A 116467-nucleotide genomic window follows, 5' to 3' on the forward strand; every position below is an offset into this window, starting at 1 on the left:
CTGGGGAGAGGGGGCACAGCGCGGCTTATCAGCTTCCTTTCCTTTCTGCAGGGTAGGCGACTGGGGCCCCCCATGAGTCATAGGCCCCCGGGCAGCCGCCTACCCTGCCCAATGGGAAAGACGGCCCTGACAGGGGGCACTGAGAGCAGGGGAAGGAGGAGGGGGGGACAAGCACAGGGGGCACTGAGAGCAGGGGAAGGAGGAGGGGGGGACAAGCACAGGGGGCACTGAGAGCAGGGGAAGGAGGGGGGACAAGCACAGGGGGGCACTGAGAGCAGGGGAAGGAGGGGGGACAAGCACAGGGGGGCACTGAGAGCAGGGGAAGGAGGGGGGACAAGCACAGGGGGGCACTGAGAGCAGGGGGAGGAGGGGGGACAAGCACAGGGGGCACTGAGAGCAGGGGAAGGAGGGGGGACAAGCACAGGGGGGCACTGAGAGCAGGGGAAGGAGGGGGGACAAGCACAGGGGGGCACTGAGAGCAGGGGAAGGAGGGGGGACAAGCACAGGGGGCACTGAGAGCAGGGGAAGGAGGAGGGGGGAACAAGCACAGGGGGCACTGAGAGCAGGGGAAGGAGGGGGGACAAGCACAGGGGGGCACTGAGAGCAGGGGAAGGAGGGGGGACAAGCACAGGGGGGCACTGAGAGCAGGGGAGGGAGGAGGGGGGGACAAGCACAGGGGGGCACTGAGAGCAGGGGAAGGAGGAGGGGGGGACAAGCACAGGGGGCACTGAGTGCAGGGGAGGGAGGAGGGGGGATAAGCACCATGTACAGCTGAGGGACACCTGACAGAACCCCCAGACACCCCCTCCCCGGAGCGCTCACCACTGCTCTTCTCCCTGGTGATGCCGGTCATGTGTTCTGCCCCCTTCCTGGACCCCGGCCGCCTCCTCCTCCGGCCCCAGCTCTCACTGCCAGGTATTGATACTGTATAGGGGGCGCACCACAGAGCTGTGATAATCCGGCCCTGGCAGGAGCTATGGGGGAGAGAGCGGCCTCTTGTGGCCGGAGGCAGAATGACGCCTTCAGCCACAAGAGTCTTTGCAGAGCAGGAAGCCGATGTCTCCTGCTCTGCCAGTGTAAGTGAGGTGCGGGGGGGGCGGCGGGACACATGGGGGCTGTACCGGGACGGAGGGACATGACCCCAAAATCGGGACTGTCCCTCCAGATCCGGGACAGTTGGGAGGTATGTATCTGTATTACATGGTGTCTCTTACCGCTGGCGACCAGTGCGGGATCTGTATTACATGGCGTCTCTTACCGCTGGCGACCAGTGCGGGATCTGTATTACATGGCATCTCTTACCGCTGGCGACCAGTGCGGGATCTGTATTATGTGGCGTCTCTTACCGCTGGCGACCAGTGTGGAATCTGTATTACATGGCGTCTCTTACCGCTGGCGTCTATTAAGGGATCTGTATTATGTCTGTGGCGTCTCTTATCGCTGGCGACCAGTGCGGGATCTTTATTACATGGTGTCTCTTACCGCTGGCGACCAGTGCGGAATCTGTATTATGTGGCGTCTCTTACCGCTGGCGACCAGTGCGGGATCTTTATTACATGGTGTCTCTTACCGCTGGCGACCAGTGTGGGATCTGTATTATGTGGCGTCTCTTATCGCTGGCGACCAGTGCGGGATCTGTATTACATGGTGTCTCTTACCGCTGGCGACCAGTGCGGGATCTGTAATACATGGCGTCTCTTACCGCTGGCGACCAGTGTGGAATCTGTATTACATGGCATCTCTTACCGCTGGCGACCAGTGTGGGATCTGTATTATGTGGCGTCTCATCGCTGGCGACCAGTGCGGGATCTGTATTACATGGCGTCTCTTACCGCTGGTGACCAGTGCGGGATCTGTAATACATGGCGTCTCTTACCGCTGGCGACCAGTGCGGGATCTGTATTACATGGCGTCTCTTACCGCTGGCGACCAGTGCGGGATCTGTATTACATGGCGTCTCTTACCGCTGGCGACCAGTGTGGGATCTGTATTATGTGGCGTCTCATCGCTGGCGACCAGTGCGGGATCTGTATTACATGGCGTCTCTTACCGCTGGCGACCAGTGCGGGATCTGTATTACATGGCGTCTCTTACCGCTGGCGACCAGTGCGGGATCTGTGTTATGTGACGTCTCTTACCGCTGGCGACCAGTGTGGGATCTGTATTATGTGGCGTCTCATTGCTGGCGACCAGTGCGGGATCTGTATTACATGGCGTCTCTTACCGCTAGCGACCAGTGTGGGATCTGTATTATGTGGCGTCTCTTAACGCTGGCGACCAGTGCGGAATCTGTATTACATGGCGTCTCTTACCGCTGGTGACCAGTGCGGGATCTGTATTACATGGCGTCTCTTACCGCTGGTGACCAGTGCGGAATCTGTATTATGTGGTGTCTCTTATAGCTGGCGACCAGTGCGGGATCTGTATTACATGGTGTCTCTTACCGCTGGTGACCAGTGCGGGATCTGTATTACATGGCGTCTCTTACCGCTGGCGACCAGTGCGGAATCTGTATTATGTGGCATCTCTTATCGCTGGCGACCAGTGCGGGATCTGTATTACATGACGTCTCTTACCGCTGGCGACCAGTGCGGGATCTGTATTATGTGGTGTCTCTTATAGCTGGCGACCAGTGCGGAATCTGTATTATGTGGTGTCTCTTATAGCTGGCGACCAGTGCGGGATCTGTATTACATGACGTCTCTTACCGCTGGCGACCAGTGCGGGATCTGTATTACATGGTGTCTCTTATAGCTGGCGACCAGTGCGGGATCTGTATTACATGACGTCTCTTACCGCTGGCGACCAGTGCGGAATCTGTATTATGTGGTGTCTCTTATAGCTGGCGACCAGTGCGGGATCTGTATTACATGGTGTCTCTTACCGCTGGTGACCAGTGCGGGATCTGTATTACATGGTGTCTCTTACCGCTGGTGACCAGTGCGGGATCTGTATTACATGGTGTCTCTTACCGCTGGCGGGATCTGTATTATGTGGCGTCTCTTACCGCTGGCGACCAGTGCGGAATCTGTATTACATGGCGTCTCTTACCGCTGGCGACCAGTGCGGAATCTGTATTACATGGTGTCTCTTACCGCTGGCGACCAGTGCGGAATCTGTATTACATGGCGTCTCTTACCGCTGGCGACCAGTGCGGAATCTGTATTACATGGTGTCTCTTACCACTGGCGACCAGTGCGGGATCTTTATTATGTGGCGTCTCTTACCGCTGGCGACCAGTGCGGGATCTGTATTACATGGTGTCTCTTACCGCTGGCGACCAGTGTGGAATCTGTATTACATGGTGTCTCTTACCCCTGGCGGGATCTGTATTACATGGCGTCTCTTACCGATGGCGACCAGTGTGGAATCTGTATTACATGGTGTCTCTTACCGCTGGCGGGATCTGTATTATGTGGCATCTCTTACCGCTGGCGACCAGTGCGGAATCTGTATTACATGGTGTCTCTTACCACTGGCGACCAGTGCGGGATCTGTGTTATGTGACGTCTCTTACCGCTGGCGTCTATTAGGGGATCTGTATTATGTCCGTGGCGTCTCTTACCGCTGGCGACCAGTGCGGGATCTGTGTTATGTGACGTCTCTTATCGCTGGCGACCAGTGCGGGATCTGTATTACATGGTGTCTCTTACCGCTGGCGACCAGTGTGGAATCTGTATTACATGGCGTCTCTTACCGCTGGCGACCAGTGCGGGATCTGTATTATGTGGCGTCTCTTACCGCTGGCGACCAGTGCGGAATCTGTATTACATGGCGTCTCTTACCGCTGGTGACCAGTGCGGGATCTGTATTACATGGTGTCTCTTACCGCTGGCGACCAGTGCAGGATCTGTATTACATGGCGTCTCTTTCCGATAGCGACCAGTGTGGAATCTGTATTACATGGTGTCTCTTACCGCTGGCGACCAGTGCGGGATCTTTATTATGTGGCGTCTCTTATTGCTGGCGACCAGTGCGGGATCTGTATTACATGGTGTCTCTTACTGCTGGCGGGATCTGTATTATGTGGCGTCTCTTACCGCTGGCGACCAGTGCGGAATCTGTATTACATGGTGTCTCTTACCACTGGCGACCAGTGCGGGATCTGTGTTATGTGACGTCTCTTACCCCTAGCGTCTATTAAGGGATCTGTATTATGTCCGTGGCGTCTCTTACCGCTGGCGACCAGTGCGGGATCTGTGTTATGTGACGTCTCTTATCGCTGGCGACCAGTGCGGGATCTGTATTACATGTTGTCTCTTACCGCTGGCGACCAGTGCGGAATCTGTATTACATGGCGTCTCTCACCGCTGGCGACCAGTGCGGGATCTGTATTATGTGGCGTCTCTTACCGCTGGCGACCAGTGCGGGATCTGTATTACATGGCGTCTCTTACCGCTGGCGTCTATTAAGGGATCTGTATTATGTCTGTGGCGTCTCTTATCGCTGGCGACCAGTGCGGGATCTGTATTACAGGGTGTCTCTTACTGCTGGCGACCAGTGCGGGATCTGTATAACATGGTGTCTCTTACTGTTGGCGACCAGTGCGGGATCTGTATTACATGGCGTCTCTTACCGCTGGCGACCAGTGCGGAATCTGTATTACATGGTGTCTCTTACCGCTGGCGCCCAGTGCGGGATCTGTATTACATGGTGTCTCTTACCCCTGGCGGGATCTGTATTACATGGTGTCTCTTACCGCTGGCGACCAGTGCAGGATCTGTGTTATGTGACGTCTCTTATCGCTGGCGACCAGTGCGGGATCTGTGTTATGTGACGTCTCTTATCGCTGGCGACCAGTGCGGGATCTGTATTACATGGTGTCTCTTACCGCTGGCGACCAGTGCGGGATCTGTATTATGTGGCGTCTCTTACCGCTGGCGTCTATTAAGGGATCTGTATTATGTCTGTGGCGTCTCTTACCGCTGGCGACCAGTGCGGGATCTGTATTATGTGGAGTCTCTTACTGCTGGTGACCAGTGCGGGATCTGTATTACATGGCGTCTCTTACCGTTGGCGACCAGTGCGGGATCTGTATTATGTGGAGTCTCTTACTGCTGGTGACCAGTGCGGGATTTGTATTACATGGTGTCTCTTACCGCTAGCGACCAGTGCGGGATCTGTATTACATGGTGTCTCTTACCACTGGCGACCAGTGTGGGATCTGTATTATGTGGAGTCTCTTACTGCTGGTGACCAGTGCGGGATCTGTATTACATGGCGTCTCTTACCGCTGGCGATCAGTGCGGGATCTGTGTTATGTGGCGTCTCTTACCGCTGGCGTCTATTAAGGGATCTGTATTATGTCTGTGGCGTCTCTTACTGCTGGCGACCAGTGCGGGATCTTTATTACGTGGTATCTCCTACCGCTGGTGACCAGTGCGGGATCTGTGTTATGTGGCGTCTCTTACCGCTGGCGTCTATTAAGGGATCTGTATTATGTCTGTGGCGTCTCTTACTGCTGGCGACCAGTGCGGGATCTTTATTACGTGGTATCTCCTACCGCTGGTGACCAGTGCGGGATCTGTGTTATGTGGCGTCTCTTACCGCTGGTGTCTATTAAGGGATCTATATTATGTGGAGTCTCTTACCGTTAGCATCCAGTGCGGGTTCTGTATTACATGTCGTCTCTTACCGCTGGCGACCAGTGCGGGATCTGTATTACATGGCGTCTCTTACCACTGGCGACCAGTGCGGAATCTGTATTATGTGGCGTCTCTTACCGCTGGCATCCAATGCGGAATCTGTATTACATGGCGCCTTTTACTGCTGGTGTCCAGTGCGGAATCTGTATTATATGGTGTTTCTTACCACTGGCGTCCAATGCGGAATCTGTATTACGTGGCGTCTCTTTCCACTGGCGACCAGTGCGGGATCTGTATTACGTGACGTCTCTTACCGCTGGCGACCAGTGCGGGATCTGTATTACATGGCATCTCTTACCGCTGGCGACCAGTGCGGGATCTGTATAACGTGACGTCTCTTACCGCTGGCGGGATCTGTATTACATGGCGTCTCTTACCGCTGGTGACCAGTGCGGGATCTGTATTACATGGCATCTCTTACCGCTGGCCTCCAATGCGGGATCTGTATTACGTGGCGATTCTTACCACTGGCGTCAGGGGCGGGCTGGGCCGGGGGGCAGGGTGGCATCTGCCCCCCGGGCCGTTCTTCCCCACTTCATTAAAGGGCCGCACAGCTGTCACTCACTGACAGCTGGTTGATGGTGTCAGGGCCGCCCTGCAGCTTCTTGCCTCCCCAGCGCTCTTATCTCTGTCACCTAAGAGCGCTGAGAGGCCAGGCTGTATTGCGGGCCGTCGCTGAAGCTCCGCCCCCTCCACGCCGTCAAACCCCGCCCCCTCCACGCCGTCAAACCCCGCCCCCTCAGCAGACTCCTATACTTTTAACTAAAGCCTATGAGGCTTATAGTTAAAAGTAAACTGCTGCACCTTCTCCCTCCGGCCACTAGAGGCTGCTCTCTCCCCCCAGCTGCCACTAATACAGCCTGGATAGAGGAGCCGGAAAATAGAGAAGATGGTGGTCTGCAGGGAGCCAGGTAATTACTGTACAGGGGAGGCCTACAGAGCAATCCCTGCAGCCCCTCTATCCCTCCCCACACACAGCATCCCCACACACACAGCATCCCCTGCAGCCCCCCATCCCCACACAGCATCCCCTGCAGCCCCCCATCCCCACACAGCATCCCCTGTAGCCCCCCCATCCCCCCACACACAGCATCCCCTGCAGACCCCCATCCCTACACACACAGCATCCCCTGCAGCCCCCCCATCCCCAAACACAGCATCCCCTGCAGCCACCCCTATCCCCAAAAACACAGCATCCCCTGCAGACCCTCTATCTCCAAACACAGCATCCCCTGCAGCCCCCCCTATCCCCAAACACAGCATCCCCTGTAGCCCCCCCATCCCCCCACACACAGCATCCCCTGCAGACCCCCATCCCCACCCACACAGCATCCCCTGCAGCCCCCCATCCCCCCACACACAGCATCCCCTGTAGCCCCCCATCCCCCCCACACAGCATCTCCTGCAGACCCCCATCCCCACACACACAGCATCCCCTGCAGACCCCTCCATCCCCCCACACAGCATCCCCTGCAGACCCCCATCCCCACACACACAGCATCCCCTCCAGCCCCCCCTATCCCCAAACACAGCATCCCCTGCAGACCCCCCTATCTCCAAACACAGCATCCCCTGCAGACCCCCCTATCCCCACACACACAGCATCCCCTGCAGACCCCTCCATCCCCCCACACAGCATCCGCTGCAGACCCCTATCCCCAAACACAGCATCCCCTGCAGCCCCCCATCCCCCCACACACAGCATCCCCTGTAGCCCCCCCATCCCCCCACACACAGCATCCCCGGCAGCCCCCCCTATCCCCACACACAGCATCCCCTGCAGACCTCCATCCCCCCACACACAGCATCCCCTGCAGCCCCCCTATCCCCAAACACAGCATCCCCTGTAGCCCCCCCATCCCCCACACACAGCATCCCCTGCACCCCCCCATCCTTACACACAGCATCCCCTGCAGACCCCCATCCCCACACACACAGCATCCCCTGCAGACCCCCATCCCCACACACACAGCATCCCCTGCAGACCCCCCTATCCCCACACACAGCATCCCCTGCAGCCCCCCCATCCCTACACACACAGCATCCCCTGCAGCCCCCCATCCTCCCACACACACAGCATCCCCTGCAGCCCCCCCCTATCCCCAAACACAGCATCCCCTGCAGCCCCCCCTATCCCCAAACACAGCATCCCCTGCAGCCCCCTCCATCCCCCCCACACAGCATCCCCTGCAGCCCCCTATCCGCAAACACAGCATCCCCTGCAGCCCCCCCATCCCCACACACACAGCATCCCCTGCACCCCTCCCATCCTTACACACAGCATCTCCTGCAGCCCCCCTCCACACACACAGCATCCCCTGCAGCCCCCCATACCCCCCCCCACACACAGCATCCCCTGCAGCCCCCCAATCCCCACACACAGCATCCCCTGCAGCCCCCCCATCCCCCCCCCACAGCATAACCTGCAGCCCTCCCCCATCTACACACACAGCATCCCCTGCAGCCCCCCATCCTACCCTCCCCCCCTCCCAGCATCCCCTGCAGCCCCCCATCCTACCCTCCCAGCATCCCCTGCAGCCCCCCATCCTACCCTCCCCCCCTCCCAGCATCCCCTGCAGCCCCCCATCCTACCCTCCCAGCATCCCCTGCAGCCCCCCCTCCTACCCTCCCCCCCTCCCAGCATCCCCTGCAGCCCCCCATCCTACCCTCCCCCCCTCCCAGCATCCCCTGCAGCCCCCCATCCTACCCTCCCACACACACAGCATCCCCTGCAGCCCCCCCTCCATCCCCACACACACAGCATCCCCTGCAGCCCCCCCCCCTCCACACACACACAGCATCCCATGTTTATTATTATTTTTACTAATAGGGGGTGCGCACATGAGGGGGGCGGGGGAATTTTGACAGCAAAAGTGATCATGTGAAGGGAAAAGTGACTATGTTGAAAATACAGAAACCCCAGTTTCCCAGCATCTTGTATTGTACTCAGTGTAATGGAGGTCACCCAGCTTTCCCAGCATCTTATACCCAGTGGTTGGTAGCCTCGGGGAGATGCACAGTAAATCTATACTGTGCAGCTGAAAACCATATCAGCACAATTGTGCTCTTACCAAATATTACCCTCCCAACATCAGTGCAGGGATGGTGGATGATAACCCGGGCCTGTACTTCTGCCAGCAGCACAGTTTGGATAATGTCTCCAGCCCTTCTGGACATTTGTGACCAGGGAATTCCTACTGCTCTGTGTGAAGGGGCCAGAAGTCTCTTTGTCAATGTAAGTCTATGGGACTATGGTTCGGTGTCAGTGCTGAGCCGTCCCATAGACTTATACAGGAAAGTGACTTCCGACCCCTTCACAGGGAACAGTAGGAATTCCTTGTTTACAAATGACTGGAAGGGCTCAATGTGTTATCCGAAGTGTGAGAACATTGCCGCTGGAGGAAGTATTGGAGTGGGTGGCATCTACCTTCCTCGCACCGATGTGGGGAGCGTAATAAAAGGTAAGGACCAGAGTGGTCCTTGAAGGATGGGCCGCTAGCCGGCTACTCATGGGCCACTGCTGTGTACCTGCCCCCCAGGCTAAAATTTGCCAGCCAGCCCCTGACTGGCGTCCAGTGCGGGATCTGTATTACGTGGTGTCTCTTACCGCTGGCGTCCAGTGCAGGATTTGTATTATGTGGCAATTCTAACCGCTGGCGTCCAGTGTGGGATCTGTATTACGTGGCGATTCTTACCACTAGCGTACAGTGCGGGATCTGTAAAGCGTCTGTATACTGTGGTATATGTTGGTGCTATATAATGATGACTGTAATATTTTATGTCTTTCTCTCGCAGCCATCGGCCTCCAGTGCTACAGCTGTAACATCATCTCCGGGGCCCGGTACATAGACAAAGGCTGCACCAGCCCCGAGGTGATCGCCTGCTCCCATTCACACAAAGGATTCAAGCAAAGATTCTGCATCAAAACGGAAAGTGGTGAGCGACTACAGGAGACCGAAGACAACCGCCATGCAGGGTCACCCTACCCCCCCCCCCCCCCCCCCATCTGTCCCCTACTCCTTCCTGCTAGATATTCAGTAGGGGACAGATAGGAGGGAATGGGACTGTGCTTTCTAACTACGCTGGGCTGTTTGATGTCTGTTACCACAGAAACACATTGCAGGATCAGACAAGACCAGTCCTCATGGCCACCAACAGTTGAAGCAGTGGGGATTTCCTTAGTACCGTATTTTCCAGCGTCCAGGCAATTTAGTACCGTATAGTCCAGGCAATTTTAAGAAACTTTGTACTTGGGTTTATTAGCCAAATCTGCCATTATCTGCATGTAAAAAGTTTTTTCCCAGGTCCCCCCTCCTCTCCTTTCTGTCATCCACTGCTCAGAATCAGGAAATCTCGACTGTTTTTTCATCAGTCGGATCTGTCTGGTCTATGAAGAGGGGAGGGGGGGAGGGGGAAGGAGCGAGATTAGCGGGCAGCAGAGAGCAGAGAACAAAGGATAACACAGGGGGGAGCTATTCACAGTCCTATTGAGATGTCAGAGAGGTCAGTGGTGACTGTCAGAGGAGAGAGCCCTGATGTGAATATAAATTAACTCTTTGTTGTCCCGTTTTGCTGCCTCTACTTTCTCCATAGGAAAACTATGAAGACGGGGGGAGAGCTTCAAACTGCTTTTTCATGATAAAAATAATTTTTTTGGCTAATAAACCCAATTACAAAGTTATACCAATCAGGTAGTATCACAGGTGATATATAATTATACCCATCAGGTAGTATCACAGGTGATATATAATTATACCCATCAGGTAGTATCACAGGTGATATATAATTATACCCATCAGGTAGTATCACAGGTGATATATAATTATACCCATCAGGTAGTATCACAGATGATATATAATTATACCCGTCAGGTAGTATCACAAGTGATATTATTATGCCCATCAGGTAGTATCACAGATGATATATAATTATACCCATCAGGTAGTATCACAGATGATATATAATTATACCCGTCAGGTAGTATCACAAGTGATATTATTATGCCCATCAGGTAGTATCACAGGTGATATATAATTATATCCATCAGGTAGTATCACAAGTGATATAATTATGCCCATCAGATAAGTATCACATGTGATACTACCTGATAATAATATCAAATTTGATATAATTATACTCATCAGGTAGTATCACAGGTGATATTATACTCATCAGGTATTCTCACAGGTGATATCATTATAATCATCAGGTTGTATGACAGATGATGATATTATTATTATACCCATCAGGTAATATCACATTTGATATCATTATACCCATCAGATAGTATCACAGGTAAAATATAATTATAATCATCAGGTAGTATCACAGGTATCTTTGTATGGGAAATCCACAAAACATTACCTGTTGGTGGCCATGAGGACTGGAATAGAGAAGCACTGGACTTGACAACTCTATGTTGCAATGTTTCTCTATGTTACAGTCTAATCGAACTGAGTGTGATCCTGCAGTTACCATGGAGACACACTGCAGGATCTGACTACAAAGAAGTTTGTATGTAGTCTGTTACTATAGAGACACAAGGCAGCTCAGACTTCATAGAGTTGTTTTTCCATAGTAACAATCTACCCTATGGACACTGAGCTGTCTTGTCTCCATGGTAACAGACTACAGGTTTACGTGTAGTCTGTTACCATGGAGAGACACTGCAGGATCTGACTCCACAGGACTTTTTCTGCTCTCTCTCTTCCTGGTAACCAGTCCTGTACGGGGGCTCATCTGTCCCAGTGTTGTTTTTGTCCTTTATCTGTTTATATTAGCTTCTCTTAAAGTGACAGTACACCTCTTCTTTCCTTAGTGGTGTTGGGGAAACTTCTGACCAGCGGCTGTGCCACGTCCCGTCACTGTCAGCAGCAGGAGCTGCCGGGTGTGCGGATCCACTGCTGTGACACGGATCTGTGTAATGGGGCCGCCCGCCCCCCCAGCATCCATCTCCACCTTCTCTGCCTCTTCTGGGTGATTCGCTTCTTCTTGTAAGATCCTTGGTATCATGGCGATGCAGATCAGCGGTGTCTTGTACAGCAGATGCCTGGAGACTGCGCAGTGAACACTGGGACCTCCATTCTCTGTAACCGCTCCCTCAGGATCAGGAGGTGAATGTGGCGAATGGTCACCTGCTTATTAAAGGAATATGGCCGCCACTGGAACTGCTGTGTGTTCTGTGTCCCAAGACGACCCCCAACCTCAGGCCTAGGCTCTAACGTATGAACTCACAAGAGCAGATTACTCAGGGATCCCTTATACAATGGCGGCCACGGGTCCAACCCAAAGTACTGAACATGGTTCTACCGAGTGTAGAGTCCAGTCTGCCCCCCCCCGGTGATCAGGTATCAGGGGTGGGGAGATCGCTCCCCTCCTGCTGCGGATAATCTTCAAGTTTTCTATAAATAGATGCCTGTCACCCCCTCCAGCCCATCCTCCGTGTGACCCCTAAATGTCTGTATGTGAAAAAACTTCACCCCACAATGAAATGTTCTGTGTCGGGGAGCAGACTCTCTGTCTCTTTTCTCTTCAGAAGCCGATGAAGTCAGTGAATATATCCAGAGACTTATGGGGTGTTTACACAGACAGATTAATCTATCAGATCATTGAAGCCAAAGCCAGGAGCAGACTATAAATAGGGAACATAAAGGGGAGACTGAGATTTCTCCTCTCCTTACATCTATTCCTGGCTTTGGCTTCAATAAATTTGTGTAAAGGCACCATAACACCTGTCCTGCCTCCACAGCTGTGGGTTTGTTTCAGTGTATCGTTATAGTCAGACACACATCTGGCTGGCGGCACTTACCTTCACCGATACAACCCCCTGTAACAACCCCCCAGCGCCATCCAGAGATCGCGCTATACAATGTCCCTCTGAGCAGCAGCCGCAATAGCTTCTGGTTATAGTTCTTAATAAAGGATGTGTTGTTGTGGGTGACCACGCCCTCTTTGTCTAAGCCCCTCCTACATACACTTTTCATACACCAGGCTTCCAGCACGGCTCCGTACCCACAACCCAAACAAAATGGTACGAAATGACTGCTGTGCCATTCAGCCATGTAACGTGTGCGGCTTCATGTGTGGACTACAGCTCCCAGCATGCACTCCCAGCTGGAGACCCCAGTGTATAGGAATCACACGGCAGACAATGATCAGGGGATCGGTAGCCGCTCATCTTACAGATAAATATATATTTACATATGTTACAGTGAAGCAGCGAGCGCCCCCAGGGGGCCGGCGGTGACAGTGCAGCGTTGTGGCCCAGTGATCCTTCCTGTCAGGAGATCGTACACACGCTGCTGTTTTTTTGGTTCTTAATCGCTTGACGTTTCTGTAATTCTCGAGAGATTCTCCTCTTGATGCCGAGAAGATACAACTCACGGTCAAACTGCCCGGCGGCCAAAGGGATACTGGAGAGAGCGAGAGAAGGACAGAGTGTTACACAACTACAACTCCCAGCATGCTCTGGGGCTGAATACAAAACCATAAGGGAGGCCTCTGGAAATGTGCGGACTGTGACTCACTTGTCTCTGCCGGGTCTGATCCGCACTTCATATAACCCAAACACTGGCCGGTGGTCGGAGGTCTTCACCAGCGAGCAGGAGGCGTACTTCACCACACGGATGTCCCCCTTGTTCCGGCTCTTATAGACCACCCGATCCTGAGGAAATCCATAGATCAAGGCACAGACTGAGTGACTCCTAATCCTGCGGCAATGGGGGTCCCAGACCACGTCCACACCAGAGACCCCTATGCTGAGGGCTTGTGTGGCTGATGTCAGAGAATGGAGCAGCGAACATTCATTCTCTATGGGGCAGTGGAGATGGATGAAGGCAGCGAACAGCGGCAAATGAGGCCCACCGCCCGGATATCAGGGACCCCGGGGGTCATATTCACCGATTCATCTCCTATCACTATGAACATGGATCCGCCTCATGAGACACGTGACACCCCCCACACACACACGCTACCAGACACGTGTGACCCCTCCACCCCAAGGCTGACCTACCAGACACATGTGACCCCCACCCCCGGGGCCAAGCTACCGAAACATGTGACCCCACCCCCCCACCCCCCGGGGCTGAGCTGCCAGACACATGTGACCACCCCCACGCTACCAGACATGTGCCTCCCACCCCCGGGGCTGAGCTACCAGACACATGTGACCCCTCACACCATCCCTGGGGCCAAACTACCCGAAACATGTGACCCCCCCCCAGCAGAGCTACCATACACATGTGACCCCCACTCCTGGGGCTGAGCTACCAGACACATGTGAGGCCCCCCTACACTACCAGACACGTGCCCCCCACCCCTAGGGTTGAGCTACCAGACACTTGTGACCCCCCCCCCACACACACACACACGCTAACAGAAACATGTGCCCCCCCCCCACCCCTGAGGCTGAGCTACCAGACACGTACCCCCCAGCCGAGCTACCAGACACAGATGTGACCCCCCCCATCTTAATTCTCGGACCTCATCCCATCCCCCCAGGTGAAGCGGGGCCTCTTACCGTATATGACGGGGTTCTCTGCTTTGATGTGGTGTCATATTGGTCACAGCCAATGTCAAACTTATATGTGGGGAGAAACTGAATCGTTCCTTCTTCAAAACCTTTAAATATGGAGCCTGGAGAATGAGACAGATCAGAAGCTGAATGTGCGCAAGGAGGAGGAGGAGCGGCCCCAGTGCCTGCAGGGGGGAGGAGGAGCGGCCCCAGTGCCTGCAGGGGGGAGGAGGAGCGGCCCCAGTGCCTGCAGGGGGGAGGAGGAGCGGCCCCAGTGCCTGCAGGGGGGAGGAGGAGCGGCCCCAGTGCCTGCAGGGGGGAGGAGGAGCGGCCCCAGTGCCTGCAGGGGGGAGGAGGAGCGGCCCCAGTGCCTGCAGGGGGGAGGAGGAGCGGCCCCAGTGCCTGCAGGGGGGAGGAGGAGCGGCCCCAGTGCCTGGGGGAGGAAGAGGAAGTGCGGCCCCGGTGCCTGCGGGAGGAAGAGGAAGTGCGGCCCCGGTGCCTGCGGGAGGAAGAGGAAGTGCGGCACCGGTGCCTGCGGGAGGAAGAGGAAGTGCGGCCCCGGTGCCTGCGGGAGGAAGAGGAAGTGCGGCCCCGGTGCCTGCGGGAGGAAGAGGAAGTGCGGCCCCGGTGCCTGCGGGAGGAAGAGGAAGTGCGGCACCGGTGCCTGCGGGAGGAAGAGGAAGTGCGGCACCGGTGCCTGCGGGAGGAAGAGGAAGTGCGGCTCCGATGCCTGCGGGAGGAAGAGGAAGTGCGGCCCCGGTGCCTGCGGGAGGAAGAGGAAGTGCGGCACCGGTGCCTGCGGGAGGAAGAGGAAGTGCGGCCCCGATGCCTGCGGGAGGAAGAGGAAGTGCGGCCCCGCTGCCTGCGGGAGGAAGAGGAAGTGCGGCCCCGGTGCCTGCGGGAGGAAGAGGAAGTGCGGCCCCGGTGCCTGCGGGAGGAAGAGGAAGTGCGGCCCCGCTGCCTGCGGGAGGAAGAGGAAGTGCGGCACCGGTGCCTGCGGGAGGAAGAGGAAGTGCGGCACCGGTGCCTGCGGGAGGAAGAGGAAGTGCGGCCCCGGTGCCTGCGGGAGGAAGAGGAAGTGCGGCCCCGATGCCTGCGGGAGGAGGAGAAGGCGTCTGCAGAGATGGTAACTCAGACCTCCTGCTTAGGACTTGGCTCTTCCCTCCTGATCCCCAACACCTGTGGACACCCCTGAGCCCGCGGCCGCAGTTGGGGGCACCGGGAGACAAGTAAATCTGATGAAATATGACATGACCCCATTCTGCCCCATTACCGTCATTCATCTCTTTGATCAGCTGATCGTACTGCAGCAGGTGCGACATGTCGCGCTCCGGTTTACGTTGTAGTATTGAATTCACTCCTGGACGATCCTTGTTCAACCGGAAGTTAAAGTCCCCGAACCAGAAAACTTCATCAAATCGGCTTGTGACGTCCACTAAAGGGTTAAAGAGAAGCTGTAAGGAGGAGGCACCAGGGGCCGGAGCAGGAGGTCACTCAGTGTACAGACCCCCCCCCACAATCTGGGGGTACAATGCTCAGCTATACCCCATTAACCCCTGGTGGGCTGCTCTTCCCCAGTGGATTCATAGGGTAACACTGTGGATGTACATCCAGGGATGTGAACCTGCCGCACAAGTGAACAACGGGGGGCGCTACAGATGATCACATGACCACTGGACAGAGGACTGGTCCTCCTCATATGTCACATACACCGATCACAAGACACAATATTATATACAATAGGGATCTAATATTACTACTGACACCAGCGCCACACCAGGCCATGGGCTGTACTGCACCTCAGTTCTATTTCAGAGAATGGGCTGCAATACCAAAACCAACCTGCGGAGAGGTGTGGGGCGCTGTAAGCCATGTTTCTCTAATCCCTTTCAGTGCAGCTATGAGGACGTGCGGTCCTGGTGGATGGTTGGTACTTACGGGGACTGGAGCGGTATGGGTTTGTGTCAGGGATATTACGAGGTAGCGCCAAACCCTCCACAATCTTCTTGTAGTCGAGGATCCTCTCACTGACTTTCCCATCTCCGGCTGCCAAGAGAAACGCGGGTCAGATCACACCCACACAGCTCCAGCACAATGCTCAATGCTTATCCAGGTCAGGCGCCACCATTACTGAAACATCTCTGATATGTCACTAAGATGCCTCGGGGTGAAGCGCTCGCCTAGGTGCTTCATCTCCTCCAGCCAGGAGATATGGGAAGAGGAGTATATACAAAGTCTATGGAGCCTGAGGAGAGATGCACCAGGTTGAGAGCTTCTCCCAGCCTCTTCTAGTGATCTGGGAATCAGTCCCTGACCAATCACAACTTATATATATATATATATAGTGCGTACGGAAAGTATTCAAACCCCTTTAAAGGGGAACTCCAGGTAGAGGTTAAAAAAATGAAACTTCTGCAGAAGCATAACGCATTACTTACCTGTCTATCCCAGTATTGAAACAACCAAAAATCCATTTCTTTGGAGGGGTTTTTGTTCTGTATTGTGTTTCTGTCCTTCCTGGTTGATCAGTTCCCAGAATACAATGCTTTCCCTCAGCTGATCATCACAGTCCCCCACCCATCACAATCAGTAAAATTAGTGCTGCACCTGCTTCTGGCCGGTCAGAGATGGTGAATCATTCAGGGGATTGGGGGATCCAGCTCTGCCTCCTGTGACATCACGCCCTGCCCCCTGTCTGCATCATCAGCTTGTACTCAGCAAACACACACAATGTGAGACAAGGAGGCATGGAAGATTTGTCTCCTGAGGGGGGAAAGCAGAGGGAGCAGGAGACAATGTGGGTTGCACAGGGGCCATTTTTTTTACTTCCTGGATTTCTACCAGTGTGGCAGAACAGCACAGATACATTAATACATTGTATAGACGCATATATTTAACTTTTATTGTACTTTTAATAGAAAACAAGATTTTCTTATCCGGAGTTCCCCTTTAAATGTTTTACTCTTTATTTCATTTGGTAAGTTCAAAAAAGTTCATTTTTTTGCTCATTAATGTATACTCTGCGCCCCCCCATTACCAGACACTCTGCACCCCCCATTACCAGACACTCTGCACCCACCATTACCTGCACCCCCCATTACCAGACACTCTGCACCCCCCATTACCAGACACTCTGCGTGTCCGGTAATAGGGGTGCAGGTAATGGGGGTGCAGAGTGTGCGGTAATGTGGGTGCAGAGTGTGCGGTAATGGGGGTGCAGGTAATGGGGGTGCAGAGTGTCCGGTAATGGGGGTGCAGAGTGTGCGGTAATGGGGGTGCAGAGTGTCCGGTAATGGGGGTGCAGAGTGTCCGGTAATGGGGGTGCAGAGTGTCCGGTAATGGGGGTGCAGAGTGTCCGGTAATGGGGGTGCAGAGTGTCCGGTAATGGGGGTGCAGGTAATGGGGGTGCAGAGTGTCCGGTAATGTGGGTGCAGAGTGTCCGGTAATGGGGGTGCAGAGTGTCCGGTAATGGGGGTGCAGGTAATGGGGGTGCAGAGTGTCCGGTAATGTGGGTGCAGAGTGTGCAGTAATGGGGGTGCAGAGTGTCCGGTAATGGGGGTGCAGAGTGTCCGGTAATGGGGGTGCAGGTAATGGGGGTGCAGAGTGTCCGGTAATGTGGGTGCAGAGTGTCCGGTATGGGGGTGCAGAGTGTCCGGTAATGGGGGTGCAGGTAATGGGGGTGCAGAGTGTCCGGTAATGTGGGTGCAGAGTGTGCAGTAATGGGGGTGCAGAGTGTCCGGTAATGGGGGTGCAGAGTGTCCGGTAATGTGGGTGCAGAGTGTGCAGTAATGGGGGTGCAGAGTGTCCGGTAATGGGGGTGCAGAGTGTCCGGTAATGTGGGTGCAGAGTGTGCAGTAATGGGGGTGCAGAGTGTCCGGTAATGAGCAAAAAAATTTACTTTTTTTAACTTACCAAAGAGTGAAAAATGTAAAGGGTTCTGAATACATTCCGTAGCCCCTGTATAAATGAGAGTGAGATCCTCGGCTTCACATACTCCAGGCTGGACGGATATTCTTACATGTGAAGTGCGATGTGATGAAAAGGAAGGAGGTGCCAAAAAATGTGAAGGACACGCCCAGCGCTCCCTTAGTCTTGATCTGTGAGACAATCCGTGTGGTCACTGTGGCGTATTCCACCTCTGTAGAGGGAACACAAGGCCGGATTATTACATGTAGCGAGAATAGCGGCCCTACAGGGCACTGCTACAGAGCCCCCCCCCCCCCCCTACAGGGCACTGCTACAGAGCCCCCCCCCCCCCCCACAGGGCACTGCTACAGAGCCCCCCCCCTACAGGGCACTGCTACAGAGCCCCCCCCCCCCCCACAGGGCACTGCTACACAGCCCCCCCCCCCCCCACACACACACACACACACACAGGGCACTGCTACAGAGCCCCCCCCCCACAGGGCACTGCTACACAGCCCCCCCCACACACACACAGGGCACTGCTACAGAGCCCCCCCCCTACAGGGCACTGCTACAGAGCCCCCCCCCCCCCCCCCACAGGGCACTGCTACACAGCCCCCCCCCCCACACACACACACACACCACACAGGGCACTGCTACAGAGCCCCCCCCCCACAGGGCACTGCTACACAGCCCCCCCACACACACACACACACAGGGCACTGCTACAGAGCCCCCCCACAGGGCACTGCTACACAGCCCCCCCCCACACACACACACACAGGGCACTGCTACAGCCCCCCCCCCCACACACACCACAGGGCACTGCTACAGAGCCCCCCCCCCTACAGGGCACTGCTACAGAGCCCTCCCCCCCCACACACACACACAGGGCACTGCTACAGAGCCCCCCCCCACACACACACACACACACACACACACACACACAGGGCACTGCTACAGAGCCCCCCCACACACACACACACAGGGCACTGCTACAGAGCCCCCCCCTTACAGGGCACTGCTACAGAGCCCCCCCCCCCCCACAGGGCACTGCTACACAGCCCCCCCCACACACACACAGGGCACTGCTACAGAGCCCCCCCCCCCACAGGGCATTGCTACAGAGCCCCCCCCCCTACAGGACACTGCTACGGATCCCCCCCCCCACAGGGCACTGCTACAGAGCCCCCCCCCACAGGGCACTGCTACAGAGCCCCCCCCCCCCCCACAGGGCACTGCTACACAGCCCCACACACACACACACACACACACACAGGGCACTGCTACAGAGCCCCCCCCCCCCCACAGGGCACTGCTACACAGCCCCCCCCCCCACACACACACAGGGCACTGCTACAGAGCCCCCCCACAGGGCACTGCTACACAGCCCCCTCCACACACACACACAGGGCACTGCTACAGAGCCCCCCCACAGGGCACTGCTACACAGCTCCCCCCCCCACACACACACACAGGGCACTGCTACAGAGCCCCCCCCCCACACACACACACAGGGCACTGCTACAGAGCCCCCCCCCCACACACAACACACACAGGGCACTGCTACAGAGCCCCCCCCCTACAGGGCACTGCTACAGAGCCCCCCCCCCCCACAGGGCACTGCTACACAGCCCCCCCCACACACACACAGGGCACTGCTACAGAGCCCCCCCCACAGGGCACTGCTACAGAGCCCCCCCCCCTACAGGGCACTGCTACAGAGCCACCCCCCCACAGGGCACTGCTACACAGCCCCCCCCCCCCACACACACACAGGGCACTGCTACAGAGCCCCCCCCGCCCCTACAGGGCACTGATACAGAGCCCCCTCCCACACACACAGGGTACTGCTACAGAGCTCCCCCCCCCTACAGGGCACTGCTACAGAGCCCCCCCCCCCCACACACACACACACACACAGGGCACTGCTACAGAGCCCCCACACACACACACCGGGCACTGCTACAGAGCCCCCCCCCCCCCACACACACACAACACACACAAGGCACTTCTACAGAGCCCCCCCCCCCCCCCACAGGGCACTGCTACAGAGCCCCCCCCCCACACACACACACAGGGCACTGCTACAGAGCCCCCCCCCCCCCCCACAGGGCACTGCTACAGAGCCCCCCCCACACACACACACACACACACAGGGCACTGCTACAGAGCCCCCCCCACACACACACACACACACACAGGGCACTGCTACAGAGCCCCCCCCCCCCCCCACACACACACACACAGGCACTTCTACAGAGCCCCCCCCACACAGGGCACTGCTACAGAGCCCCCCCCCCCCCCCCACACACACACAGGGCACTGCTACAGAGCCCCCCCCCCCCCCACAGGGCACTGCTACACAGCCCCCCCCCCCTACAGGGCACTGCTACAGGGTCACCCAGATATGAGGAGTGAGCGGATCTCACCAGAACAGAACCAGATCAGGTCTCGTCTAATGAAGAGTGAGAGGTAGAGGACCCCATGAGCGCTGGAGTGGAGCAGCACATAATGGGGTCCGAGGGTCTCCTGCAGCCGGATCTCCCACTCCCGCCTGTAAGGAGACACAAGGGACAGTAGTGACATCACCCTCATCATCATCACCCCAGACATCACCCTCATCATCATCATCACCCCAGACATCACCCTCATCATCATCATCACCCCAGACATCACCCTCATCATCATCATCACCCCAGACATCACCCTCATCATCATCATCACCCCAGACATCACCCTCATCATCATCATCACCCCAGACATCACCCTCATCATCACCCCAGACATCACCCTCATCATCATCATCATCACCCCAGACATCACCCTCATCATCATCACCTCAGACATCACCCTCATCATCATCATCACCCCAGACATCACCCTCATCATCATCATCATCACCCCAGACATCACCCTCATCATCATCATCACCTCAGACATCACCCTCATCATCATCACCCCAGACATCACCCTCATCATCATCATCACCCCAGACATCACCCTCATCATCATCATCACCCCAGACATCACCCTCATCATCACCCCAGACATCACCCCAGACATCACCCTCATCATCATCATCACCCCAGACATCACCCTCATCATCATCATCACCCCAGACATCACCCTCATCATCACCCCAGACATCACCCCAGACATCACCCTCATCATCATCATCACCCCAGACATCACCCCAGACATCACCCTCATCATCATCATCACCCCAGACATCACCCTCATCATCATCATCACCCCAGACATCACCCTCATCATCATCATCACCCCAGACATCACCCTCATCATCACCCCAGACATCACCCTCATCATCATCATCATCACCCCAGACATCACCCTCATCATCATCACCTCAGACATCACCCTCATCATCATCACCCCAGACATCACCCTCATCATCATCATCACCCCAGACATCACCCTCATCATCATCATCATCATCACCCCAGACATCACCCTCATCATCATCATCACCCCAGACATCACCCTCATCATCATCACCCCAGACATCACCCTCATCATCATCATCATCACCCCAGACATCACCCTCATCACCCCAGACATCACCCTCATCATCATCATCACCCCAGACATCACCCTCATCATCATCATCATCACCCCAGACATCACCCTCATCATCATCATCACCTCAGACATCACCCTCATCATCATCACCCCAGACATCACCCTCATCATCATCATCACCCCAGACATCACCCTCATCATCATCATCACCCCAGACATCACCCTCATCATCACCCCAGACATCACCCTCATCATCATCATCACCCCAGACATCACCCTCATCATCATCACCCCAGACATTACCCTCATCATCACCCTCATCATCATCACCCCAGACATCACCCTCATCATCACCCTCGACATCATCACCCTCATCATCATCATCACCCCAGACATCACCCTCATCATCATCACCCCAGACATTACCCTCATCATCACCCTCATCATCATCATCACCCCAGACATCACCCTCATCATCATCATCACCCCAGACATCACCCTCATCATCATCACCCCAGACATCACCCTCATCATCATCATCATCACCCCAGACATCACCGTCATCATCATCACCCCAGACATCACCCTCATCATCATCATCATCACCCCAGACATCACCGTCATCATCATCATCACCCCAGACATCACCCTCATCATCATCACCCCAGACATCACCCCAGACATCACCCTCATCATCATCATCACCCTCATCATCATCATCATCATCATCACCCCAGACATCACCCTCATCGACATCACCCCAGACATCACCCTCATCATCATCATCACCCCAGACATCACCCTCATCGACATCACCCCAGACATCACCCTCATCACCCCAGACATCACCCTCATCATCATCATCACCCCAGACATCACCCTCATCATCATCATCACCCCAGACATCACCCTCATCATCATCATCACCCCAGACATCACCCTCATCATCATCACCCCAGACATCACCCTCATCACCATCATCACCCCAGACATCACCCTCATCATCATCACCCCAGACATCACCCTCATCATCATCACCCCAGACATCACCCTCATCATCACCCTCATCATCACCCCAGACATCACCCTCATCGACATCACCCCAGACATCACCCTCATCATCATCACCCCAGACATCACCGTCATCATCATCATCACCCCAGACATCACCCTCATCATCACCCCAGACATCACCCTCATCATCATCACCCCAGACATCACCCTCATCATCATCATCATCACCCCAGACATCACCCTCATCATCATCATCACCCCAGACATCACCCTCATCATCATCATCACCCCAGACATCACCCTCATCATCATCTTCACCCCAGACATCACCCTCATCATCATCATCCTCATCATCATCCCAGACATCACCCTCATCATCACCCCAGACATCATCATCACCCTCATCCCAGACATCACCCTCATCATCATCATCATCATCACCCCAGACATCACCCTCATCATCATCATCATCACCCCAGACATCACCCTCATCATCATCACCCCAGACATCACCCTCATCATCATCATCATCACCCCAGACATCACCCTCATCATCATCACCCCAGACATCACCGTCATCATCATCATCACCCCAATCACCCGACATCACCCTCATCATCATCATCACCCCAGACATCACCCTCATCATCACCCCAGACAGCACCCGCATCATCACCCCAGACATCACCTCTCTCATCATCACCCCAGACTCAACCCTCAGACATCATCATCATCACCCCAGACATCACCCTCATCATCCCCCCGACATCACCCTTCATCCTCACCCAGACATCACCCTCATCATCATCACCCCAGACATCACCCTCATCATCATCATCACCCCAGACATCACCCTCATCATCATCATCACCCCAGACATCACTGTCACCCCATCATCATCATCATCACCCCAGACATCACCCTCATCATCATCATCATCACCCCAGACATCACCCTCATCACCCCAGACATCACCCTCATCATCATCTCACCCCAGACATCACCCTCATCATCACCCAGACATCACCCTCATCATCACCCCAGACATCACCCTCATCATCATCACCCCAGACATCACCCTCATCACCCCAGACATCACCCTCATCATCACCCTCATCATCACCCCAGACATCACCCTCATCATCATCATCACCCCAGACATCACCCTCATCATCACCCTCATCATCACCCCAGACATCACCCTCATCATCATCATCACCCCAGACATCACCCTCATCATCATCACCCCAGACATCACCCTCATCATCATCATCACCCCAGACATCACCCTCATCATCATCATCACCCTCATCATCATCATCACCCCAGACATCACCCTCATCATCATCATCACCCCAGACATCACCCTCCTCATCATCACCCCAGACATCACCCTCATCATCATCACCCCAGACATCACCCTCATCACCCCAGACATCACCCTCATCATCACCCTCATCATCACCCCAGACATCACCCTCATCATCATCACCCCAGACATCACCCTCATCATCATCATCACCCCAGACATCACCCTCATCGACATCACCCCAGACATCACCCTCATCATCATCATCACCCCAGACATCACCCTCATCATCATCACCCCAGACATCACCCTCATCATCATCACCCCAGACATCACCCTCATCATCACCCTCATCATCATCATCACCCCAGACATCACCCTCATCGACATCACCCCAGACATCACCCTCATCATCATCACCCCAGACATCACCCTCATCGACATCACCCCAGACATCACCCTCATCATCATCATCATCACCCCAGACATCACCGTCATCATCATCACCCCAGACATCACCCTCATCATCACCCCAGACATCACCCTCATCATCATCATCACCCCAGACATCACCCTCATCGACATCACCCCAGACATCACCCTCATCATCACCCCAGACATTACCCTCATCATCATCATCACCCCAGACATCACCCTCATCATCATCATCACCCCAGACATCACCCTCATCATCATCACCCCAGACATCACCCTCATCATCATCACCCCAGACATCACCCTCATCACCCCAGACATCACCCTCATCATCACCCCAGACATCACCCTCATCATCATCATCACCCCAGGACAATCACCCTCATCATCATCATCACCCCAGAGACATCACCCTCATCGACATCACCCCAGACATCACCCTCATCATCATCATCACCCCAGACATCACCCTCATCATCATCACCCCAGACATCACCCTCATCATCATCACCCCAGACATCACCCTCATCATCACCCTCATCATCATCATCACCCCAGACATCACCCTCATCGACATCACCCCAGACATCACCCTCATCACCCCAGACATCACCCTCATCATCACCCTCATCATCATCATCATCACCCCAGACATCACCGTCATCATCATCACCCCAGACATCACCCTCATCATCACCCCAGACATCACCCCATCATCATCATCACCCCAGACATCACCCTCATCGACATCACCCCAGACATCACCCTCATCATCACCCCAGACATTACCCTCATCATCATCATCACCCCAGACATCACCCTCATCATCATCATCATCATCATCACCCCAGACATCACCCTCATCATCATCATCACCCCAGACATCACCCTCATCATCACCCCAGACATCACCCTCATCATCATCATCACCCCAGACATCACCCTCATCATCATCATCACCCCAGACATCACCCTCATCATCATCATCACCCCAGACATCACCCTCATCATCATCATCACCCCAGACATCACCCTCATCATCATCATCACCCCAGACATCACCCTCATCATCATCATCATCACCCCAGACATCACCCTCATCATCATCACCCCAGACATCACCCTCATCATCATCACCCCAGACATCACCCTCATCATCATCATCACCCCAGACATCACCCTCATCATCATCATCACCCCAGACATCACCCTCATCATCACCCCAGACATCACCCTCATCATCACCCCAGACATCACCCTCATCATCACCCCAGACATCACCCTCATCATCATCATCACCCCAGACATCACCCTCATCATCATCATCACCCCAGACATCACCCTCATCATCATCATCATCACCCCAGACATCACCCTCATCATCATCACCCCAGACATCACCCTCATCATCATCATCACCCCAGACATCACCCTCATCATCATCATCACCCCAGACATCACCCTCATCATCATCATCACCCCAGACATCACCCTCATCATCATCATCATCACCCCAGACATCACCCTCATCATCATCATCACCCCAGACATCACCCTCATCATCATCCCAGACATCACCCTCATCATCATCATCATCACCCCAGACATCACCCTCATCATCATCATCACCCCAGACATCACCCTCATCATCATCATCACCCCAGACATCACCCTCATCATCATCATCACCCCAGACATCACCCTCATCATCACCCTCATCATCACCCCAGACATCACCCTCATCATCATCATCATCACCCCAGACATCACCCTCATCATCATCATCACCCCAGACATCACCCTCATCATCATCATCATCACCCCAGACATCACCCTCATCATCATCATCACCCCGACATCACCCTCATCATCACCCCAGACATCACCCTCATCATCATCACCCCAGACATCACCCTCATCATCATCACCCCAGACATCACCATCATCATCACCCTCATCATCACCCCAGACATCACCCTCATCATCATCACCTTACACATCACCCTCATCATCACCCCAGACATCACCCTCATCATCATCATCACCTCAGACATCACCCTCATCATCACCTCAGACATCACCCTCATCATCATCACCCTGAGCCCCAGTGACCACCCCGATCATCCACTACAACCGCAGGGGTGAGTACCTGTGTGCACAATGACTACTCTCCCCACCATTCTACTATGCCACAGGTACAGGCAGGAAGTGTTGTCATGGGGATTTAGGAACAGCCTCAGACTTTGGGCCTGTAACCTCCAGCACAGATAACAACTCAACTCAATAGACACCGACCTACGGAGAGTGCTTCACAACCTGCAGGAGTACTACACCTCCCAGCATGCCCTGACAGACATCAACAGGTAGCACTGCCCCAGCTGGAGAGACACAGGATTACTGCGCCCCTCTATGGCCTCAGACACTGACCGCTCCGGGCTTCCTTCCTGGACTCCAATCACGTACATATCCTGCGCAAAATCATCATCTGACGGCAGCAGGAAATCATCCAGACTCTCCGGGAGCTCCTGCAGGAGGCAGACAAGGGGTTAACAGAGAGAGAGAGAGAGAGAGACAGCTATATCATCTACAGCATGGCGGCAAAATGGCTTCACATCCCCCGCAAAGAGAACAAAGGTCTGCGGGAGGAAGACTACAGAACAACATGGCGGCCGGGATCCATCATACACATCACACACATCAGCACCACCCGCAGCAACATGGCGGCCAGGACCCATCACACACATCAGCACCACCGGCAGCAACATGGCGACCGGAACCCATCATACACATCAGCACCACCGGCAGCAACATGGCGGCCGGAACCCATCACACACAACAGCACCATCGGCAGCAAAACGGCACCCGGGATCCATCATACACATCAGCACCACCGGCAGCAACATGGCGGTCCGGGATCCATCATACACATCAGCACCACCGGCAGCAACATGGCGGTCCGGGATCCATCACACACAACAGCACCACCGGCAGCAACATGGCGGCCAGGACGCATCACACACATCAGCACCACCGGCAGCAACATGGCGGTCTGAGATCCATCATACACATCAGCACCACCGGCAGCAACATGGCGGCCAGGACCCATCACACACAACAGCACCACCGGCAGCAAAACGGCACCCGGGATCCATCACACACATCAGCACCACCGGCAGCAACATGGCGGCCGGGACCCATCACACACATCAGCACCACCGGCAGCAACATGGCGACCGGAACCCATCATACACATCAGCACCACCGGCAGCAACATGGCGGCCGGAACCCATCACACACAACAGCACCATCGGCAGCAAAACGGCACCCGGGATCCATCATACACATCAGCACCACCGGCAGCAACATGGCGGTCCGGGATCCATCATACACATCAGCACCACCGGCAGCAACATGGCGGTCCGGGATCCATCACACACAACAGCACCATCGGCAGCAACATGGCGGCCAGGACGCATCACACACATCAGCACCACCGGCAGCAACATGGCGGTCTGAGATCCATCATACACATCAGCACCACCGGCAGCAACATGGCGGCCAGGACCCATCACACACAACAGCACCACCGGCAGCAAAACGGCACCCGGGATCCATCACACACATCAGCACCACCGGCAGCAACATGGCGGCCGGGACCCATCACACACATCAGCACCACCGGCAGCAACATGGCGGCCGGGACCCATCACACACATCAGCACCACCGGCAGCAGCGGCTCATACCCGGATCCCTCACACTGTGCAGAGCGGAGGGATCAGGAGGGAGTTCCAGGCCTGACACCTCCGGGAGCCGCCGCTCAGCACAGGAAGGAAACTATTTATAGGCGTCTCAGGACACGCGGGTAATTATAGCGACAGCGTGATGTGTGACCAGAGAACATGGCAGACAGTCCCCTCTCCTCTGCCCCCTCCCTGCTGTCACCCACTATCCCCTCTCCTCCACCCCCCCACCCACTGTCCCCTCTCCTCCACCCCCCCCACCCACTGTCCCCTCTCCTCCACCCCCCCACCCGCTGTCCCCTCCACGTCTCCTCCCTTCTCTCCCCACCCGTTGTCCCCTCCACGTCTCCTCCCTTCTCCCCCCCACCCGCTGTCCCCTCCACGTCTCCTCCCTTCTCTCCCCACCCGCTGTCCCCTCCACGTCTCCTCCCTTCTCTCCCCACCCGCTGTCCCCTCCACGTCTCCTCCCTTCTTTCCCCACCCGCTGTCCCCTCCACGTCTCCTCCCTTCTCTCCCCACCCGCTGTCCCCTCCACGTCTCCTCCCTTCTTTCCCCACCCGCTGTCCCCTCCACGTCTCCTCCCTTCTCTCCCCACCCGCTGTCCCCTCCACGTCTCCTCCCTTCTCTCCCCACCGGCTGTCCCCTCCACGTCTCCTCCCTTCTCTCCTCACCCGCTGTCCCCATCCACGTCCCCTCCCTTCTCCCCCCACCCGCTGTCTCCTCCTTTCTCCCCCCACCCGCTGTCCCCTCTCCTCCACGTCTCCTCCCTTCTCCCCCCACCCGCTGTCTCCTCCACGTCTCCACCCTTCTCTCCCCACCCGCTGTCTCCTCCACGTCTCCTCCCTTCTCTCCCCACCCGCTGTCTCCTCCACGTCTCCTCCCTTCTCTCCCCACCCGCTGTCTCCTCCACGTCTCCTCCCTTCTCTCCCCACCCGCTGTCTCCTCCACGTCTCCTCCTTTCTCCCCCCACCCGCTGTCCCCTCTCCTCCACGTCTCCTCCCTTCTCCCCCCACCCGCTGTCTCCTCCACGTCTCCTCCTTTCTCCCCCCACCCGCTGTCCCCTCCCTTCTCTCCCCACCGGCTGTCCCCTCCCTTCTCCCCCCACCCGCTGTCCCCTCCCTTCTCTCCCCACCGGCTGTCCCCTCCCTTCTCCCCCCCACCCGCTGTCTCCTCCACGTCTCCTCCCTTCTTTCCCCACCCGCTGTCCCCTCCACGTCTCCTCCCTTCTCTCCCCACCCGCTGTCCCCTCCACGTCTCCTCCCTTCTCTCCCCACCGGCTGTCCCCTCCACGTCTCCTCCCTTCTCTCCTCACCCGCTGTCCCCTCCACGTCCCCTCCCTTCTCCCCCCACCCGCTGTCTCCTCCTTTCTCCCCCCACCCGCTGTCCCCTCTCCTCCACGTCTCCTCCCTTCTCCCCCCACCCGCTGTCTCCTCCACGTCTCCACCCTTCTCTCCCCACCCGCTGTCTCCTCCACGTCTCCTCCCTTCTCTCCCCACCCGCTGTCTCCTCCACGTCTCCTCCCTTCTCTCCCCACCCGCTGTCTCCTCCACGTCTCCTCCCTTCTCTCCCCACCCCGCTGTCTCCTCCACGTCTCCTCCTTTCTCCCCCCACCCGCTGTCCCCTCTCCTCCACGTCTCCTCCCTTCTCCCCCCACCCGCTGTCTCCTCCACGTCTCCTCCTTTCTCCCCCCACCCGCTGTCCCCTCCCTTCTCTCCCCACCGGCTGTCCCCTCCCTTCTCCCCCCACCCGCTGTCCCCTCCCTTCTCTCCCCACCGGCTGTCCCCTCCCTTCTCCCCCCACCCGCTGTCTCCTCCACGTCTCCTCCTTTTTTCCCCCCACCCGCTGTCCCCTCCCTTCTCCCCCCACCCGCTGTCCCCTCCCTTCTCCCCCCACCCGCTGTCCCCTCCCTTCTCCCCCCACCCGCTGTCCCCTCCCTTCTCCCCCCACCCGCTGTCCCCTCCCTTCTCCCCCCACCCGCTGTCCCCTCCCTTCTCCCCCCACCCGCTGTCCCCTCCCTTCTCCCCCAACCCGCTGTCCCCTCCCTTCTCCCCCCACCCGCTGTCCCCTCCCTTCTCCCCCCACCCGCTGTCTCCTCCACGTCTCCTCCCTTCTCCCCCCACCCGCTGTCTCCTCCACGTCTCCTCCCTTCTCCCCCCACCCGCTGTCCCCTCCACGTCTCCTCCCTTCTCCCCCCCACCCGCTGTCTCCTCCACGTCTCCTCCCTTCTCCCCCCACCCGCTGTCCCCTCCACATCTCCTCCCTTCTCCCCCCACCGGCTGTCCCCTCCACGTCTCCTCCCTTCTCCCCCCACCCGCTGTCTCCTCCACGTCTCCTCCCTTCTCCCCCCACCGGCTGTCCCCTCCCTTCTCTCCCCACCGGCTGTCCCCTCCCTTCTCTCCCCACCCGTTGTCCCCTCCCTTCTCTCCCCACCGGCTGTCCCCTCCCTTCTCCCCCCACCGGCTGTTCCCTCCCTTCTCCCCCCACCGGCTGTCCCCTCCAGGTCTCCTCCCTTCTCCCCCCACCCGCTGTCCCCTCCACGTCTCCTCCCTTCTCCCCCCACCCGCTGTCCCCTCTCCTCCACGTCACCTTCCTTCTCCCCCCACCGGCTGTTCCCTCCCTTCTCCCCCCACCCGCTGTCCCCTCTCCTCCACGTCTCCTCCCTTCTCCCCCCACCCGCTGTCCCCTCCCTTCTCCCCCCACCCGCTGTCTCCTCCCTTCTCCCCCCACCCGCTGTCCCCTCCATGCCCCCTCCGTTCTCCCCCCACCCGCTGTCCACTCCTTTCTCCCCCCACCCGCTGTCCCCTCCCTTCTCTCCCCACCGGCTGTCCCCTCCCTTCTCCCCCCACCGGCTGTCCCCTCCCTTCTCCCCCCACCGGCTGTCCCCTCCCTTCTCCCCCCACCGGCTGTCCCCTCCCTTCTCCCCCCACCCGCTGTCCCCTCCCTTCTCCCCCCCCCGGCTGTCCCCTCCCTTCTCCCCCCACCGGCTGTCCCCTCCCTTCTCCCCCCACCGGCTGTCCCCTCCCTTCTCCCCCCACCGGCTGTCCCCTCCCTTCTCCCCCCACCGGCTGTCCCCTCCCTTCTCTCCCCACCGGCTGTCCCCTCCCTTCTCCCCCCACCGGCTGTTCCCTCCCTTCTCCCCCCACCGGCTGTCCCCTCCAGGTCTCCTCCCTTCTCCCCCCACCCGCTGTCCCCTCCACGTCTCCTCCCTTCTCCCCCCACCCGCTGTCCCCTCCCTTCTCCCCCCACCGGCTGTCCCCTCCCTTCTCTCCCCACCGGCTGTCCCCTCCCTTCTCCCCCCACCGGCTGTCCCCTCCCTTCTCTCCCCACCGGCTGTCCCCTCCCTTCTCCCCCTACCGGCTGTCCCCTCCCTTCTCCCCCCACCGGCTGTCCCCTCCCTTCTCTCCCCACCGGCTGTCCGCTCCCTTCTCTCCCCCCCCCCCCCTCGCTCACCTTCCTTCCTTGCATGTTCCAGGTTGCAATGAAAACTCTCAGCAGCCTCTCTGGGAAATATCGGTCTAATTCCTCGGCTCCGAGCAGCGCCCCGCTGGCCAGGAGACTCCCCTCCAGGTAACTCCTGCGGGGACACAGAGGGGGAGGGGTCACTCATCACCATATGGGACCATATAACAGGAGAGACAAGCGAGACCCCCACCGTGATCACAGCTGTACATGGGCAGCGTGCCGACCCCCCCGGTGTGACCCCCAGTACAGCCCCTCACCCCAGCCACATCCAATGAGAAACATCCCAACACTGATCCCCCCCCACAAGAGATCAGACACCCCCCTCACTATCCTGCACTACAGCCAGACCCGTGGGCCCCATCCTGCTACTAAGCTCCCGCCGGTCAGTAGCTGGTGTAGCCGTACCTGCTGCGCACATCTTTGGAGCGGAGGGGGGTCAGCAGGCTGTAGGAGCTCCTCATGGAGTCATGGGTGCCGTTCAGCCGGGTGTCGCTCAGGCTGCTGCTCTGGCGGAGGGGCTGGCGCTGCCTGTAATCCGGGTAATCCGCCTCCATCCTATTAGTCGCCCTCAGTGTCCTGGCGTCTATCAGGGGGAGACGCTGCGGGGGCTTCATATCCCCCAGGACAGCAGCTTTGTGACTACCCGATAGATGACCGATTGCCGGAAACCTGGAGGCCGTGCTGGGCTGTGGGTCAGTGGCCCCCGGATCCCGGATGGTGGGGGGCCCCTGCAGGTGAGTGGCCCCTGGATCCTGGGTGGTGGGGGGCTCCTGCAGGGACCCGGTGGAGGAGCCGCTCTGGTTGGGGTCGGTCAGGCTCCCCTGACTGCTCCTGAACCTGCGATGCCAGTTCTGCTCGTCCAGGGAGAAGGCGCGCTCCAGTCTCCGCAGCCGCGGCTTTGGTCTGCCGGGGGGTCGGGGGGCTGTGCGCTCCGTGTGGTTCTTGCCGCCGTCCTGAGGCCTCTCTATCCAGTCCCGGATCTCCAGCTCATTACTCCCATCATCCATCCTCGCCGCCTCCTCCGCCATGACACTTCCCCTCTGCATGCTTACTGGCATGGCGGCTCCAGATCACCGGCGTGGCCCCTGGGCGGGGGACCCGGACCCCATGCTGAGGGCGATGACAGGAGACACGTTACCTCACCGAGCGGCAACTGGAAGAAGAGACACAGATGACGCCGATCGCCTGCACCGCGCTGGTTCCTATAGATACACAGGACCCGGGGGACTCCCTGCAGGAAGAGGAAACCCTCCGGAGCCTGACAGGTACACGGGGACCCCGACACCGGAGCTGGACCCCCAGGGCTAACCCCCCCCCCGACACCGGAGCTGGACCCCCAGGGCTAACCCCCCCCCCGACACCGGAGCTGGACCCCCGGAGCTAAACACCCCCCCCCCCCCGACACCGGAGCTGGACCCCCAGGGCTAAACACCCGCCCCCCCCCCCCCCCCGACAAAGGAGCTGGACCCCCAGGGCTAAACACCCCCCCCCCCCCCCCGACAAAGGAGTCGGACCCCCAGAGAGCCCCTCCTCTCGGGCGTCCCCGCACTCGCCCCCCCCCTCCCCCCGGGCGTCCCCGCACTCGCCCCCCCCCCCCCTCCCCCCGGGCGTCCCCGCACTCGCCCCCCCCCCCTCCCCCCGGGCGTCCCCGCACTCGCCCCCCCCCCTCCCCCCGGGCGTCCCCGCACTCGCCCCCCCCCCCCTCCCCCCGGGCGTCCCCGCACTCGCCCCCCCCCCCCTCCCCCCGGGCGTCCCCGCACTCGCCCCCCCCCCCTCCCCCCGGGCGTCCCCGCACTCGCCCCCCCCCCCCCTCCCCCCGGGCGTCCCCGGGCGTCCCCAGCACTCGCCCCCCCCCCTCCCCCCGGGCGTCCCCGGGCGTCCCCAGCACTCGCCCCCCCCCCTTCCCCCCGGGCGTCCCCGCACGTCGCCCCCCCCCCCCTCCCCCCGGGCGTCCCCGCACTCGCCCCCCCTCCCCCCGGGTGTCCCCGCACTCGCCCCCTCCTCCTTCCCCCGGGCGTCCCCGCACTCGCCCCTCCTCCTTCCCCCGGGCGTCCCCGCACTCGCCCCCCCCTCCCCCCGGGCGTCCCCGCACTCGCCCCCCCTCCCCCCGGGTGTCCCCGCACTCGCCCCTCCTCCTTCCCCCGGGCGTCCCCGCACTCGCCCCTCCTCCTTCCCCCGGGCGTCCCCGCACTCGCCCCCCCCTCCCCCCGGGCGTCCCCGCACTCGCCCCCCCTCCCCCCGGGTGTCCCCGCACTCGCCCCCCCTCCCCCCGGGTGTCCCCGCACTCGCCCCTCCTCCTCCCGGGTGTCCCCGCACTCGCCCCTCCTCCTCCCGGGCGTCCCCGCACTCGCCCCTCCTCCTCCCGGGCGTCCCCGCACTCGCCCCTCCTCCTCCCGGGTGTCCCCGCACTCGCCCCTCCTCTCCCCGGGTGTCTCTTCTTCCGGGTGTACGCCCGCTTGTATCACACTCACCTTTAAGCATCTCTAGAGCACATCCCGGCTCCTAGTAACCGGACAATGAGCGTCCTGGAGACCAGAAGAACCGCCCACCCTCCGCGCAGCGGCTCCCAGTGGTGGGAGGAGATTACTGCGCCTGCTCTATACAGCGGCCTCAGTGGTGAGAGATGACTGCACGTGATAGACACAGCGGCGCCCAGCGGCGGGAGGAGATCACTGCACATGATAGACACAGCGGCACCAAGCGGCGGGAGGAGATCGCTGCACATGATAGACACAGCGGCACCCAGCGGCGGGAGGAGATCACTGCACACGATAGACACAGCGGCACCCAGCGGCGGGAGGAGATCGCTGCACATGATAGACACAGCGGCACCCAGCGGCGGGAGGAGATCACTGCACATGATAGACACAGCGGCTCCCAGCGGCGGGAGGAGATCACTGCACATGATAGACACAGCGGCACCCAGCGGCGGGAGGAGATCACTGCATATACTACACAGCGGCACCCAGCGGCGGGAGGAGATCACTGCATATACTACACAGCGGCACCCAGCGGCGGGAGGAGATCACTGCAAATACTACACAGCGGCACCCAGCGGCGGGAGGAGATCACTGCAAATACTACACAGCGGCACCCAGCGGCGGGAGGAGCAGCCTACCCTCTAAGCTGCAGACACTGTTATATAGAGGACCCCTCATATATCTGTCTGTGCTTCCAGACTGCTGACACTGTTATATACTGTAGAGCAGCGCTTCTCAAACTTTTTCTACTGGAGCCTCACTAGACAGACCAAGGCAATGCCGGGGCCTCACCAGACTGACCAAGAGGATGCCAGGGCCTCACCAGACTTACCAAGAGGATGCCTGGGCCTCACCAGACTGACCAAGAGGATGCCGGGGCCTCACCAGACTGACCAAGAGGATGCCTGGGCCTCACCAGACTGACCAAGAGGGCGCCTGGGCCTCACCACACTGACCAAGAGGATGCCGGGGCCTCACCAGACTGACCAAGAGGATGCCTGGGCCTCACCACACTGACCAAGAGGATGCCGGGGCCTCACCAGACTGACCAAGAGGGCGCCTGGGCCTCACCACACTGACCAAGAGGGTGCCTGGGCCTCACCAGACTGACCAAGAGGATGCCTGGGCCTCACCAGACTGACCAAGAGGATGCCTGGACCTCACCAGACTGACCAAGAGGATGCCTGGGCCTCACCAGACTTACCAAGAGGATGCCTGGGCCTCACCAGACTGACCAAGAGGATGCCGGGGCCTCACCAGACTGACCAAGAGGATGCCTGGGCCTCACCAGACTGACCAAGAGGATGCCGGGGCCTCACCAGACTGACCAAGAGGATGCCGGGGCCTCACCAGACTGACCAAGAGGATGCCTGGGCCTCACCAGACTGACCAAGAGGGCGCCTGGGCCTCACCAGACTGACCAAGAGGATGCCGGGGCCTCACCAGACTGACCAAGAGGATGCCTGGGCCTCACCAGACTGACCAAGAGGGCGCCTGGGCCTCACCAGACTGACCAAGAGGATGCCGGGCCCTCACCAGACAGACCAGGAGGATGCCGGGCCTCACCAGACTGACCAAGAGGATGCCTGGGCCTCACCAGACTGACCAAGAGGATGCCTGGGCCTCACCAGACTGACCAAGAGGGCGCCTGGGCCTCACCACACTGACCAAGAGGGCGCCTGGGCCTCACCACACTGACCAAGAGGATGCCCGGGCCTCACCAGACTGACCAAGAGGGTGCCGGGGCCTCAGTATCCGTGGTGAAAGTCCATTTAAAAGCTGAAAATCATGCTAGGGCCGCCTGTCACCCGTCTCCCAGGCTCTAGATACTAATAAAGCAAGTACAAAATAAATTAATAATGTTGCTAAAATTGAGATTTTTGCAAACAGCAAAAGGACTGTGCAGTTTTGTGAAAACTGGCTCCCCAGCTGGGCCTCACCAACAACTAGGGGACGCCTCACAGTTTGAGAAGCACTGATATAGAGGTCAGGAGACACATGGGACCCCCTCATATATCTGTCTGTGCTTCCAGACTGCTGACACTGTTATATAGAGGTCAGGAGAAACATGGGACCTGTCATATATCTGTCTGTGCTTCCAGACTGCTGACACTGTTATATAGAGGTCAGGACACATGGGACCCCTCATATATCTGTCTGTGCTTCCAGACTGCTGACACTGTTATATAGAGGTCAGGAGAAACATGGGACCTGTCATATATCTGTCTGTGCTTCCAGACTGCTGACACTGTTATATAGAGGTCAGGAGAAACATGGGACCTGTCATATATCTGTCTGTGCTTCCAGACTGCTGACACTGTTATATAGAGGTCAGGAGACACATGGGACCTGTCATATACCTGTATGTGCTTCCAGACTGCTGACACTGTTATATAGAGGTCAGGACACATGGGACCCCTCATATATCTGTCTGTGCTTCCAGACTGCTGACACTGTTATATAGAGGTCAGGAGAAACATGGGACCTGTCATATATCTGTCTGTGCTTCCAGACTGCTGACACTGTTATATAGAGGTCAGGAGAAACATGGGACCTGTCATATATCTGTCTGTGCTTCCAGACTGCTGACACTGTTATATAGAGGTCAGGAGACACATGGGACCCCCTCATATATCTGTCTGTGCTTCCAGACTGCTGACACTGTTATATTAGAGGTCAGGAAAAACATGGGACCTGTCATATATCTGTCTGTGCTTCCAGACTGCTGACACTATTATATAGAGGTCAGGACACATGGGACCCCTCATATATCTGTCTGTGCTTCCAGACTGCTGACACTGTTATATTAGAGGTCAGGACACATGGGACCTGTCATATATCTGTCTGTGCTTCCAGACTGCTGACACTGTTATATAGAGGTCAGGAGACACATGGGACCTGTCATATATCTGTCTGTGCTTCCAGACTGCTGACACTGTTATATAGAGGTCAGGACACATGGGACCTGTCATATATCTGTCTGTGCTTCCAGACTGCTGACACTGTTATATAGAGGTCAGGAGACACATGGGACCTGTCATATATCTGTCTGTGCTTCCAGACTGCTGACACTGTTATATAGACGTCAGGAGACACATGATATCAGTCATGCAATTCACATAGAAGATGCCGACCTCAGACGCAGAATGGAAGAAACCCCAGAGAGGACCCATGTGAAGAACAGGGGCCTATTCCGCGGGAGCGATAATCACCCGATTCGGCCGTTTATCGCTCGGTGAAATAGAGAGAACGATCAGCCGATGATCGTGTCATCGGCTGATCGTTCATTTAGGTTTAAACCTAAAATCATTGTTCGCTACCCGCGCATTGCTACGCTGGAATAGTGGTGCGCGGGGGCGACTGACGATTCAAGCAGAGCAGCATACATTACCTGCAGGGCTTCTCCTCCGCTCCCTCTTCCTCCCCGGGTCCCGCTTGCAGCATCAGCTCCGGAGCGGCCTGACTGAGCTGTCAGACCGCTCAGCCAATCACTGTCCGGGACCACCGCGGGACCTGGGGAGGAAGACGGAGCAAAGGAGAAGCCCTGCAGGTAATGTATGATGCTGCAAGGGCTGCAAGGACATTGGTAACGATGTCCCTGCAGCCCTCGCTTAACGATCATCGGGGCCGTGGAATAGGCCCAGTAAACAAGCGGCGATCTAGCAGATTGGCGCTCGTTTACATTGTTTCTCAGCCCATGGAATAGGCCCTTACCCAGGAAAGTGGCCGCTATAAGCAGCAAAACACTCGCTGCTAAACTGGCCGTGACGTATCCCCATCAGTCATATGTGGCAGATGAGTAAAGCAAGGAAACACTCGCTGCCTAGCCCCATACCCCAGCAGCCAAACTAACTGCTGTAAGGGGAAAGTGCCTGTTCCAACCCGCTACAAAATCAGTCCCTCCTCAACACCTATAGCAGCAGGGGAGCAGCAGACACCTAAAGTGGCGCGGGGGGGGCGCAGCTGACACCTAAAGCAACAGGGGAGCAGCCGACACCTATAGCAGCAGGGGTGCAGCCGACACCTAAAGTGGCGCGGGGGGGGGGGGGGGGCAGCTGACACCTAAAGCAACAGGGGAGCAGCTGACACCTATAGCAACAGGGGTGCAGGCGACACCTAAAGTGGCGAGGGGGGGGGGCAGCTGACACCTATAGCAGCAGGGGTGCAGCCGACACCTAAAGTGGCGAGGGGGGGGGGCAGCTGACACCTAAAGCAACAGGGGAGCAGCGGACACCTATAGCAGCAGGGGAGCAGCCGACACCTATAGCAGCAGGGTGCAGCCGACACCTAAAGTGGCGCGGGGGGGGGGGGGGGCAGCTGACACCTAAAGCAACAGGGGAGCAGCTGACACCTATAGCAACAGGGGTGCAGGCGACACCTAAAGTGGCGAGGGGGGGGGGCAGCTGACACCTATAGCAGCAGGGGTGCAGCCGACACCTAAAGTGGCGAGGGGGGGGGGCAGCTGACACCTAAAGCAACAGGGGAGCAGCGGACACCTATAGCAGCAGGGGAGCAGCCGACACCTATAGCAGCAGGGGTGCAGCCGACACCTAAAGTGGCGCGGGGGGGGCAGCTGACACCTATAGCAACAGGGGAGCAGCTGACACCTATAGCAGCAGGGGTGCAGGCGACACCTATAGCAGCAGGGGTGCAGGCGACACCTAAAGTGGCGGGGGGGGGGGAGCTGACACCTATAGCAACAGGGGAGCAGCTGACACCTATAGCAGCAGGGAAGCAGCCGATACCTATAGCGGCGGGGGGGGGGGGCAGCTGACACCTATAGCAGCGGGGGAGAAGCCAACACCTAAAGCGGCAGGGGGGGATTGGGGGGTTTCAGCTGACACGCATAGCAACAGGGGGGGCAGCTGACACCTATAGCAGCAGGGGTGCAGCCGACACCTATAGCGGCGGGGGGGGGGGGGGGGGGGCTGACACCTATAGGAGCGGGGGAGAAGCCAACACCTAAAGCGGCAGGGGGGGATTGGGGGGTTTCAGCTGACACGCATAGCAGCAGGGGAGCAGCCGACAACTATAGCGGCAGGGGGCGGCTGACACCTATAGCGGCGGGGGGGGGGGCGCTGACACCTATAGCGGCGGGGGGGGGGGGGCGGCGGCTGACACCTATAGCGGCTGAGGGGGGGGCGGCTGACACCTATAGCGGCAGGGGGGGGGCGGCTGACACCTTTAGTGGCGGAGGTGGGGGGGGGGCGGCTGACACCTATAGCGGCGGGCCGGTGGGGGGGTTGAGCAGCCGACACCTATATCAGCAGAGGAGCAGCCGACACCTATAGCGGCGGGGGGGGGGGGAGCAGCCGACACCTATAGCAGCAGGGGAGCAGCCGATACCTATAGTGCCAGGGGGGGGGGGAGCAGCTGATACCTATAGCGGCGGGGGGGGGGGGTGGGGGTGGGGCAGCCGATACCTATAGCGGCGGGGGGGGGAGCAGCTGATACCTATAGCGGCGGGGGAGCAGCCAATGCCTATAGCGGCGGGGGGGGGCGGCGTTTGACACCTATAGCAGCGGGGGGGGGGGGCGGCTGACACCTATAGCGGTGGGGGGGGGGCGGCTGACACCTATAGCGGCGGGGGGGGGGGCAGCTGACACCTATAGCGGTGGGGGGGGCGTTTGACACCTATAGCGGTGGGGGGGGGCGGCTGACACCTATGGTGGCAGGGGGGGCAGCTGACACCTATGGCGGCGGGGGGGAAGCTGACACCTATGGCGGCGGGGGGGGGGCGTTTGACACCTATAGCGGTGGGGGGGGGGGCGGCTGACACCTATGGCGGCAGGGGGGGCAGCTGACACCTATGGCGGCGGGGGGGGGGGGGCGGCTGACACCTATAGCCCCGCCGGGGGGGGGGGGGCGTTCGTTTGACACCTATAGCAGCGGGGGGGGGGGGGGGGAAGCGGCTGACACCTATAGCGCCGCGGGGGGGGGGGGGGGGGGGGGCGGGCGTTTGACACCTATAGCAGCGGGGGGGGGGGGGAGCGGCTGACACCTATAGCGGTGGGGGGGGGCAGCTGACAGCTATGGGGGGGGGGGGGGGCGTTTGACACCTATAGCGGCGAGGGGGGGGGCGGCTGACACCTATGTCGGCAGGGGGGGCAGCTGACACCTATGGCGGCGGGGGGGCAGCTGACACCTATGGCGGCGGGGGGCGGCTGACACCTATAGCGGCGGGGGGGGGATGGGGGTGTTTGACACCTATAGCGGCGGGGGGGGGCAGCTGACACCTATAGCGGTGGGGGGGGGCAGCTGACACCCATGGCGGCGGGGGGGGGGGGGTGTTTGACACCTATAGCGGCGGGGGGGGGGGGGGCGGCTGACACCTATGGCAGCGGGGGGGGGCAGCTGACACCTATAGCAGCGGGGGGGGGGGCAGCTGACACCTATGGCAGCGGGGGGGGGGGCTGACACCTATGGCGGTGGGGAGGGGCAGCTGACAGCTATAGCGGTGGGGGGGGGGGCGTTTGACACCTATAGCGGCGAGGGGGGGGGGCGGCTGACACCTATGGCGGCGGGGGGGCAGCTGACACCTATGGCGGCGGGGGGGGATGGGGGTGTTTGACACCTATAGCGGCGGGGGGGGGGGGCAGCTGACACCTATAGCGGCGGGGGGGGCAGCTGACACCTATAGCGGCGGGGGGGGGATGGGGGTGTTTGACACCTATAGCGGCGGGGGGGGGGGGCAGCTGACACCTATAGCGGTGGGGGGGGGCAGCTGACACCTATGGCGGCAGGGGGGGGCAGCTGACACCTATGGCGGCGGGGGGGCAGCTGTCACCTATGGCGGCGGGGGGCGGCTGACACCTATAGCGGCGGGGGGGGGGATGGGGGTGTTTGACACCTATAGCGGCGGGGGGGGCAGCTGACACCTATAGCGACGGGGGGGGGGCAGCTGACACCTATGGCGGCGGGGGGGGGGGGGTTTGACACCTATAGCAGCAGGGGGGGGCAGCTGACACCTATGGCAGCGGGGGGGGGGCTGACACCTATAGCAGCGGGGGGGGGGCAGCAGACACCTATGGCAGCGGGGGGGGGCAGCTGACACCTATGGCGGTGGGGAGGGGCAGCTGACACCTATAGCAGCGGGGGGGGGGGCGGCTGACACCTATGGCAGCGGGGGGGTGGCTGACACCTATAGCAGCGGGGGGGGGGGGGCAGCTGACACCTATGGCGGCGGGGGGGGGGGTGTTTGACACCTATAGCAGCAGGGGGGGGCAGCTGACACCTATGGCAGCGGGGGGGGGCTGACACCTATAGCAGCGGGGGGGGCAGCTGACACCTATGGCGGTGGGGAGGGGCAGCTGACACCTATAGCAGCGGTGGGGGGGGCGGCTGACACCTATGGCAGCGGGGGGGTGGCTGACACCTATAGCAGCGGGGGGGGGGGGGCAGCTGACACCTATGGCGGCGGGGGGCAGCTGACACCTATGGCGGCGGGGGGCAGCTGACACCTATGGGGGCGGGGGGCAGCTGACACCTATGGCAGCGGGGGAGCAGCTGGAGCAGAGACTGCGCTGGAACCTGGAGTTCTAATAATGTTCTGAGGTTCAGGTGTCCGTCTCTTCCCCAGTACAGAAGAAGTAAAACGTCTCGGTTTGTCTATTGATTGTTGGTTATTAAGTATCCTCTGCCTCGTTTTCGGGACGGGTTTGAGACCCTTGAGAAAGTCTTGTGACAGAGACGGAACAGGTGGGGTTTCTCGGACCCCGACATGGCCTCCCTCCCATTGATTTGGCTCTCATTCCACCTCTTCGCTCCCTGTCCATTTCCTTGGTTTTGTGTCCAGAGACTATAGGCATATACACACATCTATACATTGTTTATGCTGTGACTTTGTTTCATTTATTGTGGGCCATTACTTTCAGCTGTATATATAGTCGCACCATTTATATATGTCGGTATGTCCTGGTACCGTGTTTAGCAGACATGGACCTTTATTATGTATGTCTTGCACTTGTAGTTCTATGTACTAATAAAACATAACGGTTTTCACTGGAGCAATCTCCAAGAGTTGTTGGAAACAGACGATCCAGGTCCAGTCGGACAATTTGCTGGCAGTATACTACCCCAACAAGCGGAGGAACAAGGAGCCCTCATCTGGAATGGAAAGATCAGATGATGCAGTGGGCAGAGAAGAACGCGGTATCCATCTCAGCTACTCATGTCTAGGGCTCTCGGAACATTCAGGCCGACTTTCTAGAGTCACAACTGCCTCCTCCCAGGGGAATGGGAATTAAACCCAGAAACCCGAATGGGGAACGCCAACTATGGATGTGAGGGTCTCCTATTCCCATGGCAAGCTCCAGCGCTGGGCTCCCTGTCCACGGAGTGTGGTGGCAAACGACTGTCTGTCAATGAGCTGGGAGAAGATCTTCATCTATGTCTTCCCGCCATTACCTGTGATCCTTCGAGTTCTTTGGAAGCTTCAGCGATCACAATCCTTTCCTTTTGGTTTCCACTTGCATTAAGATTATCGAGAGGTCAATATTGGAGAGATGAGCGAATCAGATTTGTTTTGTACAAAGTGAAGCTGATCTGCACTCTCATTCCTCATGCTGACGGCTCCTGGCAAAGGGAGGATACCGCCCGGAAAACATGGACACAGCTCAGGGCAGTCTTAACAGTATTATGGGCCCCTGGGAGAGGTGCGAATTGGCCCCCCCCAACCGCCACCATCAAATCCCCCACATCTTTGCATATAGTGCCCCCCATAGTAGCCAATCCCCCCATATAGTGCCCCACATAGTAGCCAATCCCCCCCATATAGTGCCCCCCATAGTAGCCAATCCCCCCCATATAATGCCCCCCATAGTAGCCAATCCCCCCATATAGTGCCCCCCATAGTAGCCAATCCCCCCATAGTAGCCAATCCCCCCCATATAGTGCCCCCCATAGTAGCCAGTGCCCACATAGTAGCCAGTGCCCCCCATAGTAGCCAGTGCCCCCCACAGTAGCCAGTGCCCCCCATAGTAGCCAATCCCCCCATATAGTGCCCCCCATAGTAGCCAATCCCCCCATATAGTGCCCCCCATAGTAGCCAGTGCCCCCCATAGTAGTCAGTGCCCCCCATAGTAGCCAATCCCCCCCATATAGTGCCCCCCATAGTAGCCAATCCCCCCATATAGTGCCCCCTATAGTAGCCAGTGCCCCCCATAGTAGCCAGTGCCCCCCATAGTAGCCAGTGCCCCCCACAGTAGCCAGTGGTCCCCACAGTAGCCAGTGGCCCCCACAGTAGCCAGTGGCCCCCACAGTAGCCAGTGCCCCCCATAGTAGCCAGTGCCCCCACAATAGCCAGTGCCCCCACAGTAGACAGTGCCCCCCATAGTAGCCAGTGCCCCCCATAGTAGCCAGTGCCCCCACAATAGACAGTGCCCCCCATAGTAGCCAGTGCCCCCCATAGTAGCCAGTGCCCCCCATAGTAGCCAGTGCCCCCCATAGTAGCCAGTGCCCCCCATAGTAGCCAGTGCCCCCACAATAGACAGTGCCCCCCATAGTAGCCAGTGCCCCACATAGTAGCCAGTGCCCCCCATATTAGCCAGTGCCCCCCATATTAGCCAGTGCCCCCATAGTAGCCAGTGCCCCCCTAGTAGCCAGTGCCCCCCATAGTAGCCAGTGCCACCATAGTAGCCAGTGCCCCCCATAGTAGTCAGTGCCCCCCATAGTAGCCAGTGCCCCCATAGTAGCCAGTGCCCCCCAAAACAACAAACCAGTTACTCACCCGTCCGGCGGCCCCAGCAGCTCCTCTCCCGGCAGCGGGGTACAGAGAGACTGCCTGTGCGGGAAGTGACCTGCTGCACGACACATCCAGGACACAGGCAGCGTCTCTGTACCCCGCTGCCTGTGCCGGAGGATGTCGGGAGTGACGCGCTGCCGGGAGAGGAGCTGCTGGGGCCGGCGGACGGGTGAGTTCCTGGACTGCCGGCCCCTTCTATCGCCGCTTAGCTGAGTCGATCAGAAGCCCAGGAGAGTGCTGCTCATTGCACTTTCCTGGGCTTCTGATCGGCTGTCAGTTGAGAAGCGATAGAAGGGGCGGAGGGGGTCGCTCAGGGCCGCTCACTATGCATATGCTTAGTGAGCGGCAATAGAGGGGGCGGGCGGGCCGGCTTCCTTGCGGTGCTCAGCCCTGCTTGGGAGCCGTCTTCGCTTTATAGGACGCACTTAGTTTTATAAGTGCATCTTATAAAGCTAAAAATACAGGTCACAGAGGGCAGGGGCCCCCTAGGACGCAAGGGCCCCCGGGCAGCCGCCTACCCTGCCCAATGGATAAGACGGCCCTGACACAGCTATGTTCCAGGCGGTTCCTGGGCGGTATCCTCCCTCTGCCGGAGGAAGCTGAGCGCAGATCAGTTTAGCTTGGTATGAAGCAAAATGGATGTGATTTGCTCCTCTCTATTGGAAAGTACCGGAGCAGCAAGAGCTCCTGTTGCAGGCGGACATGCATCATCCCGGGTGAGCCAGCCTTAGTTACCAGCATGGAGGGTCAATCCTGAAACTAAGGGCTCTGTCTGATGAAGCGCTCAGCACAGAGTATACTCCCCGATCTGGAAGCTTTATTCTTCATGGGTGCCGAGACAACCAGGTCTTCTAATGAGGTCCGTTCACTTCTTCAGTTCTTGCAGAACGGCTTTGACAAGGGTCTCAAACTGAACACCTTGAAGGAGCATCTGACGGCAAGAAACGGCCACCTGGAAGGCGAGTTTTCTAGATTCTTCAGGGCTATTGCCAAGCTCCGACCTGCCTACCATAATATTGAAATACCCAGTTTGTTGCTGCAATTTCTTCAGCGAGAAGGATCAGTGAGCTCCAAGCTCTATCCCCATCTTGGCATCCTGCCATCATACGGAGGACAAGGCCGGCTTTCTCCCAAAGGTTTCCGCTTATGCTAATCTGAAACAGGAAATGGTTTGGTCAGCTTTGGAGGCTTCAGAACAAGGGCTCCATCTTCTGGATGTCCACAGAGCAGTAGTCAGGTCCTGAGACCTTATAGGCTTCAAGATGGATCCAAGATCTTATGAGGTCCTGCCCAGGGTCACAAGTCTCCTCTCTCCATCAGAACCCATTCAACCAGATCAAGTGCAACTTCGCGGGCAGACGTGGAGGAAATATGTAAAGCCGCCACGGGTGGTTTTCAGCTACTACGTTTGTCAAGCATTATAGGCTCAGCATAACTCCTTCTGAAGGTTCAGCCTTGGGCAAAGGAGTGATCAAGGGGCTTGCTGGGTAATCCCCCCCTTATCTCTGTATTGCTTTGCATCTCCCATTGTGTGCTGCCAAAGGACGTTGAGGAAGTTAAAAAATTTACTCACCGGTTACTTCCTGGAGTCCGTAGGCAGCACAATGATCCCACCCAATACATTGTCCATTGCTGCATACGTTACAAGTTGGTGTCTTCCTGGCAACTGGTTATAGTGCCACCTCCAAAGGGATCGGTTACTCAATTGTTTATGCTTATTGCTAGTTATAAACCTCTTCAATCTGGGAGGAAGAAGTCAATTTAACTAATTGTGTGCTGCCTACAGACTCCAGGAACTAAACAATTACTGGTAAGTTTTCAACATAATGTAAGTACACAGTGGCCCCACCAGCAGAATAGTGAGTGCAGCTCTGGGGTATAATACAGGATATAACTCAGGATCCGTAATGTATGTACACAGAGACCCCACCAGCAGAATAGTGAGTGCAGCTCTGGGGTATAATACAGGATCAGTAATGTATGTACACAGTGACCCCACCAGCAGAATAGTGAGTGCAGCTCTGGGGTATAATACAGGATCAGTAATGTAATGTATGTACACAATGACCCCACCAGAATAGTGAGTGCAGCTCTGGGGTATAATACAGGATCAGTAATGTAATATACACAGTGACCCCACCAGCAGAATAGTGAGTGCAGCTCCGGGGTATAATACAGGATGTAACTCAGGATCAGTAATGTATAATATATATCAGTACAGGATAAGGTATGTGTATGAGTTTGGGGGGGGGCGCCTCGGCAGTAATAAGTCAGTTCAGACCTTGGTGAAATCTAAGCCTCTGTGCATTTTTTTATTTAAATAATTTTAAAAAACATTTAAAAGCATTTTCAAGTTTGCTCGGTGTGCGTCTCTCCTGCGAGTCCTGTAGAAGCCGAGTACATAGTCTCTTAAGACACAGGAAGACGGGGGAGGGGCAGTAAGAGCTAGAACGGTTCTAGAGCGGCCGGAGCGTCGTCTCCATCTATTGTAATCAGCATCAGAAAAAGCAGGAATTATATTGCACTTAAAAAAAAAATCACAGATATGAGAATATGGAGAAATTGAAGATCCTAGAGGCGGGGGCGGAGCCTGGAGCAGAGGACCCCGCCCCCATGTCCCAGGAGACTATACAAGCGATTCCAGGGAGGCGTCGGCTACCTTCACACTACGGCTTTGATTAGTCACAGTTATAAGTTAATATATTATATATTCTGGGGGGGAGGGGCAGTCTCTTTCCTGCCGCACTGTAATATAAGGAGCCGTCCTGCACAACGTTATATGGAAAAAGGAGGAAAAGGCCACAAAGAGCGACGTCCACAGATTGTTCTGGAACAGTCCGGACCCCGGGGGGCTCCGTGGAACAGCAGAGCCATGGCGGAGTCTCTCAGCAACCACATCACCCGCACCGCACAGAAGACAAACTCAGGGTTCTTGTAGCGAGTCGCAGCTCTGAGGATGAAATGTTTGGGCTCCCGCAGCGGATGGCGCCTCTACTTCAGAGATGGATATTTCCGCTGTCCGAGTCGTCCAGGCCGCGCCGCACCCGATGAGGCAGGAGGCTGCAAGGAGAGAGCGAAACAGTCAGAGGGCTGAGAAAGCGGGCAACATGGAAGAGAAAGAACCACATCCAACACAACATGGTTCCCCGAGCAACCCCCCATACATGATACACTATACTACTGCTACAGCAGGTCTCATCCTCCAGAGCTGCACTCACTATACTACTGCTACAGCAGGTCTCATCCTCCAGAGCTGCACTCACTATACTACTGCTACAGCAGGTCTCATCCTCCAGAGCTGCATTCACTATACTACAGCAGGTCTCATCCTCCAGAGCTGCACTCACTATACTACTGCTACAGCAGGTCTCATCCTCCACAGCTGCACTCACTATACTACTGCTACAGCAGGTCTCATCCTCCAGAGCTGCACTCACTATACTACTGCTACAGCAGGTCTCATCCTCCAGAGCTGCACTCACTATACTACTGCTACAGCAGGTCTCATCCTCCAGAGCTGCACTCACTATACTACTGCTACAGCAGGTCTCATCCTCCACAGCTGCACTCACTATACTACTGCTACAGCAGGTCTCATCCTCCACAGCTGCACTCACTATACTACTGCTACAGCAGGTCTCATCCTCCAGAGCTGCACTCACTATACTACTGCAGGTCTCATCCTCCAGAGCTGCACTCACTATACTACTGCTACAGCAGGTCTCATCCTCCAGAGCTGCACTCACTATACTACTGCTACAGCAGGTCTCATCCTCCACAGCTGCACTCACTATACTACTGCTACAGCAGGTCTCATCCTCCAGAGCTGCACTCACTATACTACTGCTACAGCAGGTCTCATCCTCCACAGCTGCACTCACTATACTACTGCTACAGCAGGTCTCATCCTCCAGAGCTGCACTCACTATACTACTGCTACAGCAGGTCTCATCCTCCAGAGCTGCACTCACTATACTACTGCAGGTCTCATCCTCCAGAGCTGCACTCACTATACTACTGCTACAGCAGGTCTCATCCTCCACAGCTGCACTCACTATACTACTGCTACAGCAGGTCTCATCCTCCAGAGCTGCACTCACTATACTACTGCTACAGCAGGTCTCATCCTCCACAGCTGCACTCACTATACTACTGCTACAGCAGGTCTCATCCTCCACAGCTGCACTCACTATACTACTGCAGGTCTCATCCTCCAGAGCTGCACTCACTATACTACTGCTACAGCAGGTCTCATCCTCCAGAGCTGCACTCACTATACTACTGCTACAGCAGGTCTCATCCTCCACAGCTGCACTCACTATACTACTGCTACAGCAGGTCTCATCCTCCAGAGCTGCACTCACTATACTACTGCTACAGCAGGTCTCATCCTCCACAGCTGCACTCACTATACTACTGCTACAGCAGGTCTCATCCTCCACAGCTGCACTCACTATACTACTGCAGGTCTCATCCTCCAGAGCTGCACTCACTATACTACTGCTACAGCAGGTCTCATCCTCCAGAGCTGCACTCACTATACTACTGCTACAGCAGGTCTCATCCTCCACAGCTGCACTCACTATACTACTGCTACAGCAGGTCTCATCCTCCAGAGCTGCACTCACTATACTACAGCAGGTCTCATCCTCCAGAGCTGCACTCACTATACTACTGCTACAGCAGGTCTCATCCTCCAGAGCTGCACTCACTATACTACTGCTACAGCAGGTCTCATCCTCCAGAGCTGCACTCACTATACTACTGCTACAGCAGGTCTCATCCTCCACAGCTGCACTCACTATACTACTGCTACAGCAGGTCTCATCCTCCAGAGCTGCACTCACTATACTACTGCTACAGCAGGTCTCATCCTCCAGAGCTGCACTCACTATACTACTGCTACAGCAGGTCTCATCCTCCACAGCTGCACTCACTATACTACTGCAGGTCTCATCCTCCAGAGCTGCACTCACTATACTACTGCTACAGCAGGTCTCATCCTCCAGAGCTGCACTCACTATACTACTGCTACAGCAGGTCTCATCCTCCACAGCTGCACTCACTATACTACTGCTACAGCAGGTCTCATCCTCCAGAGCTGCACTCACTATACTACTGCTACAGCAGGTCTCATCCTCCAGAGCTGCACTCACTATACTACTGCTACAGCAGGTCTCATCCTCCACAGCTGCACTCACTATACTACTGCAGGTCTCATCCTCCAGAGCTGCACTCACTATACTACTGCTACAGCAGGTCTCATCCTCCAGAGCTGCACTCACTATACTACTGCTACAGCAGGTCTCATCCTCCACAGCTGCACTCACTATACTACTGCTACAGCAGGTCTCATCCTCCAGAGCTGCACTCACTATACTACTGCTACAGCAGGTCTCCTCCTCCAGAGCTGCACTCACTATTCTGCTGTTATATCATGTCTTATCCTCCAGAGCTGCACTCACTATTTTGCTGTTATATCCTGTCTCATCCTCCAGAGCTGCACTCACTATTCTGCTGTTACATTATGTCTCCTCCTCCAGAGCTGCACTCACTATTCTGCTGTTACATCAGGTCTCATCCCCCAGAGCTGCACTCACTATTCTGCTGTTACATCCTGTCTCATCCTCCAGAGCTGCACTCACTATTCTGCTGTTACATTATGTATCATCCTCCAGAGCTGCACTCACTATTCTGCTGTTACATCATGTCTCATCCTCCAGAGCTGCGCTCACTATTCTGCTGTTACATCATGTCTCATCCCCCAGAGCTGCACTCACTATTCTGCTGTTACATCCTGTCTCATCCTCCAGAGCTGCACTCACTATTCTGCTGTTACATCCTCCAGAGCTGCACTCACTACTCTGCTGTTATATCAGGTCTCATCCTCCAGAGCTGCACTCACTATTCTGCTGCTGCATCAGTCACTGGGTAACACTGGAGCTGTACATTATTACATACAAGTAGTGGGGTCCTCGCTTCTCCCGGATGATGTGCAGCCCCTGCAGACGACTCTATAGAGTAATGGGAGAAACCTGTGGACTTACTTGTGCAAAACTTGCAGGATTATAGAATGGAACGGCGGCAGGAGGAGGAGGGCCGGCGGGAGCAGCAGGGGGAGGAGCCTGTAAGAAGCAGAATACATGTGGTGAGAGCTGCTGCTCCGGATCCTGGGGGGGGGGGGGGGTCTCCACGAGAGCCAATCAGCTGCCTCATCATTATGGAACATTCAGGAACTTTTTAACAGACTGTCAGCAATAGATGAGCCGCCCAGACTGGTCACCCCCAGCACTGCAGGGCCGACCTACCGAGGAGAGAGGAGAGAGCGGCGGCCGAGAGGAGAGGGAGAGAGCGGCGGCCGAGAGGAGAGGGAGAGAGCGGCGGCCGAGAGGAGAGGGAGAGAGCGGCGGCCGAGAGGAGAGGGAGAGAGCGGCGGCCGAGAGGAGAGGGAGAGAGCGGCGGCCGAGAGGAGAGGGAGAGAGCGGCGGCCGAGAGGAGAGGGAGAGAGCGGCGGCCGGCCGAGAGGAGAGGGAGAGAGCGGCGGCCGAGAGGAGAGGGAGAGAGCGGCGGCCGAGAGGAGAGGGAGAGAGCGGCGGCCGAGAGGAGAGGGAGAGAGCGGCGGCCGAGAGGAGAGGGAGAGAGCGGCAGCCGAGAGCGCTGCCGAGAGGAGGGAGAGAGCGGCGGCCGAGAGCGCTGCCGAGAGGAGAGCTGCCGAGAGGAGAGGGAGAGAGAGCCGCGGCCGAGAGCGCTGCCGAGAGGAGAGGGAGAGAGAGCCGCCGAGAGGAGAGGGAGAGAGAGCCGCCGAGAGGAGAGGGAGAGAGTGGCGGCCGAGAGCGCTGCCGAGAGGAGGGAGAGAGCTGTGGCAGAGCGCTGCCGAGAGGAGAGGGAGCCGCCGAGAGGAGAGGGAGAGAGCCGGCAGGATGAGGAGTGACAGTCTGCAGGAAAGCTGTAGAGGGTCTCCTAATGCAGAGATGCTCTGTGGCTCTGCAGGGAGACCTCCCCCACAGCCCGGCGGAGTAGACTGAGGGGCGGGAGCAGTGAGGTGCACAGGTTATTACAGTCACACCCCATGCAGCGGGTGAGGGGTTACACAGCATGCACATACCGGGGGTTAGTAGCCTCAGATGTGTAACACATAACAGTGCCCCCGGCTGCCGAGAGTGCCCGCACCGCCTATGTGAGCGCGCTCAGTGGGGCCGTATGCTACAGTCACTGTGTGGGGCAGCTCCGGATGTGACTGGAGGATACAGCGTACGCTGGAACATTACAGGATAGAGCCAAGTGTTAGCAATGCCGAGAGAGTCCGGAGGTCTGACACCTGGGACTATACAGTGTGTGTGTGTCTGTCTGTCTGTCTGTCTGTCTGTCTGTCTGCCTGCCTGTCTGTCTGTCTGCCTGCCTGCCTGCCTGCGTGCCTGCCTGCCTGCGTGCCTGCCTGCCTGCCTGCGTGCCTGCCTGCCTGCCTGCGTGCCTGCCTGCCTGCCTGCGTGCCTGCCTGCGTGCCTGCCTGCCTGCGTGCCTGCCTGCCTGCGTGCCTGCCTGCCTGCCTGCGTGCCTGCCTGCCTGCCTGCCTGCCTGCGTGCCTGCCTGCCTGCCTGCGTGCCTGCCTGCGTGCCTGCCTGCGTGCCTGCCTGCGTGCCTGCCTGCGTGCCTGCCTGCGTGCCTGCCTGCGTGCCTGCCTGCGTGCCTGCCTGCGTGTCTGCTCTGCACCTACAGCAGTGACCCCCCACCACCTATAACATAACTACACCTCCCAGCATGCTCTGCACCTATAGCATCTACAGCAGTGACCCCCCACCACCTATAACATAACTACACCTCCCAGCATGCTCTGCACCTATAGCATCTATAGCAGTGACCCCCCCCACCTGTAACATAACTACAACTCCCAGCATGCTCTGCACCTATAGCATCTACAGCAGTGACCCCCCAACCTGTAACATAACTACAACTCCCAGCATGCTCTGCACCTATAGCATCTACAGCAGTGACCCCCCCACCTGTAACATAACTACAACTCCCAGCATGCTCTGCACCTACAGCAGTGACCCCCCCCCCCACCTGTAACATAACTACACCTCCCAGCATGCTCTGCACCTATAGCATCTACAGCAGTGACCCCCCACCTGTAACATAACTACAACTCCCAGCATGCTCTGCACCTATAGCATCTACAGCAGTGACCCCCCCCCACCTGTAACATAACTACAACTCCCAGCATGCTCTGCACCTACAGCAGTGACCCCCCCACCTGTAACATAACTACACCTCCCAGCATGCTCTGCACCTACAGCAGTGAACCCCCACCACCTGTAACATAACTACACCTCCCAGCATGCTCTGCACCTATAGCATCTACAGCAGTGACCCCCCCACCTGTAACATAACTACACCTCCCAGCATGCTCTGCACCTATAGCATCTACAGCAGTGACCCCCCCACCTGTAACATAACTACAACTCCCAGCATGCTCTGCATCTACAGCAGTGACCCCCCCACCTGTAACTTAACTACACCTCCCAGCATGCTCTGCACCTACAGCAGTGACCCCCCACCTGTAACATAACTACACCTCCCAGCATGCTCTGCACCTATAGCATCTACAGCAGTGACCCCCCACCCACCTGTAACATAACTACAACTCCCAGCATGCTCTGCATCTACAGCAGTGACCCCCCCACCTGTAACATAACTACAACTCCCAGCATGCTCTGCACCTATAGCATCTACAGCAGTGACCCCCCCCACCTGTAACTTAACTACACCTCCCAGCATGCTCTGCACCTACAGCAGTGACCCCCCACCTGTAACATAACTACACCTCCCAGCATGCTCTGCACCTATAGCATCTACAGCAGTGACCCCCCACCCACCTGTAACATAACTACAACTCCCAGCATGCTCTGCATCTACAGCAGTGACCCCCCCACCTGTAACATAACTACAACTCCCAGCATGCTCTGCACCTACAGCAGTGACCCCCCCACCTGTAACATAACTACACCTCCCAGCATGCTCTGCACCTATAGCATCTACAGCAGTGACCCCCCCACCCACCTGTAACATAACTACAACTCCCAGCATGCTCTGCACCTACAGCAGTGACCCCCCCACCTGTAACATAACTACACCTCCCAGCATGCTCTGCACCTATAGCATCTACAGCAGTGAGCCCCCCACCCACCTGTAACATAACTACAACTCCCAGCATGCTCTGCATCTACAGCAGTGACCCCCCCACCTGTAACATAACTACAACTCCCAGCATGCTCTGCACCTACAGCAGTGACCCCCCCACCTGTAACATAACTACACCTCCCAGCATGCTCTGCACCTATAGCATCTACAGCAGTGACCCCCCACCACCTATAACATAACTACACCTCCCAGCATGCTCTGCATCTACAGCAGTGACCCCCCCCACCCACCTGTAACATAACTACAACTCACAGCATGCTCTGCACCTACAGCAGTGACCCCCCCACCTGTAACATAACTACAACTCCCAGCATGCTCTGCACCTACAGCAGTGAACCCCCACCACCTGTAACATAACTACAACTCCCAGCATACTCTGCATCTACAGCAGTGACCCCCCCACCTGTAACATAACTACACCTCCCAGCATGCTCTGCACCTATAGCATCTAAAGCAGTGACCCCCCCACCTGTAACATAACTACAACTCCCAGCATGCTCTGCACCTATAGCATCTACAGCAGTGACCCCACCACCTGTAACATAACTACACCTCCCAGCATGCTCTGCACCTACAGCAGTGACCCCCCACCACCTATAACATAACTACACCTCCCAGCATGCTCTGCACCTATAGCATCTACAGCAGTGACCCCCCCACCCACCTGTAACATAACTACAACTCACAGCATGCTCTGCACCTATAGCATCTACAGCAGTGACCCCCCCCACCTGTAACATAACTACAACTCCCAGCATGCTCTGCACCTACAGCAGTGACCCCCCCACCTGTAACATAACTACAACTCCCAGCATGCTCTGCACCTATAGCATCTACAGCAGTGACCCCCCCCACCTGTAACATAACTACAACTCCCAGCATGCTCTGCACCTACAGCAGTGACCCCCCCACCTGTAACATAACTACAACTCCCAGCATGCTCTGCACCTACAGCAGTGACCCCCCCACCACCTGTAACATAACTACACCTCCCAGCATGCTCTGCACCTATAGCATCTAAAGCAGTGACCCCCCCACCTGTAACATAACTACAACTCCCAGCATGCTCTGCATCTACAACAGTGACCCCCCCCCCACCTGTAACTTAACTACACCTCCCAGCATGCTCTGCACCTATAGCATCTACAGCAGTGACCCCCCCCACCTGTAACATAACTACAACTCCCAGCATGCTCTGCACCTATAGCATCTACAGCAGTGACCCCCCCACCTGTAACATAACTACAACTCCCAGCATGCTCTGCACCTACAGCAGTGACCCCCCCACCTGTAACATAACTACAACTCCCAGCATGCTCTGCACCTATAGCATCTACAGCAGTGACCCCCCCCACCTGTAACATAACTACACCTCCCAGCATGCTCTGCACCTATAGCATCTAAAGCAGTGACCCCACCACCTGTAACATAACTACACCTCCCAGCATGCTCTGCACCTATAGCATCTACAGCAGTGACCCCCCACCCACCTGTAACATAACTACAACTCCCAGCATGCTCTGCACCTATAGCATCTACAGCAGTGACCCCCCCCCCCCCCACCTGTAACATAACTACACCTCCCAGCATGCTCTGCACCTATAGCATCTACAGCAATGACCCCCCCACCTGTAACATAACTACAACTCCCAGCATGCCCAACACATTGGGGAACAATAGTGCAGAGTGTTCCAGGTCTTGTACTACGCTCAGCAGATGTCAGTGCCATTGCTCCTTACACCTCACAGGGTTATTAGGACACCGAGCCATAGCAAGCAAAATTAGTACAAAAAAAAGTGCCGGTACAATGGCGGAGTAATGGCGGTGGGGGCGGGGCCAGCGGGCGGGGGGCTGTACCTGATGGAAATGCTGGCTCACTTCACGAGATAAAGAGCTCAGAGAACTAGACCGAGAAAGCTACAAAGAAAAAGCAAAATCCACACAACAAATGAGAAACGTCCATGCAGATTAACGTGCGTCACATCCGCCAAACCAAAGGCGGCACAAAAGATGGCCGCCCCAACCATGGGGGAGACCTGGGCTCCGCACCAACCGGGACAGGACGCTAAACGCTTAGCCATAGGATGGGCTGCTATATACGGGCCGCCCCGGAGCCCGGTATTATAACTAGGAGTATACGGGCCGCCCCGGAGCCCGGTATTATAACTAGGAGTATACGGTCCGCCCCGGAGCCCGGTATTATAACTAGGAGTATACGGGCCGCCCCGGAGCCCGGTATTATAACTAGGGAGTATACGGGCCGCCCCGGAGCCCGGTATTATAACTAGGAGTATACGGGCCGCCCCGGAGCCCGGTATTATAACTAGGAGTATACGGGCCGCCCCGGAGCCCGGTATTATAACTAGCAGTATACGGGCCGCCCCGGAGCCCGGTATTATAACTAGGGAGTATACGGGCCGCCCCGGAGCCCGGTATTATAACTAGGGAGTATACGGGCCGCCCCGGAGCCCGGTATTATAACTAGGAGTATACGGTCCGCCCCGGAGCCCGGTATTATAACTAGGAGTATACGGGCCGCCCCGGAGCCCGGTATTATAACTAGCAGTATACGGGCCGCCCCGGAGCCCGGTATTATAACTAGCAGTATACGGGCCGCCCCGGAGCCCGGTATTATAACTAGCAGTATACGGGCCGCCCCGGAGCCCGGTATTATAACTAGGAGTATACGGGCCGCCCCGGAGCCCGGTATTATAACTAGCAGTATACGGGCCGCCCCGGAGCCCGGTATTATAACTAGCAGTATACGGGCCGCCCCGGAGCCCGGTATTATAACTAGCAGTATACGGGCCGCCCCGGAGCCCGGTATTATTACAGGCCACACTGTGTGAGCACAGGTACAGAGATCCTGGGGGGGCACAGAGATCCTGGGGGGGGGCACAGAGATCCTGGGGGGGGGCACAGAGATCCTGGGGGGGCACAGAGATCCTGGGGGGGGCACAGAGATCCTGGGGGGGCACAGAGATCCTGGGGGGGGCACAGAGATCCTGGGGGGGGCACAGAGATCCTGGGGGGGGCACAGAGATCCTGGGGGGGGCACAGAGATCCTGGGGGGGGGGCACAGAGATCCTGGGGGGGGCACAGAGATCCTGGGGGGGGCACAGAGATCCTGGGGGGGGCACAGAGATCCTGGGGGGGGCACAGAGATCCTGGGGGGGGCACAGAGATCCTGGGGGGGGCACAGAGATCCTGGGGGGGGCACAGAGATCCTGGGGGGGGCACAGAGATCCTGGGGGGGGCACAGAGATCCTGGGGGGGGGCACAGAGATCCTGGGGGGGGCACAGAGATCCTGGGGGGGGCACAGAGATCCTGGGGGGGGCACAGAGATCCTGGGGGGGGCACAGAGATCCTGGGGGGGGCACAGAGATCCTGGGGGGGGCACAGAGATCCTGGGGGGGGCACAGAGATCCTGGGGGGGGCACAGAGATCCTGGGGGGGGCACAGAGATCCTGGGGGGGGGCACAGAGATCCTGGGGGGGGCACAGAGATCCTGGGGGGCACAGAGATCCTGGGGGGGCACAGAGATCCTGGGGGGGGCACAGAGATCCTGGGGGGGGCACAGAGATCCTGGGGGGGGCACAGAGATCCTGGGGGGGCACATCAGCCCCTCTACTATCAGCCATGGTGGATGAATGGATGAGTGAGGAGGCACTGGCACCAATCACGAGGCCGGTTAGGGATGGCGGATGTAGCCAAGGGATCTCCCCCTATCCTACCTCTCCGGAGGGAACTTCTTCATGATTTGTTGCCGGAAGATCCAGTCCGGGGGCTGCGCTCACAAACTAGAGGAGAGAGAAAGCATAGAAGACATTAAAGGGGTACTCCGGGCAAATGACATAATTTAACACTCCACTTACAAAGGAAAGTTATATAACATTGCCATTTACACTTATTAGGACAGCTGTAATGTCAGTGGACCGCGCAAATTTTGATCTTAGTGTTTCCGTTTTTCCCTCCTCCCCTTCTAAGAGCTCCAGCACTCTCAGTTTTCTATCTACAGGCCATGTAAGTGCTTATTTGTTACAGGAATAGTTGTACTGTGTAATGGCGTCTCTCATTTCACCATAACATGTATGATGGAATCCCAAATATATTATTTATGAAGATATAAATTGGTGAAATCGCAAAAAAGAATGCAATATGGTAACGTTTGGGGGGTTCCTGTGTCTACGTAATGCACTATATGGTAACAGTGACATGACACTATTATTCTATAGGTCAGTCTGAACACAACCACATGCAGGTTACACAGATTCTCTAATGTTATATATTTTTTTTAAATGAAATCCTTTTTTTTGGCAATTAATTATAAATAAAATGGGCCTATTGTGACGCTCATAACGGTTTTATTTTTTCACCTACGGGGCTGTATGGGGCGTCATTTTTTCCGCCATGATCTCTAGTTTTTATTAATACCATATTTGTGAAGATCGGACGTTTTGATCACTTTTTATTAATTTTTTTTTTATATATAATGTAACATAAAATCGGTAATCCGCGCACTTTTTCCCCTCTTGTCGTGTACGCCGTTTACCGTTCGCAATAACGCCTGTTATATTTTAATAGATCGGACAATTACGCACGCTACGGTATATTATATGTTTATCTATTTATTTTTATATGTTTTATTTATATAATGGGAAAGGGGGGTGATTTAGACTTTTATTGGGGAGGGGTTTTGGGGTAGTGTGTTAGTGTTTTTAACTTTTTTACACATTTGAAGTCCCTTTGGGGGACTTTTACATAGATTAGTTTGATTTCTACACTGATGAATGCTATGCCATAGGCATAGCATTGATCAGTGTTATCGGCGATCTGCTCATTGAGCCTGACTGTGCAGGCTCAGTGTAGCAGATCGCCGATCAGACCGCACGGAGGCAGGTAAGAGACCTCCAGCGGCCCGTTTTACCGATCGGGACCCTCGCAGTCACACTGCGGGGGTCCCGATCGGTAAGTGACAGGGGACTCCCCCTGTCACTTACACTTAAACGCCGCGGTCGCGGCGTTTAAGGAGTTAATGACACGCGGCAGCGCGATCGCTGCAGCATGTCATTACCGGTGGGGTCCCGGCTGCTGATTGCAGCCGGCCCCCACCTCCTATGAAGCGCGCTCCGCTCCGGAGCACGCTTCATAGCAGGAGAAACACCCAGGGCGTACAGTTACGCCCTGGGTCGTCTAGGGGTTAAAGAAACAAAGTCCCACAGGAAGTTCTGTAATTCAGGAAGGAGGAAACACATCACGTCTCAATGCTGTTTCACAGGTGCCCGCCCCCCACACTCCTCCTCTGCCCGCCCCCCACACTCCTCCTCTGCCCCCCCCCCACACTCCTCCTGTGCCCGCCCCCCCCCCACACTGCTGCTGTGCCCGCCCCTCCCCCCCCCACTCCTCCTCCGCCCCCCCCCCACTCCTCCTCTGCCCCCCACACTCCTCCTCTGCCCGCCCCCCACACTCCTCCTGTGCCTGCCCCCCCCCCACACTTCTCCTGTGCCCGCCCCCCCCCCCCACTCCTCCTGTGCCCGCCCCTCCCCCCCACACTCCTCCTCCGCCCCCCCCCCCACTCCTCCTCCGCCCCCCCAGTCCTCCTCTGCCCCCCCCACTCCTCCTCCGCCCGCCCCTCCACACTCCTCCTGTGCCTGCCCCCCCCCCACACTCCTCCTGTGCCCGCCCCTCCCCACACTCCTCCTGTGCCCGCCCCTCCACACTCCTCCTCCGCCCCCCCCCACTCCTCCTCTGCCCCCCCCACTCCTCCTCTGCCCCCCCCACTCCTCCTCCACACTCCTCCTCTGCCCGCCCCTCCACACTCCTCCTCTGCCCGCCCCTCCACACTCCTCCTCTGCCCGCCCCTCCACACTCCTCCTGTGCCTGCCCCCCTCCACACTCCTCCTCCGCCCCCCCCCCACTCCTCCTCTGCCCCCCCCCACTCCTCCTCCACCTGCCCCTCCACACTCCTCCTGTGCCCGCCCCCCCCCACTCCTCCTCCGCCCGCCCCTCCACACTCCTCCTCCGCCCGCCCCTCCACACTCCTCCTCCGCCCGCCCCTCCACACTCCTCCTCCGCCCGCCCCTCCACACTCCTCCTGTGCCTGCCCCCCCCACACTCCTCCTGTGCCTGCCCCCCCACACTCCTCCTGTGCCCGCCCCTCCCCACACTCCTCCTCCGCCCCCCCCCACTCCTCCTCTGCCCCCCCCCCCACTCCTCCTCCGCCCGCCCCTCCACACTCCTCCTCTGCCCGCCCAGTTTTACAATACATACTATATTATCTGTCGGGCTCCCTCCTCTGCAGGATCTCAGTCTCCTCTGCTTCTCAGTCATCCTGGAGATCGGCAGCAGATGTCACAGATCTAATAGGAGGCATTTGGCACCCTTTCAATGCCAGATGCCTGCTAGGAGATCACTGGTGTCTGATGCTACAGGATTCTCCTCCAGAATGACTGAGAAGCAGAGGAGACCTCGGACACCAGATTCAGCTATAACTCATAGTCCAGCAGCTGACAGCAAGCAGCAACATCTTTCTGGAGCTGAAAGGGTTTGTTTCAATGCTCCCTGGAAGATCCTGGCCGAGTTCAAGCTCCTGAAAGATGTTGCTGCTTGTTCTCAGCTGCTGGACTAGAGTTATAGCTGAATCTGGTGTCTGAGGTCTCCTCTGCCTCTGAGTAATTGTGAAGGAGATCTGCAGCTGCTGGACTAGGTGTTATAGCTGAATCTGGTGTCCGAGGTCTCCTCTGCTTCTGAGTAATTGTGAAGGAGATCTGCAGCTGCTGGACTAGGTGTTATAGCTGAATCTGGTGCCCGAGGTCTCCTCTGCCTCTGAGTTATTGTGAAGGAGATCTGCAGCTGCTGGACTAGAGTTATAGCTGAATCTGGTGTCCGAGGTCTCCTCTGCCTCTGAGTAATTGTGAAGGAGATCTGCAGCTGCTGGACTAGGTGTTATAGCTGAATCTGGTGCCCGAGGTCTCCTCTGCCTCTAATTGTGAAGGAGATCTGCAGCTGCTGGACTAGGTGTTATAGCTGAATCTGGTGCCTGAGGTCTCCTCTGCTTCACAAGCACAATCACCATCATCAAGTATCAGCATGGCATGATGGTGGGGGTTGTATGTGTGCAAGCTGGAGTTGCACAGCTTCCAGAACTACTACCACCATCACTGTCTCTTGGAAAAGATGCTGGTAGTAATTTTTCAAGCTGTGTAACTCCAGGTTGCACAACCACAACCCTCAGCATCATGCCATATTAAAAGTAGACAATGGTGGCTGCAGTTTTTATTCACTGGACACCCAAATAAGGGGGCGGGGTTATCAGTATTTACCATTACTGCTTGTGTAGGGGACTAAGCTGTGCAGTGGGAGGGGAATAGATGGAGGGAGGCGGGGAATAGATGGAGGGAGGCGGGAATAGAGGAGCTAGGGATGGGGGCGGGGCTGTGGCCATGATTGTGGGTGGGAGGTTTACAGTGGCGGGCCAGGGAAGCAAGGCATTGTGGGGACTGTAGGAATATGCAGCACACAGACACTGGTCCAAACAGGAAGCTGGAGCTGTAATCAGCAGAGAGCAGTGCAGGGGGCAGCGAGAGCAGCCAGAGGGGGAAGAAATGTGACAGAGAGGAAGCCAGTAACCATCCCCAGTGTGTGAGGAGTTTAGATTTTACAGGGGGGGCCTGGAGTACTCCTTTAACCACAATGGAATTACAGTGCTCTCTGCTGCCACCTCTGTCCATGTCAGGAACTGTCCAGAACAGGAGAGGTTTTCTATGGGGATTTGCTGCTGCTCTGGACAGTTCCTGACATGGACAGAGGCGGCAGCAGAGAGCACTGTGTCAGACTGGAGAGAAAACAACACTTCCCGCAGGACATACAGCAGCTGATAAGTACTGGAAGACCGCAGATTTTGTTAACAGAAGTAAATTACAAATCTATATAACCTTCTGGCACCAGCTGATTTGAAAGAAAACATCTTTTGGTGACCAACCCCATTAATGGCCGCCGCAGCTCCTCCCACCACTAGATCATAGCTAGAATCCTGGACCTCCTCCCACCAACTCAACCGGCAACCATTATGTCTCACCTGCGTCCGTGCCATGCTGTCCATCCCGGGCTGGTCAGATGACTGGGCCGTTCCTGCCTCAGAACCTACAGGGGGCTGAGCCTCTTCTGGGACTGTCACAAAACAGAAGAGACGATGAAGGGGACAGAAACTGCACAACAGAGACCACCAAGGACCACAGACCCCCCCCCCCAGCACAGACCTCTTACTGGGGCTCCCTACATGATGCACAAATACAACGCTCATGAAGACCTGACAAAGCTGCTGCAGAACTACAACTCCCATGGGGGTCACACTATGAAGGAGCAGCACACACCTGCATTAGGAACAAAGAGATTTGCAGGGATCGGCATTGGGGCCAAAGGAGCGAAGAGATCGGCTGGTGGCGGCACAGAAGCTGCAGGTTTGTTGCCCCCGGGGTTTAACACATCCACATAGCGGGCCCGAGCTCCTCCTGGGAGAGGGAGAACAACACAAGTGAGTGCACAGGATCCGTCCGGGAGCCAAGTGATAAATCAGAAGCATGTGGGGCCACAGCCGCTGGCAGAGATCATAGGATGCACAGCTGTATGTATGGGGGGTCAGTGTCCTGCACCCTGATAACCCCCACAGTGCTGTATGTATGGGGGGTCAGTGTCCTGCACCCTGATAACCCCCACAGTGCTGCATATATGGGGGGGGGGGGTCTGTGTCCTGCACCCTGATAACCCCCACAGTGCTGCATGTATGGGGGGTCAGTGTCCTGCACCCTGATAACCCCCACAGTGCTGTATGTATGGGGGGTCAGTGTCCTGCACCCTGATAACCCCCACAGTGCTGTATGTATGGGGGGGGTCAGTGTCCTGCACCCTGATAACCCCCACACTGCTGCATGTATGGGGGGGTCAGTGTCCTGCACCCTGATAACCCCCACAGTGCTGCATGTATGGGGGGGGGGGGGGGTCAGTGTCCTGCACCCTGATAACCCCCACAGTGCTGCATGTATGGGGGGTCAGTGTCCTGCACCCTGATAACCCCCACAGTGCTGCATGTATGGGGGGTCAGTGTCCTGCACCCTGATAACCCCCACAGTGCTGTATGTATGGGGGGTCAGTGTCCTGCACCCTGATAACCCCCACAGTGTTGCATGTATGGGGGGTCAGTGTCCTGCACCCTGATAACCCCCACACTGCTGTATGTATGGGGGGTCAGTGTCCTGCACCCTGATAACCCCCACAGTGCTGCATGTATGGGGGGTCAGTGTCCTGCACCCTGATAACCCCCACAGTGTTGCATGTATGGGGGGTCAGTGTCCTGCACCCTGATAACCCCCACACTGCTGTATGTATGGGGGGGGGGTCAGTGTCCTGCACCCTGATAACCCCCACAGTGCTGTATGTATGGGGGGGTCAGTGTCCTGCACCCTGATAACCCCCACAGTGTTGCATGTATGGGGGGTCAGTGTCCTGCACCCTGATAACCCCCACACTGCTGTATGTATGGGGGGGGGGTCAGTGTCCTGCACCCTGATAACCCCCACAGTGTTGCATGTATGGGGGGTCAGTGTCCTGCACCCTGATAACCCCCACACTGCTGTATGTATGGGGGGGAGGGGTTAGTGTCCTGCACCCTGATAACCCCCACACTGCTGTATGTATGGGGGGGGGTGTCAGTGTCCTGCACCCTGATAACCCCCACACTGCTGTATGTATGGGGGGGGGGGGGGTCAGTGTCCTGCACCCTGATAACCCCCACAGTGCCGCATGTATGGGGGGTTAGTGTCCTGCACCCTGATAACCCCCACAGTGCTGTATGTATGGGGGGGTCAGTGTCCTGCACCCTGATAACCCCCACACTGCTGTATGTATGGGGGGGAGGGGTTAGTGTCCTACACCCTGATAACCCCCACACTGTTGTATGTATGGGGGGGGGTCAGTGTCCTGCACCCTGATAACCCCCACAGTGTTGCATGTATGGGGGGTCAGTGTTGTGCCCTGGCACATCCTCTATCATGGGTCTGCGGCGGCCGGTACGGCTCACAGGATGGGGGAGGGGGCACAAGTACCTGCTTTAATAGAGAACACATTGACTGAAGGATTGGGGGGAGCGCTTGGCATCCCTGGGCCTGTGGGAGCAGCCAGGGGTCTCTTGGGCATGCTGGATGGAGGAGGCGGCAGCGGCTTGTTCTGAAAAAAACAATGGGGACAAATGGGAAATGTGGCTGTGTGGTGAGGGGAGGCCGGTCCTGACAGCCGATACTCACATCCTCCCCCTCCGGCTCATCCAGGTTTATCCAGCGCTGTTTGGTCTCATCCCACACAATCTACAACAAGAACGACAGACTTCAGCAAGTGACCTGCCAGGCATCATACACAATGCAACATGCTGCTAGAGTGTAAGCTCTGCGGGCGAGAGAGGGACAAGACCGGAAAATAATAAGGAAAAGCTGCTCAGCAAAACCCTGATGAAGGCGGAGCTCCCCCAGAGGTTCTCACCAACGCCTTATACAATGTGGACGTCACATACCGGACAGCCCCCGATACCAAGGGACCATGGCTGCTCTGGGCACACGGCATGTGGAGGGCGGTCACACAGCACAGCCAGTATGAGACCGGACAGGACACAATTGTCTGATGACACGGATACCAAGGGACAATGGCGGCTGTGGGAACACTGTGTGACACAGCCTGCGGAGGGCGGTCACACAGCACAGCCAGTATAAGAGAGTAGACCGGACAGGACACAATTGTCTGATGACACGGATACCAGGAGAGAGACAATGGCGGCTCTGGGCACACTGTGTGACGCGGCCTGCGGAGGGGATGGAGAGACGGGCACACAGCACAGCCAGTATAAGACCGGACAGGACACAATCGTCTGATGATACGGATACCAGGAGACAATGGCGGCTCTGGGCACACGGCCTGCGGAGGGCGGTCACACAGCACAGCCAGTATAAGACCGGACAGGACACAATTGTCTGATGACCCGGATACCAGGAGACCATGGTGGCTCTGGGCACATTGTGTAACAAAGCCTGCAGGGGGATGGAGAGACGGGGACACAGCACACCCAGTATGAGTAGACCGGACAGGACACAATTTTCTGATGGCCGGGATCAGAGCTGGAGTGCGGTGCGGATTCTATATCAGGTGTGATCATCTGCATCCAATGTGACTGGGCTCTCCCCACCTCCGCCCGGAGTCCGGTCACAGGTAACATTTGGTCCCCACAGCAGAGGGTTAGCCCCTAATACAGTGTGATGTGCGGTGGGGGAGGGCCGGCCAGGATTAGGGATACTGTTCCGGGAAAAGGAGACAGAGACAGCCGGAGAGGGAACAGAAAGCCGAGAAGCCGCCGCTCAGCGCCATCATCCTTACAGACTTATTCCTGTCATCTGGCAGGTGAGCTTCATTCTTCCCTTTCCTCATCAGCCAGCCAAACCAACTTCTACCGCTCTGGGGTGAAGAGAGACAAGTGTGAGGAGTGAGTGCCGAGCCGCACTGCATGGAGAGTACAGAGAGAGCAGCACATAGCCCGGACCCCCAGAGCCCCCCAGCCATACTGTACGCAGCTCCCCCGCAATCCCTCACCTGACCCCCCCCCCCACACACACACACACACAGATCTACATGTCACAGCCTACATGTATACACCGCTCCGCTATACCGATCCACACCGCTCCGCTATACCGATCCACACCGCTCCGCTATACCGATCCACACCGCTCCGCTATACCGATCCACACCGCTCCGCTATACCGATCCACACCGCTCCGCTATACCGATCCACACCGCTCCGCTATACCGATCCACACCGCTCCGCTATACCGATCCACACCGCTCCGCTATACCGATCCACACCGCTCCGCTATACCGATCCACACCGCTCCGCTATACCGATCCACACCGCTCCGCTATACCGATCCACACCGCTCCGCTATACCGATCCACACCGCTCCGCTATACCGATCCACACCGCTCCGCTATACCAATATACACCACTCCGCTATACCAATCCACACAGCTTCGCTATACTGATCCACACAGCTCCGCTATACTGAGGCCTGGCCGCCTATATGTATACACAGCTCCGCTATATTGGGGCCTGGCCGCCTATATGTATACACAGTTCCGCTATACTGAGGCCTGGCCGCCTATAGATGTACACAGCTCCGCTATACTGAGGCATGGCCGCCTATATATACAGCTCCGCTATACTGAGGCCTGGCCGCCTACATGTATACACAGCTCCGCTATACTGAGGCCTGGCCGCCTACATGTATACACAGCTCCGCTATACTGAGGCATGGCCGCCTATATACACAGCTCCGCTATACTGAGGCATGGCCGCCTATAGGTATACACAGCTCCGCTATACTGAGGCCTGGCCGCCTACATGTATACACAGCTCCGCTATACTGAGGCCTGGCCGCCTACATGTATACACAGCTCCGCTATACTGAGGCCTGGCCGCCTACATGTTTACACAGCCCCGCTATACTGAGGCCTGGCCGCCTACATGTATACACAGCTCCGCTATACTGAGGCCTGGCCGCCTACATGTATACACAGCTCCGCTATACTGAGGCCTGGCCGCCTACATGTTTACACAGCCCCGCTATACTGAGGCCTGGCCGCTTACCCCTTGTGTAGCATTGACCTTTCCTTCTTTATTGGGCTCCGGCTTCTTCATTTCAGGGATAGGAGGCGGTGATGGCTGCAGACTGACAGAACTCCTCCGGGTGGAGCCTACAGAATGGGTGGAGGACTCTGAGGTGGTGCGGGTCCGTCTCTGCACAGAAGACATGACATAGTGAGGAGAGAACAGGAGGGGGCGCTCTACAATAGAAGAGGGGCAGAGGGTGGCTCACCATATGAGACGACGACTGAGACACTGTCCTGGACCTGGTCCCTGGACCCTAGAAGAGCAGCAATGGTTACTGACAGCAGCAGCAATAGATGAACGTTAACACACAGCAGATCTGTTGCTGACATTTCTGCTCCTCTTCCAATCACTCAGAAGATAAATGATCAATGGCAGAAATAATGGCAACCAATCAGCTGAGTGTGACCATGCCCAAGACCTTTCATATGCTGCATTGGACTATACAGGGTTACGCAGTGCTACCTACCATTTTCGCCATTTCACCATAGAAGTCAAAGCCAGTGTCATGGAAGGTGGTTTTGGTGGGCGAGTTTGTTGGGGGTCTCTGTAAAGCTTGAGAAAGAAATAGAGAGGAGTGAGGCATGATTCACAGCATTTCCTCCATCACACAGTAGAGGGGGCCGTCCCCCCGACACCTGGGCCAGTGGTGGGACGAGGCCCCCCCCCCCCCCCACACACACACCTGGGCCAGCGGTGTCACGGCTGCTCCCACACCCCCCCCCCCCCCCCCCCCCCGACACCTGGGCCAGCGGTGTCACGGCCGCTCCCCTCCCCCCGACACCTGGGCCAGCGGTGTCACGGCCGCTTCCCCGCCGCCCCCCCCCCCCCCCCCCCCCCCCCCGACACCTGGGCCAGCGGTGTCACAGCCGCTTCCCCGCCGCCCCCCCCCCCCCCCCCCCGACACCTGGGCCAGCGGTGTCACGGCCGCTACCTATTAGTCTGGGAAGAAGAAGGGCTAAGCGGTCTGCCATGATTTTTGTTAGGATTTTTAAGTCTTGATTGATTAAAGAAATTGGACGATCTGATTCAGGAGAAATAGGATCCTTGCCTTGTTTGTGAATAACAGTGACATATGCCATGTCACCGGAAGGGAGCATACATTTATCCTGGATCATGTGGCGATAAACAGATTGAAGGGTGGGAGCCTGGTTATATACAACATTCGCAGTGTTATACAGAGCCTGGTTATATACAACATTGGCAGTGTTATATACAGAGCCTGGTTATAAACAACATTGGCAGTGTTATATACAGAGCCTGGTTATAAACAACACTGTCAGTGTTATATACAGCCAGGTTATATGCAACATTGGCAGTGTTATATACAGCCAGGTTATATGCAACATTAGCAGTGTTATACAGTATACAGCCTGGTGTGCAACATTAGCAGTGTTATACTGAGCCTGGTTATATACAACATTGGCAGTGTTATATACAGCCTGCTTATATACAACATTGGCAGTGTTAGTGGAGGTCCTGTAGTATATAGTTGGTGGAGGTCTTGTATACCTGTAGTGTATAGTTCTGGAGTCCCGTATACCTGTAGTATAATTCTGGGGTCCTGTGTACCTGTAGTGTAAAGTTTGCTCCCCCCTCCCAGCCAACTGCAGACCATAAGAGTGTGTGTGCCGAAAACCTGCAGCTTATAATAATAAGTGCATACGTCCTGTATACCTGTAGTATATAGTTGGTGGAGGTCCTGTATACCTGTAGTGTATAGTTCTGGGGTCCCGTATACCTGTAGTGTAAAGTTTGTAACCCCCCCCCCACCCCGCCGACTGCAGACCATAAGAGTGTGTGTGCAGAAAACCTGCAGCTTATAATAAGTGCATACACAATCCTGCATCATCATAATCTGGCCCTCTTAGGCACTACCTTTCATCCTTGGTGAGGACAACACAGAAGAGGTTTCAATACTCTTTGTCTCCCCCCCCCCCCCTTTCAGGTTGCCCCCATACTGTATACCCCCCCCCTTTCAGGTAGCCCCCATACTGTATACACACCCCCGCCCTGCAGGTAGGCCCCGTACTGTATACCCCCCCTTTGCAGGTACTCCTATACTGTATACACTTCCTCCCTGCAGGTAGCCCCCATATTGTATACACTCGCACCTGCAGGTAGCCCCCGTACTGTATACCCCCCATTGCAGGCAGCCCCCATACTGTATACACCCCCACCCCTTGCAGGTAGCCCCCATACTGTATACACCCCCCATCCCTTGCAGGTAGCCCCCATACTGTATACACCCCCCATCCCTTGCAGGTAGCCCCCATACTGTATACACTTCCCCCCCCTTGCAGGTAGCCCCCATACTGTATACACTTCCCCCCCCTTGCAGGTAGCCCCTATACTGTATACACTTCCCCCCCCCTTGCAGGTAGCCCCCGTACAGTATACACCCCCCCTTGCAGGTAGCCCCCGTACTGTATACACCCCCCACCCCTTGCAGGTAGCCCCCATACTGTATACACCTCCCATCCTTGCAGGTCCCCTCTGTACCGTATACACCCCCCCTTGCAGGTAGCCCCCGTACTGTATACACCCCCCCCCTTTGCAGGTACTCCTATACTGTATACACTTCCTTCCTGCAGGTAGCCCCCATATTGTAAACACTCCCCCCCGCAGGTAGCTCCCATACTGTATACACCCCCCACCCCTCGCAGGTAGCCCCCCTTGCTGTATACACCCCCCACACCCCTTGCAGGTAGCCCCCATACTCTATACACCCCTCCTGCAGGTAGTCCCTATACTGCCGCTGCGAGTTTGTCAGCAGACCGCCCTGTTAACCCCCCGCCGCCAGAGCGTATACATCACCTGGCTTCGGGGATTCCTGGCACGCCCCGCTCGGACAATCAGTGCGCTGCCCCGCCGCAGCGCACGGATTGGCTGAACAGGATGTGAAGACACATGAGTCCCGAAGGAAGCCAGAGCGGGGAGCAGGTGATGTATACGCTCCGGCGGCAGGGGTTAACGGGGCGGGCTGCTGACAAACTCGCAGCGGGATGTCCAGCAGCGGGAGTACAGGGCAGCGATCCGCAGCGGGTCTTGCCCAGTGTGTTTGTACCCTTACAGTATTTATTTCTGTGGATCTGTTGTAAGGCACCCGCCCTAGCAACCAGATTCCAGCTCCCTGTGAAAATGAAAGTAGTAATCCTATTGGTTGCTAAGGCTCCCAACTGTCATTACTGCTGGAGAGCTGATGCGCTAATTATATCACCTGTGTGTGCAGTGTGGAGATTTTCCCATTCATCTCTATGGGGCGCTCTTTCCCTTCCCCCTCCTCTCCTGTACATCTGACGGGGACGGGATCTTCGCTCTAACCTCCCCGGGCACCCAATGTATCTGTGTGCCAAATATGGGGTCAAACGGTTCAGGCGATTGGAAGTCTATGGGGGACAGACAGACAGACTTACATTTTTATGATATAGATCACAGCTTTTACAAAACTTCTGCCAAGGACCCCAGGATCAGGAAGCTGTAATACAGTATAGGACCACCACATGGTATAGGGAACCCAGAGCTGGAGGATCTGGAAGCTGTATAGAGGAGCGGTGTATATCTTTATATAGGAGTTGTGTATACATGTAGGCGGCCAGGCCTCAGTATAGAGGAGCTGTGTATATCTATAGGCGGCCAGGCCTCAGTATAGAGGAGCTGTATATATCTACAGGCGGCCAGGCCTCAGTATAGAGGAGCTTTGTATATCTATAGGCGGCCAGGCCTCAGTATAGAGGAGCTGTATATATCTACAGGCGGCAGGCCTCAGTATAGCGGAGCTGTGTATATCTATAGGCGGCCAGGCCTCAGTATAGCGGAGCTGTGTATATCTATAGGCGGCCAGGCCTCAGTATAGAGGAGCTGTATATATCTATAGGCGGCCAGGCCTCAGTACAGAGGAGCTTTGTATATCTATAGGCGGCCAGGCCTCAGTATAGCGGAGCTATGTAAACATATAGGCGACCAGGCCTCAGTATAGAGGAGCTGTGTATACATATAGGCGGCCAGGCCTCAGTATAGAGGAGCTGTGTATACATGTAGGCAGCCTGGCCTCAGTATAGCGGAGCTGTGTATATCAGTATAACGGAGCTGTGTATACATGTAGGCGGCCAGGCCTCAGTATAGCGGAGCTGTGTATATCTATAGGCGGCCAGGCCCCAATATAGCGGAGCTGTGTATATCTATAGGCGGCCAGGCCTCAGTATAGAGGAGCTGTGTATATCTATAGGCGGCCAGGCCTCAGTATAGCGGAGCTGTGTATATCTATAGGCGGCCAGGCCTCAGTATAGCGGAGCTGTGTATACATGTAGGCGGCCAGGCCTCAGTATAGAGGAGCTTTGTATATCTATAGGCGGCCAGGCCTCAGTATAGAGGAGCTGTATATATCTATAGGCGGCCAGGCCTCAGTATAGCGGAGCTGTGTATACATGTAGGCGGCCAGGCCTCAGTATAGCGGAGCTGTATATATAGGCGGCCATGCCTCAGTATAGCGGAGCTGTGTATATCTATAGGCGGCCAGGCCTCAGTATAGAGGAGCTGTGTATATCTATAGGCGGCCAGGCCTCAGTATAGTGGAGCTGTGTATACATATAGGCGGCCAGGTCTTAGTATAGCTGAGCGGTGTTCATCTATAGGCGGCCAGGCCTCAGTATAGCGGAGCTGTGTATATCTATAGGCGGCCAGGCCTCAGTATAGCGGAGCTGTATATATCTATTGGCGGCCAGGCCACAGTATAGTGGAGCTGTGTATACATGTAGGCGGCCAGGCCTCAGTATAGCGGAGCTGTGTATACATATAGGCAGCCAGGCCTCAGTATAGCGGAGCTGTGTATATCTATAGGCGGCCAGGCCTCAGTATAGAGGAGCTGTGTATATCTATAGGCGGCCAGGCCTCAGTATAGCGGAGCTGTGTATATCTATAGGCGGCCAGGCCTCAGTATAGCGGAGCTGTGTATATCTATAGGCGGCCAGGCCTCAGTATAGAGGAGCTGTGTATATCTATAGGCGGCCAGGCCTCAGTATAGCGGAGCTGTGTATATCTATAGGCGGCCAGGCTTCAGTATAGCGGAGCTGTGTATATCTATAGGCGGCCAGGCCCCAATATAGCGGAGCTGTGTATATCTATAGGCGGCCAGGCCTCAGTATAGCGGAGCTGTGTATATCTATAGGCGGCCAGGCCTCAGTATAGCGGAGCTGTGTATACATATAGGCGGCCAGGCCTCAGTATAGCGGAGCTGTGTATACATATAGGCGGCCAGGCCTCAGTATAGCGGAGCTGTGTATATCTATAGGCGGCCAGGCCTCAGTATAGCGGAGCTGTGTATATCTATAGGCGGCCAGGCCTCAGTATAGAGGAGCTGTGTATATCTATAGGCGGCCAGGCCTCAGTATAGCGGAGCTGTGTATACATATAGGCGGCCAGGCCTCAGTATAGCGGAGCTGTGTATATCTATAGGCGGCCAGGCCTCAGTATAGCGGAGCTGTGTATATCTATAGGCGGCCAGGCCTCAGTATAGCGGAGCTGTGTATATCTATAGGCGGCCAGGCCTCAGTATAGCGGAGCTGTGTATACATGTAGGCGGCCAGGCCTCAGTATAGCGGAGCTGTGTATATCTATAGGCGGCCAGGCCTCAGTATAGCGGAGCTGTGTATATCTATAGGCGGCCAGGCCTCAGTATAGCGGAGCTGTGTATATCTATAGGCGGCCAGGCCTCAGTATAGCGGAGCTGTGTATACATGTAGGCGGCCAGGCCTCAGTATAGCGGAGCTGTGTATATCTATAGGCGGCCAGGCCTCAGTATAGCGGAGCTGTGTATACATGTAGGTGGCCAGGCCTCAGTATAGCGGAGCTGTGTATATCTATAGGCGGCCAGGCCTCAGTATAGCGGAGCTGTGTATATCTATAGGCGGCCAGGCCTCAGTATAGCGGAGCTGTATATATCTATAGGCGGCCAGGCCTCAGTATAGCGGAGCTGTATATATCTATAGGCGGCCAGGCCTCAGTATAGCGGAGCTGTATATATCTATAGGCGGCCAGGCCTCAGTATAGCGGAGCTGTGTATATATATAGGCGGCCAGGCCCCAGTATAGTGGAGCTGTGTATATCTATAGGCGGCCAGGCCTCAGTATAGTGGAGCTGTGTATACATATAGGCGGCCAGGCCTCAGTATAGCGGAGCTGTGTATATCTATAGGCGGCCAGGCCTCAGTATAGCGGAGCTGTGTATATCTATAGGCGGCCAGGCCTCAGTATAGCGGAGCTGTATATATCTATAGGCGGCCAGGCCTCAGTATAGCGGAGTTGTGTATATCTATAGGCGGCCAGGCCTCAGTATAGCGGAGCTGTGTATATCTATAGGCGGCCAGGCCTCAGTATAGCGGAGCTGTGTATATCTATAGGCGGCCAGGCCTCAGTATAGCGGAGCTGTGTATACATATAGGCGGCCAGGCCTCAGTATAGCGGAGCTGTGTATATCTATAGGCGGCCAGGCCTCAGTATAGCGGAGCTGTATATATCTATAGGCGGCCAGGCCTCAGTATAGCGGAGCTGTATATATCTATAGGCGGCCAGGCCTCAGTATAGCGGAGCTGTATATATCTATAGGCGGCCAGGCCCCAGCGCTGGAGGATCAGGCAGACATGACACTGTACAGCACAAGCACACAGTATAGGGACCCCAGCGCTGTGATACTGTATGATATGAGTGTAAGATTACAGGTACACACACCCTCCAGCACAGTGTATGAGAACTCACCGGGATCCGGGCTCCATGGCTCTGGAGGAGCGAACTCTGCAGGCTGAGGGGGGCTCGGCCCGGACTCCATGGGACCAGGGGTATAGGTGGCCACCTGTTCACTGCTAACAGGTACAAAGCCTTGTGCGTGTAGTGGAGGTGCCAGCATGGGTGAGGGGACATACATCTGGGGTAGCGCAGAGCTCGGCGGCTCACTGACAAGAGGAGGAGGCTGATAAAGAGGAGCAGCGTTATCAGGGCCTGGAAGAGAGAAAAACCTAATGATCCACAGGGAAACAGAGGGACTCCTATAAAATGTACCTGACACAAAGCTTATAGCGAGGGGCACCTGGGCTACCGAGCCCGATGCAGCCCTCTCTTCACATTGTGTCTTCTCTGACCCCGGGGAGGGGGGGCGCTCCAGTCACAGAGCTAACAGTAAGTAACACTAAGGCTTTGTGCAGACGTTCTCTGCACACTCCGTACATACGGATTGGGTGCAATACAACTGATTATTGAAACTCCCAGGACCAGGTATCACTATGATCAACTGGTGTCAGATAGTTATAGAGATTTGTAATTTACTTCTATTTATTAATCTTCAGTACTTATCAGCTGCTGTATGTCCTGCAGGAAGTGGTATATTCTCTCCAGTCTGACATAGTGCTCTCTGCTGCCACCTCTGTCCAGAGCAGGAGAGGTTCTCTGTGGACAGTTTGTGACATGTGACTGTAATGGGGTCGGTCAGGTTTCAGGCATGGTATCCAGCATTTAGCAGACTACTTTGTCCACCAGTTATGATGTAATTGGCAATGGATGCTCCTGACACAACGTGGTCACATGATGAGGCTGGTGAGTACAGAGTCTCTGTTAATGCACCGTCTGCCATGCAGTGGGTAAACTCCAGCTAAGATAGATAATGGCCACCTCTACTCGCCTGAGGTAATGCAAAGTAATCTGTCTATTCTTTCACCCTCCATTGTTAGATTCTGATTAGTAAAAAAACCAATTCCATAGGATAAGTCCACCATGTGACAGAGGACAGAAGTGCAGAGCAGTATTACAGATGGCGCTCTTACCTGGCAGTGCCAGCTGGACTCCGGGGGCAGACACCATGCTGGGGAGGAAGTTTGTCAGCAGTGGGTTGTCGGTAGCAGCGGGCACCTCGTGCGCAGCACTGATGCCATCAGACTGGCTGACGTGGTCTTGCTCAGAGCTTGGAGTGCTGCAGGTGTATTGCTGAGGGGTGGTCCGGCCGGTGTTGTACACCACAGCTCCTTGCTAAAAGTAGAATAATAAAACAAGGAGAGAGATTGGTTTTTATTCTGTTCACTCAAAAATGTCTCATTGAAAACCTAAAAATCCTTAGTACCTTCATCTGCATGTCCAGGTGCCGGAGCTGAAGCAGCCATGGAGGCTCCACAAACAATTCCTGCTCCGGCTTCTCCTTTAACTGAGGGTCAAAGAACCTCAAGTGAGACGACACCTGAATAAAAACAGCATACAAAGGGTTAAAAGGCGGGGAGCAGCATACAAAGGGTTAAGAGGCAGTATAATGGTGCGTTTACACAGGCAGATTTATCTGACGGATTTTGGAAGCCAAAGACAGGAACAGACCATAAACAGGGAATGGGTCATAAAGGAAAGACTGAGATTTCTTCTCTTTTTAAATCCATTCCTGGCTTTGGCTTCCAAAATCTGTCAGATAAATCTGCCTGTGTAAACGCACCATTAGGCTCCATGTAAGAACAGAACATACAACAAGGCAGGATTGTGCACAAAGACGACGGCTGCTGTAGAGAAAACCCCAGCTCTGTGGAGACCTCCAACCACTGCAAGTGGGACCCCATGGCATAAACTAAGGGGCCATAAGAAACTCCTTTATATAAATGGAGGTAATGTAGATTCACATGTGCAGATTTACCTCCAGCAGCTGCCCGACCAGCACGGGGGAGTAGTAAGATGGATGCCTGGTAATGGTCCGGGAGATGACCTCACAGTAATGGAAGGCCTGAGCACACAGCCCGTACTCAGCTAAGCGACAAGCATAGATGAACTTGAAAACCTGTAAGAGAAAATCTACTGTAGTTACTGAGTCACATACAAGAGACCTGAGTGTCCCCATATACAGGGAGGGACCATTACCTGTATATTGGGGAGAAAGATGGTCTGGGCCCCCAGAGACTGCGCATACTCGTAAGCCTCTGTCCTCTGGATCGCCTCATTGGTGGCAAACTTAGCAAAAGGCAAACTAAAGAAACAGAGGATTAGTAATGTGTACAGGTGGGGTCCTAAGGACAAGATAGCGGCCATCTTCTCACCTGTGGTTGGAGCCAATGAGAACCAGCTTGGTTGTTTTCTTAGTGAATACGCCAAAACCGACCTGAGCCATCAAATAGCAGAAATGTGCGGCTTCTAGGAGGCCTCTGGAGGCTGAGACACACACGGGACAATATCACTACAAGCAGTATATTAAGAGAGGAGGAATCTCCCACAGCAGATACAGGAGAGGAGGAGACCACAGCTAACTACATATAGAAAGAAATCTACTAATACCACAGCATACATAGAAGAGGAGGATAAAACCGCAGCCACTAATCCAGGGTAATAGCACAACAAAGAGGAGGAGGAGGAATCTCCCACCCATACTAATCCCAGAGCATACGCAGAAGAGGAGGAGACCACAGCCAACAATCCAGAGTAATAGCACAACAAAGAGGAGGAGGAGGAATCTCCCACCCATACTAATCCCACAGCAGACGCAGAAGAGGAAGAGACCACAGCCAACAATCCAGGATAATAGCACTACAAAAGGAGGAGGAGGAGGAGGAATCTCCCACCCATACTAATCCCACAGCATACGCAGAAGAGGAGGAGACCACAGCCAACAATCCAGAGTAATAGCACTACAAAAGGAGGAGGAGGAGGAGGAATCTCCCACCCATACTAATCCCACAGCAGACGCAGAAGAGGAAGAGACCACAGCCAACAATCCAGGATAATAGCACTACAAAAGGAGGAGGAGGAATCTCCCACCCATACTAATCCCACAGCAGACGCAGAAGAGGAGGAGACCACAGCCAACAATCCAGAGTAATAGCACTACAAAAGGAGGAGGAGGAGGAGGAGGAGGAATCTCCCACCCATACTAATCCCACAGCAGACACAGAAGAGGAGGAGACCACAGCCAACAATCCAGGGTAATAGCACTACAAAAGGAGGAGGAGGAGGAGGAATCTCCCACCCATACTAATCCCACAGCAGACGCAGAAGAGGAGGAGACCACAGCCAACAATCCAGGGTAATAGCACTACAAAAGGAGGAGGAGGAATCTCCCACCCATCTACTAATCCCAGAGCATACGCAGAAGAGGAGGAGACCACAGCCAACAATCCAGGGTAATAGCACTACAAAAGGAGGAGGAGGAGGAATCTCCCACCCATACTAATCCCAGAGCATACGCAGAAGAGGAGCAGACCACAGCCAACAATCCAGAGTAATAGCACTACAAAAGGAGGAGGAGGAGGAATCTCCCACCCATCTACTAATCCCACAGCATACGCAGAAGAGGAGGAGACCACAGCCAACAATTCAGGGTAATGTCACTACATGTATAAAGAGAGGAGGAATCTGACGCCCATCTACTAATCCCACAGCATACGCAGAAGAGGAGGAGACTGCAGAAACAATCCAGGGTCTGATGTGGGATAATACACTTTACATATAATGAGGGGAAGAATCTCCCATCCATCTACTAATACCACAGCAGATATAGAAGAGGAGGATAAAACCGCAGCCACTTATTAAGGGTAAGATGACTACGTATAAACAAAGAAGAGGAGGAGGAATCTCCTGCCCATCTACTAATCCCACAGCAGATATAGAAGAGGAGGATAAGAGCGCAGGGTGTGCTGTGGGATAAGTTCCGCCTCCCGGGTAGCCAGCTTCTCATCACTTCCAGGATCTCTCTCACTTACTGAGAACGTCCTGGTTAATATGTTGCAGAACCTGTGCTACCTGAAGGCTTGAAGAGCTGAGGGTTTGTTACAATGTATCCAGCAGTCTTCTGTGGCAGTAGTTTGTTACAGTGTATCAGTGCAGAGTTCAGGCTGGTTGGCGGTCGTATCCTCCTCCCTCACGGAGATGCTGATGCACATACAGAAGTGGCGGTGCGGATCTGACGCTACAGAAACCCCGCCCCTCCGCGCCTGCACTCACCTAGTGTGTCTCCCATAGTGACGATGGTCCGCGTCGGGACATCCACATTATTGGTCAGATTAGACAGCACCATGGCCAGATGTGGTCGCCAGTCACCCCACTTCTCATCCCCGCAGCACTGAAACAAGTGATCAATATTATCTGGGTTATCCATCATCATCATCATCATCATCCACCACCATCCACCACCACCCACCATCATCATCATCACCCACCACCATCATCATCCACCACCACCCCCATCATCACCCACCACCACCATCACCCACCACCACCATCACCCACCACCACCATCACCCACCACCACCATCACCCACCACCATCACCCACCACCACCATCATCACCCACCACCACCATCATCACCCACCACCATCACCCACCACCACCATCACCCACCACCCCCATCATCACCCACCACCATCACCCACCACCACCATCACCCACCACCACCACCCACCACCACCCACCACCACCACCATCATCATCATCCACCACCACCACCACCCACCATCATCACCCACCACCACCACCACCACCCCCATCATCACCCACCACCATCATCACCCACCACCACCACCACCATCACCCACCACCACCATCATCATCCACCACCATCATCATCCACCATCATCATCATCCACCATCATCATCATCATCCACCATCATCATCCACCATCATCATCCACCATCATCACCCACCATCATCACCCACCATCATCATCCACCATCATCATCCACCATCATCATCCACCATCATCCATCATCATCCATCATCATCACCCACCATCATCCATCATCATCACCCACCATCATCACCCACCATCATCACCCACCATCATCACCCACCATCATCACCCACCATCATCATCATCACCACCCACCATCATCATCATCACCCACCATCATCATCACCCACCATCATCATCATCATCCACCATCATCATCATCACCACCCACCATCATCATCATCACCCACCATCATCATCACCCACCATCATCATCATCATCCACCATCATCATCATCACCACCCACCATCATCATCATCACCCACCATCATCATCACCTACCATAATCATCATCACCTACCATAATCATCATCACCCACCACCACCATCACCCACCACCATCATGGCGACTACCATCATCATCCTCTACACAGGCACTCACCGTGGCAGCTGCCGGCATCCTCCCCGACAGAAGCTGGTACACTGTCTGTAGGGGGTCGTTGATCGGGAGGCTATTGGCAAACCTACAAGGGGAAGCAGGGGCAGGTATTACAGTGCTGCCTATACACCAGCCGGAGGCGGCTGCCCCCCCATTGGAGGAATTATTTAGGATTAGATCACCACAGCGCCACCCCTGGCCTCAGGTTGTGTGTGGCATTCACTTTAATGGATTGGAGCTGCAATGCAGGAAAGTCTGAGCTCTGTACAGAGCGGTGTATGAGCAGCCTGTGGTCACACAAAAACACATACAGGGCAGCAGGTTACCTGGTCATGACACAGGGGTGAGTGCCGCTATCCATCTCACATACATATACAGGACAACAGGTTACCTGGTCATTACACTGAGTGTGGCTATCCATCTCACATACATATACAAGGCAGCAGGTTACCTGGTCATTACACAGGGGTGAGTGCCGCTATCCATCTCACACACATATATACAGGGCAGCAGGTTACCTGGTCATTACAAAGGGGTGAGTGCCGCTATCCATCTCACACACATATATATATATACACAAGGCAGCAGGTTACCTGGTCATGACACAGGGGTGAGGGCTGCTATCCATCTCACATACATATACAAGGCAGCAGGTTACCTGGTCATTACACGGGCGTGAGTGCGGCTATCCATCTCACATATATATATATATATATATATATATATATATATATATATATATATACACACACACACATAAGGCAGCAGGTTACCTGGTCATTACAAAGGGGTGAGTGCCGCTATCCATCTCACACACATATATATATATACACAAGGCAGCAGGTTACCTGGTCATGACACAGGGGTGAGTGCTGCTATCCATCTCACACACATATATACAAGGCAGCAGGTTACCTGGTCATTACACAGGGGTGAGTGCCGCTATCCATCTCACACACATATATACAAGGCAGCAGGTTACCTGGTCATTACACAGGGGTGAGTGCCGCTATCCATCTCACACACATATATACAAGGCAGCAGGTTACCTGGTCATTACACAGGGGTGAGTGCCGCTATCCATCTCACACACATATATACAGGGCAGCAGGTTACCTGGTCATTACACAGGGGTGAGTGCCGCTATCCATCTCACACACATATATACAAGGCAGCAGGTTACCTGGTCATTACACAGGGGTGAGTGCCGCTATCCATCTCACATACATATACAGGGCAGCAGGTTACCTGGTCATGACACAGGGGTGAGGGCTGCTATCCATCTCACATACATATACAGGGCAGCAGGTTACCTGGTCATTACACGGGCGTGAGTGCCGCTATCCATCTCACATACATATACAGGGCAGCAGGTTACCTGGTCATGACACAGGGGTGAGGGCTGCTATCCATCTCACATACATATACAGGGCAGCAGGTTACCTGGTCATTACACGGGCGTGAGTGCGGCTATCCATCTTGCTGGCGAGCAGCAGAGCGTGACCCCAGAGGCCGTGCTTCATGGCGGCCTCCAGCGCATCCTGTGAAAGAAGAGACATTCAGATCCCCCGCCGCTCACAGACATCAAATATTCACAGAGCCAGAGAATCAAATGTCACAGGAAAAGTGAGAACACAGGACACGGCGGCGGAGTAACAATGCCTGAACACATCACTGCTTAGGGGACAACCAGTGACCCTTAAAGGGGTTGTCCAGGCTTAGAAAACATGGCCCCTTTCCACCATAAGCAGCGCCTCTCCTGTCCTTAGGTTGGGTGTGGGCGGTTTTGCAGCTCAGTTGCATACAAGTGAATGTAGATGAATTGTAGTACCATACACAACAAGGGTGGCGCTGTTTCTGAAAGAAGGTAGCTGTGTTTTTTCTAAGGGACGGCTGGTGACAGTTAAGGGACGGACAGTCACCTTTTTACGTCCAAAAAGCAGCAGCTCCCTGAATCTCTCGGTCTCCTTCTGGAGGATGGCGCCGGCGTTGGGTAAGGTGTCTGTGAGGAAGGACAGCTGGGACGCCCCCGACTCCTCCTCCTGCTCCAGGGGCTCGTTGGTAAAGTCAATGAGATTGGCTTCATTGGGCGACTTCCCTGGAAGCCAGACAGTCTTGTGGTCCTGGAGGAGTAACTCTGCGATGTCCGTCCCTACGACAGTCTGCAGGAAACACAAAGTAAGGCCCCGTTCCCACTGAGCAAAGCTAGCGGAATTCCGCGACGGAATTGTCCGCCGCGGAATGCCGTTAGCCTCCCGCTCATAATGGGACTCTATGGGAGGCGCGCGCTGCTGCTCTATACGCGCTGAAGAATGAACATGTTCATTCTTCAGCGCGGACAGGGCAGGAGCGCGCGCCTCCCATAGAGTCCCATTATGAGCGGGAGGCTAACGGCATTCCGCGGCGGACAATTCCGTCGCGGAATTCCGCTAGCTTTGCTCAGTGGGAACGGGGCCTAAGGCAGGAGAGCTGGCAGCTACAGCGCCCCCTGCTAAACCTCCCCAGGGCATACAGCAACTCAAAGGGGTTTCTTACCAATTTTTTTTTTCCTTTCAAACCAACTGGTGCCAGAAAGTTATCTAGGTTTATAATTTACTTCTATTAAAAAAAAAATCTCCAGTCTTCCAGTACTTATCAGCTGCTGTATGTCCTGCAGGAAGTAGTGTATTCTCTTCAGTGTGACACAGTGCTCTCTGCTGCCACCTCTGTCCATGTCAGGAACTGTCCAGAGCAGGAGAGGTTTTCTATGGGGATTTGCTGCTGCTCTGGACAGTTCCTGACATGGACAGAGGTGGCAGCAGAGAGCACCAGGCACGTTCCTACCATGAGGCAGAGTGAGGATCCTGCCTCAGGCGGCAGCTTCCGGGGTCCCTGAGGGGGGGCACAATCCTGCCCTGTCATTGTAGTTAAGTCATTTCTGACTTAACTACAGTAAATGACAGCAGCCGCCCAGCAATATTACAGGACCCCCCTCCTGCTGCCTTATCTGGGTCCCGGCTGCCTTATCTCCAAAGCAAACAGTGGAGGATGTGATCCCTGTGCTTCCTCCACTGTGTGCTACCTGAGCGTCGGGACTGGAAGCAGGAGGAGGAGGGGACTCAGCACGGCAGCCTGCAGAGGTCATAACAGTGAGAAGAACAGGAAACTGACCCTGCAGAGCTGTGTGCTGCTTGTCCTGTGCCCCCCTCCCCTCTGTGTGTGCTCCCTGTCCCCCTCCTCTGTGTGTGCTGCCTGTCCTGTGCCCCCCTCCCCTCTGTGTGTGCTCCCTGTCCCCCCTCCTCTGTGTGCTGCTTGTCCTGTGCCCCCCTCCCCTCTGTGTGTGCTCCCTGTCCCCCCTCCTCTGTGTGCTGCCTGTCCTGTGCCCCCCCTCCTCTGTGTGCTGCCTGTCCTGTGCCCCCCTCCCCTCTGTGTGCTGCCTGTCCTGTGTCACCCTCCCCTCTGTGTGTGCTCCCTGTCCCCCCTCCTCTGTGTGCTGCCTGTCCTGTGCCCCCCTCCTCTGTGTGCTGCTTGTCCTGTGCCCCCCTCCCCTCTGTGTGCTGCCTGTCCTGTGCCCCCCTCCTCTGTGTTGCCTGTCCTGTGCCCCCATCCCCTCTGTGTGCTGCCTGTCCTGTGCCACCCTCCCCTCTGTGTGCTGCCTGTCCTGTGCCACCCTCCTCTGTGTGCTGCTTGTCCTGTGCCCCCCTTCCCCTTTGAGTGCTGCCTGTCCTGTGCCCCCCTCCTCTGTGTGCTGCCTGTCCTGTGCCCCCCTCCTCTGTGTGCTGCTTGTCCTGTGCCCCCCTCCTCTGTGTGCTGCTTGTCCTGTGCCCCCCTCCCCTCTGTGTGCTGCCTGTCCTGTGCCCCCCTCCCCTCTGTGTGCTGCCTGTCCTGTGCCCCCCTCCCCTCTGTGTGCTGCCTGTCCTGTGCCCCCCTCCCCTCTGTGTGCTGCCTGTCCTGTGCCCCCCTCCCCTCTGTGTGCTGCCTGTCCTGTGCCCCCATCCCCTCTGTGTGCTGCTTGTCCTGTGCCCCCCTCCCCTCTGTGTGCTGCTTGTCCTGTGCCCCCCTCCTCTCTGTGTGCTGCCTGTCCTGTGCCCCCCTCCCCTCTGTGTGCTGCCTGTCCTGTGCCCCCCTCCCCTCTGTGTGCTGCCTGTCCTGTGCCCCCCTCCCCTCTGTGTGCTGCCTGTCCTGTGCCCCCCTCCCCTCTGTGTGCTGCCTGTCCTGTGCCCCCATCCCCTCTGTGTGCTGCCTGTCCTGTGCCCCCCTCCTCTGTGTGCTGCTTGTCCTGTGCCCCCCTCCTCTGTGTGTGCTGTCCCCCCCCCTCCTCCTCTGTGTGTGCTGCCTGTCCCCCCTCCCCTGTGTGTTGTCCCCCCTCCCCCGTGTGTGCTGCCTGTCCCCCCTCCCCTGTGTGTGCTGCCTGCCCCCCTCCTGTGTGTGTGTGTTGTCCCCCCTCCTCCTCTGTGTGTGCTGCCTGTCCCCCCTCCCCTGTGTGTGCTGCCTGTCCCCCCTCCCCTGTGTGTGCTGCCTGCCCCCCTCCTGTGTGTGTGTGTTGTCCCCCCTCCTCCTCTGTGTGTGCTGCTTGTCCTGTGCCCCCCTCCTCTGTGTGTGCTGCCTGTCCCCCCTCCTCTGTGTGTTGTCCCCCTCCCCTGTGTGTTGTCCCCCCTCCCCTGTGTGTGCTGCCTGCCCCCCTCCCCTGTGTGCTGCCTGCCCCCCTCCTCTGTGTGTGTTGTCCCCCCTCCCCCTCTGTCTTCTGAGGTCCTGACTCTCCACAGCCTCCCAGGACCTGTGTAGCCAGGAGACAGATCAGAAACAGAAGGTATGGGGTGACTTGCATAAGTGTGTGTGTGTGTGTGTGTGTGTGTATTATACAGTAGAAAAAAGGAAGCACAGCAGCACAAATAGAAAAAATAGCAAAGGGGTTCACGTCTCACCAACCGGGCCCCGGACGGTCACAATCCAAAAAAAGAGCAGAAGACGGCACATCTAAAAAAGGTGTCTAAGTTTATTCCAATACATCAGAGTGCGACGTTTCGGCTATATTAGCCTTAACTGCTTGAGAAACGTCGCACTCTGATGTATTGAAATAAACTTGGACACCTTTTTTGGATGTGCCGTCTTCTGCTCTTTTTTTGGATTATACAGTAGATATATGCTGGGGTGGGTATGCAGTGTTTCTAGGTGCTGTGTGTTTGGGGGGGTAGGGGTGACTGACTGGTATTAGGGGGTCTTTGCTGAGGGAGGGGTATGGGTATCTTCTATTAGGAGGTCAGTATCACCAACGAAGATGCTGTTTGGGGGTATTAGGTGATGTCCACCATCACAGGGGGCACCAGGCTTTATAGGTCACCTCCCCTGATCATCTGCTGTAATCCTCTACTGGGCACTGGGAGGTGACTGCATCAAGGGAGGTGACTTATACAGCATGGTGAGGGTGCAGCCATTATGCGGATCCCATGCTTTATAGTTCATCATCATCTCTCCATCTCATTCATTGAATAACGACCGCAGAGAACCTGTTAGTTCACACAATGGAGTATGTGGCTCCGGCCGTACGCTCCATTGTGTGCAGCGGTGAATTCGGATGTGGGCGCACATGGGTGGGCCTGGGTGGGCCCGCACCCAAATTCAGAAGGAATGAACATCCTCCAGCCCGTACTGCAGTGACTTGATGATCTTCAGTAACACCAGCCGCTCTGTGATCCAGCTGGGTCACAGAATGGCCGGTGTTATACATAGTGTGCACATGGCCTAAGGCACAGAGACAGGGGGAATGATGGTAACTGGTCACACAGCTGCTACATGTGTTTGCATGCAGTATACGCACCGCTGGTACCTACTATGCAGTACATACACTGCCGGCATATATGTTTATGTGTCATACAGTGACTGTTGGTATATTTTTATGTGTGTGTTATATTTATAGCTAATATATACCTATATGTGTGGTATAATTTCTGCTAGTATATTTATGTATGTGTGCAGTTGATCACTAATTATTAGGGGGGGGGGGGCGCCATTTTAATTTTCGCCTCAGGCAGCAGAAAGGCTAGAATCGGCCCTGGAGAGCACTGTGTCAGACTGGAGAGAATACACTACTTCCTGCAGGACATACAGCAGCTGATAAGTACTGGCAGACTTGAGATTAATAAATAGGAGTAAATTACAAATCCCTGGCACTTTCTAGCACCAGCTGATTTGAAAGAAACCTTTTTTTTGTTGAACAACCCCATTAATATCCCTCACACACACATCTCACAATCACTACAGGGAATGCAGCTTGTCACAGGGCATGCTGGGACTTATTGTGCAGCATTCATCACACACCGTATGCCCATACATCAGCATTGCCATAGAAGGTGGCTGCCCCCCTTGACCTGAGCAGCCGCCATGGCCGCACGGATGAATGCTACTCACCCCATTCTGCCGGCACATGAGGACGATGAAATCCCACAGGAGGCGGGCAGACTCCTGGTCTAACAGACCCTCGTTCTGGGAACACTCTTTGGCTTTATTCTGTGCAAAATTGATGACGTCGACTTTGTGAGTTTCGTCTCTGCAGATAAAGAAGGAGCCTGAGATTTCTCCTAGGATATGCTGGAGGGAGACATGACAGCCAAGGCCGCCATCTGTACTCTGCTATAATATACCGCACAGTGACTGCAGCGCCACAGAGCAGGCCGCCGCCAGCCAGGTCGGGGTCTCACTGTGACGGTGGTAAAGGATTATAAGATGGCAGCGCCCATGCAAGGACCTGTAAGAAAACACAAGATGGTTCTTACTTGACCAGGGGGCCAGGAAAAGCTCTCATCTGCTCCTGCTCCGGACTGCTCTGCAGAATAATCTGGAAAAAAAAAACAATATCATAGTTATAAGAAGAGCCGACCGGTCTGGTACAGCCGGCTATAGGCATGGCGTCCGCTCACACAGCCGGCTATAGGCATGGCGTCCGGTCACACAGCCGGCTATAGGCATGGCGTCCGGTCACACAGCCGGCTATAGGCATGGCGTCCGGTCACACAGCCGGCTATAGGCATGGCGTCCGGTCACACAGCCGGCTATAGGCATGGCGTCCGGTCACACAGCCGGCTATAGGCATGGCGTCCGGTCACACAGCCGGCTATAGGCATGGCGTCCGGTCACACAGCCGGCTATAGGCATGGCGTCCGGTCACACAGCCGGCTATAGGCATGGCGTCCGGTCACACAGCCGGCTATAGGCATGGCGTCCGGTCACACAGCCGGCTATAGGCATGGCGTCCGGTCACACAGCCGGCTATAGGCATGGCGTCCGGTCACACAGCCGGCTATAGGCATGGCGTCCGGTCACACAGCCGGCTATAGGCATGGCGTCCGGTCACACAGCCGGCTATAGGCATGGCGTCCGGCAACACAGCCGGCTATAGGCATGGCGTCCGGCAACACAGCCGGCTATAGGCATGGCGTCCGGCAACACAGCCGGCTATAGGCATGGCGTCCGGCAACACAGCCGGCTATAGGCATGGCGTCCGGTCACACAGCCGGCTATAGGCATGGCGTCCGGTCACACAGCCGGCTATAGGCATAGCGTCCGGTCACACAGCCGGCTATAGGCATAGCGTCCGGTCACACAGCCGGCTATAGGCATGGCGTCCGGTCACACAGCCGGCTATAGGCATGGCGTCCGGTCACACAGCCGGCTATAGGCATAGCGTCCGGTCACACAGCCGGCTATAGGCATAGCGTCCGGTCACACAGCCGGCTATAGGCATGGCGTCCGCCAACACAGCCGGCTATAGGCATGGCGTCCGCCAACACAGCCGGCTATAGGCATGGCGTCCGCCAACACAGCCGGCTATAGGCATGGCGTCCGCCAACACAGCCCGGTCTCCTCTGATTACTAAGGCTGACCACGTTAGATGCTGACCCTACACTGGGTCTCACCTCCATATTGTGGATCTCTACCAGCGTCGGCTGTCCGTCAGAGGGTAAGTTGGGAAGAACTTTAATCAACTGTCCCCCGGGACCAAACCGGGCGCATACATGAGGGGTGCCGAACTTCTCTGGGGTCAGAGACCTAGAAGGAACTGCAGACAAACAAGGGTTAGGTTCTCCCTGGAGCCCGGACTGCAGCTGTACACAGAACCCCCCATACAGTACACAGAACCCCCCATACAGTGCACAGAACCCCCCATACAGTGCACAGAACCCCCATACAGTGCACAGAACCCCCCATACAGTGCACAGAACCCCCCATACAGTACACAGAACCCCCATACAGTGCACAGAACCCCCCATACAGTACACAGAACCCCCCATACAGTGCACAGAACCCCCCATACAGTACACAGAACCCCCCATACAGTACACAGAACCCCCCATACAGTACACAGAACCCCCCATACAGTACACAGAACCCCCCATACAGTACACAGAACCCCCATACAGTGCACAGAACCCCCATACAGTGCACAGAACCCCCATACAGTACACAGAACCCCCCATACAGTACACAGAACCGCCATACAGTACACAGAACCCCCATACAGTGCACAGAACCGCCATACAGTACACAGAACCCCCATACAGTACACAGAACCCCCATACAGTACACAGAACCCCCATACAGTACACAGATATAGAGCCCCCATACAGTACACAGAACCCCCATACAGTACACAGAACCCCCCATACAGTACACAGAACCCCCCATACAGTACACAGAACCCCCATACAGTACACAGATATAGAGCCCCCGTACAGTACACAGAACCCCTGTACACAACCTCTCCTCCACAGGTATTGGGGGGAGGGCGCTGACCTTGCTCCACTGGCTGCCACTCGCTGCTGCCGCTGTAACCGTACTGATAGCCGTCCAGTGCCTGCTGGGTGCTGTAGTCATTAGGATACAAGCTATAGGAGTAATCCTCCAGTGGGGGGTTGGGCACCTGGCCGCCATAGACGTTAGCAGTGAGGTCCTGTTCGCTTTTGTAGACCTGGCTCTGGAGGAAGACAGTCTCATGAAATATTCATCACCCACCAGCAGAGGGAAAGGAGGTGTCTGCTGGAACGCACCTGCTGCGAGCGAGAGCTAAAGCTGCTGCGGCGGCTGTGGGAGCTGCGCTCGCTGTGTACACTCCGGGCCGAGTGTTCACTGTGCACGCTGCGACGGTCAAAGTCATCCTTGGTCAGGTCCCTCCGAGCGTCCGGCTCATCATCGAAGCCGCCAACGTAACGGGGGTCGTACTGCCAGCGATCCTCATATACGTCGTATCTATGGGGGAGGGGCAGAAGAGTTAGATGCTGGCGGCGTCAACGGCCGTCTCCTTACAGTGATAAGTTACCTGCTGGTGTACGCATAAGGAACCTTCCGGTTATAGGCGTCCTCCCGGCCACCGTACATATAGTTCCAGTAACCACTTCGGGAGTCCCTGTAGCCGGGATCATAGGCTCCGGGATAGCGGTCCCATCTGCTGGGGTCTGTGGAGAAGAGAATGGACTCCATCATCTCCTGGTATATAGCAGACAGTTACTACATGCGAGGGTCCGCTACTCACCTCCATACTCATACTGACTCTGGTAATAGTCATAGTAATTCCCCGGGGCCGTGTACCCCTGCCTAAAAGATAGAAAACAGGTCACATTGTGTAAGAGAGATGCCCCCTCCTCACATTACCTAGCTCTGCTCACAGCTGAGGCCAGTCCTCTAGAAGCTAAACCAGACAAAATCTTTAGAGATATATTATCTGCTACTGATATCTTGTATCTTCCTATTTCATATAATACCGACCTGATCACACAACAAAGTGCGGCGCTAATTCTAATAGACAGTGGATTCTGCATCAATCTAGAGTCTGATCTGTCAGCAGTAAACCTGCCGTGTGAACAGGGTCTCAGGGTGTGAAGAGTGTATACAGACGCTGTGTGTTCTGTGTCCCCCATAAAGCAGTTAGGTATCCTTCCATATAAAATTGGTGCTTTCTGTGCTGTGCCCCCATATAGTAGTTAGGTCCCTCTGTGCATTGCATCCATATAATAGTTAGGCCTCCTAGTACGTAGTATCCCCGATGTAACCAATGCCCCAGCAGTAAGGCCTCTAGTAGGTAGTATCCCCGATGTAACCAATGCCCCAGCAGTAAGGCCCCTAGTAGGTAGTATCCCCGATGTAACCAATGCCCCATCAGTAAGGCCCCTAGTAGGTAGTATCCCCGATGTAACCAATGCCCCAGCAGTAAGGCCTCTAGTAGGTAGTATCCCCGATGTAACCAATGCCCCAGCAGTAAGGCCCCTAGTAGGTAGTATCCCCGATGTAACCAATGCCCCAGCAGTAAGGCCTCTAGTAGGTAGTATCCCCGATGTAACCAATGCCCCAGCAGTAAGGCCCCTAGTAGGTAGTATCCCCGATGTAACCAATGCCCCAGCAGTAAGGCCCCTAGTAGGTAGTATCCCCGATGTAACCAATGCCCCAGCAGAAAGGCCCCTAGTAGGTAGTATCCCCGATGTAACCAATGCCCCAGCAGTAAGGCCTCTAGTAGGTAGTATCCCCGATGTAACCAATGCCCCAGCAGTAAGGCCTCTAGTAGGTAGTATCCCCGATGTAACCAATGCCCCAGCAGTAAGGCCTCTAGTAGGTAGTATCCCCGATGTAACCAATGCCCCAGCAGTAAGGCCCCTAGTAGGTAGTATCCCCGACGTAACCAATGCCCCAGCAGTAAGGCCCCTAGTAGGTAGTATCCCCGATGTAACCAATGCCCCAGCAGTAAGGCCCCTAGTAGGTAGTATCCCCGATGTAACCAATGCCCCAGCAGTAAGGCCCCTAGTAGGTAGTATCCCCGATGTAACCAATGCCCCAGCAGTAAGGCCCCTAGTAGGTAGTATCCCCGATGTAACCAATGCCCCAGCAGTAAGGCCCCTAGTAGGTAGTATCCCCGATGTAACCAATGCCCCAGCAGTAAGGCCTCTAGTAGGTAGTATCCCCGATGTAACCAATGCCCCAGCAGTAAGGCCCCTAGTAGGTAGTATCCCCGATGTAACCAATGCCCCAGCAGTAAGGCCCCTAGTAGGTAGTATCCCCGATGTAACCAATGCCCCAGCAGTAAGGCCCCTAGTAGGTAGTATCCCCGATGTAACCAATGCCCCAGCAGAAAGGCCCCTAGTAGGTAGTATCCCCGATGTAACCAATGCCCCAGCAGTAAGGCCCCTAGTAGGTAGTATCCCCGATGTAACCAATGCCCCAGCAGTAAGGCCTCTAGTACGTAGTATCCCCGATGTAACCAATGCCCCATCAGTAAGGCCTCTAGTAGGTAGTATCCCCCATGAAACCAATGTTATATCCTACCCTCACAACTACGGGCGATTTGCTGCACTGGACATCTGCTGGCACCACCCACGTAACTAGATAGATACCCTGACATGAGACTCACTCTACTAATACAACCACCCACATGCAACCTGGAGGCTTTATCAGACAGAGAGCCATGCAAAGACCTGAAGTCATGTGACAAACCTTGAAGGTGGGCGATCTGAGCAATGGCTGGAGCGGGAGCTGGGGCGCTCAGGTTCTTGGTATTGGTACTTTCCAGAATTCACAAAGCTGGGGTTACTGTACTGTCTGTATGCAGGGTCATACGCTCCATAGGAGTCCTGCAGGGAGGCAGCAGAGATCACAAGAGAAATAACCCCAATGTAACAGCAGAGCTGTTTGCTGACTGTTTCCACCAAACACAAAGGCTTACAAGGCACACTTTATCTCAGGCCAGGCATCCCTATTGCCTGTAACAGAGACCCTACTTCACCAGTCCCCCATTAACCCCTGGAGTTTACCTGGTAGTACAGATGAGGTGCCCGGGGGTCCACCGCTGGGTAAGGCTGCTGATACGCAGAGGGGTAGGCTCCATACCCTCTATAGTAATAATATGGATCTGTTTGCTGAGGAGTCTGAGAAGCAGGGGGTCTTGTCGGATCTGGAAAGCCCGCCGGGTGGATGGGGTTGACTGATGCAGACGTACTTGTAACCGGCTGACTCGGATAAGGTGGGTGTTCAGATTGGCCGTACTTTGCCCCGAGCTCAGCAGTGCCCCCGTAAGGAAGGCAGACATTGTTCTGGGGAGCAGACACAAGGGCTTCTGTTTGCTGGGGATAAGCGGGAGGTTTACTGGTCTGCACTGGGGGTTGGGAGGCAGGGGTCATGTACTCATGTGGGGGGGCGCCTGTTCCGGGCTGTGATGTCTCCAAAGATGGTTGGGACTGAGCATCTTTAGTCACCTGCTGGTAGAAAACCTGTTTGTTATTATCAGGACCTGGCTGGATATTAGGGAGACCTGCCGGGTGATTGCTATATGTGGGACCCCCAGCAGGAGGCCTATTTGGTAATGGTGCCCGTCCATTGGCGTTGTGATTGGCAGGCACACGGGGAACAGTGAAATCTAATGCACCTGCGTTTTCTTGTTTGGCGCCGGCGCTACTGACCGGTGGAACATACATCCCGTTACCCATGGGTAAATTTGGGGGGAGCGTGGTCTTATTGGTGGACTCGCTGGCGGGACCTTCAGGCTTAGCAGTTTTTTGATTTTCATTCGCTAAATTAAGAGGAATTTGGCTGGAAGAGAGGAGCGTGTTCTGATTAGAGAAAGATTCGGAGAAGAGCTCGCCACCGCCTGATGGCTTATTAGTTAGATTGGAGGAGGAGGGCGGTTTATGTGAAGATCCGAGCTGCGCCAGAGCCGCCGAAGAATCAGCTGCAAAACCGCCTGAAGTAAGCAGGGTGTCAGCGGCAGAAAAGTCCTTGGCAGAATTAAGATTCTTTATTTGATTGGGAAAAGCAAGAGAGAAATTAACAGGTTGCATCAAATTATAAGTCTTACTGGGCTGCGCGATCAGGACAGGCTGATTCTGCATGGTCTCTGTAGGCGGAGAGGACAGCAAACTGGCATAACCAGAACTTGCCTGGGACTGAGTGTGTTCCTCATCTCCCATCTTCGGAGGGTTCTCCAGGTTTTCAGAAGATATGTGCTCCTCGGGTGAAGCAGAGAATTGGCCCTGGTCCGGGCCGCTATGTTTGGCCTCCAAAGAGGTGTCCTCCGGAGGCTGAATCACTTCAGTCTGAGGTTTTGGAGGGACATAGAGAGCCGGAGCTGGAGGGGCCAAAAGGACATTACCTCCAAAGTTGGGCAGCTCTCCTTGTGCCCAGAGGGTGGTGGCCGGACTCTCACACTTCTTATTGGAGCCGTGGGCTCTTGAGGATGGACGTTTCTCCAGCAGTAATGATATGTTATCCAGCGTGGATCCTCCTGTAAAAAGATGGCCGCTGTTGACAGCGCAGATTTCAGCATTCGATTTACCTAAAAATATTGTTTCCAGATTATCAGGAGGTTGTTCCAGGTTTCCTGGGGAGGCCGCCATCCCTGCGTTGTGGGAAGAGGTCGGTGCTGGTAACTTATGGTTCTCACGGATGTCGCAGACTACTTTCGACTGGTCAATTTCTGCAGCTTTAATGCCAGCATGAGAACGAACAGGCTCAAAGGAGCTGTTCACACTTGCCTGGAAGATCCCGGTAGGTTTGGGAGGGCTCGGCGTTGGGGGCTGAGAAAGATTTCCATGGTAGGTGTTTGGGGTCACACCGTGGGCAGTAAGATCTCCAGCCAATGGAGAGGAATCAATCTGCTTAAAGAAACTAGAGGAGTTTTCATTGTCGAGTCTTCCGCTCTCTTTCTGAATGAAGGTCGTCGCTTCGTGCTCCTGAGGTTGGCCGGGAATAGGCAAACTCCTATGACTCAGGTTACTGTAACTAGAAGACACGCTATCCGATCGGGCCAGGCAATGTAGGGCATCAGGAGCCTCTAGGTTGGGACCTCCTTTAGGGTGGCCGACAGGGTTCTTGGCCAGACTAGAACTGGGAGCGGGACCGTATCTGAAGGCCTCGGGGGCGACACCTGCAGAAAACAGACTGTTATTAGGGGGTTCATTAGGCAGAACCTCGATATTCTCCACGTTATCATACGGCAGCTCGGAGCCGGCTTTGGCTTCTGTAGGTTGATTCTCTGTGTTATCGGCTTTCCATGGGACGTGAGGATCATGGAAACCGCTGGCACTCTGCGGTAATGAAGTTGGTTGAGTGTTGGGTGCGCTGGGATGTAAAGGCAAAGGTGACGCAATATGGGGTGCTCCTGATGGGGCTGTAAATGGATGCACATTCCCCGGGCGCCCCAGGTTTTGGTGGTAAGCGGTATCCACAGATTGCCTCCGCGGCACGTGCTGCTGGTCTGTGGACGGGATCTCCACATTTTCTGCTTCATCTCCTTTAAAGAACATGGATATGGTCCCAGAGTCTGTGTCACTAGCGGCCTGATGCGGTCTTGCAGGCTCACTTTGTGGTTTGTTTTCTGTTGCAGGATATGGCGCTCCAGTCTGTCCAGCATTGGGATTGGGCAGTGGAGCTTGTGTCAGTGGATACGGCTGATTATACCAGTGCTCGGGATTCTGGTGCTGCAGGTAATCCACTGGCATGATGTTGCTGTACGGGGGCATGCTATGTGGTTGTACTTGCCCTGATCCACCTCCAAGAGGGAACGTAACGGGGGGAGTCCTTTGTGGTGCTGAAAAGTAGCCCGGCTCACTGGTTTGTGGGGGCAAGTGAGAAACCTCTAAATACGGAGGGGAGTAGTAGGGAGCGGTGTATGCCGGGTGCTGGGTGGAGGTAGGTGGTGGAGCCTGGCTGGATGACCATGGTGCAGTAGTTTGCTGAGATGTGGCAGGAGGATAAGCCTGTGGTGGAGGTGCCATGCCGCTGCTACTATTCATTTCCATATTAACACTTTGCCTGCTCTGAGAGCTGCCCAGACCAGCAGCGTTCTCTAATCCACCTGCCATGTTCTGCGGAGACAATGCAACAGGGTAACTGACAGGAGGTAAAGCCATGTTATTGGTTAACTGCCCACTCTGTACAGATGGAGCAGAAGTGTTAATATGAGAGGGTCCGGCTCCCATGGGCTGAGAAGACGACCCCGAGGCTGACACCTGAGCTTCGGCACCGCGAGATGAGCTGAGTGTAACAGGCTGGGGGTACAATGAGGGCGATGGGCCCTGCACGGTCAGAGCGTTAGCATTGGGTGCAGTAGTGGATGGAATATTCTGAGGGGTCATTCTGCCAAAAGCAAAAGGGTCTGTGACAGGCTGTACTGGAGGAGGCGCCATTGCTGAAGGGGTAGGTGTTCTTTTGCGCCAGTAGGGGGTAGTGGTCATTCCCATGCGAGGAGGAGCCCCCGACCCTGGAGGGCCAGACTGAGGAGGTGGCTGCATGCTCTTTCCTTCTAACTGGAAACGTCTCCGATTTCCTTCTGTAGAATCAATGAAGAATGTCGTCACCTGCAGAAAGAAGACAAGTCTGTAAGAAGATGGCAGGGAGAAGAGGGCAGAGGCGGCAGGGAGAAGAGGGCAAAGGCGGCAGGGAGAAGAGGGCAAAGGCGGCAGGGAGAAGAGGGCAAAGGCGGCAGGGAGAAGAGGGCAAAGGCGGCAGGGAGAAGAGGGCAAAGGCGGCAGGGAGAAGAGGGCAAAGGCGGCAGGGAGAAGAGGGCAAAGGCGGCAGGGAGAAGAGGGCAAAGGCGGCAGGGAGAAGAGGGCAAAGGCGGCAGGGAGAAGAGGGCAAAGGCGGCAGGGAGAGGAGGGCAAAGGCGGCAGGGAGAGGAGGGCAAAGGCGGCAGGGAGAGGAGGGCAAAGGCGGCAGGGAGGGGAGGTCAAAGGCGGCAGGGAGCCATCAGGAAAGAACAGGGTATAGTCAGCGACCACCATCAGCGAAGAACAGGGTATAGTCAGCGACCATCATCAGCAAAGAACAGGGTATAGTCAGCGACCATCATCAGCAAAGAACAGGGTATAGTCAGCGACCACCATCAGCAAAGAACAGGGTATAGTCAGCGACCACCATCAGCAAAGAACAGGGTATAGTCAGCGACCAACATCAGCAAAGAACAGGGTATAGTCAGCGACCAACATCAGCAAAGAACAGGGTATAGTCAGCAACTAGTACTGGAACCCAGGGCCCACAAGGGATGCAACGGGCAGTGCAGGCTGGCATTAAAGAAACCATGTAAAGCATCATCTCCGGAGACCCTTTATCCAACACATAGACCCCCACATGGTGCCGGAGTCACAGCTAACAGGAGGACTCATGATGCGGACACGAAGGAGCGACGCTGCAGCAGAATTGTGAATTCCGCAGGTGAAGTGAAACATACAAAGCAAATAACGTTGTGCACAATGACGGCCGACGGGGCGGAACGGGGCACGGCCAGAGCAAACAGATTATATCCCAGCACACAGCATCACTGCTGCCAGAACCTAACGTGGAGCCCAGGGACACAGCAACATGTGGCATCACATGACCCAGCCGCAATGCGGAGGTGTACTACATGTACCAGCATGCCCTGACCCACAATCTACAAGTGTCCTTCCGGCTGACCCAAAACTACAACTCCCATCATGCCTGGACATGTGACGAAGGGGGCGCTGCTCTCCCACATCTCTGCTGACAGGTACAGGCTTAACACTTGTCACAGCTGAGGGTCTGTTACTATAATGTCCAGTGTAGACAGGTAACAGGCTTTGCCGCTCAGAGGATGAGCTGCCCTGATACACTGAAACAAGCTGTCAGCTGTGAGCAGTATTAGTCTGTACAGCCTTGGATGTGAGCTGGATTGTTCCCATTTGCCGAGCCCTTTAACCCTTTCCTCTCAGTGAGTAAACTGTACAGGACGGACATCCTGCTGAGCATCGACACGTGATCATCCAACAAGACGCGACCAACCCCGACCTCAATACCATTCCGCCCGGCCAGTACCCCCCCCGATACCATCCCGCCCTGCCAGAGCCCACCGGGACGCGCCCCCCTCGGGCGCTTCTGCCCCGGGACGCGCCCCCCTCGGGCGCTTCTGCCCCGGGACGCGCCCCCCTCGGGCGCTTCTGCCCCGGGACGCGCCCCCCTCGGGCGCTTCTGCCCCGGGACGCGCCCCCCTCGGGCGCTTCTGCCCCGGGACGCGCCCCCCTCGGGCGCTTCTGCCCCGGGACGCGCCCCCCTCGGGCGCTTCTGCCCCGGGACGCGCCCCCCTCGGGCGCTTCTGCCCCGGGGACGCGCCCCCCTCGGGCGCTTCTGCCCCGGGACGCGCCCCCCTCGGGCGCTTCTGCCCCGGGACGCGCCCCCCTCGGGCGCTTCTGCCCCGGGACGCGCCCCCCTCGGCGCTTCTGCCCCGGGACGCGCCCCCCTCGGGCGCTTCTGCCCCGGGACGCGCCCCCCTCGGGCGCTTCTGCCCCGGGACGCGCCCCCCTCGGGCGCTTCTGCCCCGGGACGCGCCCCCCTCGGGCGCTTCTGCCCCGGGACGCGCCCCCCTCGGGCGCTTCTACCCCGGGACGCGTCCCCCTCGGGCGCTTCTACGTCGGGACGCGTCCCCCTCGGGCGCTTCTACCCCCCCGGACGCCCCTGTCCCGTCCCCCCCTGTCCCCGTCGGACCCCCCTGTCCCCAGCCGGACGCCCCTGTCCCCAGCCGGACCCCCCTGTCCCCAGCTGGACGCCCCGTACCCCCCCACCCCCCCGCGGACGCCCCTGTCCCCCCCCGGACGCCCCTGTCCCCCCCAGACGTCCCTGTCCCCTGTCCCCCCCGGATGCCCCTGTCCCCCCCGGATGCCCTGTCCCCCCCCGGATGCCCCTGTCCCCCCCCAGATGCCCCTGTCCCCCCCCGGATGCCCCTGTCCCCCCCCAGATGCCCCTGTCCCCCCCCAGATGCCCCTGTCCCCCCCCAGATGCCCCTGTCCCCCCCCCAGTCCCCCCCGGATGCCCCTGTCCCCCCCAGTCCCCCCCGGATGCCCCTGTCCCCCCCAGTCCCCCCCGGATGCCCCCTGTCCCCCCCAGTCCCCCCCGGATGCCCCTGTCCCCCCCGGATGCCCCAGTCCCCCCCCCGGACGCCCCTGTCCCCCCCTGTCCCCCCCGGATGACCCTGTCCCACCCGGATGCCCCTGTCCCCCCCGGACGTCCCTGTCCCCCCCAGATGCCCCTGTTCCCCTCCGGATGCCCCTGTTCCCCCCCGGGACGCCCCTGTCCCCCCCAGTCCCCCCCCCCGGACGCCCCTGTCCCCCCCAGTCCCCCCCGGATGCCCCTGTCCCCCCGGATGCCCCTGTCCCCCCCAGTCCCCCCCCGGATGCCCCTGTCCCCCCCAGTCCCCCCCCCGGATGCCCCTGTCCCCCCCAGTCCCCCCCCGGATGCCCCTGTCCCCCCCAGTCCCCCCCGGATGCCCCTGTCCCCCCCAGATGCCCCTGTCCCCCCCAGTCCCCCCGGATGCCCCTGTCCCCCCCAGATGCCCCTGTCCCCCCCAGTCCCCCCCGGATGCCCCTGTACCCCCAGTCCCCCCCGGATGCCCCTGTCCCCCCCGGATGCCCCTGTCCCCCCCGGATGCCCCTGTCCCCTCCGAGTCGCTGCTCACAGTGATGTTATGATGAGGAGGGACAGGACATGCAGCCATCTCTAACCCCACAGAATCCACTGATCCCCCATAGAGTAATATGTACTGTACTACGACTCTCATCATCATGCTAGCACTGTTATGGAGTCAGGGGGCCCCCACAACTGCCTGTCCCCCCACACCCCTGACACTATGGGGCTGTACACAGGGGAGAACCCCCCTCCACCCGGGCAGGAGCCGGGGCCCGCGGCTACCCACATCCAGCAGGGGCCGCCGGAGCTCCGCCCTCTCCTCACCTCCGGTTCCGGGGACCCGTCACTGTCTACCGGCAGCTAGCGAACTAAACCGAACTCGGCAGCGCAGCCATCTTGGATATCCGGCTCGCCGACGTGTACATTCCTACGTCACATCACGTTACGTCATGACGTCACGAGCCTCCGGTCCCTGGCACGGAGCCGTGCGGGGGGCGGGGCCTGCGTCAGGAGAGTGTCGCCGCGGAGAAGCTCAGCCGCCATTTTCCTGGTGTCCCGCGCGGGTAAACTTGGGCTCTGCTCACACTGTGGAGTTTTGCTACACTTTGAGGTTTAAAAAAAAAAGTAAGATGGAAGAAAAATGACGTAAAATAATCCTGCTCTTTACGGCATTTGTTGCAAAGTGTTTTGAAGCATTTACAGCCAAATAAGGCACCAATAATGATAACGCCTATACAAGCGGAGGGTGACTGCTATGTGACGTCGCCATGGCGCCATGTCACCTATTACATATAGGCCACGCCCACATTGAGGAGCCTGCACCTGTTTAGGGTGTGACCCCGCCCATCTTAGGGCTGCATTATGGTCCCAGAAGCTTCCAGTATGTGGTGTTTGACGCTCATGAGGCGACATTTCAGCTTCTTTCCTCTAAGTGGCAGATCTGGGCGCATGTCCCTCATGTATAAGTCAGACTGAGCCAGACCATGTGACCTGTGATGGCGGCCGCATCCGACCATTGTGGTTACATGATAATCTGTGACCCCAGTATAGCTCCAATATCTATCATAGAGTGACACGGCCTGAAACGCGTCTGTACCATGTGACCCTGCACTGCCCCCCTGTGCTTATCTATCATAGAGTGACACGGCCTGAAACGCGTCTGTACCACGTGACCCCGCACTGTCCCCCTGTGCTTATCTATCATAGAGTGACACGGCCTGAAACGCGTCTGTACCACGTGACCCCGCACTGTCCCCCTGTGCTTATCTATCATAGAGTGACACGGCCTGAAACGCGTCTGTACCATGTGACCCTGCACTGCCCCCCTGTGCTTATCTATCATAGAGTGACACGGCCTGAAACGCGTCTGTACCATGTGACCCTGCACTGCCCCCCTGTGCTTATCTATCATAGAGTGACACGGCCTGAAACGCGTCTGTACCATGTGACCCCGCAATGTCCCACTGTGCTTATCTATCATAGAGTGACACGGCCTGAAACGCGTCTGTACCATGTGACCCCGCACTGTCCCCCTGTGCTTATCTATTATAGAGTGACACGGCCTTAAACGCGTCTGTACCATGTGACCCTGGACTGTCCCCCTGTGGTTATCTATCATAGAGTGACACGGCCTGAAACGCGTCTGTACCACGTGACCCCGCACTGTCCCACTGTGCTTATCTATCATAGAGTGACACGGCCTGAAACGCGTCTGTACCACGTGACCCCGCACTGTCCCCCTGTGCTTATCTATCATAGAGTGACACGGCCTGAAACGCGTCTGTACCATGTGACCCCACACTGTCCCCCTGTGCTTATCTATCATAGAGTGACACGGCAAGAAACGCGTCTGTGTCATGTGACCCTGCACTGTCCCCCTGTGGTTATCTATCATAGAGTGACACGGCCTGAAACGCGTCTGTACCATGTGACCCCACACTGTCCCCCTGTGCTTATCTATCATAGAGTGACACGGCAAGAAACGCGTCTGTATCATGTGACCCCGCACTGTCCCCCTGTGCTTATCTATCATAGAGTGACATGGCCTGAAACGCGTCTGTACCATGTGACCCCACACTATCCCCCTGTGCTTATCATAGAGTGACACGGCCTGAAACGCGTCTGTACCATGTGACCCTGCACTGTCCCACTGGGCTTAACTATCATAGAATGACACGTCCTGAAACGCGTCTGTACCATGTGACCCTGCACTGCCCCCCTGTGCTTATCTATCATAGAGTGACACGGCCTGAAACGCGTCTGTACCATGTGACCCTGCACTGTCCCCCTGTGCTTATCTATCATAGAGTGACACGGCCTGAAACGCGTCTGTGTCATGTGACCCCGCACTGTCCCCCTGTGCTTATCTATCATAGAGTGACACAGCCTGAAACGCGTCTGTGTCATGTGACCCCGCACTGTCCCCCTGTGCTTATCTATCATAGAGTAATACGGCCTGAAACGCGTCTGTTCCATGTGACCCCCGCACTGTCCCCCTGTGCTTATCTATCATAGAGTGACACGGCCTGAAACGCGTCTGTATCATGTAACCCCGCACTGTCCCACTGTGCTTATCTATCATAGAGTGACATGGCCTGAAACGCGTCTGTACCATGTGACCCCACACTATCCCCCTGTGCTTATCATAGAGTGACACGGCATGAAACGCGTCTGTACCATGTGACCCTGCACTGTCCCCCTGTGCTTATCTATCATAGAGTGACACAGCCTGAAACGCGTCTGTACCATGTGACCCCGCAATGTCCCACTGTGCTTATCTATCATAGAGTGACACGGCCTGAAACGCGTCTGTACCATGTGACCCCGCAATGTCCCACTGTGCTTATCTATCATAGAGTGACACGGCCTGAAACGCGTCTGTACCATGTGACCCCGCAATGTCCCACTGTGCTTATCTATCATACAGTGACACGGCCTGAAACGCGTCTGTACCATGTGACCCCGCACTGTCCCCCTGTGGTTATCTATCATAGAGTGACACGGCCTGAAACGCGTCTGTACCATGTGACCCCACACTGTCCCCCTGTGCTTATCTATCATAGAGTGACACGGCAAGAAACGCGTCTGTACCATGTGACCCCGCACTGTCCCCCTGTGCTTATCTATCATAGAGTGACATGGCCTGAAACGCGTCTGTTCCATGTGACCCCACACTATCCCCCTGTGCTTATCATAGAGTGACACGGCCTGAAACGCGTCTGTACCATGTGACCCTGCACTGTCCCACTGGGCTTAACTATCATAGAATGACACGTCCTGAAACGCGTCTGTACCATGTGACCCTGCACTGCCCCCCTGTGCTTATCTATCATAGAGTGACACGGCCTGAAACGCGTCTGTACCATGTGACCCTGCACTGTCCCCCTGTGCTTATCTATCATAGAGTGACACGGCCTGAAACGCGTCTGTGTCATGTGACCCCGCACTGTCCCCCTGTGCTTATCTATCATATAGTGACACGGCCTGAAACGCGTCTGTACCATGTGACCCTGCACTGTCCCCCTGTGCTTATCTATCATAGAGTGACATGGCCTGAAACGCGTCTGTACCATGTGACCCCACACTATCCCCCTGTGCTTATCATAGAGTGACACGGCCTGAAACGCGTCTGTACCATGTGACCCCCGCACTGTCCCCCTGTGCTTATCTATCATAGAGTGACACGGCATGAAACGCGTCTGTACCATGTGACCCTGCACTGTCCCCCTGTGCTTATCTATCATAGAGTGACACGGCCTGAAACGCGTCTGTATCATGTGACCCCGCAATGTCCCACTGTGCTTATCTATCATAGAGTGACACGGCCTGAAACGCGTCTGTACCATGTGACCCCACACTATCCCCCTGTGCTTATCATAGAGTGACACGGCCTGAAACGCGTCTGTATCATGTAACCCCGCACTGTCCCCCTGTGCTTATCTATCATAGAGTGACACGGCAAGAAACGCGTCTGTATCATGTGACCCCGCACTGTCCCCCTGTGCTTATCTATCATAGAGTGACACGGCCTGAAACGCGTCTGTACCATGTGACCCCACACTATCCCCCTGTGCTTATCATAGAGTGACACGGCATGAAACGCGTCTGTACCATGTGACCCTGCACTGTCCCCCTGTGCTTATCTATCATAGAGTGACACGGCCTGAAACGCGTCTGTATCATGTGACCCCGCAATGTCCCACTGTGCTTATCTATCATAGAGTGACACGGCCTGAAACGCGTCTGTACCATGTGACCCCACACTATCCCCCTGTGCTTATCATAGAGTGACACGGCCTGAAACGCGTCTGTATCATGTGACCCCGCACTGTCCCCCTGTGCTTATCTATCATAGAGTGACACGGCAAGAAACGCGTCTGTATCATGTGACCCCGCACTGTCCCCCTGTGCTTATCTATCATAGAGTGACACGGCCTGAAACGCGTCTGTACCATGTGACCCCACACTATCCCCCTGTGCTTATCATAGAGTGACACGGCCTGAAACGCGTCTGTATCATGTAACCCCGCACTGTCCCCCTGTGCTTATCTATCATAGAGTGACACGGCAAGAAACGCGTCTGTATCATGTGACCCCGCACTGTCCCACTGTGCTTATCTTTTATAGAGTGACACGGCAAGAAACGTGTCTGTCCCATGTGACCCTGCACTGTCCCCCTGTGCTTATCTATCATAGAGTAATACGGCCTGAAACACGTCTGTACCATGTGACCCAGTACTGTCCCCCTGTGCTTATCTATCATAGAGTGACACGGCCTGAAACGCGTCTGCATCATGTGACCCCGCACTGTCCCCCTGTGCTTATCTATCATAGAGTGACAGTCTGAAACGCGTCCGTATGAAGTGAGGCTTACACTCCGCACTGTCCCCCTGGGATGGACGGTCCTGTGGTGTCCCCCCGCTCGGCTCTTGGTCCGCTCTGTCAGTAATCACAGGCGCCTCTAGAGGGCGACAAACTACCATAAATTAGAGAGGGACATCTGTGGAAACACACAAGGTATGGAGAGCGTTCCTCCAGATCCCTGGCAGCGCTTACACGTGAGAGGCAGAATAATGGGGGAGGAAGCCCCTTTAAGATGTCTCATGAGATCGCCCCCTGCGCTCTGTTCATCTGTTGTGGTAACTTTGTCAGGCAGTGAACAGAGGGACAGTGTGGATGACGCTGCTGCTCCCACTACTCCCAGTCTCCCCACCCATCCAGTGGTTGTCCCCTATTCTGTGTGGCCGCTTTCTTCCAGAAACAGCGTGTGTGATATCACAGCTCTGCCACGCTGCGGATTGTGTGATGTCACAGCTCTGCCACGCTGAAGATTGTGTGATGTCACAGCTCTGCCACGCTGTGGATTGTGTGATGTCACAGCTCTGCCACGCTGCGGATTGTGTGATGTGACGGCTCTGCCACGCTGCGGATTGTGTGATGTCACAGCTCTGCCACACTGCGGATTGTGTGATGTCACAGCTCTGCCACGCTGCGGATTGTGTGATGTGACGGCTCTGCCACGCTGCGGATTGTGTGATGTCACATCTCTGCCACGCTGTGGATTGTGTGATGTCACAGCTCTGCCACAGGGCGGATTGTGTGATGTCACAGCTCTGCCACGCTCCGGATTGTGTGATGTCACAGCTCTGCCACGCTTCAGATTGTGTGATGTCACAGCTGTGCCACACTGCGGATTGTGTGATGTCACAGCTCTGCCACGCTGCGGATTGTGTGATGTCACAGCTCTGCCACACTGCACATTGTGTGATGTCACAGCTCCGCCACGCTGCAGATTGTGTGATGTCACAGCTCTGTGATGCAGCGGATTGTGTGATGTCACAGCTCTGCCACGCTGCGGATTGTGTGATGTCACGGCTCTGCCACACTATGGATTGTGTGATGTCACAGCTCTGCATTGCTGCGGATTGTGTGATGTCACAGCTCTGCCACGCTGCGGATTGTGTGATGTCACAGCTCTGCCACAGGGCGGATTGTGTGATGTCACAGTTCTGCCACAGGGCGGATTGTGTGATATCACAGCTCTGCCACGCTGCTGCGGATTGTGTGATATCACAGCTCTGCCACGCTTCAGATTGTGTGATGTCACAGCTCTGCCACGCTGCGGATTGTGTGATGTTACAGCTATGTGATGCAGCGGATTGTGTGATGTCACAGCTCTACCACGCTGCTGCGGATTGTGTGATGTCACAGCTCTGCCACGCTGCTGCGGATTGTGTGATGTCACAGCTCTGCCACAGGGTGGATTGTGTGATGTCACAGCTCCGCCACGCTGTGGATTGTGTGATGTCACAGCTCTGCCACGCTGCAGATTGTGTGATGTCACAGCTCTGCCACGCTGCTGTGGATTGTGTGATGTCACAGCTCTGCCACAGGGTGGATTGTGTGATGTCACAGCTCTGCCACAGGGTGGATTGTGTCATGTCACAGCTCTGCCACGCTGCTGCGGATTGTGTGATGTCACAGCTCTGCCACGCTTCAGATTGTGTGATGTCACAGCTGTGCCACACTGCGGATTGTGTGATGTCACAGCTCTGCCACGCTGCGGATTGTGTGATGTCACAGCTCTGCCACACTGCACATTGTGTGATGTCACGGCTCTGCCACACTATGGATTGTGTGATGTCACAGCTCTGCATCGCTGGGGATTGTGTGATGTCACAGCTCTGCCACGCTGCGGATTGTGTGATGTCACGGCTCTACCACACTGCGGATTGTGTGATGTCACAGCTCTGCATTGCTGCGGATTGTGTGATGTCACAGCTCTGCCACGCTGCGGATTGTGTGATGTCACAGCTCTGCCACGCTGTGGATTGTGTGATGTCACAGCTCTGCCACGCTGTGGATTGTGTGATGTCACAGCTCTGCCACGCTGCGGTTTGTGTGATGTCACGGCTCTGCCACACTATGGATTGTGTGATGTCACAGCTCTACCACACTGCGGATTGTGTGATGTCACAGCTCTGCCATGCTGTGGATTGTGTGATGTCACAGCTCTGCCACGCTGCGGATTGTGTGATATCACTGTGGTACTGCACCTGGGGTATTTAGAGGGGATTTCCAGGCAGGAGAGGTGGGGGTGATTGGCTAAGGGGACCTGCACCCGGTGGGGACACTGGCAGCGCTATTCTGTTATCCACCCCCGCCCAGAGCATTGAGACAACGTCCTTTAAAGGGGTTTCCAGTCCTAGAAAATCATGGCCGCCCCTTAGTGTGAGTAGTCAGTAATTCACACGTTCCGTGAAATAGTCTGTGATTGCCGATCTGCCGACAATTTTAGGGGAGAAAATCGGACGTGTGGCAGCGCGGAGGCGATGGCGGCCGGATCCCCAGATGGAATTCTATGGGCTCCGTGTCTTTCACTGACTCCACGAATGTCGCATCATGTCACCTGGTTCAGGTGTCAGCGGGTGCAGGGGGGGGGGGCTGCAGTTCCAGGGCGGCTCGCTGGAGTCCCCTCCCCCTTGCGGCGCACACCGTGATCACCGTGTGGGCAGATAGCACCACAGAAGATCAACGTCCGGCAATACCTCGCTCCCAGCTGGCGTCTAGGTGTATGGAGGACGGTGCAATCCCCAAATAATGAATCCGAAGCTCTGCTGATGTACAGCTACTACTACCCCCACTATACCAGTATATAGCTCCAGCTACTACTACCCCCACTATACCAGTATATAGCTCCAGCTACTACTACCCCCACTATACCAGTATATAGCTCCAGCTACTACTACCCCCACTATACCAGTATATAGCTCCAGCTACTACTACCCCCACTATACCAGTATATAGCTCCAGCTACTACTACCCCCACTATAACAGTATATAGCTCCAGCTACTACTACCCCCACTATAACAGTATATAGCTCCAGCTACTACTACCCCCACTATACCAGTATATAGCTCCAGCTACTACTACCCCCACTATAACAGTATATAGCTCCAGCTACTACTACCCCCACTATACCAGTATATAGCTCCAGCTACTACTACCCCCACTATACCAGTATATAGCTCCAGCTACTACTACCCCCACTATACCAGTATATAGCTCCAGCTACTACTACCCCCACTATACAAGTATATAGCTCCAGCTACTACTACCCCCACTATACCAGTATATAGCTCCAGCTACTACTACCCCCACTATACCAGTATATAGCTCCAGCTACTACTACCCCCACTATACCAGTATATAGCTCCAACTACTACTACCCCCACTATACAAGTATATAGCTCCAGCTACTACTACCCCCACTATACCACTATATAGCTCCAGCTACTACTACCCCCACTATACCAGTATACAGCTCCAGCACTACTACCCCCACTATACCAGTATATAGCTCCAGCTACTACTACCCCCACTATACCAGTATATAGCTCCAACTACTACTACCCCCACTATACCAGTATATAGCTCCAGCTACTACTACCCCCACTATACCAGTATATAGCTACAGCTACTACTACCCCCACTATACCAGTATATAGCTCCAGCTACTACTACCCCCACTATACCAGTATATAGCTCCAACTACTACTACCCCCACTATACCAGTATATAGCTCCAGCTACTACTACCCCCACTATACCAGTATATAGCTCCAGCTACTACTACCCCCATTATACCAGTATATAGCTCCAGCTACTACTACCCCCATTATACCAGTATATAGCTCCAACTACTACTACCCCCACTATACAAGTATATAGCTCCAGCTACTACTACCCCCACTATACCAGTATATAGCTCCAACTACTACTACCCCCACTATACCAGTATATAGCTCCAGCTACTACTACCCCCACTATACCAGTATATAGCTCCAGCTACTACTAACCCCATTATACCAGTATATAGCTCCAGGTACTACTACCCCCACTATACCAGTATATAGCTACAGCTACTACTACCCCCACTATACCAGTATACAGCTCCAGCACTACTACCGCTACTACTACCCCCACTATACCAGTATACAGCTCCAGCACTACTACAGCTACTACTACTCCCAATCTATCAGTATATACAAGGATCCATGAAAGAAAACGTACAAGGATGCAAACATGGATGGGTTCCCACAGATTATGGATCTAGCTAGCTGACTAAAATCACAGTCCTTAAAAACCACTGGACGTGTGACTAAGGTCTAAGACGTTACATTATATATAGTTATATGTCTGCTACAATGAGCAAAATAATACTGCGGCTCAGGGGTGTAGTGGGGGGGGGGCAGGATGGCAGAGGATGAGGATGAGGCAGTCCTGTCCTGTCAGTGTGGGGACGCAGGGAGCAGGTTTAGTTGATCAGAGGTATTTCCCGTACTGTTCTGTCTCCTGGCTGCTGTTTAGTAATGATTTGAGCAAAATTGCAGCGTTTTTACCGCGAATTTGCTCAAATCGGGGCTAAACGGCAGCCAAGAGACAGTACAGTAAAGTTACTGTAGATGATTAAGGACCTGGACATCTGACTATGATGTCATCACAGGTCCTGTGCACAATGGAGGAGGAAGAAACAAGATGCAGGTGTGTGGAAAGGGGAGGACAGTCGGGGGTGCCCAGTCTGGGGAGGGGGGGGGTGAAGGGTGCCCAGTCTGGGGGGGGGGGGGGGGTGAAGGGAGCCCAGTGTGGGGAGGAGGGTGAAGGGTGCCCAGTCTGGGGAGGGGGGTGAAGGGTGCCCAGTCTGGGGAGGAGGGTGAAGGGTGCCAAGTGTGGGGAGGAGGGTGAAGGGAGCCCAGTGTGGGGAGGGGGTTGAAGGGAGCCCAGTGTGGGGAGGAGGGTGAAGGGTGCCCAGTGTGGGGAGGGGGTTGAAGGGAGCCCAGTGTGGGGAGGGGGGTGAAGGGAGCCCAGTGTGGGGAGGGGGGTGAAGGGAGCCCAGTGTGGGGAGGGGGGTGAAGGGTGCCAAGTGTGGGGAGGAGGGTGAAGGGTGCCCAGTCTGGGGAGGGGGGTGACTGGTGCCCAGTCTGGGGAGGGGGGTGACTGGTGCCCAGTCTGGGGAGGAGGGTGAGAGGTGCCAAGTGTGGGGAGGAGGGTGAAGGGAGCCCAGTGTGGGGAGGGGGGTGAAGGGAGCCCAGTCTGGGAAGGAGGATGAAGGGTGCCCAGTCTGGGGAGGGGGGTGAAGAGTGCCAAGTGTGGGGAGGACGGTGAAGGGTGCCCAGTCTGGGGAGGAGGGTGAAGGGTGCCCAGTCTGGGGAGGAGGGTGAAGGGTGCCAAGTGTGGGGAGGAGGGTGAAGGGAGCCCAGTGTGGGGAGGGGGGTGAAGGGAGCCCAGTGTGGGGAGGAGGGTGAAGGGAGCCCAGTCTGGGAAGGAGGATGAAGGGTGCCCAGTCTGGGAAGGAGGATGAAGGGTGCCAAGTGTGGGGAGGAGGGTGAAGGGTGCCCAGTCTGGGGAGGGGGGGTGAAGAGTGCCAAGTGTGGGGAGGACGGTGAAGGGTGCCAAGTGTGGGGAGGGGGGTGAAGGGTGCCCAGTCTGGGGAGGAGGGTAAAGGGTGCCAAGCGTGGGGAGGAGGGTGAAGGGTGCCCAGCGTGGGGAGGAGGGTTAAGGGTGCCCAGCGTGGGGAGGGGGGTGAAGGGAGCCCAGTGTGGGGAGGAGGGTGAAGGGTGCCCAGTGTGGGGAGGAGGGTGAAGGGTGCCCAGTCTGGGGAGGAGGGTGAAGGGTGCCCAGTGTGGGGAGGAGGGTGAAGGGTGCCCAGTGTGGGGAGGGGGGTGAAGGGAGCCCAGTGTGGTGTGGAGAGTGGACAGGGGGAGACACACAAGAGAGTTGGGGTCCAGTGTCTATTTAGGGGTCTGGTTGTACATTATTCTATACTTAAAGGGAACCAATCACGCCGAATATGCCCCTAATGATAAGGAAACGTAAACGAAAGGCACGGTCCTGGGCGTAGCTAGGCAGGGTCCTGGGCGCTTTCGAGCGCTGTAATCACGCCCAGAGGGGCGTGATTAAAAGACCTGCGCTCCACCGACGTCACCCAGGGCTTGCGTTCCACGTCGGCTGCGCTGTGACATCATCAGCACGCCGCTCAGGCGCAGTACGGCAGGAGAAGTTGCTGACGTACTGCGCATGAGCGAGGGTACAGGGGCATGTTTGGGAAGCATGCTGGGTGATGTACCAGCACGTTTCCTTAACATTAGGGGCATATTCGGCATGATTGGTTCCCTTTAACCCCTCAAGACTGCCCTCTACAAATCTAGATCACATTTATGTAGAGTAGTCACTGTGTACATACATTACTGATCTGGAGATATATCCTGTATTATACCCCAGAGCTGCACTCAGTAGTGGATTACAATAGGGGCGTTCCGGGCGGCAGCCCGGGGCCCTGAGCTCTTGGGGGGCCCATGACCACCCAAAAAGACTCATACTTTCAGTGGTGTACTGTCTCCTGGCTGCACTTCCGCCATGATTTGCAAAAAATCACTGTGTTTAATGGCAATTTTGCACAAATCAGGACATCATGACATTATCTGTCCTGTACTATGAACGCCAGGCTAGTGCTGCCATAGTTACAGTGGGGTGGGGGGGGGCCCAGGCTAGTGCTGCCATAGTTACAGTGGGGTGGGGGGGGCCCAGGCTAGTGCTGCCATAGTTACAGTGGGGTGGGGGGGGGCCCAGGCTCGTGCTGCCATAGTTACAGTGGGGTGGGGGGGGCCCAGGCTCGTGCTGCCATAGTTACAGTGGGGTGGGGGGGGCCCAGGCTAGTGCTGCCATAGTTACAGTGGGGTGGGGGGGGCCCAGGCTTGGTGAACAGCCCAGGGCCTATGGTAAAGTTAATCTGCCCCTGGCTGCACTCACTGTTCTGCTGGTGAGGTCACTGTGTACATACATTACGGATCCTGAGTTATATCCTGTAATTCTTTTTATTAGAAAAATATAAAACTTAACAAGTATAACTGCATAAACATAAACATAAACGCGGCTACATCAGCCAGAACAAAAACAAATACAAAGCTTTTCTGCTTATAACAAAAACAACAAATTTATAAATTCTTAAATAATGTCTTTACGGAAAGGAAATCATCCCTCACACCTGCCTCACCGGCCAGTCCAGCTTCATTATAAAATAGTACCAAAATGCCCCCAAACTTACAACTATTACTACCCCCACCACCGCTACTACCTACCCCACCACCGCTACTACCTACCCCACACTCACACCTCACAGCACACAGAAATTATATAGTAAAGCCACTTTAGACCAAAGGCCAAAAAGCTATAACATAGTTTGAGCCATGCTTGACTCTAACTTAATACAGTCCCTGCTTGGACATAACTGAACAAAATAAGAAAACCAAAACTACACAAAGCTTTTTTTTTTTTTTTTTTTTTTTTTTTTTCCCTTCAACACACAGAGCACCCCCCACTCACACACACCCCAGCACAATTCACCAACCAAACCTCCCATCCCCGCATACATAACTCCCACCTAACCCCCCCCCCCCCCCCCCCCCCCCCCCACACACACACACACACACACACACTAGACAACTTTAACAGTTAAGAAACTATCCTCAACTAAACAAAGTTAGTACAAATAGTAAAAAATGGAAACATCAAATACTAACTTAAGAATACCAGGTCCGGCTGCCTTATATACATAAAGATAAAATATGATGATAATAATAATTATAATAATAATATAATAATAATAATAATAAAGTATACTAATAAACAATAATGCAAATAATAATAAAATTATAGCAATCAAATTACATAAACCTATCTAATATTCTAACTACAAACCCCATCACCCACACTCCAAATCGGGACATGAGTCTGGGTCCATAAGTTCAGTTCTTGTCCCTCAGTGACTCATGCCAGAACCCCATCCAAGGAAAAGCATACGATGTAAACCCCCCATTGTCCCTCCCAACCTATCCTATACCCCATACCATATACAATAACTATAATCGTCCATAGGACTTATCCAGCCCTCAACTTACCAAACTACCTAAAACACCAACACCACAACACATAACAAAAAGGCTCAAGTTCGGTAGCCTGTAAGCCCTTTACTGTTTATAACTGAATAGAAAATTAAAACAAAAACCTAAAGTGTCATGCACAGCCCCCCACCAGGATCGGAGGATGGCAGACCGGGTACCATAATAATTTATAACCTATCCCTGACTATTCTCCCTACCCTCTCCCTACTACTATCCCTAAATATTAATCTAACCCTCACACTCTCCCTACCTCTGTCCCTACCTACTCTGTCCCTAACCAGAATTATGGTCCCTCACCCAGTGGGCTCAGTACCTAGGGCACAGAAAAGGAAAAACCTCTCCACAGGAGAGAAGCCCTACTTGTACCCAGCCTGCCATACTCCAAAGACCTGATCTTCCCAAGGTCACCAGTGATGTTCCTACAGACCTCCACCTTGGAGAGGACTCTACGCTGTGTAGATACTAGACACCGTGCGTTCCACGTGTGATACCTAACCACTAAGCTGACTAAGAATAACGTGCAGCGATCTCGGCCACCCAGGTTCCTGAATACTCCATAAGCCCACTCCGGATAGGTGAGGCTGACTAACTGACTCCAACCTATGGAGGCGCCCACCCTGGTGTAAACCCCTATATTGAAGGGACAATGAAGCAGGAAATGATCCATGCTCTCCAGCGTATTTCCACACTCCTCTCGGGGACACCCCCGATCATCGGAGCTCCTGCACTTCAAATTGTCCCTCACATATAGCTTCCCCTGGAAGCAGCGCCAGGCCAAGTCCCAAAACTTCTGGGGGATCCTCTTTGAATTCAAAAGATTTAACCCAACCCTCAGATCCCGACCTGGGCAATCCCTGAGCGCCAGAGGCTTCTGGAAATGGGTCAACAGAACCCTTTGGTCAAGGAATTTCCTTGACTGAGTCCTGATCTCCCACATTCCCAGACCCCACCGACGTATCATCTTCAGAGTCGGGGTAGCGTAAGCCGGAAGATATTCATGGGGTGTACGAAGGTCCTTCACTCGCCCTCCTGTCTCCCATTCCTGGAAGAAAGGCCGAAACCATTCCCTGCAGGAGAGTACCCACGGAGGAGCCCTCTCTTTCCAGAGGTTTGCAATGTTAGCTTTCAAGAAGGTGTTCACTAAGAACACCACAGGGTTCACCATAGACAAACCCCCAAGTCTCCTCGTGCGGTACGTAACCTCTCTCTTGACCAGGTTCAGCCTATTCCCCCATAACAACTGGAAGAACAGGCTGTAGATCCTAGTATAGGAAGCCTCTGGCAAGATACATACACTGCTCAGGTAGATGAACAAAGGGAGCAGGTACGATTTGATCAGGTGTACCCTTTCCCTTAAGGTTAAAGACCAACCCTTCCACTGGTCCACCTTCCGAGTGGCATCCTGGAGCCTACCATCCCAGTTTTTAGTGGGGTAATCACCCTGGCCAAATGTGATGCCCAATACTTTTGCTGACTCTTGGGGCTCTGGAAGGGTGTCCGGGAGATCAAACCTGGGATCTCCCCCTCCCAGCCAGAGACTCTCACACTTATCCTGGTTGATCTTGGACCCGGACGCCTCCGAGTAGCGCTCCACTTCAGACATCACCACATCTGCCTCCCCTCTCGAGGATACGAAGATAGTGACATCATCAGCGTACGCTACCACTCTCAGGGTGGCTTCTGATTCCTCCAGGCTCATCCCGACCCCTGCCAATGGTCCACAACCAACCCTCCTAAGGAAAGGGTCGATCGCGAACACATACAACAGTGGGCTCAAGGGACAGCCCTGGCGAACCCCAGACCCAACCTCAAAAGAGCGGCCAGACCAACCATTCACCAGCGGGAAACTCTCTGCCCCTGCATACAAGATCTTAAGCCAATTGACAAAAGTATCTGGTAGGCCATATCTCTGAAGGACAGACCAGAGGTACTCATGGTTCACCCGATCAAATGCTTTGGCCTGATCCAGGGACAGCAAGTACCCCTTCCAAAGACCCGCACTACTCCGCTCCACTGCCTCCCTGACACTAAGGACAGCACTTAAGGTGCTTCGGCCTGGAACAGAGCAGTGCTGAGCCCCCGAAAGGAGTTGGGGTGCAAACTTCACCAGCCTATTAAACAGTATCTTGGCCAGAATCTTCCTGTCCGCATTGAGAAGAGCTATGGGCCTCCAATTCTCAATACGGCTCGAATCTTTACCCTTTGACAGAAGAATCAGGGCTGACCTCCTCATTGACCTCGGCAGAGTGCCCGAGGAAAGACACTCATTGAAGACCTCGGTCAAGAGGGGAACCAAGAGGTCCCTGAAGGTCTTATACCACTCAGATGTTAAGCCATCTGGACCTGGCGACTTCTTCAGGGCAAGCCCTTCAATCGCCAGTCTAACTTCCTCTTCCCTGATCTCTTCTGCCAAAACATCAAGAGAGGGGTCTACCCCTGGCTCAGGAATGGTTTCAGCCAGGAAACCCGACATCACATCCCGATCTAGATCCTTCCTCCCCAAGAGGTGTGAGTAAAAGGATCTGACGACCTCCAGGATCCCTGATCTGGACCGGTTCAGAGATCCCGTACTATCAACCAGTCCAGTCACGATCTTACTATTCACTGACATCTTACAGTTTCTGTAGGGGTCGGGCGAGCGGTACCTCCCGAAATCCCTCTCAAAAACTAAAGATGTGTGCCTATCATACTGACACCTCATGAGCAAGGCTTTCACTCTGGAGATCTCCTCTCTACTACCTCCAGTCGAGACGAGATGCTCGAGTTTCCTCCTCAGGCCCTGATACACACGATACCTATTCAGGGACCTGAGGCTCGAGAGCTGGCGGAAGAACCTCGCAACCCGCTTCTTGAATATCTCCCACCACTCTGACTTACTACTACATAGGCCCAGTAGAGGTACCTGACTCTGAAGAAAATCCTCAAAGGACTGTCTTACCTCTGCTTCTTCCAGGAGGGACGAATTCAGCCTCCAGTAGCCTCTACCCATCCGGGGGGTCTCTGAAACATTCAGGGAAAACAAAATTAGACAGTGGTCGGAGAACTCCACCTCAACCACGGACACTGCGGAAGAGGCGGCTTCCTCCTTTAAATAAAACCTGTCTAATCTAGACCTGCAGCTACCTCGATGATAGGTGAAACCCGCGTGGCCCGAGGGTGTCCGGATGTGGGCATCCTCTAGGCGAGCTTCCCTAACTATACTAATCAGGGCCATGCTATCATAAGCCAGCTTGTCTTTGGCGCCTCTCCTGTCCTGAGACCTCGTGATAGTGTTGAAGTCTCCACCAAAGATCACTTGCCGACTCGTAAAAAGAAAAGGCTTAATCCTCATAAAAAGGCTTTTACGGTCCCACTTAGTTTGTGGGGCATAGATGTTAATGAGCCTGAGCTCTTGCCCCTTCATGAGGACATCCAAGATCAGGCACCTCCCCATTTCCAACTCAATAACCCGTCTGCATTCTACAGGAGCGGTAAAAAGGACCGCCACCCCACTATACGGCTCAGCCGCAAGAGACCAGTGTGAAGGCCCATGCCTCCACTCTCGCTTGGCTTTTACTAGCAAGGCTTGATTTGTCAACCTGGTCTCCTGCAAAAACAAAATGTCGGCGTTAATACGACCGAGAAAATCAAAGGCTGCAAATCTAGCCGTATCCGACTTAATGCTGGCACAGTTAATGGATGCCAGAGTCAATGGGGTGAGTGCCGCCATCATGAATGATTGAGTTGGACAGCCTTGTCTCTTTATTTTCTACCCTTCTTTTTACCACCTTCCCCATCAGAAGAAGATCCTTTTGCCTTCTCTTTAACCCGCTTTAAAGATGCAGACATATCCATACCCAGATCCTCATCTCCTGACCCAGGGGCCACCTGGCCTCCCAAGGAAACTGCCTCAGAAGGAACAGGCTCGGCACCTCCTGGAGACCTCACCGTCTCCAAAATCAATCCCTCAGCCTCGGCTTTGCCGAGGGCCTGATACCTATTGGACAGAACGATCAGAGGGGGGTCAGTCAGGCTTTCCTTTGGCACTTGGCCCGCAACACCGGAGGACAAAGAAGAAGACGCCCTAGGCCCCTTCTGGCCTTGCCTCCTACTGTCGCACTTACGTTTTTCATTTTGCCCTTTCCCACCGTCCTCATCCAAACTTTCATATTGGGAGGAACTGGAGGAAATGGCTCTCTTTGCCTCCTCTTTACGAAGTCTCCTTATCTCTTCATCTAACTCGGTATCCCCCAGAGCCTCAGCTGTTCCCTCTAAGCTGGCATCTGGAGCAGGACCACTGACTACTCCTGGCATCAGGGAACTTCCCAGGTCCCTGCTCCTTCTGCGCTTCTCCTCTCGCCTGAGCTTAGAGGGGGTCTTGTTTTTTACCTTCTTCACGGGCACTAGTGCCCTTTCTCCTCTGCTGGTCCCCTCCCCAGGTGAGGCAACAACAAGGCTCTCCCCATCTTGGGCGGCCGCAGCATTGGAGAATGAGCGTGGACACCTGCTAAATGGGTGACCAAGGTCACCACACAGGTGACAGCGAATCCGGCCACAGGCGGCAGCCAGATGACCCTCCGCACCGCACAATGCACAAATCAGCTTAGTGCAGTTTGCACTAAAGTGGGTGGGATCACCACACCTGTGACACAGCTTCGGCTGCCCCTGATAAAAGACTTGGATCCTATCGCGTCCGAGGAAGGCAGCAGATGGAATGTGTGCGACAGTGTTGCCTGAACGACGGAGGCGAACGGAAAATGTCCAGGCTCCGGACCAAATACCATGCTCATCCAGATTTTTCTTGGGGATGTCCGTCACCTCCCCATACCTGCCTAGCCAGGTCATGATGTCATAGCAAGAAAGCGACTCGTTGCGCGTCAAAACGGTCACTTTCTTGACAGAACTCTGACGGGATACCGCCTTTACAGCGAAATCCCGCCACACAGGCTCATCCTTCACCAGCTCGTGATTAGACCAGAAGAGCTCAAGTCCCTCTGGCTTCACAAAGCTGATGTCGAATTCAGAGGTACCGTAGGGGTGGATCAGAGCAAAGATGTCATTCGCCCTGAAACTCATCTGGAAGAGAAGCTCCACCACCTTTGCTCTGGATGGGCACGCATCACTGCCTCTCCATACCAGACGGGCCACGTTCCTACGGCCAACCTCCTGCCCAGGTGTCGGAAGGGACCAGACCACTTCCCCATTATGCTCTCGGAATGCCCCAAGCCCATGTCTTTCTACATAGAAGGACAGGTCGACCTCCCGGCCCTCTACTTGGAGCGTTCTGTCTCCTCTCCTCAACGCCTCCAGGAGGCGTCGTTGCAAGTTACCTTCTCCTGGATTAAGAGATGAGGATCCCCTAGTTCCCCCAGCAGTGACGTTGGCATAGCTCCTTACTGGAGCGGCCACCACTGGGGGGGCAGCCGGACCATCCCCACTCCCCCCAGCAACCACAGAAGAAACATTAACATCAGCATTAATCATTCCCTGCCTAGCTGGGCTGGACTGGCCTACCTGTAGTCTGGCTGGCTTTATTACATTACTACTGGGTATATTAGTAGTAGCTCTGGCATTAGCAGTGGCATCCTTGGCATCCCTGGGCACATTTGACTGGGCAACCGTCTTCCCCTTAACTTGGGGAGATGCAGCATTGCCACCTGTCCGGCCCTCAGCCTCAGCCAGCACCTCTGCCTCAATCTCCTGCACCGCCTGAAGCATGGCTTCATTAATGTTATGTCCATTGGTGTGTACCTGCGGCACCAGACAGGCACCTGATTTAGTGACAGTCTCTTTACTGCTTGCTCTGTCCCCAGCAGTAAGATCATCACTGACACTTATGCCTTCTCCTGAAGCCTGGACACTCCTCCCTTTGCCTGCAGAGGAGCATCCTGCAGCTCCAGATATAGCCGAACGATCGCCCACAATTTTAATGCCCGACCGCCCGGGCAATGTGCCAGCCGCTGGCACTGGGACACTCCTCCCTTTACCTGCAGAGGAGCGCCCTGCACACGTCACCTCAGCCACCAAACTGTCCGGCCCCCCGGCCGCTCCTACACCGTTACCGACCTCACTACCCTGACCAGCGAGGCCGGCGCTCTCCGCCATCTTGGTTGTACTCTTACTGGCTTTCTGGCCCCGCTCCACAGTAGCAGAAGCGGGGACAGTCAGATTACCAGTATCTGCACCCTGAGACGACTTTCCAGCCGTCCCAGACTGCACAAAGGGAACATACACAAGGTTCACCTGCTCTGCTGGCTTCTTCCTCTTTTTTCTGCCTTTCCTCTTCTTTTTAATTAACCTCTCCTTCCCCAGGTCATCTCCAAAGCTAAAGTTCTCCATGTGCACTGGGGATTCAATTTGTTTTATCTGTGCAAGCAGAGCTCCTCCAGAGTCGTCGTTGTCGTCATCATCATCATCATCATCATCACCACCATCATCATCATCATCATCCTCTGTAGAGCCTTCTCCTGAAGATGTTGGTAAGGCAACTTGTCCTGCAGGTAGACTTAGCTGGGACTCATCCACCCCTTGTGCACTGGAAGACTTTGTAGCCAAGTCCTCCAGACTCGCTGTCACAGTGGTCTCTCCAGCTTCCAAATCCTCTTCCTCACTACTGCTCTCACCATCTGCAGAACAATCACCCCCATCATCCTCCTCCTCCTTCTTTGGGGATTTCATGCTGGCAAATCTGTCTGCATTGAGGAGCTTCTCTCTGAAGATATCACTGCCCTCCAGAATAACCATCCTCTGCAGCTCCAGGTCTTTAATCTCCTGCTGCAGAGACTTCACCTTAGCTGTAAACCCAGGTTTCTGCTTCTTTGGGGCTGAGCTGGCTCTGTGCTTAGCAAAGCTCAGGTCTTCTCTTAGACCTTTCAATCTCTTTCCCAGCTGCTCATACTCAGTAAGCTTTGCAGCTATCCTGGTGCCATAGGTGGCTGCAGACTCCCTGGGCCCCCTGAGACCCCACTGCTCCACCACCTGACTCTCCTGGGAGCCCCTCCGTGCAGCTGCACCTGCACCCCGTCTTCCGCTCACCTTGCTTGCAGGCTTTGTATCAACATCAGAAACCTTGCGGCTTCCATCCGTCGCTGGAAGGGCTGGGTCCACATTGCTGCGAACCCTACTAGATCTTCTTACCCCTCCAGCCGGAGCGCTGGCCGGTAGCTTACACTCTACACCCCCCGCCGGCCTTGACCGGGAGGTGGAGGTCAGGGGATCCATGCTGAAGACTCTCCCAGGAAGCTGCCACCTTCCTGGGGAAGCAGGTGGTAAATCAGCCTCTCTCCTCCTGGAAGTCTGGAAGTGTGGAACTCAGCAGCAAACGCAGACACACCCAGTAACCACACCCTCCAGAGCTGCA

General features: G+C 55.8%; 2 protein-coding genes across 6 annotated transcripts; both read right to left on the reverse strand.

The window, feature by feature from the left end:
* Positions 1–12821: 12821 nt before the first annotated feature.
* Positions 12822–34179, reverse strand: INPP5E (inositol polyphosphate-5-phosphatase E). The gene is made up of 11 exons (XM_069986824.1): positions 34039–34179; positions 31973–32720; positions 31556–31679; positions 26792–26889; positions 20496–20620; positions 18176–18295; positions 16096–16203; positions 15431–15592; positions 14164–14279; positions 13172–13308; positions 12822–13057 (listed from the first exon to the last, which is right to left on the reverse strand). Exons 2-11 carry the CDS (start codon positions 32623–32625, stop codon positions 12925–12927), a joined length of 1776 nt encoding a protein of 591 aa, XP_069842925.1. The 5' UTR covers positions 32626–32720; positions 34039–34179; the 3' UTR covers positions 12822–12924.
* Positions 34180–46075: 11896 nt separating this feature from the next.
* Positions 46076–96593, reverse strand: SEC16A (SEC16 homolog A, endoplasmic reticulum export factor). 5 transcript variants are annotated; one of them, XM_069943296.1, is made up of 33 exons: positions 96494–96593; positions 90697–93114; positions 89575–90015; positions 89258–89394; positions 87309–87370; positions 87096–87231; positions 86827–87025; positions 86573–86753; positions 85696–85838; positions 84556–84617; positions 84191–84329; positions 79726–79965; positions 79247–79344; positions 77807–77888; positions 76638–76755; positions 74741–74852; positions 74565–74670; positions 74344–74484; positions 73792–73905; positions 73499–73700; positions 72441–72680; positions 66158–66243; positions 65897–65944; positions 65668–65817; positions 64404–64481; positions 63287–63346; positions 63089–63209; positions 61361–61498; positions 61066–61157; positions 56723–56788; positions 54845–54904; positions 49837–49914; positions 46076–46849 (listed from the first exon to the last, which is right to left on the reverse strand). In XM_069943296.1, exons 2-33 carry the CDS (start codon positions 93046–93048, stop codon positions 46781–46783), a joined length of 6351 nt encoding a protein of 2116 aa, XP_069799397.1. In that variant the 5' UTR covers positions 93049–93114; positions 96494–96593; the 3' UTR covers positions 46076–46780. The 5 variants fall into 5 exon arrangements, with proteins under 5 accessions (XP_069799397.1, XP_069799396.1, XP_069799393.1 ...); XM_069943295.1 differs by having other exon boundaries at positions 89575–90018; XM_069943292.1 differs by having other exon boundaries at positions 89575–93114.
* Between the last annotated feature and the right edge of the window lie 19874 nt (positions 96594–116467).

The sequence above is a fragment of the Dendropsophus ebraccatus genome, chromosome 10 (assembly GCF_027789765.1).
Source record: "Dendropsophus ebraccatus isolate aDenEbr1 chromosome 10, aDenEbr1.pat, whole genome shotgun sequence".
Classification (NCBI taxonomy): domain Eukaryota; kingdom Metazoa; phylum Chordata; class Amphibia; order Anura; family Hylidae; genus Dendropsophus; species Dendropsophus ebraccatus.

Bases quoted from the DNA above. Each gene is read 5' to 3' on its own strand.
- INPP5E (XM_069986824.1), bottom strand. From the start codon at position 32,625: ATGCCAGTAAGCATGCAGAGGGGAAGTGTCATGGCGGAGGAGGCGGCG. The intron at 26,890-31,555 runs GTGAGCGAGGGG...TGCCTCCTGCAG, and splicing joins GGAACATGCAAGGAAGGAAG to GAGCTCCCGGAGAGTCTGGA. The intron at 18,296-20,495 runs GTGAGATCCGCT...TTCCCTCTACAG, and splicing joins CCTGATCTGGTTCTGTTCTG to AGGTGGAATACGCCACAGTG.
- SEC16A (XM_069943292.1), bottom strand. From the start codon at position 93,048: ATGCAGCCACCTCCTCAGTCTGGCCCTCCAGGGTCGGGGGCTCCTCCT. The intron at 87,371-89,257 runs GTTTGTCACATG...TCTATCTTTTAG, and splicing joins TCAGATCGCCCACCTTCAAG to GCAGGGGTACACGGCCCCGG. The intron at 63,210-63,286 runs GTGAGTATCGGC...TGTTTTTTTCAG, and splicing joins ATGAGCCGGAGGGGGAGGAT to AACAAGCCGCTGCCGCCTCC.